The sequence below is a fragment of the Furipterus horrens genome, unplaced genomic scaffold, assembly GCF_987537825.1.
Source record: "Furipterus horrens unplaced genomic scaffold, mFurHor1.1.pri manual_scaffold_15, whole genome shotgun sequence".
In the NCBI taxonomy this organism is placed as follows: domain Eukaryota; kingdom Metazoa; phylum Chordata; class Mammalia; order Chiroptera; family Furipteridae; genus Furipterus; species Furipterus horrens.
The window spans coordinates 1,952,691-2,091,186 of record NW_028327185.1 but is presented as its reverse complement, the minus strand read 5'-3'; the positions used below and the strand labels follow the sequence as shown (position 1 = coordinate 2,091,186).

The 138,496-nt window shown below is 51.8% G+C and overlaps 2 protein-coding genes across 6 annotated transcripts in view; one reads left to right on the top strand and one right to left on the bottom strand.

Moving 5' to 3' along the window:
- The first annotated feature begins 16,879 nt into the window (after window positions 1-16,879).
- On the top strand, window positions 16,880-76,918 carry NEK7 (NIMA related kinase 7). Of its 5 annotated transcripts, none has more exons than XM_090263196.1 (10): window positions 17,110-17,168; window positions 43,287-43,372; window positions 49,787-49,927; window positions 52,116-52,178; window positions 53,713-53,823; window positions 63,244-63,352; window positions 64,173-64,280; window positions 67,043-67,137; window positions 71,065-71,178; window positions 76,549-76,918. In XM_090263196.1, exons 2-10 carry the CDS (start codon window positions 43,316-43,318, stop codon window positions 76,657-76,659), a joined length of 909 nt encoding a protein of 302 aa, XP_090119322.1. In that variant the 5' UTR covers window positions 17,110-17,168; window positions 43,287-43,315; the 3' UTR covers window positions 76,660-76,918. The 5 variants fall into 5 exon arrangements, with proteins under 5 accessions (XP_090119321.1, XP_090119322.1, XP_090119323.1 ...); XM_090263197.1 differs by lacking the exon at window positions 17,110-17,168 and adding an exon at window positions 17,538-17,648; XM_090263199.1 differs by lacking the exon at window positions 17,110-17,168 and adding an exon at window positions 19,079-19,101.
- Window positions 76,919-134,026: 57,108 nt separating this feature from the next.
- ATP6V1G3 (ATPase H+ transporting V1 subunit G3) overlaps window positions 134,027-138,496 on the bottom strand; it is a 14,197-nt gene continuing 9,727 nt past the window's right edge. The window contains exon 3 of the mRNA XM_090263269.1: window positions 134,027-134,485. Within this exon, the coding sequence (XP_090119395.1) occupies window positions 134,312-134,485 (174 nt within the window). The 3' untranslated portion in view covers window positions 134,027-134,311. The remainder of the gene's footprint in view (window positions 134,486-138,496) is intronic.

Genomic DNA, 138,496 nt, shown 5'->3' with positions numbered 1-138,496 from the left:
GATAAAATGAGAAGTTTGAAAAACATTTGTTTCCAGAAAATATGGTCCCAGAGGCCCCCGTTTTAGTGAATTTGACGTTAGGAGACCTGCTCTAGGCAGTTAACCCTTCGGAACGAAACAGAGCCCAGAGGCGAGGCTGCCTCCCGCTGCGCTGTTAGAGAAAGATGTCCCTAAACGCTTGTTTTCTCTTCTACTTTTGAAAATTATTCTCTAAGTATTATTCTGCACTAGAGCTTTGGGAACCAAAATGATTCTCAAATGAGCTCAGATTTATAATACGTATAAGAAGATGAATCCCCCTTTGTCGGCAACCCTTTTTCTGGAAGGAGGGCGGGGGCCACACAAAAATGGGAAACCCAGTGACTGGCCAGACTCGTTCCTTGGCCCCTGAGATGTTATGTGCATTTTCCCCAAAGCCTTTTTGCTGCCAACAAGCACAACCCTGAGTCAGACACATTTTTCCCATTTGGAGAAAAAAGTGCATCATCAGAATGTTTCCAAAAGCAAAATATTTGATTGCACCTTTGAAAGTGGCTTTCAGAAAAGGTCAGTAAATCTAAGGACCCCATGATATGAAAAAAGAATCTAGAAATGTCTTACTCATGGTCTTCCCAGCATCTGAAATGGTCCGTTAGACTCAGGAAGCAAAGGGAGGCCCCACCATCTGCACCGAGCTCTGTGTAGTTGCCTGGTGCACAAGAGGCCCACTGCCCCCTAAACATAGCCCCATAATTTCCCCCAGTTCCGTGGGGTGACTGGCTTCGCCTGGACTCCGTCATCCTGCTCCCTCGTGTTCTGTTCTCGGCTGTGGCCGTCGGGCCCTTTCCCACGAGTCAGTTACCCTGGACATCTCTACGCCCTGCGGTCTGCAAGATGGAAGCCATGGGGCCTTCTAAGGTCCAGACTCTGGACTTGAGCCACACCATCTCTGCCACAGCCTCTCGGTCACAGCAAGTCACAAACGTAGACAGATTCAAGGGCGGGGGGTGAGACAGACCGCAGCCTGGACGAGACCAAGTCGCACAGCAAGGGCGTGTGTCTGGTGGGACGGGAGGGGCTCCTGCTCACGGCTCAGGCAGCTCTGACACCGTACCGCGGACGGGGGGCTTGTAACCAACAGAGGCTTCTCTCTCCCAGTCCTGGAGGCTGGGACGTCCCAGAGCAAGGCGCTGGCAGGCGGGGTGTCCAGTGACAGGCTCCTTCCTAGATGGCTGTCTTCCTGCCGTAACCTCACATGGGGGAAGGGACAAAGGGACCCTTCTCAGGCACCTGTCCTATTCCCAAAGGTTCTGCCCTCCTGCTTCCATCACCTCCCCATGGCCCCGCCCATCCACCACTGTCCCCAAAGGGGCACAAACATTCAGCCCACAGCCGCCCGCCATGGATGACGTGCAAGATCAGAGCTCAGCTCGGACGTGACAGGCAGTCATCCTCTGAGCCCAGGCCAGTGCTGACGGACTGGGAAACAGATTCACTGGGGTCTTCTGCCAGGGTCCCCCGATGCCCCGTAACCTAGACTGGATGAAGCATTGGCTTCACGGGAAGGCGGCTGGCCCCTGAGCAAACACTGACTGTGCTGAATTACGGAGACACATGTGGATCAAGCGTGACCCCTTCCCTGAGCGATGAGTTGATAAGAGGAGCCCCTGGTTTTCTCAAAGACGTGGTGGGGTGCCATGGAGCTGGGTCCACACTAGGAGTCAGATTCGAGTCCCCTGTGGCGCATTGGCCTGACAGAGCACAGTAACAAACGGCCATTGAGGTACATGGGGGGGGGGCGGGAGGAGTGAGGGGTTCCCGCAGCCTGCGGGCTGTGGGGACTGGTATCTCTTGGTTTGCAGAAACGCTGGGCTGAGGAGCTCTGAATTCCTTAGGCGGCCCCGGTCACATCACTTACCTGAGGAGCGATAAGAATCAGGCTAACACCCTGCCTTGCCCCTCACAGGTATTAGCAGCATAAAACAACACTGTGCAGAATTTGGGGGATAACACCATGGACTCCCCAAAGTCCCGAACTGGGCAGGCACTGGTGGAATCCCATTATTTTTCTCAAGTGAGCCAAATTGTTCCTGGAATGATAACAGTCATCTAGCCATCCTACACCAATAGAGTTACACTTTTGTGGTTTGGAGCCTCAAAGCAATGCTTGTCTGTTCAGCAGTGACAGCCGTTATTCATTCCCTCATCGCCTAGGACATACGCAACCCCTGAAAAAAAGAGTCAGAGCTGACCATTACAAAGACATTCGCCAATATAGTTTCGTCCCAGTGATAATCTCTACGAACTAAGTGGTTCTGTGCAGTGGTAAGTCAGATTCGCTTTCCAGGTTACCCACACGACTTCTCTTTCCTGCTGTTATTTCAAGAAGGTAAGAGGGTGGCCGAAACATACATGTTCTCGGGTGAGTCCGCCATCCCAGAAAAGTTGGAGTCAGCCTGAGGCGTGGCCCCAGGGCCTGTCCCTCCTCCTTGGAATGCTGTCCCCAAACAGTGGCATAATGAGAATCAGGTTGCGGGTTCCCACGTTCATGGTACAGCCTGACTCTGGGGCGTCCGCCCAGCTTGGAAGCCCGGCTCTCCGCTAATGCATTGCGCGCTCAGATGAAAGAGAAACCGCCTTTACCGATCGTTTTTACAGTTTAGGGATTTCTCTAAGAAACTGAAGATCACAAGACAAAGAACACAGTCTTTCCTCTGCTGGCTGTGCTCTTTTCTGACCCTCGTCTTCTTCCTTGTTCTTTAAGAAAATATTATTCTCCTTGTCTTCTGTGAATCAGCCCACCCGCTTGGAAGACACCAGAGGTCTCGGAATCCCAGGTGGATTTATTAATTATTTTTCCCAACCAAGATTTCTCACTAAAATAATCCCCATGTGCACCAGTAAGTGAATAAAAGCATCTCTATCTGTAAGCATTATTTCATCCCAAGTTTCCATGGCATGAGCTGAGGTCTATGTCCTCTTTTATTCATTGAGATTTCTAATGGCACGCTATTAAAAGAAAACTTAAGTGGGAATTATGTTCTCTTAAATATAATGTGATCATCAGCAATTTGTCTGCGTGTCCCAACCCTTCCGTTCCTCCACAGACACTGTCACTTCTCCAGCCAATTCCTCCTCAACCTTTGCCGTGACCTTCCTTCTGATTCAGATAAAACAGAGATGATGTGGCGTGAAGTCGTAAACTCGGTGCTCCTCTGTCTAAAGACTTATTTACATCCGTACCCAAGCTTCTGTCTGGTCTCAGAGCAAGGGGTCCCTCCCCCAGCTCAGCGTTCATTCTGCCAACTGTTCTTCTGATCTGATCAACAACGTGTCCCCTTTGGTTTATTCCACCACGTGCCAGCCCCTCGGCTTCAGCCGTCTCTTCCTCCTGAAAGTCACAGCCAACCCGCTCTCACTACAGCGCTCTCTTCTTGCTTCTGCAGCCGGACTTCCCGGGTGTCAGCTCCTACCCACTGTCATGGCTGACTGCTGCTGCTGCTGGCACCTCGTCCTCTTCCTTCCGGCAGTCTTCCCTGATTTCCCTCCAGGAACCAGTCTCTCCTGCCTCCTGGTGATCTCAGCCTTATCTGCCCAGTCACTTGATCTACACAGGCAATGCTGCTGGTCCAGAGACAGACACGTGACCCGACGCAGGCCCCTCAGCACCGACCATACTCAATTTGGGCTTTTGTTTGAGTTCTTGAGAAAGCAGACTTCCTGTTTCTAGGGTCCGGGGCTGGACACACCCACGTGTTGGGGGGCCCAGCCTGCTGATGTCTGAATGACATCATCTCGCCACTGAGTCCAGCAGTGACTAAGGCCAGAAACACTTGGATATTTTAGTTACATGAGCCAGTAGATAGCTTTTTGCCTAAGTCATTTCAGTTTGTCATTTTGCCTGTGATTTTCAAGCAAAAAAAAAAAATAAACCAACTTACGTGATGCTCCTGTTTCCACGTCCCCACCTCTGGTTACTCCTCAGGCCACTGTGGTCTGTCCTCCGGTCTCAGCTCCCACTAAAGGCTCCATTGTGAAAGTCACCTCCTCTTTGCCAGAAATGATTTCACTTGCCCTTTGTGAAGAATTTGAAAACATTGGCCAATCTGTCCTTTTTAAAACTACCTTATCCCTTGGATTTCATTATTTTGTTTTTTTTATTGGTTTCCCTCCTGCCTCTGCATTTTCTTTTCTCCCCTTTTCCGCAAATCCTAAATTTTGTCATAAGGAGAGTATCACCCTCTACTTATTCTTTAAATCAACGTTCTTTCTTGTGCAATTTCACCAACAGCCAAGGTATTAATTATCATTAACATTCTAGTAGTTTTCAAGTTTCTGTCTCTAGCCCCAAGTTCTCCCTGAACCCTAGAGTCATGGAGCCAAACGGTCTCAGGCTTCCTCCCCTGAAGGTCCGGAGCTGCGAGTCACCCCTTCCCCCCAACTTTTCCCTACGTTTCCGATCGTTCCCTATGTTCTTACGTTTATTGCCAGGCGATGGCGAGCCTACCACCCAGTCAGCCACCTCCAATGGCTCTGTCCCCGTTTACCCTATTCTTCCTCAGTATCTAGTTCACCACCAATTAGTTCTAAGGCCTTGGGAAGATGTTCTAGACTTCGGGTTTCTCGTAAGTACAAGGGGATGTTAGTGCCGTCTGTTAAGACGAAATGAGACATTCGCATGAAGCACTCTGGACAGTGTTCAGCACATGCAACGTCTCACATAAATGTTAGCTTTCACAGTGGTTATCACTGATGAGTAAGAAGCCACCCCGTGACCGTGGCTTACAACCAACGTCTCATGAATTTCCGATGCTCCTGAGTCTGTTAATGAGTTGAGGCGCGGAGTAGGCAGCTGTCTCTGCCCTGTCCAGCATCAGCTGGGACGGCAGGTTGGGGGGCTGGAGGGTCCACCCCAAGATGGCTCACTGAGATGGTCGGCAAGGTGGTGTCTGTGGCTGAGCTTAGCGGGGACCGTGGCCCACAGACCTGCCTGCTTCTCCGGGTGAGCCTCTCTGCCCCTTAGCTTCTCTCACAGCGGGAGGCGTGACCACCCACAAGACAGGAAGTGAGCTCCAGGCGCCGACACCCCGAGGACAGGAGGCGGGAGCTGTCAGTTGCTGTCACTTCTGCCACATTTGATTTCTCCCGCAGGCACGGAACCCAGATGCGAGGTTATGGGACACAACACTTTTTGAGGAGCGGCCTGTCAAAGAACTGAGGGGCTGAGTTATGAAACTATCACAGCTTTTCCGTGCCCACCACCCCCTCCTCTCCACAGCCACAGCCAGTCCTTTGCTTTAACCTTTAGTGTGTTTTCTGAACTTGTGTTACTGCTCACGAGCTTGTCTCCTCGCCTCTAGCTCTCCTCCCCTCCAATCTCGTCCCACACTGACACGTCTCAGACCATGTTGCCCCCCCTTTATAACCCTCTGACAGCCCCCCATAATACGAATATCATCCAAATCCTTTAGCACAGCACTGCAGTCCGCAGACCGCGCCCCAAGGTGCCCTGGGATGTCACACGATGGGACACTTCAAAAGCTCACGACAGACACCGGGACATCTGTCGGCTCCTGCACCAAATTCTGGCTCCAGGTCAGTAACAGTTTCAACATCTGATCGAGCCCCCCTTCTGTACCTGACGTCACCCCCGTTGCAAAGCCTGGTGCTGGGCGATCTCTGTTATAACAGACAAGCGCCGCGTGACACTCAGCGGTGGCCAGGAAACGAGTGTGAGGCTGTCCGGTCCCATTCCAGAGTCGGAGACGTGGCTCGGTTCCCCGCAGACACGCGCATCCCGTTACTCAGTGGTTATTGCGCAATGATATAAAAATTACTTTTTCAACTTCCAAACAGCCATCGTTAGGAGGCAACTACTTAGTCCATTATTTGGACCTCATTACTTAATAAAAAGCATTGTTACGTATTTAATGTGTCCTCGGAGTCACTGGGAAACTTGTACACAATGTATGCGACAGAAAATTAAGAAAAGACACTTAAAAACAGTTGGCCATCTTTCTTTTCTGAAACCTGTCCCCCAGCCCCCAAGGCACCTGGGTCAGGGTAGGGGCGGGGGAAGAAGGATACTGGCCATCTGCCTCAGGCCCTGTTTCCTCTGCCTCTGCCCAAAATGCCACCCTCTTCGGCCACCTTCATTCTTCCAAGTTCTCGATCCCATAATGCTCTGTGCTCCCTCTCTTCTAATCTAGGTTCCCACGCCTCCGCCCCTCCCAGTGTTCCCCCTGGAGCTTTTCCTGTGGCCCAAGAACTCTGCAATATCCTGAGTTTCATCCCAGCACCACCCTGCTTCTCCCCTGGGCCGTGGCTTTTCCCGCCAGCTTCTTACATGCATGCGTCTCGTCCTGTTCTCTTGTGAACAATCCCTACGTGTTCTCTGAGTGACGAACTTGCTTTGCCAGGCCTTTACTTTCTCGTCTTCTCAGAATATGCCTGCCTCTAAGATTCTGGTCATCATCAGAGACTGGGGCTCTTACCTACACCCAGTCCCTGTCATGGGGCACCTGGTGCCCCTCACCACTCACCGCAGCGGCCCCCATTCTCTGCTGACTTTGCCCTCTGGCTTCCCGTCCCTTACGCCACCCTGAGTGACCTCGACAGCCGCGGGGGTGAGTCCCCCACAGCCAGGGTGCTCGGTGGCCTGGTCCACTCGTCCCCAGTTACGCTCCCTTTTACGCTACAGCACGAAGACGCAGTCAGCGCGTGTCCGGGACCGGCAGTCAGGACTGTGTAGGAGGCTCCATACAACGTGAATTCCAAGGCCAAGTGCGCAGTTCCACTGAGTCACGTTTTTTGAGAACACGTCCTGGAAATCTGGATTTTCACAGTCCTCCCAAGTGATTCTCACACAAAATAAATGTGGAGATCTACTGGGCTGTAAACTTGGTTTTCATTAAGAAAAACCACCCCACAATTTCACGTAATAACTTGGACATCACAGCCTCTCACCAGCATCTCTTGTCTTTCCAGAGAATTCTCTCAGTTGTTCCGACTACAGCTGGTCTTCGTAGAACGAGGCCTCTTCTTTGGCTGCTTTGTCTTTGTGCGCCATGTGCTGACCTTATTTCCTTCTCTCTTTAGCTTAGATTTTAAAATTATTAATAATAACGAACTTCCCCCGAGCACTTACAGCGCGGCATGTACTGTTCTAAGTCTTGCATCGCATGCATTCATTTAACCTCTCACAGCAACCCAGTAGGGACTCATTTTAATCCTCATTTTTTCTTGCCCCAGTTTTCCATCGCTTTCCCCCGGGGGATTTCTCAGCCTCCGTCTGGCCGCGCCCCAGCCCGGGTCCTCCCTCCGAGGCCTGCGCGCTGGCCCCGCACACAGCAGGAGGGACTGCCCCAGGGTGGGCTCCGGCCCCCTGGCCTAGTGGCCCTGAGCGCCCAGTCTCTGGAGCCGGCCCTCTCCTGTCCGTACCCAGGTCTGAGAGCGCACCCTCTCTCCTTTCTCCTGGCCCCTTTATGAAAAGCCACCTCTATCTTCTGATGCGGGAGCTGGGAGTTAGGAACAGCCCTGCAGACTCTGGGGAATCCATTTGCTTTCTCTGCTCGGTGGGAACCACGTGACTGATCGCGGTCAAGATCTGCTTCATCATCCTGGAAGCTTCGGGCCAAGTTCCAGCTCAGAGAGGCCCTTGTGGCTTATCTCTCTGTGGTCTTTCCTCTTCGGCCTTAACCCCTCTCCCCCATTCCACGCTTTCCCTCGTTGGTCGAGATGCTTTAGGATGTAAAACATTTTAAAATCTCTAACAGTGAATGTGCAGCTGAAAGGCGGTAAATGCACGACTTTCAGTCTTTTCTGCCACTGTCTTCCTGCCCAGACCCAGTGAACTACAGGTGTGGAGAGCCAGACAGAGTCCAGGGGTCCCCCACCGGGACTTCCAGCAACACTCAGTCAGGACTCGCATAAACAAAGGTGTCGGACTTAGCAATTCAAGAAAAATTGGGATTGTTCATTCTTTTAGGCATTTAGGGTGCTTGCTATCTGTACAACGAATTTACTGCTCTTAAATAGAAGGACGTTTATCCTGTGGACCTTCCCCCTAAATAATCAGCTTCGTTAGATCATTAGTGTGCAGTAGCTATTCAGGGGGAACCTCTAGCTGTGCAGTTGACTAATTATTATCTGGAAAGGGCTGTGCACAGAGTTACATGTTTACTTAAATAACTGTTACAGCCACACAGAAATCTCCCAAAAGAAAAAAAGGACACAGTGATATTTTATAAAGAAGAAATGTAAAGAGGCGTTCAATCAGCCACCAAAATATTGAGCGCCAGCCGTACACCAGGCCCCGTACTTGGCAACTTATGAACTGGGCTAAGATTTTGCTCAACCCCAAATAGAGTCCTGCTGTAGGAGGATGCAGCCCACTAGAAAATTAGCTCATGTACATAGATTTAAGACTATTTCTAGTAAGCGTGTCCATGACAAGAAAGTGCTCTTCCTAAATATTAATATTATTAGAGTGCCACCCTTTCCATGAAGCGTGGGATGCTTTGATAATATTCATGCTGAATAGCTCATTGCCGTGATCCGTGTAGATGTTTGAGAATTCCTTTGGTTATTTTTTTATTTGCCCAGAGGCATACTGGATATCTTATTGAAATAAATCTGTTTTAAAAAATAAATAAACATTTAAATGGAAAGCAGAGAAGGCTGTTTTTTTCCCCTCAGACTGAAGCTTTCTTTTCCAATGATTTATTTGAGTAAAGGAATGTGCGGTCTTATAAGTTCTTGAGAGCTGAGGGATCAGGCATGAATATTAGCGCTATCACTGCAAACTAGTTGCCGAGAAAGGGGAAGCATTATTCTAAAAATATTTCAGATGTCAGACAAGAGAGAGGACAGTCCCTTTACATACAAGATAAAGAAAGTTACGTATGATTCAGCCAGTTTTATGTGAATCATAAGATTTACTCCTTACAGTTCTGCTTTTCTTTCTCGTTTTTCTGATTTGACTTCCTACTGTCTTTTCAATCTTTCGAACATATTCCCCAACAAAATAAATAATTAAACTATGGACGAACTGTCAGAAGGGAACCTTATTTTAATGCAACATTAACATTTTGGTAATGAACATGGAAGTGAATGCATTTAGCAGATGTAACAACATTAGACTTGTAGATTTTAATGAAATTAATGGTTCATGATCGCTGTAGGGAGCGGGCATTCTCTCTAGATACTGAAACATGTCTAGTGTGATTACAAATACCGACGGCAGATAAAAGGCCCGACCTGGCAACGACTAGCCCTCATTTCTTACACGGCCGGTAACTGGACAGTCCTTCTGCATTAGAAAGCAGCAAGCCACTAGAAGTTAACAGAAGAGGTGATAATGATGTTTATCGGACAGAATCTAAACAAACAAACTGTCCTGGTGTGCTTCCCTTTCTGTGGAAGCTACCTGGGATAATTCCAAGAAAAGCTATGACCGTATTTCATCATTTTAAACGAGGCCTAACGTGACATCTTGAATTCTTGCTGCAGTTTCCAGTGGACAGTTGCCATACTACATTATATTCAGAGGGCTCAGTCTAGATTTTTTAAAGAAAGGAGTCAGTTACTTTGAGTGGCAAACAGACAAAGCCCTCAACAGCACAATTTTGCTAAAATGATGAAAACGATGGTTGATAGGTCGCCACACTTATCAGCCAACCAAAAGTACATGTGATATTCCAATCCAGTGCCAATGATGGGCACTTCATTTGTGGGTATCAAGTTTGTCTATTTGCAAATGGGGGTCACATTCCTTTAATATTTCTCCAAGAACCTTGATTTCCACTAAGGCCCAATTAATGCTACTAATTTTAACCAATTCCCTTAAGTAACTGTGTATCTTCAATCCTAAGACATATCTTTCTTTACTTACTAGAGTATAAGTTTCTTGTCTGTCCTGTTAAAACAGCACTTGGCAAAAATAGAAATTAAATACTAATTGAATGAAAGACTAAATTAAATAAATTTAAAGTTAAATTAGAATGTCAAAAATCTGAATATTTTTAGAGAACTTTAAATTTGTAAAATTAGAATAAAGTTACAATTAATATCTACATTTAACGTTGGTTAATAATTCTACATTTTGTACATTATGTCCTATATGCAGTTAATATTGCTTTCTTGTTTTGACCCCCAAAGCCATCTTAAAACAATTCCGTCATACAAGGTGGCGTGTGGAATCAAAATCTAGGAGGTTAAATGTTTCCATCAAATAATTATTCTCTCAAGAGCACTCTGAGCGCCCCAGGCAATAAATCATACCCACTCTCTAAGTAGCTCTGAACGAAAAAATGTCCTGAATCTTCAAAGTTCAAAGTGCAGAAGGCTCCATCGGAATAAGCTTCAAATACCAAGGCCTCCAGCGGCTGGCCCGCCACCAAAGGAGCCCCGGCCCCTGGACGTCAGAGCTCGCTCGTCACTGTCAGGGTCGCGGAGGGTCCAGCGGCCACCCGCCAGCAGTGCCGCCGCCCGCCGGGTTCTGCGCTCGGACGCGGGCCGGGCTGCGCGGCGGGGACCGGGTATGCAATGGAGACCATTTACCCCCTTTTCACACTCCCTTCTTGGCTTGGTTTCCAGCCTCTAGGTAGACGGGCTAATTTGCTGAGCTAGTGAAAGCTGGAAGCCCCCAGGTTTATTGTATATTATAAATCGAGTGGAATGTTGAGAATCAAAACTCACCTTCCAATTGGTTACTCCAGGACTCTTTAAACGACTTAAAAAAAAGAAAAATGACGAGAACTACAACCCGGACAGTCTGTTGGCTAATGACCATTCAGCGTCTCACGTTTCCACACATAAAACGTGGGTTATGTAATATTTTCGTTATGAATTTTAAGCCTCTTTCAATAATAACAGTCACCCCTAGGTCAGGTATTTTCTGGTAATTAGTCACTAGCTGGGTTAGGAGTCCAAATCTCATAAAATATCATTAAGATGATTCTGTGTTTTCATAATTTAGAAAGGCCAACCCGAGCAGTTAGGGAGTCCTCTGCTTGTTTGCTTTGTTTTAAATGGTGAGCATGAACTTACAACTCACTAAATGTCGCCTGTGATTTTATAAAACACAGGTCCTTACTCTCATTAGGGGCAGATAATACGATATGGAAATATACATATTTAAAACCACAGTGAAGGTAAATAAGACATTTACAGGTCAGCAGGATTTTAATTTAAGACTCAACCCATTGACCAACCCACTGTAGACACAGCGATGCTTCCAGACCCCACTGTTCAGGTCTCCCAACTTTAAAAGTGTGAAAAAAGCCAGGCAAATAGTTTTATACTAGACTTACCAGGTTTTAATAAATAAAAATGTGGATGCTCAGGTAAATTAGAATTTTAGGTAAATAAGGGGCATTTTTTCGTGTAAGTATGACGTAAGGCATATTAAATAGAAGCTCACTTTTCATTCAGTGTTTTGTCTGAAACAATTTCTGTATTTTCAGATGGAACCAGAGGTCATACTTATCAATCGTTAGGCCTCTCAGTGACCTGTGGGATCCGGCCAGCCTTTCCAGTTCTTGGGTTTCTTCCTTATTTACAAAATTGAATAGTTGGAGAAGAGTTTATTCAATTATTTTATCAGGCGACTACTATGTGGTGGGCAACGTGACGTCTTTCATCAGATTCAAGGTCAAACACAGTTCCTAACCTACAAAGGCTGTAGGCAGGACAAGGCATGCATGCACTGGGGACAGAGGAAATGTCCACGAGGTCCCTGCTCATTGTCAAGTCTGCGACTCTGTGTGCTGATGCAATCATGCGGTCTTGGGAGCTCATCCCAGAATTCCAGTTTCAAGGACTCAGATGGCCTAGTTAGTCAAATTTCTCCCTTTCAAAAGCACACAGCTGTATTTTTCAATGGTTAGGGAGTTTCAGAAATAGTTCCGCTGTCCTTTGCAGCTGTCTGATTAACTGAAGTCCTCTTTTAAAAATACTGAATTTAGCCCTTCCAAATATTAGCTGTGCGATCTGAAGGGTCCAAGGAAAGAAGTTTGAATTTTGTTCCAGATGAAAATAAAAACCACAGGAGGGTTTGGGGACCTAAACATTTCACCAGTGTCCCTGATCGCTGTGTGGGGAACGGGTGGTAGGGGACAGGGTGGCATCAGAGACTAGTCGGGGGGACTGAGAGGTGGTCCAGGTGGGAGGTGACAGGGGCTGGGCCGAGGTGAGGGTGGCAGTGAGAGCCGCGTGGATTCCCTGCGTGGATTCCCCACGGTGCTGCCGGGTCAGTTCACCGGACTCTCTGGCAGAGCGGGGGTGGTGGGTGAGCACAGGGAGGCGTGGAGAACTGCGGAGGGTGGGGGAAATTCCTTTGTGGAGGCAGGCAGAAATTTCACTTTGTGGATATTAATTTTGAGACGAGCCTAATCCATGCCCCAGAGATCCGGGGTGGGGGGCACTTAGGAATGTAAGTTTGGGGCTCCTCTCTATAAGATGGTAGACACAGCCAGGAGACGGAAGAGGAGGAACAGAGAGAAACGGACTGGGGACGGCTCTAAGAAACTGCTCCAGCTGGAGGCCGAGCAGCAGAGACACCCTCACCCGGCAACGCAGGGGCAGGGAGAGAACGTCTCTGGGTGCTGCCTTTCCTCAGGGGTGTTAGAGGCAAGCACTCAGGTAACCTGACTCTACTGAGCAGAGTCGTCATTGAAATTCCTTGTGAATCCAACGGTGAGAGTTTATCTTTGGAACAGCTTTAAAAAAAATAGGCTGCAGGCCACTTCCAAGAGAAATATTCAAAGCCTGTCGCAGAACAGGTCTGACGACAAAATTCCTGGGGTCGCTGGAAGGACCTGCTTCCATTTCCCACCCAAGCACAACTCTGTGCCAGGAACTTGGACACGCAACAGTGGCAGACCACTGCCACAGTCCACACGCACACACGTGCGCGCACACACGCACACGCGGGAGCCCCAGGGAGCCTGTGTCTTTTCCCTGCTGGGGAAGACCACCAAGGAGATGTGACCAGAGGGGGACCTGTGAGCTGGACCCCACTCCTCCCCTGTGCTTTGCGGTGTGCCCACCCCTTGTCTTCCCTGCTCCCAGAAGCTGCTCCCAGTTGGCTCCCCGTCGGCCATGGGTGTGCGAGTGTGAAAAGGGAGGTTATTTCCGAGCAGATTTCCGTCACGGCTTTGACTTGCTGCGCCTTGTTAATTACCCTCTGGCTTTTCTACCAAGAGACAAAAAGCGCAAATTCTGGGTTCTGTTGACTCTGGAAACCGTGATATAAACCTAAACTGCTGGTTGTCCTTTCTTTCCTGTTGTGCAGCCGATATAAACGGTGACATGTCCCACATTTTATATGAATGTGTACACATGCACATGACTAACATGTTTCCCCCGTTTTCTAACTACTATGGAAAGAGCTGGGGAACAGCCCCCATCCGGGTGCCACTGTTTCCACCCACGAGCCCCGTTCTCAGAGTACCGTAACTGCATAGATAATTGGGACGTAGCAGAGGTGTCTCTCTGGGATTTTGAGTGCTGGCAATTTGATTTAAGGATGCAATTGGGGCTGACCTAATTATTTTATTTTATTTTTAAATCGTTTTTAAATCCTCACTCGAGGGTATTTTTTATTGATTTTACACAAACACACACACAGAAACATCAACGTGAGAGAGAAACATGAGTCAGTTGCCTCCAGAACACATCCCAGCTGGGATCTAACCCGCAACCTTTTGGTGTAGAGGATGAGCTCCAACCCACTGAGCCACCCAGCCAGGGCCGATCAGATTGCTTTAATCGAAAGCTCATCTGCGTGACCTGTTAACAGTGAAACGCATGGGGCCATTCAGGTGAAAATATTGCTTTCTAATATTTTTCATGGGTGTTTTCAAAGCAAGAGAAAGATTTATTTCCTGACACGATGGTGACCACAGCCAAGGCCAGACAGAAAGAAGTGACCTCCCTTGGGTCGTCTGCCGCCTGCACTTTGACTTGCTCCTCTTGGCCGGGTTTAGTCCAGACATTTCAACAACTTGACTAAGCCTCATCGCCACGTAGCTGCCAAGTTCAGCGGCTGCCAGTATCACCAGTAGCTTTTGAAATACACATGTTGCCAGCACTGTGTGTGAGTCTGGTCTTACCCTCAGTGGTCAGGACCTTTTTCAAAGGAGAATTATTTTTAATATTACCTCATCATCCTTCATCAGGAAAAAATGTTTCCAGCTAGCTTCTCTCCTTACAGAGAAGTTGCATTCATCCCGAACCTGGGTGGGGTTTGCTGATGGATAAAAACTGCTTGTGGTAATCAACGCTACCTCTGATTTTTTATTTTAATTATGTGGGGACTGGCAAAGCTGTATGAATTAACAAAAACGTGATGGCTTTGTGTAAACAGACAGGTTTTCAGTATAATAATCAGGTACCATTTACAGCAAAGTTACTCTGCTAGTGAATGGTAAGTATTTTATTGGCTGGCAATTAGGTATAAACACTAAATTGCTCCTATGAAAAGGACTGGAGTTAATGCCGTTGGTGGGGCCAAACAAGCATTTTTGGAGCGAGGTTGGGGGAGACAACCAGAAAAGAGTTAAAGCTGGATTCTGCTGTGTGATTCCTGGGACCAGAGGAGTTTCCTTGGCCAGCCTTCTGTTTTTCCGTTAGCACTTGCTCCAGGCCAGGGGCCAGTGGCTGGGGACAACATTCCCCATCTACCACACAGGTGATAAAAACGTCACAAAGAGAAAGTTCAGCAGATTCCGTTTTGACCGTCTTCACAACCTTGAAAACACTATCCTACTACGTGCTTGTAACTTTGTGGTCTTTCAAGGAGAAGAAGACACATACAGATGATTTCAACATGTTGGGCACCCTGTCACCGCTGATAGGGCACTTCCTAGACAAAGTCTGCAGCCACTAGGGCTTCATGAGTGTAAGTGTCCCTTACACTCGTGAAATATCTGGTCCAGAGATGAATCTGAAGTTTATTTAAACTGGGCTGTTTTATCGATCATCTTATTGATCTACATTTTCTAAAAGGTAGTGTAATAGATAAATGCCTCATGTGTTAGCTTGACATGTCTTCACCGTGGGAACACCTGGCTGTTTTTCCTGCAAGAGGTGCCTGTGAGTGACTCAAGGAGCACTGTTCATACTTGACAGATTGATTTTGATTTAGCACGACCTCACAGATGAACTGGTTCAAACACAACGTCACTGGCTTCATCCTCGCCTCCTTTCTGCTCCCACACCCAGCCCCCTGGCGAAGTGTGTTGACTGTGTCTTAGAGTCTAACCATTCTCATCAGCTCTTCTGTTAGCACAGCGGTCTAGGTCATTAGTATCTTTCACCTGACCATTAGTCTTCTGTTCTAGCTCTTTCTACGCTAGGCTATTGTCCACAGTACAGCTATGTTCTTCCCAAGCCAAGTTCTACTTGGTCACTCCTGCTATGAGTCTCCATTTCATTCAGAATAGCTTCTAAAATTAAGAGCCATGCTCACTTCCAGCAGGGTCTGTGCCTTCCTGGAGACAGGTGGCTCATTTTCTCATTTCCTTTAGGTCTCTGCTTAAAGGTTGGATAAACATATTCCAAACAGCATCCTGCCTCCCCATGTCTCCTTGCCCTGCTTCATTTTTGCATGAATCACCACCTGACATAGTATGTATTTATGGGCTTATCCTTCTTCTTATTGCTGTTTCTGCTACAGTGTAAGCCCGAGGAGGGCAGAGACTTTGTATCTTGTTAACAGTTGCACGTTCGTTCCATAGAACAGTGTCTAGCACACCGATTAATACTTCCTGACCCACTGGAATCAACATCTCTTCTTGAGATCTTGAATTACCTTCTTTCTAAAAAAAAAAATCTTTCCAAATCTTAATTCCATAGCCTTAACATTTTAAGTATTTGAGCTATAATCTACTCATTCTTGGCTCGAGTCCCTTCGGTAGGGAAGTCAAACTAGTGAAAAAACCTAGGAGCAGTAACAACTATGTAATGAGTACTTCTTCCGTGCTGGGCTCATTAATCGCTTTGCATTATCTCATTCAATTCTCGCCATCGGCTTAGAGATAGGTGTTTATTACGACTGTGGTTTCCTTTCACAGAGGAAGGGGCTGGTACTTGAGAGGTGAAATAACTGGCCGCCGGGTCACAGAGCGAATCTCTCAGCTGAGATCAGCGATCAAGGTGGGGTTGCCTCCGCGCTGCCTCCTAGCGGTTCCCTCCGCTGATGCGTGTCCAGGTGCTGAAGCCCCGAAGGGGCCGGACGCAGCGCGTTCCCCTCGCGGCCCCTGCGCTGGGGTCCTGGGACGTGCATGTGTGTGTATTACAATACGTATTACACGTAGCCTCCCTCCCAAGAGGGCAAGTACTCGCCAGGTTGTTCACCTCTCTGACGCGCCCCAAGAGCCCCTGCCCTCCCGGCTGGGACTCGAACGCAGGCTTGCTCTGCGCACGGGTGGCTGACACTCCCTAGGACGAGAGCAGGGGATCCCAACGCGGTGACCAGAAGAAAGGGGCCGCCACCCATTTGGCTCACCGCTTGCAGGGGGGACATTTAAATAAAAGTGAAAACACAAGTTGTCCAAATGTGGGAAGACTCGCCCCCCGCTTCCCCCGCTCGCAGGCAAGTCGGCCCAAAGGGGAGGAAACAGGGCGGGGGGAGCAGAAGGGCGCTCCCTGCGCCGCCAGGCCGGACGGCAGCAGCGACGTGCGGGGAGGGACTCCTCCAAAGCCGCCTCGGCCCCAGGGCAAGGCTGCCGGGGTCCCCCTGCCCCGCAGGGAGCCGCGCGGACGCCGGCGAGGACCAACCGAGAGCGCGCGAGCCGAACCCGCGGCGCAGGGCTCGGGGCGGCGGGGGCGTGGCCGGCAGCGGTGGGCGTGGCCGGCAGCGGGGGCGTGGCCAGGCGCCCCGCCCTCTCCTCGGGGATGCCGGGATGTTTACACTCCTGACAGCGGCGTCCACCCGAGGAGGAGCGGGAGCCACGGGAGGATGGGCCGCTGCTAGGCTCGCGCTCCCGACGCGCGGGGCCGTGAGCGGGTGGGTGGCCGCGCCTGCAGCGTCTGCGGGGGCGGCGCGGCGCGAGGTGGCGTTTGGCTCGGGCCCCGCAGCCACAGCCCCCGGCCCTGCGTTCCTTTCCGCGGCGCCGCCTGGCCGGGCCCGCCTGCCCGCCCCGGGCCCCTTGCGGGCACGAGAACGAACGACTTCCCACTTCCTGGTGAGTCGCCGCGGGGTCGCGGGCGCGGGGCGGGCGGGGAGGGCGAGTCGGGGCCGCGCTGGCGGCCTCCGGGCCCCGCGGCCGGGAGGCGGGGCGGGGCGCGCCACGATCGAGCCGGGGGCTCGGATCCTGCTCGTGGGCGGGCACCGGCGATGGCTCCGCGCCTGGCACCGGCTCCGGCGGCCGTGGCCGCGGTAACTAAGAAACTGCGCGCCCCCGGCGGCGGCGGCGGCAACAGGTCGTCGGTTTCAGGACCCGAGGAACTTGGGCGAAGTCCCGCCTCCCGCCGCCTGGCGGATGCTGATTGGCGGCGCCGTTTATTTTTCCGTCGCTGATTGGTCGGGCTCAGCTGTCAGGATTCGGCCGCAGCCAGACTTGGCCGAGTGAAGTTCAGTGGCGGCGGTGGCTGGTGGGACTCCCCGGTGGCCTGAGAAGTGCGGGATGACCCGCCTGTTGGACAGCGAGCTTTCGTGGGACTCGGTTAGGGTAGGAATGTCAGAGGCAGGGATGGCACGGCCCTAGCGAACGTGGGTTCGGATGGTGGCAGTGAAGGAACGAAACTGAAAATTGAGGCCAAAGCCAGAGGGGCGGAGGGGAGCCCAAAAGAAAGAGGACAGAGCTGGGAGGACCGCGTTGCCCAGGGCAGTGTCAGAAGGCGAACACGACCCTGAGGACGCTGCAGCGAGGTCGCCCCTTTCCTGGACGCCGTAGGCCTTGGGACGTGATGTATCCAGCAAACGAATCGTGTCCTCACGTGGCTGTCGTCCTTGTTAGGGCTATAAACGCGGTACGATGTGCCCCCATCCTTGGGCCGTGGTGGTGACGGAACCGAAAGTCAGAGGCGTCACGGACAGGAAATGACTTTCCTGCTCCTTTGAGACAACTGATCCTGAGGTTGCCGCTGAAAATAAGAATCAGATGCCCCTACTTTGTAGAGCGCTGCGTATCCGTCCTAGTTGCAACCACCGTTTCTAATTCCTGCCCCGAGGGATTCCGGGTTTCAGCGCGCACCCTCCCTGCAGGCTGCTGTGCAGAACCGCGTGCAGAGCGTGTGTCCGCACACCGCGCAGGAGCGTGCGCTGGCGGAGGAGCGGCGCGGGACTGGCACTCAGATCGTGCGCGGGGGGGTCGGGACGACCCGACGAACACTCACAGCGGCGCGTCATTAGCAGGAGCGGCAATTGGCCCTGCAGTGCTTTGTGGCAGCTCTCGCGCCGCGGACGCGCGGTGTTCCTGGCCCGGGCACGTAAGACAGTTACCATAAAGCTTAGGTATTCCATTTCCGGGGGGAGGAGTCTTCCGCGGGTCTCGGGGAGATCCAGGCCCCGCGGGCTCACGGCTAGAACGCAGCATCCCCTGGCCCTGGCCTGCGACCTGGCCGAGGTCGGGGAGCGCAGGTGGAGTTTTAAGACCTTGCATCTGGGAGGAGTTAAAGGGAAGAAACTGTGGGGTCGGTGGGAGGCGGGCCGGCGAAATAAAAGGGCGAAGCACCCTCTTGCGGGGTCTGGTCACTTTCTCCAGGGCTGGGGAAGCCTCGGCGCTCGGGAGGTGCGGGCCTGAGACTCCGGCCGCTGCGCGAGGCCCCGCCCCCGCAGCACTGACGGTCTCCGCAGCCAATGAGCAGCGAGGACTGCGCGGCCCCGCTCGGGGGCGGTACTTCCGGCCCCGGGCGGGGCTGCAGGGAGAATGAGTTCTAGCTGCCGGGGTGTCTGGGCGGCGGGGCGGAGGGCGCGGGCGCCGGGCCCACGGAGGACCCGCGGGATGTAACGTGGCCATGAGGGCGGGGGGCTGCGGAGTCCTCCCACCCCCCCAGCACGTCCCGTGCCACCGGCCGGCTGCGTCTCGGGGTGGACGGCGGCTGGTCGGCAAACTGCAGGTGGCCCCTGCGACTGACCGGTGTTTCCCTGGAGTCGCCCGGACGGTCCGAATCCAGGTCGTTAGGCGCTTGGGCAGTGCCCGGGGCCTCCCCGCGTTTACAGTAACCCGCGCGCGGGCAGGTCCGTTCTGCGGTCGGAATTCCCTGTCCCGATGACGCGGCTTCCTGGTGGGACAGGCCCCCCTCCCCGGACACCGCGGGCAGGGGCGGAGGTCAGCGTCGCGGGCGCGGGGTCCCCAGGGGCGCCGCTGTGTGCGGAGCCGGTGGGCAGTGTGGGGCTCCGATTTCTTCCAAACGTTTCATTATGCTCAGCTACCGTGTATGCACTGATTGTTTTCACTTCACGTGGCTTGAGACGGCATCAGAGACGGCCGGTGTATCTAGACCCGAACTCTGTTCCTGGGAACCAGGTCTGATGTTTCAAAGTGCATCTCCGTGGCGTTAGTTAGAGAGGCGGTGCAACCCAGGGCCTCTGAAGAGCGATTATTTAGTGCAGGTTTGGAGAAGAAGTTGCTTAACTAGATAATATGTTCCAGAAGTCCTTTCAGGCTTTGTTTCCTTTGATTATTTTTTTAAAAATAGGTTTTGGTATTTTAAAAATGTGCGGTGTAGCAGCGTCTGCACAACGCGGCACTCTGTCCACATTCCTGGGGTCATTAAAATTAAAATATCTGTCCCTTCAAATATTTGCTCAAGACTTAACATGATAGGGTTTTAGAACATTATATATAAGATATGATAGCAAACTTAATCTGATGTTTGAGGGTGTCTCAGGATGACGTGTGTGATTACTGTTTGCTGTGAGTTTATCAGCAAATCATCAGCATTTGTATAAATATAGAACAGGATGTTTTAACGAATGTCTCTTCATACTTTTAAATGTTTCAGTTTAATTCTTCCTTATTCTTATAGGGCATATAAGTGAACAGCATTATATAATTGGAGTCAAATATATTTTATGTGCAGACAGTTGAGAATTTTTTAAGCTTATACATAAAACAAATGTGGGGCCATTCACTCAGAGTTATGAAACTTCTAAATTGCTGACTCCTTTCTTGTTGATTAATAGTTGGATTATTTCTATGTTTTATATATCTCCACCAAGTTTTTTTTTATTATTATTCTTAAGAAAACACTTAGAGAGTGTTTGTCATGGTTTTCAGTAGCAGTGGGAAGAGGGGGACAGGTGTTTGTGGAGCGCTCCTAAGTTTCGAGCAGGGTAACTTCTTTCTTTAACCTTTGTCAGAATAACAGCTCTGTCGCACTGTACCTAGTTTTATAATGAGCTTGTGTGATAAGCTAGTTTGTAACGGTTATATACAGAGACAATCAGAATAGTGTGTAAACAGACAGAACTTACTTAATTGATCTACACAATTTAGAAGTATATGTGTTTTCTGTTACTGAATGGAAATAGACCTTTCTGTAAATCTTGCCATTCACCTTTTGTTGATCATCAGGATAAAGAAGTTGTTCAGAGCGTGTTTCTTGTTGCAGGTTGCTTTTGTGTGGAGCACAGGGTTACCCACTTCTCTCCCGAGGGTCAGATAGCCACGTGGTCTCTGTCCCAGCTACTGCATTGTGGCCGTGGACAAGATCCAAACAGATGGGCGTCGCTGTGTTCCAATAAAACTTACACCAGAGGCTTGAGGGCCACCCCTGCCGTAGAACATAGTACCAGAGATCGAAATGTGATTCTAGGTCATTGCTATTTGGATTGATGTAGATTTTCCACAGCAGAGATTTATAGCCTGTTTTGTTCCTTAGAGCCATGTGACAATCTCTTGATCTTCTCTAATCCCCTCAGAAGAATGCCCAGTTATTCATTCCCAAACAGTGTGTTTTATCTCAGAGACTTTATGAATATATGAGCCTCTTCGGGATTTCTCTGCCCCTTCAGGGTTTTCCGTCACCCTTTGCTCTGGGGCCTCAGCCCCACGCGCATCCCTGGACGTGGAAGGTGTGCCTCTCCCCAGCCCCCTCTCACCAGCCAGGACGGAGTCTGGGGCTGGGTGTCGGCCTCCCCCTGACGGCTGATAGCACAGTGATACAAAGGTGTCTGGGTGTGTTTCCTCAGTAGCTGCCCCTGTAAGCCTCCTGCGGTGACCCTCTCAGCTAGAGTGTTGTTCTGGCATGAACAAGAGGGTGGGCAGATTTTAAAAAAAGCTAGTCTTTCATAAAAGACCTTTTTTCCCCTAAAGAAAACAACCACCCAAACCAGAAAAGAACACTGTCAAGAGCCCGCCCTGTGCGAAGGCCTGCAGTCCGTGGGCGCCCACCCTCCTCCTGTTTTCCTCTGACCCTGTGGCGCCAGGCGCATCTTTTCTGGGGGTCCCAGGATAGTAACAGACTAAAGAAGCCCCATGTTTGTCTCCTACTTGATGACCTTGGCTGTGTCACTTGATTCGTTGGGACCACAGGTTTCTCAGCTCAGGCAAGGTCACTGTGCGGAGAAGGGGAAGTCTCATTTCCCCCTTCCCTCTAGTCTTCGGCCTTTCAGCTGGGGACGCACCCGGTTCCGCGCCTGCCGCCAGCCCGCCCTGCTGCCCGCTCCCTGCGCTGGCCTCGTCTGCACAGACGCGCACCGCTCCCCGCCCCTTCCACTGTGCCTCGTTCTGTTGGTGGGATTGCAGGCAGAGGCAGTCACAGCTGCAGAGGTTTGGGGGGTTAGAGTTTAGACAACAAAAAATGGGAGCTGCAAAAAGAATCTTCAATACTGATTACAAAATGGCAAAATTAAAAATACTCTTTCTAGCATGGTTATAATTCTGTTATTTTTTATTAAGATATTTTTTTTATACTCTCATATTTACCTGGAAAATTGCTCTAATTTTTGTTATGGTTGTAACCATAACAAGGCCATATAGCTTTTATTATATTATGGTTGGGAAGAATAAACAGATGTGCTTATTAAAATTGTTATATTTCTAAAGTGTAAGGCATTGCAAATCTTCCGTTGCCTTTTTATTTTATTTTTTGAGACGTGTGGGGAAGGGAGGGAGAGAGAAGGGGAGAAAGACATCATGTGAGAGAGAAACATTGACCAGTTGCCTCTCGTATGTGCCCGGACGGGGACCAAACCTGCAACCTGCGCACGTGCCCGGACCAGGAATCTAACCGGTGACCATTCACTTTGCGGGACAATGCTCAACCCACTGAGCCACATGGGTCAGGGCTTTCGCTGCCTTTTATATTTAACTGCTGGACCCTATATTAAAATGATGTGATAGGCTTGCATACTGTCATGAAGACTCCCAGAACTGGGCAGTAGATAATTTATGTGAGGCCAATAGCATGTCCTCATTCTGAACAGTGTATTTCTAGGCCTGAATTAGTCACCAAAGGCAATACGGGTGAATTGAAAGGTATTTGTTACACAAGAAGGCTGCTTACTGATGGGCTGGTTTCATGGAAAGGAACCCATGTCCTTGATGGCAGGCCTTGTGTTCTCTTCCTCCAGCTCCCCTGGGCCGGGAGGCCCCTGCCCTGCTCCCGGGGTGCACTCACTGCAGACCTGCTGATCCAGGGCGACGCTGCACCTCGGTGGCCGACGTCAGGGTCTGATTCAAGGGCCTGAGAGTCTGGTGCTGACGCATTTCCGTCGCCTCTCCAATGAGTAACGCTGGGGTGTTGCTCCGCCCTCGCTGTGCAGTGGGATCAGAGGAGGAGCAGAAGTGCCACCGGGGAGGCTAGCCCTAGGAAGGAGCCCTCAGTCTGAGGCGGTGGACAGGACGGGAAAGGCCAGCAGGGTCACGGGCGGTGCCAGGCTTGTCTGGTCAGTGTTTCATAAATACATATTTTGTTACATCGATGCCTTGACTCGGAAGAGCCAGCCTTCACGTTGTCCTACACTTGGTGCATTGACTGTAAGTGATGTGCCCGGGGCTTCTTGCGTGTGCGCCTGAAGTGTTTGGCAAGCCCAGTGACCGGTTTCTCCTCTGACTTCTGCTTTGGATTCAGAGGTCACAGCGGCTCTGTCTCCTTTACCTTTGGACCATGTCTCTTAAAACTGCAAGTTGGTTCTCATGTATTGTCTGTGCTCCCTGTTTCAGCGACAGTCTGACCTTACAAAGCAGGACAATTAGCGGTTAATCAAATTAGTCCTAAACGATGTAGTTCATGGTTCCTTGAAATAGTTCTATTGCTTGTGTGTTGAAAATAGCTTTTGCAAGACGTGTATAGCTGTTGGAGAATATACGGGTGACCTTATTGCCTCTGTCAGGATGGGCTGGCTGTCTTTTCAAAACCTCTCTCCTGCCCCCGTGTTTCCTAGCGGTGGTCCTCAGCATGCCCTTGTCAGAGGCTGAGCCGCTGGGCACACGCTGCTGTCACACGCATGTGCGGAAAGCTGCTGGTCTGTGATGGGACTCACATTTGAAGCCGGCAGGCCACACTAAGGAATGCCACGTGGCCTGTTAAAAACCTATATTTAATTTAAAACATAATGAATTTATTCATAGCATCCATTCCTGCTGCTGCATCATCTCTGGCCAGGGGTCCACGGCCTCTGCAGAAGTTTAGGCCTAAGGATGGAGCTCCTCCACCGCTTGTAACCAGTATCGTTGCTGGCTAGGTGTTCCTGAAATCGCTATTATAAATCAGTTGAAATAAACTTGGTAAGAAGTACGCATGTTTTATAAATAACCACCGGGTAATAACAGGAGAGGACATTCCACTCCGAGCACGTGAAAGGAAAGGGCACGTCTGGGCGTCGGTTCGCACCCCATCCCTGTCGCCATCCCGGTCGCTGTCGCGCCGCACCGTGGGCCCGCCCGCACCTGCGGGCGCTGCGGCAGCTCTCTCCGCTGGTGAGAGCGTACCCCTCCCGCCCCCACGCCCGGGCCCTGCCTGCAGCTCTGCGGCTCCTGGCCTGGCCCGCCCAGCCTTCCTGTCCTGCCCACCGGACTGTGTGGCCGGTGTTCAAGAATGGCGTGATGAGTGATCGGTTCCGCTTCCCATGGCCGTCTTCTTTCCGTCAGTGGCGAGCGCTGGTCCCCGAGTCCCTCGGAGCCGCCCTCCCTGTCGGTAGGCGCGGATGGGCCCTGGCGTGCCTGCCGGGCTGTGGCCGGGAGCCTGCCTGCTTGTTTCAAAGGTGCTTTCTCCCGTGCGGGAGGGGGTGCGGGTGCTGTCTTGCCTCTCATGAGTTCGGACTCTTATGTCTGTGTGCCTGGGTACGTATGTGAGGAAGCACCTGGAAAAAAGGTGGTGAAGCCCTGGACGAGTTCCAGGGTTGTTCCTATGTCTTTCCAAGTGTCCATCCCAGGGTCTGAGTCTCAGTGTGAGCTGAGAGGTGTGTGCCTGGCCTAGGAGAGAGCGTGGCTGGTGTGACGGCCGGGCGGCCGGGCCGCAAGGGTGGGTGACAGGTGTTGCGTTAGGAAATGCTGGAGCCCTTGTCTCCCAGGGTGTGGTCCCTGACGGGCCTTTTGGCTCATGTGTTGGGTTGTCGTCCTCGGAATGGCAGTATGTCCCTAGTGAGACTCGCAGGCCCCTTGTCTTCCCTGTGGACTTTGTGGGGCATTTGCATATGCTGTTCGAAAGATGACCCCGCTAATGGCACAGCATTTGACATTCAAGTTAGTTTCACATCCAGGTCCGCTGTCCCTGGACCTGGAAGGCACGCGTGCCTGAACGCAGACGTGGAGCGTTGATCCCAGGGGTTTCCTGCCGCTGTGAGAGGAACGGTGCCGTGACCCCATCCGCTCCCCGTTCCTTCCTCCCCCATGGGTTCCTTTATTCTCCCCACTTTCCTCCCGGGTCCCACCAGTGCACAGGCTGAAGAAGGAAGTCTGGGGTTTGTTGGCAGGTAGCTGGACGTGAGTAAGCAATCAAAACAAAGACCTAGCTTTATGCTTCTAGAAACAGTTCCATTTTTATGAGCTGCAGAATGCGGGACTTCAGAAGTGACCAGCCACGTACCACGCTGCCTGGCTCCCCCACTGGCCCTGACTCCGCACTCATCCTGGCCCCGACCTGTGCTCTGGACTCGTTCCTTTGTGCGCTCCTACGTCTTGGTCACATCGGACCAACACCTTTTTTATTTTCATAAATGTGGTACCATTCTGGCCACCCTGGCTTATCTTTCTGCTTTTCCCACCACTTTTAATGCCTATTTTGTGCACTCCAGCTATTCACCTTCAGTGCATTAAAATCATCTTCATTCTTCAAGGTTCTGCTCAAATAGTATCAGAAAGTATAAAGAAGTTTGTCTTGGGCTAGACTCTGCCCATAGCTGCATTTGAATCACTTCTGTCCTGGAACAGAAGCTTCTGGAAGGTGTGAGTCATGTCCAGCATGTCTTGTGTTTCCTCTAAGGCCATTCTTGTCGGAACTGGCTATTCGGGGGCGGGCAGGTGAGTGCATTCTGTTGGTAACGTGGGGCGGGAGGCCAGGGCAGATCCTAGCAGGGAGAAGGTCCAGGACGACTGAGCCGTCGCTTTCAGGGAAGTCCGGGATGAGTGCCAGGCAGGTGTCCCTGCAAGGCCCGAGGAAGGACGTGCAGGAGGGAGGTCTCCCGTGTGGCAGAGAGAAAGGTCGGATCTGCAGGTGGCCACTGCCAGGACATTCAGAGCTCTGGTGTCAGAGTCTGGGCTCGGTGTGTGAAGTGTGAGCTCCGCAAGGTCTCAGGGTCCCGTGGGACGGGGCCAGGACCAGGAGCGACGGGGTGGCAGGTGGGCTGGGGAGGGCGCGGGGCCGTGCGGAGACAGCGCGGTGATTAGATGCGAGAGGCTGGAGCAGCAAGGAGCAAGGAACTGGGTTCCTGGGGTTAGGATGGGCCGTCAGATAAGACTGATCTGGAGCTGACTTTCCCGGCTCTGCAGGAAGTGGCCTTTCCGTTTCCTCCCCGGAGGCTGGCCCACGCCCAGAGCAAGTCGGTGGCCTGCCTTCCCAGGGCGGGCCGCCTCTGCCCACACGGTGCGCGCTGTGTGTGCTTGCCGGGTTAATTCCACGGGGGGTTCTCACATTCCCCTGGTGAAGAACACAGCAGTGACTAGCTCAGTACCGAAAGTATCCGCTTCTAAGAAGAGTTACTTAGTTGCGAATTGATGGACGAGCATCATCTGCTTTGCGGCCGCTGGGTGCTGACACAGAGGCCGGTGGTTTCACTTCCCAGTGGCTGCATTTTGTTCGGCAGCCTTTCCTCGTTTTCATTGCTGGAAGTTTAAAAGAAGTTACAATGTCAGTAATTATCTTTAAAAACAAATTACTTAGAAAAGGGACTGTGCCAAAAGGACCCAGGATACAATGTATCTTTGTGGGTTAATGAAGAAACAGACAGGAAATCACCTTGGCATGGTGCCAGAGACGCACGGGGAAGGCCTCGGTGCCGAGAACAGACGCTCCTGCTCTGGGCGGTGGTCGGAGGGGGGCTTGGTGCCTTTGTGTGGTTTGAAGTTTGAGTTTAATAGCAGATAAGCTGTAGTGCTTTGATATCTCTTCATTTGGTTCTTAGTTAATGGCATCAAAATAGAATCAAGATTATTATTGTTATAAAGGGGACCTCAGGTAGATTTGTTTAAAAATGGATTAAGATAAATTTTGTTTATGAGTTGTATGGAGAAATTAAGTTTCAGCTTAAAAATCCAGACTTCAGTTATACTAAGGTATAGTTTAAAATTGCCAAGAAAAAGGGTTATTTCATTTTTTATAGAGTCCCCTGTAGTGTCTTATTCCCGACCCGACCCCCCCTCAGAATTGAAGATTTAGCTAGTTGTATGTATGTATGTATGTGTGTATGCGCGCATGTCTGTGGGTATGTATGCATGTATGTATGTATTCATCTCTCTGTGCATCTTTGAGAAGAAGCACCCGACACCGGCCTGCGTCCGGGGGGCCCTTTTCTTACTGAAAACCCTCTAGCTGTCGTCTCCGGGAGGACTTCCCCGGGTGGCACCTTGCCCCGGTGCCAGCGGGTGCGCGTGGGTGCGGGACTCCGTGGAGTGCGCGCTCAGTAGGGAATCCGCTCCCCGCACGGGGAAAAGGTTGGCGTGGTAAGCATGGTTGACCAGGCCTCCGTTGTTGCCGTGTGAATAACAAGGGACATTCATTGTGTCTGTGACAGCATCCTATGCCCACAATTAACCTAAAAAATAGAAAGTCTCTCAGAAGGTTTTTGGACAGACTTGGAAGGGCTGAATGGGACCCGTCCTCGCGGCCGTTCTCCGGCAGAGACGGGCAGGGGGGCAGGGCTGCCGTCCCCGTGTGCCGCCCCACACCGCACAGGTCTCCCCGTGCGCCTGCCAGCCTCGCGGGCGTGGTGGCCGGCGTCCCTGCCCTGTTGCTGCACCTGCATGCCCCTGGGGGTGAGCGGACACTGGCCGCGCCTTTTCAGACGGACCCCATGGTCAGACTGTGTCCTTGGCAGCTTCTTGTTTCCTGAGCGTGCTTATTCGGGGGTGTTGAGTGGGCCTAGTAAGTACTGGAGGTAAAAGAAGACAGAGGAAGGCACTGATTCTCCCCGTAGTTGTGGTTGCCAGCGGAGTTCATGGTTGGGAGCTCCGATGGGCAGGTGGCTGAGCGTGAGGCCCGCGGGCCCACGGCTGCCTGGCGCGGGGAGGAAGCACACGGTTTGTAGGGGGACAAGCAGGCAGGCCCGCAGCAAGGCAAGGGCAAGTCCGCTCCACTCAGTGAAGGGCTGTAAGCAGAAGTGAGCTATAACTAGGGTTCCATTTCAGGTGGGTGACCGTGGTGAGTATGCAGAGCAGGAATTAAATCAGCGGGGGCAGGAAGAGCAGCTGACTGGTTATCACAGCTGCAAGAATCCAGAGGGGCTGGGATGAGCAGAGAGCTGATTGGGAGGTAGAACTGATACCTGGTTACTTGGATGGACATGAGGGAGTAAAAGGGACCGTGACCTGGGAATTCTGCGGGATGACTGGGTGCCGCGCCCAAAGGACGCGATGCAGAGTGGAGTGGGGGTGAGCTGTGGGGGGCGCGAGGCCTTTCTGGCCCGGCTCCACGGCGGAGACCCGGTGGGCAGGAGTGAGACCCTGCAGCTGCCGGGCCGGAACCAGCAGGGCGCGCGAGGCAGGCTGGGTGCCAGCGGGACGGCGTGGTCATTGATTTAAATAACCCAGGGACTAACCATTAAAGGAACTCGAGCAAGAGACTCAGCGGAACTGCTCATTGACCACAGAGCAAAAGATGCATGTCGTGTGGAAAAGAAAAGAGCAGATAAAATATTTCCTTAACACGCCTTTTACTGTGATGACTCACACTGCCAGCTTGACTTATTTCAGGCAGGTACAAGCTGAGGTGGCCATACATACCCAGCTCTGAACCAGTGATGGGTAAAAGTAAGTCACCGGATGGGACCACTGTCTTCTTCACCCAGGAAACTGGAAGGGACCAGAGTGCTCGTTAGTGTCACAGGGACAGAAGCAATGGCACAGTCACCCCAGGGGTCTGCAGGGCACGAAGCAGAGGGCCAAACCGTCCTTCCCGTGTCACAAGGATGGAAGAGTGCTTTCAGATTCTCAAGGGCTAGAGAACATGTAGCACATGCGTGTCCCTTACACAATTATTTGAGGCTGTACTGCAGGAGAAAAGTCCCAGGTAGGCGTGTGGAGCGGCACTGGGAGAGGACACGGAGACACAGGAGCGGACAGGGAAGAGTGACAGTTGTGCCACCCGGCCAGGAGCAGCACAGAGGCCAGGGACGGCTCTGCTCCCAGACCTGCACCCTGAGGACCAGGCCGGGCTGCTGGGGCAGGAGGGGGGGGGGGGTCAGCCCTGGCTGGGGGGTGGGGGGAGGTGACTGGGTATCACAGGACAGGGTCAGCTTTCCTTTGAGGATCAGTCAAAACCTGACCTTAAGGCAGACCTCAACGAACTCGGGAGTCTCCATTAGCGGATTGTGTTTGCTCAGTGCCTGGATGTGGTAAAGTGAGCAGATGTGGTCCGTGTGGCAGCAGAGGAACCAAATACACAGCAAGGAAATGAAAAGCAAGGACACACGTGGTGAGTGTCGGTCAGTAAGCAGTGCACACAGTGTATTAACTTCCCCTTTTATAAGGCTAATCCAGTCTGAGCAACACTCTTCAACTGTGTGTCACTTTCAAAACATATCCTTAGCACCAGAAACCTAGAAAGGTGGGCCAGGATTTATAAGGAGAACAGACAGAAAAGACAGAAGAGTGACAACGTAAAAAAAAAAACAACAGTTTTTAAATTGATTCAAGGTGTAACACCTAATAGACCAGTAAGAATTAAAGTTAGATGAGTTGCCTTCACAACAGACTTAAAGGACTAGTTTTTAAATTTTTACTACTTAAAATCAAGTGAGTGGGAATCTTCCAGTTCATGCCTTAGAGTTAGTATATTCTTAATACCCAGAATGGGACCAAAGGAATCCATTCAGGTCAGATACTGACCAGGCCGTGCTGAACAGATGGCCACAGGTTTCCAAGGTGCGGTGCATGTTTGCGTATTGGGGTCTCCGAGAGGCGTAGCCACTGCTGGTGTGACCCGTGTTTTGTAGGTTCATTTGGCCTTGGAGAGAGAGAGAGAGAGAGAGAGAGAGAGAGAGAGAGGTTCTCCCGCAGACAGCACCCCCCCCCCCCATGGAATACTTCAGTGAATGACTTATGGGGTTCGGGTGTTTTAAAGAGCAGAGTTTTGAAACCAGTTGTGAATATTGGTACACAAGTGTGTCATAAATTTAAAACTAACGGGACATTACCCACGCCCAGGGAAGGCCTATGGCAGCACGTGCAGATGTCCTGCACCCTGTTTCCCGCCGTGGCCGCACCGAGTTACAGCCCCGCCAGCAGCGCACGAGGGCTCCTGTCCCCCATGTCCTCGCCAGCACTTGTCACCGCTCGTCGTCCTGATGACGGCCGTTCTGACAGGTGTGAGGTGACGTCTCACTGTGGTTTTAACTTCTATTTGCAACACGTGGATGAACCTGGAGGGCGTTGTGCTGAGTGAAATAAGACAGCAAGACAGATACTGTATGACCTCACTGATGTGGAATCAAAAAACAAACAAAAAGTCAAACTTACAGAAAAAGAGGTCAGACTCGTGGTTCCCAGAGGCAGGGGCGGGGGCTGGAGGAAGGTCCCCAAAGGCCCAGAGCCCCAGTGTCACGGTCAGTGAGTACCAGGCTGTGAAGAGCACCAGGCGGCCGCAGCTGGGCCTGCTCTCCCGCCAGGTTGTCGGGGGCCGAGGCTCACCTAGGAAGGGCCCCGTAAGGGCCGAGGCTTCCTGCAGGGAAGTCACGGGATCTGGGCCCCGCGTCCGCGTCAGGGCGCCGCAGGATGTGGTTCAGCCTTGGGCAAACCCAGCTGCTCTGGGGTCGGATCCCGGACACCGAGCCCGCGCACGTGGCTTCCCAGACTCTGTCCACACGCAGTCTCTCAGCGTGTCGCAGGGCCCGGCACACATGCCTGGAAACAGGCTGGACTTCATGCTGATTTACAGGCGTCGGAGTCCTGCTGTTTCCTCCTCGTGGGCTCTCGGGCAACGTGGAAATGATCTCCCTCTCAGCCCGCTGTGACGTTCTGAGGAGACAGCTGGACACGTGGGGACGCTAGTGAAGCATTCTGTGTCATTTTGCTGGAAGAGGCCATGTAAACATAGACGTTGGAAACCCTGAAAACTCATGACACGGGGAAACTTGCAGACCGCCCCCCCTTTATGATTTGGGTTTTCAGTTTAGAGTTAAGCACGCGGTTTTCACGACTACAGTGTTTAAAAGCCCCTGCACTGCAGAGCGAAAACCGACCAGCACTACTGCGAGGTCACGGTCCGTGACCAGCTCTTACGTTGCTGTCGTTCCGCTGAAGGGACTTATTCAGGCCGCACGCGGACGCTTCTGGCTTCACCTGCGCAGCGCGATGGGTACGAGAGAAGGGGACGGACGGCGGTGCCCCGGCTGCCGCTCGTGGGAGACGCGCGGGCTTTTCCGCGCTGGCCCGGTGGTGGCCCGAGGGCCCGGAGCAGGGGCAGGGTCCCAAGCTCCCACTGCTGGGTGGTGACGGAGTCGGGGCCCACGCCATCACTTCATTGCTACTTAACCCGGTTTCTCCCTCTGGACACAGCATTTTTTTTTGCCTGTTGTGTTTGGTTTTCCCGCTAGCGTTAATCACGGGGCAGTTCCTGGCTACTTTGCTGAGCTAAATCCTAGGGCATCGCACCGTCTTTCAACAGTTGAGGGAAGAACGAACCCAGAAGCGCTCACTGCGTTTTCTCTGTGCGCTCAGCTGTGTGCCTGGTGTGTGGTTCTGAGCAGTGACCGATGGTGTCTTAGCCCCGTGGGGAGGCCTTCGCCGCCTCCAGGGTAAACCGTGGTCCCGGACGCTTGGAGGGGAAGCCCCGTGGTAGGTGAAGCTCGCGTCTCTAAAGCTCAGAAAGGGGCCAGTGTGGCCGGAGGAGGCGGGCACGAGGCTCTGGCTCAGTCTCCCCGGCCGCCTAAGCGTGCTTGTGAGAAGCTGGCCGGACCCGCCGTCGGACAAGCAGCGCGGCCCGGGGCCGGGGCCTGGCTCTCCTTGGCCGCGTGGCTGCCGTTGCGTCTGGACTCTTCTTCCCTAGGCGATGAGCTCCTCGAGGGAAGGAAGGACACTGTGCTGTCCTCCCCCTCCTCCTCAGTGCCTGCCCCCCTCCAAGCGGGGCCCAGCGCGTCTCTGTGGAACGAACAGGGCCTGCCATCCAGGCGGAGGGGTTGGACTGTCCCTTAAAGGCCGCAGAGGACGATCAGGAGTTCCTGGGCCGGAGGAGGATGCAGTGGAAGGGACCTCAGGACGGTGAACGTAGCGGCGGGGAGTGACTGTTAGCACGCTGGCCCTCGAGACCTCACGCCGTGACACAGTGTGACTCGCAGCGGAGGTATTTATAGCGCTGACGCCGGGACACCTGTGCTGGCAGCCGGGGAGTCGAGGTTCGGGTGTCCGCTGCTTCCCCTCCTAAATTAGCCCTTGCCCTTCGTCTCAGCCGTTTGTTTCAGGTTCGCTTTGCTTTCGGCTCGTGCAGCATGCTGTGCGTGCCTCCTGTGTGTGGTGTGTTGTGAGCGCTGGGGACGCGGGTGGCACCACAGACACGGAGTATCTGTGACCCCGGGAAGCACTAGAAATGGTCTCATGTCACTGAACTCTAGTTCAAAACCCATGCGAAGAAAATATAAAAAAGGCCTCCCTTTCCCCCGTCCTGTTTTTCTTTTGGGACATCGGGTATGGAATTCGGGGGCGCGGGGGCCTCCCCAGACGTCCTGAGACATGAGACATGCGTGTACTGGTGGTGTCTGGACCTCTGCAGTGTGACGCCTAAGGAACAGTGACTTTCCTTAAAATGATGTTACGAGACACACACGTGTCAGGCTTCAGTTCTTAAAAAAATGTATTAATTTATTGCTGCTTCGTATTCACTGATCATTCACCGTATACTCGCTCTGGCCAAGTGCGAGGCTTTGACCTGACTCACTGGCAGCTTTCACACGTGGGAAGTCCACTGTAGACAAGTGCACAACGTCTCTCTGAGGCCTGAGAGGGTTTTATGCTGGTCACGGCTTTACGACTAAGTGCCGTTTTCTGAAGGAGGAGATGTGGAAGTGCCTTCAGGTCCTGAACTTCTCTTCTTCCGTGGCTGGGCTCGGCCTGCTGCCCTCACCCTGTGGGCCCGAGAGAGGTTTTTACGTGGCCGCAGCTGGAAAGTGCTGAGCAGTTTTTGCTTTTTAAATAGTCAGCCTGCTTAAATGTTCTAGAGCTGTTCTATTACTCTCTAGATCATTGAAAAATCTTGCAGGTTTGTGGTGAACAGCTGACCTCAGGGCTTTTACATTCATTTGGTCTGTTTGCAGCCGCTTTGCCGACCCTAACACGCCTGCACACGACAGGGCCAGCCCAGCCACCGGGACACGGCGGGACCGGTGACGTGCCTGGGCTCCACCAGCTAAGTGACAGGGCGGTCTGAGCCGCCACAGAGCACGGTCTGGTGACAGGGCACTTTTGAAAAGTACCAGGAAAGTTTGTATTGGTCAGTCTTGAGAGTTACCAGGTAGTGGGGCCCGCTGTGTGGTTAGGGACAGAGGTTAGACCTTTGGGGGCAAGCACGGGGTGGGAAACACAGGTGTCGGATTACAGTGTCGCGCACCTGAATTTATGGGGAGCGCTGCGGGCCAGCGGCCTCCATCGGGAATGAGAGCGAGTGTCTTCACTGTCCTGTGTCCAGAGCACTGGCGTCCTCACGGAGGCCCTGGGCACGTTATCATTTGTCCCCGTCTCTCTAAGTTTCCGTTACTGAGAAGTCACTGTCCACATTCTGTATATTTTTTTCTTTTCTCAGAAGAGAGGCTTTCTGCGTAGTGACGCTGTGTTGGAACTTGGTGCGGCTGTGAATGGGAATTGTGTCCGTCAGCGGAGACAAGCCGTGTTTTCAGGCAGGTCAGTTGTTTTAAAGCTGTGTCGCCAAGGGCCGCCTCCTGCGCTGTGCACTGGTCAGACCTGGGAAACCGCATGAGACACAGCCTTTCACTCCCTGCTCCTCCCGGGGAGCAGATGAGCTCCACCCGTTCCAAACGCGCCTCGTGCAAAGTGTCGCTCCCAGGGAGGCCTGTGACGTCTTGTCTGATTTGGAGACGAAGACTCATTTCTTAGGTCGGAGTGGCCTGATATAAAAGCACTGGGGGCTGAGAAATGCTCTGTCTGGCATGTCGGAAGGTGCTAGCCCCCCGAGCGTCCGGGCACATGACCTGTCTGTACGGGAGGCGTCTGAGCAGCAGACTGAACCCCCATCTGCGGCAGCGCTGCTGGGGGCCCCTGGCCCCTTCCTTCCTCCCTTCCCTCCCTCCTTCCTCTTCTTCCGGGAAGAGGCCCTGCTCGGCTCGGCAGTCTTTCTGTCCCCAAGGGCAGAGGCAGGCCCATCTCCTCCTCTGTGGGACCCGTGGGTGGGAGAGCCGCGCTCCGAGGCCGGGCTCCCGCTGCTGCCGCTGGGCGGGGGCGTCGGAGCTGCTCCGGGCGCTGCGCCCTGCGCGCCGCCCGGCTAGTGTCGGCCTCAGCGGCCTGCGTGGTGGCCGGCAGGTAGCTGCTGAGAAACCACCGCCGCCTGTTCCTCACTCCCCTTCCTGGCATTTCACACCTTCCACGGCAGCTGCCAAGGTGTGGGGGGGGTGGGGGAGGAAGTTCAGCGAGTCAGGCAGCAACGCCCTCCTCCAGCTCCTGCTGGTCCTTCTCAGGGGCCCCACAGGGTGACTTTATCGAGATCCGGGTCTTTCAGTGTCCTAGCGCTGGTGACAGACGTGCCACCTCACACAGCGCGCACCTTGACCGGGAGCTGTGGAAAGCACTCGTGGTCAGAGGATGAGTTGGGCACACTTGGTGAGACCACTCGGGGACACGGGCCGGGGGATGCTGGCCCTTCTGACATTTCACTGTAAATGCAAAGTACCTGGCGTGTTATAAGCTGGGAATTTTCCAAAGACTACAGATGCCACAGTCTGGTTAATGTATTCGCGTTCTGCTTTCCGAGGGACTAAGGTGCGTCCTCACCCGCGTCACCGAGTTGTCTTGGCCGCTGAGTGGGTCAGGAAGGGGGTGCCCGCTCTGCAGGCAGGCACGGTGCCCAGAGGGGGAGGGGACACACAGCGGCTGCGGGTGGGAGCCCCGTCTGCTGAGGCCCGTGTTTTCTTGTTGTTGATCCTGAACCACGTGTACTGGAACACGCAGGAAACGGGATTCGCAGGTTGTGAGTGATATTTGTACGCCGGGAAGTAATTCGGTAAGATCACTGCTCTCTTGAGGCTTCTTTCAAACTCCTAAGTTAATGGTTTGCTTGGTGTTCATATGCGGCTTATTACTTATTTTGAATATATTTCTGAATTCAGATTTTATTGGTTTAGTGCCTTATAGGAAGGAAGTGAAAAAGGATGTCATTTGAAAATTTTATTTTTGGTTAATTATGATGTAACAAATCCCTGACTGTCTTGAACCCGATGTCTTATAGTTTGATTTTACTTAAAGCACAATTGAGAGCGGTGTCTGCAGCTTTCACGTTGAAAGAACCAAGGATCCGTTCTACCTCCGAGTAGCATGAATGCCCAGGGATACGACTGGGGATGTACGTGATTAGCGCCGTCCGGCTGGTGTTCAGTCACACTTCCCATTATTAATCCTTCTTTTGACTTTTATAACTTTTGGTTGAAAATTCTTTCCAGGGAACAATTTGTATACAGATTTTTAGCCTGGGAACAAATATCTCGTGACCCACTTACAGGTCTCTTTAAACATTCAGATTAATGTTAACAGCTTTTATGTTGAAGGCACATTTCAAAATGTTTATTCCTTTGGGACCAACAGGTTAAAATTATTTAATTCATTTTTGTGGGACTGCATTATTTTTAGTATTATACTCAGAATAGCTACTAAGCTCAGATGATAAACAAAACAATTATAAAATGGAACCCCTCAGTTCAACAGCATTTAATCAATTTTAAGAAGTGGTTAGGATGAGTAGAGAATTTGTCTTATAGTTGATTTAAAAGTTAAACTTTAGGTTTCGATGACTAAAAGAAAGAGAAGGGGGTCCTTATTTTGTGTTTTCTTAATTATGTGATTTGGGTGCTCTATAAACAAATACGTTAATTTAAGAATACGACACCGTATCAGTCAGGGGTCTCCAGAGAAACGGAACCAGTAGGCTGCACATGCAAACACACACGTACACGCCTCTCTCTGTGGTTGCCAACCGTGCAACCTGCTCTGTCTGGCTACACACACACACATACACACACACACGGAGTTATTTTAAGGAATTGGCTCACATGATTATGGAGGCTGGGGAGTCCCCAGATCTGCCTGCAAGCCGGAGACCCAGCAAAGCTAGTGGTGGGGTTCTAGTCTGAATCCAAAGGCCAGGGAACCAGGAGAACTGGCGGAGGAGTGCGGTGCAAGTCCGAAGGCCTGAGAGCCGGGAGTGGCCGGGGAGAAGGTCCCGTGCGGGGCAGGAGGAGGCCAGCACCCCAGCACAGCGGGCAGTCAGAAGCCGGTGAGCCCGTCCTGCCTCCGCCTGGTCGTTTCTTCACCCAGGACCCAGTGGGTGGCATGGTGCTCACCCACGGGGGCCACCAGGGCGAATGCCCATCCCGTCCAGAAACGCCCTCAGAAATGTTTGCGCAAATATCCGGGCACCCCGTGGCTCAGCCGACGACGCGTAAGAGGAACCATTCCGAGCAGCACGAATGGTTTTTTCCTACGCTTTTGGTCATGTGGTTTCCAAAACGTGCTCGTCTTATGCTTGAAACAAATGAAACGGATGAAGATGTTCGGATGAAAATCCGGCTTGAGCACTAAGTTTCTTTTTCCCGAAGACGGATGAAAACTCTGCAGAGATCCGCCCCTCCCCCGTGCAGCCCTCCTGGTACCTACAGGCTGCCGGCAGCCTCCTCGGTGCAAACCTGTCACTGAGTCCCTTTTGGGTTCCGGTCTGGGAACATGGCCAGTTTTCAGTTGCAACAGACGTGACCAAGTCTGAGGCCGGCCTCTAAGTGCCAGCCCGGCCCATTGTCCCAGCTCGTGCTGTGGGAGCCCGGGCATTTGCTTGCCCTTAGGTCTCCTTAATGCTCTTCAAGACCACTGATGCTCTGACGGTGAATGTTTATTGGGCATGCTGTTCTGTGGGAAGCTGGAATTAGGGTGCAGTTTCTTCTGGTGGGCACGTCACGCCCCATGTGGTCTGGGGCCTGCGGTGTTTCCCCGTCTGCAGCGTCTCTCCTTTGCCCTTCATCCCTCAGCACCTGCTTTCTCTCTGGGTCCCTGGATCGTTTTTATTGTAATATTAGACTTACCGACTGCCTCCCTCTGTCTTGTACTTACAGCTCACGTTGGGTTGTTGAGACCCGTAGTGTTTTAGGTAGTGACTCGTGTGGCACGTGACGCATGCGGCATGTTTTATTGTCGATAACGGTATTTACTGATGGGGTTGTGAGGAGAGAGTTGTGCAGACTGAGCTGTCCCTGCATTTGTTCCATGGGTCCCACCTAAGTTTCCAAGGTAGGTAGGGCAGCCACAGAACTGTCCCCGTCTTCTCTTAGCATACACTTCGTGGTTCTGTCCCCTGTTGCGTCGCATTGATCGATTTCATGAATTCCATTGGAAAACCAGGGATATATAGTGGAAATGGACAGGGCAGGGTTTCAGATCCTCTGGGCCAATAAAATATTTCTCAGGTCCCAGGTTTTCACTGGGCCAAAATGTGACGGGCATTGCTCAGGTCCAGGGTTGGCAGACTGGCCTATGGGCCAGATGTGACCACTGCCTGTTTTTGTGAATAAAGGTTTATTGGAACCTGCTCTTTATACACCGTTCGCAGCTGCTGAGCCGCTGCCGGGACCCGTGGCTGTAACAGGGATCGCATGGCGCGGGGAGCCTAACGCACCCGCTACCCAGCCCCGCGCCGGGAGGTTCGCTGAGCCCCGCTTCCTCAGACACGGGGACTGGGCTCTTAGACACTACTATTCTGAGGCATTGGCTACAGCTTTAAAAGCGTATCTCTCCTCTCTTGTCCTTACGTGATTATCAAAATTGCATTTCTACTCCCATTTCCTTCCCTCTGAAGCTTCACCCTGTGGGTAGTCTGCTGGCTGAATAAGGGGACGTGGAGAGACCCTCAGGGTTCCTGCGCCAGGGCCCTCGGGTACTGCGCGGCGAGCGGTAAGGGGAACATGAGACCAGAAGCCCTGGAAGGTCACGCTCGGGCTGCAGCTCAAGAAAGGCGGCATCCGTTGCGGTGCGTGGGAGACACAGACTCGGGCCGGAGCCTCCGGAAGCGGGGCCCTGGGCAGCCGAGGGCTGTCCGGACCGCGGCCGAGTGAGGGCTCTGCGGCTGAGGTTGGCTCCAGGCCGCCGTTCCGTGTGTGAGGACGGCTGTGACAGTCATTCATCCCGGGACAGCCGTCTGCTGACTCGCTTTGGCTGCACCTAAAAGTCAGAGGTGCTTCGGCCACGTCTGTTTCCAGACCAGAAATAACTCAGACGCGGCCTCAGCAGCACCCGGTTCCCCGCTTGTCGTCCTGGCGTGGGGTTCGCCGCCCCCGGGCGTCAGCATCCGTCGGCACTCGAGTTTCCGTGTGGCCGGTGTCGTCATCGGGGGCTGGAGGGAGACGCGCGTGGCCCAGCTGTGCTTGCGGGGGGCGGTGGGGGGGCGCCTGTCCATCGCTGAGCCAGCCCCTGGCCGCGCGTGGCGTGGCGGCGCATTCCGGTGGGAGGTGTTATTTCTGGGCCAGGAGCAGGTGGCCATAAGGCCTCTGGGTGCTGCCCGCGCGGCCTCCAGGCTGGGGGCCTGGGGCTCCCGTGCCTTCCTCCGGGTCCCCCCGCGTCTCTCCTCGCGCCCGCCGGTGCGCCGGCCTCCACGCCCCTTGTGCTCAGGGACTCCGGGGCCAGGGGTGCGAAGATTTAAAGAAAAGAAAAAAAAAGGAACAAACAAATCTGTTAGGAAAAGGCCTTCCTTCCACTTCTTTTAAGACCAGAATTAAGATGTTTGACTTACAGGCGCTGTTAGAATAAAACGACCTAAGCTGAAGTTTTTGATGAATTCTCACGTGGCATTTCTAACTGTCCCCACTGCCGGCACCTGCTGGAGTCCGCTGGTCACTCTGGTCCCAGCACGTGGCGCTGGCCCACCCCACGGGCACCCCTGACTGAGGACCCCTGGACGTCCTCAGCAGCCCGCTCCTGGGCATCCACTCCAGTGAGACGGGGGCCCGAGCCTGCACGTCGATGTTAGAGGGGCTTCGTCTGTCCCGCCCCGAGCTGGACGCTGGCCGGCCACAGAGCAGGGGCAGAGGCGCCCGGAGCCAGGCTGCCCGTGTGTGCGGTCGGGCAGGAAGAGCACAGGCGTGCTTTCTTCTGGGTGGCTCACGTTTGGGGGCGCTTGCTGCCCGTTAAACTTGACCTTTGGCTGAGGTGGGGTCTGCTGCGTTCTCTGCTGTAAGGTTACCTTTTCCCTTTGTAGTTTAAGAAGTAAGTTCTGTGAGCGGGGGGTGCTTTCAGACACTCGTAAACACCTTTTTCCACGGGTTAGCATCCGCCGTGAGTCTTCCCTGAATCAGTTGTTTCCCGGAAGACTGGCAAAGGGTGGTTATATAGTTCCGTCATATTTTTTCTTTATAAGGTGCCATTGTCTTCTAAGGAATAGTTTCTCCCTTTCCCACTGTTACTAATTTATATCTTTATGACTCGTGGGCTTTATTTCATTCAGTGAATTACAGTGTTACTTTCACACTGTTCCCAGTGTGGCCAGTGGGGACCCGTTCCAGCCGGCTTGTCCTCTTGACGCAGCCGCCCTGTTCCTCCCAAGCGCCCGTGTTTCCGGCTCCGCGTGTCCCTTCCCAGCCCCCGCCCGTGAGGGCCCGTTCCCCGAAGAGCCCTGGCTCCTTCCTGCAAGTGGAGAATGGCATTTGGAAACCCAGACTGGGCACTAGATGAGCTGGTGGTTTTCACTGTCACGTGGGGTCGGGGCGTAAATCACCTTCCTCAAAGGCCGGAGAGCGACCTCACAACCCCTGTGACTCAGAGACACAGACGCGTGGATGGGCCGTTGGTGCCGGCGCTTCTGCTCAGTTCCCCTGTCCTGTGTGATGTGGAAGTCTGAGTTTCTGAACGATGAGAAATACTCGGTGACCCAGTGAGCCACACAGAGACCGGAGGGCGAGGTCAGAAGGGCTCCTGCCGAGTGGTCAGTCTGGGGCCAAGGAGAGCGCGCGGTTCTGGGTCCGAGTGTTTACACTCGGCCGGGTATCGGCCCCCCACACTTTCCCTGGGGCCCTATTGCAGTTTGTAGGCATCGCATGTACGTGGTGTTAAGCCAGTGGCTTTCTTTTGGACGAGAGGGGCAGAGCTTGTTAATACGGTTGGTCCTCTTTGCTGTTATTCATAAGTTGCAGCTATTTTGATCGATAATATATAACAGGATTTTGCAGAGACTATTTAGATGTTATGTGTAACTCGAGATTTTTGTGAATAACGTTGATGATTGAAGAGCAACTTCATTTCAAGAAGAGGAAACTACTAAGTTAGTTTGAACTAGTACACTTCAGTTCTCCAGAGCTCAAAAAAGTCAAGGAGAGAAAAGCCTCTAAAACTGTTGGCCTGCAATCTCTCTTCAGACCGGTAGGTGCGTAGCTTCATATTTTAAGATTTCACGTTGTGCCAAGAATCCACAGAGAAGCTGTATAGTGTGGTGGAATGATCAAAATGCATGTAGGAAAGTGGAAAGCATTTTGAAATCTATGCACACCCTTTGTTAGTTAAATCGGATTTACTCTTAAGTTGTCAACCAAGTTAGAATCTGAATTTAAAAGATTATAAGATTGACCTTTATATCTTTAGTTAACTAATTTTTGTTGTACCAGGAGGGAAATATTTTTCTTTAGCTAAACATTCTTCAACGGTAACTATAATTTAAGATATTTTCTATCTAGTGACCATTTTACATATATATTTTTTGACAAAAATGAAGATCACAAAATGCACCAAATGATTTTCTTTCAAATATATATTTAAGCCTCATTTTTTAAACTCTATTATATATTTTAATACTATAGTTTATAACTGATAAAGAATTAGCTTAGTGTTTTAAAATGTACATTGGTTTATTTTAAGGCAATTTCTGCAAAAAAAGAACCCTGAAATTTTAAAGTTGAATATCACAGAGGATGTCTATAGCATAGAATAAAGTTTCTTACTTTGATTAGTATGTTAACTATAGTGAATACATTAACTGTGGTTGTTCAAATAATATTAGGAAAAAGTATACAGCATGGTTTAATTTGCTTCTAATTATCTAAGCTTTAGAACTTCTATAAAAATATTAAACTATGGGACCTAGGAAAGGTGAAAGGCATGCAAAGGTTTGGTGTTCTGATGCTATTTTCATGCTCAAAATAAGATGGTCATCTGATGTAGTGTTGCTGAGGACTATATCATTTAGTATTTATAACATACAGAATACTGTGTTTTAATTCATAAATATTCACCAGGGTCGTATGAATATTACAGATTTAGCCCACTGACATAATTTCTTAAAACCAAATAGTTTGTTCATTGAGTTAGCTTTTATATCTGAAATTGAGATTCCTAACTTTATAGTTTTATTTTTCTGCAAACCATGTGGCTGTACACAAGAATAGGGGAAGATTGTTTTACTTTACCACGTACTGAACTTGGGACTGTGTGTCAGAGTGTTTGTGATGCTAGGCCAACCGGGGGGAATGCCGTGTGTTTTAGAGACCCGGTGCCAGCACATCCAGAAGCTTTCCTGCCCCACAGCTAATGGGCATGGCGGTGACAGGACAGGGCTTTGAGCCCTCCGCTCCCCCAGACACGCTCCTTGGCAGAGCTCAGCCGCAGCAAACTTGATACGTGCAGTCTGCGTCCTAATAACTCGCCGCCGGGTTTTCCTGTCTCGTTCCCACCCTGTTCCTCGCCCTTCCCAGCACCGCCCTGCCTTGACTTTTTGCTCCTTACCTAGTCGGGAGGGGGTTGCCTTTTCTGCCGCCAACCGTGTCTCATCAGCTGCAAGTCCTAAGAGCCTAACCACCAGCGGCTCCAGCGTCCGTCCGCTGGCCCCCCGGCCACGCGTGGCGCGCTCACGCAGCAGGGTCTGCTGGGCACCTCTGGGCGCCAGGGCGTGCCGGGGACACGGCAGGGAAGGGAGGGACAGGCTCCTGCCTGCAGGCTGCTTGCACTGCAGCAGAGCAGAGACAGAAACAAGTCAGAAAATACACACGGCAATTACAAATCGCCATCATCGCTCCGAGGAGGCCGAGGGCCGAGGGGGTGGAGGGTACACGTGGGGCCAGTGTGACCTGGGGCGCGTGGTCAGGGCCGGCTGGCCAGGGATCATGGGCCCAGGGGACAGGAGACAGTGACACCTGTTGTGGGTCGTGTTAGAGGCGGAAGGGGACCGGGGACTCCCTGAGGTGCTTTGGGGACAGCCGGTGGCACTGATGGTGTGTGGGCTCGGGGAGCAGGAGAGGCGGGAGGGGGAGCGCTGAGGGGGAGTCTGGGTTTTCACCTGGACCCTCTCCTCTGGAAGTGTGGCCTCGGACCTCTGGGCGGGTGGGGCAGGGGCTTGGAGGGGTCCCGACACCCTTCTGTGGGTGGGAGGGAGAGAAACATCCGTGTGCGGTTGCCTCTCACATGCCCCCCAGGCCTGTGCCCTGACTGGGAATCGAACCGGCGACCCTTTGGCTCGCAGGCCGGCGCTCAGTCCCCTGAGCCACAGCAGCAGGCTCCCCTGTGTATTCTTTGCCCGTCACGCAGTTGCAGTAAACGAGCAGTAATGCTGCCCGGTCTTGACCTTTGAGGACATCTTTTAAGGTGGGAGACGGCGGAGGTATTCCGAAGCTTTCCTGCGCCTTCCCCTACGTCATGCAGAAGCATTTCAGTCCAGGTTGATTTCAGATCTAAATACGAAAGGTCAAGTGACAGAGCTTCCGTGGGAAGACAGTGCAGGAGAGCTTAGGGAGAGGATTCTTAAATAACACAAAAACATTCGTCACAGAGGAAGAGGCTGGCTCATTAGACCCGTTACAGTGACGGTGACGGTTTCTGTCCTCGGGGAATTGGACGATGCCATGGGAGGGTTAAAGAGATGGTGCACAGGCGGGAGGAAGTGTGCGCGATCCAGACGGCCCACGGCTGCGATGCTGTTGCTCTGTAGAGAGCATCATGAAGCAGCGTCTGGGCGCACGGGCTGTGGGGCGTTGGCGCTCAGTGTGCGTGGCTGTGCGGGGCCGGTCCCTCGGGCGGTCTTCAGCCTGTGTTTCCGGAACGAATGGAACGAGTGTTGTCATTACCTGCAACGTGTGCATGAAAGAATCAGCCCCCTTTAAGTTTAAGCCCAGCAGGCACGGTGGGCATCGTAGGCGGACCCGCAGAACCACACATGCCCCGTCTGTGACGCCGAGGTGCGTGCCGGGCGTGCCAGGTGCCGAGCGTGGCTGTGGGAGCCTGCCGGGCGCTTTCTCCTCATCGTGGGCGGGGGACGGGAAGCCTCAGGCCGGACGGCGCAGAGGAGTTGTCCTCGCAAACCAGGAGCTGCTGAGCCCGCGTGCTGCTTTGGGGGCCCGCCGTGGTGAGGCGGTGGGGGTCGGTGTGAGCTGGGCAGCGCTTAGGTCTAGGAAGTGGCAGATCCGAGAGTGCGGCTGTCGGAGCGGGTTATTTCTGACGTGTTCAGTGACCCTCTGGTGTTTGGTGAGGAGCGGTATGAACTGGGAACGACATCATTGCTTACATTTCAACTTGGCCTTTTTGCAGGTTTCCGAAGTTCCCGTTGGCTTTGCACAATGGACGAGCCATCGCAAGGCATGCAGGGGCCGCCCGCTCCTCAGTTCCAGCCGCAGGTAATGCGTCCCCACGGGGCCGGCGGAAGGGCACGTCTGCGTTCCCCACGGGGATTTGCAGCTCCTTCAGGCAGCACAGTGGCCCGCGTGCTCCCTGCGAGCAGTGTCCCAGGCAGTGTCCTCGTGTACAGAAAGGAAGAGAAGAGGTTGCAGCGTTAGCTTTTAACTGGAATGGGATGCCCTGCAAAGACCCGAGGGTGCATACTGGGCTGTGCCCAGGCTGTGGGTGTGCCCGGGACTCATGCCCGTCCTTGCTTTGGCCTGTGACCCTGCGTTGTCCCCAAATGCCTTCCGTCGGTGCCACGTCTCACGCTCTGATGGGGACTGTGCTTCTCCTGTTCGGCAGTTGCGTCATTCTCTGTAACAGAACGAGGTGAGAAGAACGTTTCATAAAAAGTGTACGCACACCATTGAAATCCCGTACACGGCTGCGCGCCATTCAGCCCAGGGCGCAGTGATGTTTAACGTGACAGACCCCCTCACGTGGCAGCGCCTTGTGCTGGGGCGTCACCCACAAAGGCCACACCGCTCAGCGTCTCGGGGTTTTTCCTTGATGGCGATTCTGAAACTGTGTGCGAAGTCACGGGTGTTCGCACGGGCGCTGCGGTCAGGCAGGCCTGGGAGGCCAGGGACACGCCGTGCAGGCCCTCCTCGGGGCCTCTCCCGCACGGAGGGGACGTCAGGTGGCTGTCCCCCCGCTGCCTTCACCACTGGACCCTGTCTCTCCTGTCCTGTCGCCCACCCGCTGACTCCTCCCTTTGTGAGGCTCACGGCGTGTGGACACGCACAGGCAGCCGAGGACGCCGCAGGCCACTTCTGTTTCCGGGAGGGGGGGTGTAGGTTCTTGGCACGTCTTCCTTTCTCTTGTTCTGAGATGAATCCTCCGACCCTGTGACGCATGACCTGTGGTTCCATTTCTAGTGCCGTAAGAATGTCTCGATTGACGGTTTAGAACGCGGGGCTGTGAGATTCGTGTGTCTCTGCTAATTGTTTTTGCATTTCGGTCACCTCTTGGACTGAGGGGTGAGTACTTCCTGTCAGGCCCTTCTCCTTCTTTTCCCTCCTTGTCTTTCCTTCCCCCTCTTCCCTCTGAACCCTTCCACTTGCGCCTAGGAGCTACCGGCAGGGTGTTTTGGGACGGTTCTCCTGTGTATTCTCATTGCTGTAGGCTTCCGTTTACATGATAATGCATTTAGCTTTTTAAAAAAATACAGACTGTAAAAAGATGGTGGTAGAGAAAATACTTTTCACCGAGACTAACTTGAAGCACTGGACGTTTCCAGCTCCCACTTTGTGGTATTTTGATTCATGGCCAGGGAATGACGAGGACGGTGCTGCCCTCACCCCCGTAATGAAGTGGGGTGTGAGAGAAGTCTAATCAGAGCGTGGCTCTGAGGCGTCCTGGGAGTGACCAGAGGGAGCGGCGTTTTAGTGGTAATGCTGATCAGGGCTTGGGCTGTAATTACTGTCAGTTGGAAGGTATCTAGGGTAGCACTTTGACTGCCTGAGACACAGGGACAGCATCCAGATCTACAGGGAGAAAACCAGCCACTTCTGTGCCTCCTGGGAGGTGCGAGGACCTTGGCTGAGAGTCTCCCACGCAGGAGGGAGGTGGACGGCCCTTGCTTTCGGCTTCACGACAGCCCCTGCTCCAGCCCCCGCGTCCCGCACAAACTGTGTCAATCTCCCGCGCAGGGTCTAGGAATCGGTGGCTCCAGAAATAGTCCAAGTCATTTTAGGGAGATCACGTCTCACATGGGAAGACGCATGAATAATAGACTTCATTAGTGCACGTGGCGTTTTTCCGTGGGTGTGTGTTTTGTTTTTTGGTTTACAGCGACGTTTGTAGATCTGAAGGGATTGTGTTAGATGTTGTCAAAAGTATATTCTAATTTGTGTAGTTCGGGGATGAGTAATATCTTTTTTAAGATCCTAGGATAAGCTTTATTGACAAATAAAATTGAAGGACATGTTGAAGTTCCGGTACTTTTAAATTTTGGAGAAATTCAATAACATTAATAGAAAATATAAGGCAATTTATTAATTTGCATAACTGGTAATATAAAAGTCATTAGTAAGAGATGATTGCAGTAACAATGAAACCCTTATTAATGATGGGAAATATTATAATTAACACTGGCTTGTATATTGGATCATTGATAACAATACCTCTAGGAATTGCCAGGGCATAATTTTCTCTCTGGGGAGTCTGCTGAGTCCGTGATGTGACTCTTTAATTTCCCCGGAGACTGTCATCATCCTGATGTTGTCCTGGATTCTCTTACTGCTTCGCAAATGTCCTTGGATGCAAATTTAATGCAAATTAATCAGTTTAGTCCTGGGGAGCCATTGTTTAAAGACTGCACCTGTGAGAGGAGCCAGGGGCACAGCAGTGTGACCGGTATTCTTAGAAGAAGAGTGTGTGTGTGGAAGACGCAGTCAACACAGACCGCAGGTGGAGGCCCGTGCCAGGCGGTGAGCAAGCCTCGACGGGGGCCGGGAGCGCGTTCAGATCCCCAGGAGATTCGCTGGGAAGAGCACCACTCACTCTGGGGGTTGATTTCCCAGTTGTCGTGTGTGATTTTCAGTATTTATTGTGCTTCTGAGACTTCAGAATGCTTTTGTGATAGAACCTGTTAGTATATATAAATTCAGGTCTTTCAAGGGACTGAACATAGTAATTTGCCACAATAACAGGAGGTAAGTGCTTCCAAAGTCTTGATTACGCCCTGAGTAAAAGTCGCGCTGTCTCAGTTAGTCATTAAGAAGTAAAGTCATATTAAACACCAGCGCACGGGCTTGTGTGGTCCATGCTACTTAGTTAGTTTTGAGGCTTCTTTCAAGAACGAACCTGAGGGATAGTTACCCGGGGTGCGCAGGCCGCTCAGCAACCACGGAAGGAAGCGCGTGCTGCGTGAGCCGGTGTCCCGGGCTCTGGGTGCCGGGCGGTGGTCCTTGTGTTCGCCGTGCCCTGCGCTCCCCGCACGCGCCAGCCGTGCCCTGGCGCCACCCCGCGCGGCTTTGTGTCACGCTCTCCCCGCCCCGGAACTGCTGGAAGGACCTCGGGCAGAGGAACTGCAGTCAGACACGCTGCGTTCCCACCCAGGCGGCCCCTGCTGCAGGCGTGACGCGTGAGCCGGGAAGCCAGGCCCCGCGGAGCTGGGGCCCCCAGTGGGAGGCAGAGCCCACCGGCGGCAGGGGGACGCAGCGGCAGCCAGAGGCGCACTCCACGTGCGGCCCCGAGCAGCAGGGACCGGCAGGAAGGCTGGGGTCGAGACTGAAGGAGTCCCGCGGAAAACCCGAGGCCACCCCAGGGGTCCGCGCACGCAAGAGCCCTGCGGGGACGGTGTTACTGCTGGCGCCATGGGTAGGGCGGAGTCACAGCGACATGGGGCATGTGTCCTCGGAGCTCCCGCGCCGCCTCACGCCCACAGGAGACATCGGGAAGCCCCCCCTGCCCCGCAGAGGCCAGAAGCAGGGCTCGGGCGGCTCACGCAGCGCAGGCAGGTGCTGGCGACAGAACCGGGCCCCGGCTCCGAGCCCGCGCCTCTCTGTCGGGCCGTGTGGGGACCGCGCGGACTCTCCGGGGACGCCGGGCTGATGGGCAGCGCGGTGCTCCGGTCCCCGTGCTCTCTCACAGGCCAGGGGGCCCTCGTCAAGGCTTGGTGGGCACTGGGGCCTGCAGGGGCCGCTTCTCCAGCTGGGGTGCTGCTGGCGGCCTGGGGCGCTCTCCTCTCCTCGGCCTGCCCCTCCCCGGGCTCCGTGGGGGCCTGTCTGCGGCCACAGTCACGCAGGACGCGCGTGTGTGAGGGCGCCGTTGGCCCGTGTACAGTGCGTGTGTGGATCGGCCTCTTCCTAGCGGGCTGCCCTCTGCTTCTGCCTCGGAGGGACTCGGTGTGTGGGGGGAGGGACACACAGGTGTGACCAAATATTGAAAACCGGCGAGATCCGGAACCAGCCGTTTGCGGAGGTGAGGGACTGCGGCCAATCGCTGTGGCCGCGCAGAAGCAGGAGCCGGGAGAGCTGTCCCCGTGAGCGGGGGACGAGCCCGTCGCAGGGCCAGCAGTGGGTCGTCCAGAGGGGAGGCCTGCCCGGCGCGGAGAGCAGCGCTGTCCCCAAGTTCTGCAGGGCCTTGTACGGCGCGGCCACGGCCGGGGACCCGCGGGGCACGAGGTGTGGCCGCTGGCTGAGGCCCAGGGGCCGGCGCGTCAGTGACCGAGGAGCCCTGCGTCACCGGTGAGGCGCCCTTGTCTTTATTGTGTACGGAGCAGAGTAGCAGGTTTTCCTTTGTAGACGCCGAGGATCCTCTGCGTGACTCATACAACTCAGAGGCCGTTTTGTGCAGCCGGGACTGTCCCTGGTCTTGACGGGCCTGCTGGGGACCGAGGCCCAGTGTACATACCAAACTGAGGACCGAGAAAAGGCGATTGAGGGGCTTTATTGGGTTTATAATTCACTCTGATTTGAATCTCATTATTTTAGCCCCAGCGTAACTCCAATGCTAAACTAAAAATCGAGGGGGAATTGAACATCATTCAAAACAGAGGACGTGGCTCTCTCTAAGAGCAGTCCTGACGTGCGTGGGCATGCCCCTGCTGGCCCCATCTTCATGTGCGCAGGGCTGCCTGCCGTGGGACGTCACCCGTCCAAGGGAAGTGTGGCGCCGAGCGCAGCCTGACAGGTCACTACCCAAGTGAACGGGCCGCCCATCTGCCTGCCTGCCGTCCTCCTTGGGGAGCCCTCTTCCTGCCCAGCTGTGTGTGTGCGCACGCTGCGGTGCAGCAGGGAGGCTGGGGAAGCGGGGGTGTGCAGCGATGGACCTCCTCACGGCAACCCTCCAGGTCTGCACTGGGTGACAAGACACGGGAGCGGGTGAGACAGGCTGTCGCTCAGCCGCTCTGCCCTTGAAGGAGGGCCGCGGGGAAAGGTGCCGCAAATGGGCCGTGAAGTTTACATCCACTGCCCACTGTTAAACAGATGACGTGTAATGAGGTGTCCCGTGCTCAGGCCCCATCAGCCTGATCCTCGGCGGCAGCTTGTCCCCCGGTTGCCAAAAACACTGCCCTCTGGCCCTCTCGCCACGCTGGCCGCCCAGCACGGGGCGCTGCCCAGGCTTAATCAGCCCAGACAGTGTGTGATCTGACATGCAAATGTAGGTCATTGCATATGTAAATGTGGGATTACAAGCCTGCATGCCAAAACACATTAGTGAGCCCGGCCGCAGCGGTGGCCGTCACGGCGCCTTAGCGGTTCCCACGATGCCTGTCAGTTACTCGGCCGGCAGAGGACGGGGTTCCCGGTCGCGTGTACGGCAGAGGCACTGCGGGGCGCGTTCGTGGCGGCGGAGCTGCGGCTCGCTCTGGAGGCTGCGCCGCGTTCGCATCCGGAGGAAGCCCGGCCTGCGTGGGTACAGGAAGGGGCTCTAGTTCTTAGATGTTGGGGACGCTGGAAAGTATGTGCGTTTCTTAGAAAAGCACAGGGAGACGGTAAGCACATCAGTGGGAAGGGGCGGGGGACAGGCGGAGCACAGAGGGTTTCTAGGGCAGAGGAACTGTTCTCTGTGATACCATGATGGACACATGTCACTCTGCACTTGTCCAGACCCACAGAATGTACAACAGCAGGAGCAGGCCACAATGTCACCTGTGGCCTCTGCGTGATCACGGCGTGTCAGAGTAGGTTCATGAGCCGTGGGAAATGCACCATCTGGTGAGGGACGTTGCTACCGGGAGGGGGCTTGGGGGGCTGGGCATGTGAGCGGAGCAAAGGGCTGCATGGGAGATGTCTGCCCGCCCCCCCCAGTGTTGCTGTGAACCCCAAACTGCTCTAAAGACCTAAAGTCTTTCACAGGAAGTAGTGGTGTGGCGGTGAACTCCCTGCCCCGCCCCTGGGGAGCGCCCTCCACGCAAGCTACGTGGTGGCCAGGAGGCTCGGGCCTCATCTGTTACTTGGCAGGTTGGCCACAGGCATGTGCAAGTTTATTCCATTTCAACTCAAAGATCCTTTGAAAAAGAACAGAAATCAAAGCACTAGATCGCACGGGACATGTTTATTCCGTGATTCAAAGACAATTCGTAGAGTTCCTGTCTAAAACTTCAGTCTTTCTCATCCTCTGGGCTTTCACACCCTTCTTCCCTGATGAGTGTCTTCCTTGTAGCCCTTCCCGTGTGACGTGACATGTACATGTTTTCCCACCTGGCTCGCTGTCTGTCTTCTCCCTCAGAGTGTCAGTGCTCTGAGGGCAGGCCGGGCGGCGTGGCTCCCGCTGCGCCTCTGTCTGGGGAACAGGGCCTGCGCGGGACGGGGGCTGGGAGCTGTGGAGGCCGCTGCCACGGGGCTTCCCTGCTGCGTGAAAACCACCATTGCCTCTGCATATCGTGCGAGTGAGAACCTCTCTTTCTTTTTTAATTACAGAAGGCCTTACGACCGGATATGGGCTATAATACATTAGCCAACTTTCGCATAGAAAAGAAAATTGGTCGCGGGCAATTTAGTGAAGTTTATAGAGCATCCTGTCTCTTGGATGGAGTGCCAGTAGCATTAAAAAAAGTGCAGGTAAGATGATTTCAATTCTATAAATCAATGTAACCTCATGCTGTGTGACTGATCAATAATCAATGGAGAAGTATGTCCTGATGGATTGGGTCAGAACTGGCCTACACTGGGGATTCCGGAAAGGAGCAGCGATTGTACTTGTACTTGCGGGCTGATGTCCGGGGTGCGTGGTGGCGATTCTGCGTCAGCCTCACTGTGGCCCTGGGCGTGCAGACTTAGTGGCTTGTCCCCCGACTCAGCGACGACGGCAGGGACCCCAGAGCTGTGGCTCCTGATAAGAAGTTGACTTGTGACCTCAGTAGTTTGAGTCAGAGCCGTGATTTCTGCGTGGCACATCCGGCCGGGTGCTCTGTCGCGCCAGGGCTTCCATTGCGGGTGCGTCCTGCGAGCTTCTGTTTTAAAACGTTTTCTCCAGCATGAAGACATTGATTACTGGGAGATTAGATGTGTACATGTCTCCAGACTTGTAACATTTTTAGTTTAATCCCTAGTACTAGAGTTATCCTTTCTCTATGTCCTAGAAAAACAGTTTCCAGGAATTCCCGTAAGGTGTAAGGCATTTAAAATTGTGTACTTCCCCACATTTCCCTGAGTTATCTGAAGTCCCGTGTGACGCATCGTTCCCGAGAATAGCAGGCGCCTCCGTGATTTGGCAAGATCAGCGATTTCTCTTGGCACCTTGGTTTTTTCAAGTGTAGGCAGTCAAGTGTGAGCGTGTTTCCTGTAACTAACACCAAGCCCACCGTTTTCTGTTTACATTAACATTGGTTACTGTTGTTAGCATGCTCTGTGGTGACATCTTTTCCCAGCATCGTCTGGGGAATTTGGGGAATGAGTGGCTTTTCTCTGGGAAATGGATGAACGTCCAGCTTACTCCTCTCCGTAGCAAACTTCCGACTTGACTCGCTCTGTCAGCGCCCTCTGCCAAGTGTCTTAGCCGCTGCTGCATCTGTGATCCCGCGGGGAACCCGGGTCGGCCCCCACCTTGTCAGGCTGCACCTGATACCCGGGAACACTCTGCGCGCCTCTCTGAACCTGCCTCTGGCGCGGCACAGGGGCTGCCCGCTCGCTCCCTGGCTGGTGTCTGTACTAAAGTCTAATAACGACTTGGAACTCAACACGGCTTGTGAAGGAAAGGGACACGGACGTGAACAGGTGGACCTCGTCGCTGTCACGGCAGAGGACAGCCATGCGGAGGCAGGGGGCCGGTGTCCAGGAGCTTCCTCCCGACGCCTGCGCGCGTCCCGCGCTTTGACGCGGCAGCCGCCTGGCTTTAGCGCGTTGCCGTGACCGGTGTCCGGGGCGGCCCCTCGTTCACCGGGCTGGCGCGTGTGCGGGGCGCGCTGCCGTGGCCGCTGTGTCCGGGGCGGCCCCTCGTTCACCGGGCTGGCGCGTGTGCGGGGCGCGCTGCCGTGGCCGCTGTGTCCGGGGCGGCCCCTCGTTCACCGGGCTGGCGCGTGTGCGGGCTCGCTGGTTGTGAAGCGATTTCTTACTGCCGTTTTATGGAGACTTTCTGATCGTGACTTGCTGGCCACCGCCCTTTCTTTCTCTTTCTTTCCCTTTCTTTTCGGTTCCGTGGTTAGCATGTTCCCCGTGGCTGAGTGGGAGAGCTGGTTAGCAGGTTCCCTGTTCCCGAGCTGGCGAGCTGGTTAGCAGGCTCCCAGGGCTGAGCGGGCGAGTGTCATGACGGATGGAGGGGGAGGAGCTGCTATTTCTGACCCGCAAACTTGAATTCAGTGGGAGGGACTTTGAGGCCATCAGTTTTTCGGTCTCTTTGTAAGCCGTTAATTAGGACGTGAGCCCTCATTGTTTTACAAATCTTAACACTATGTGGTGCTCAGCTGCTTCTCATTAAACCTGAAAAACATAAATTTGATATTTCCAGCATGTAGTAATTGTTCAATGTATGTTAATGACTATCCTGTCCCGTTTGAACCTAAGACCTGAGTTATCTAGCTGTTCTCTGCTCCCGTTTTAGTCCTGATGACCTTTGGAGGGAAACCTGTAAGCTCTGGCGGGACCCCCAGATAAAGTACCCACAGGTCTCTCTCTGCGGCTCCTAAAAGCTAATTGGAAAGAAAACTCTTTAGTGTGTACGTAGTGATGTGTAAAGCATCATAATGAATTTGCATTGTAGCTTGAACCATAGGTTATTATTTTATTAACTAATTCTGGATTCTATTTTTAGATATTTGATTTAATGGATGCCAAAGCCCGTGCTGATTGTATCAAAGAAATTGATCTCCTGAAGGTAAACAACCAACCAGCCATTGGCTCTTTTGGATGTAGCTGAATTTGTTGATAAAAGTAACTTATTAAAACGATACACTTACAAGCAAAGGGAGTTAAGACGCTGGGCCGCTCTGATTTCCCGGACCCGGATAAGCTGGGATCTCGGTGTGCCGAGAGATAGCGTTACTTTTTGGAATCATTTTAAAGTAATTTAATTGGAACATTTGGTAGGATTAGCTTTCCCCCCCGCATTTCAAACTGGGAATAGATAAAATGGGCCTAAAACATGGCAGAAATTGTTTTCTTGACCATCCCAGACAGAGTCTGCAGATTAAGTAATAATATAAATGCATATTGGTATTATCTCAAGATGTGATATATTGAGAATGTGGACTGATCCGGATGGCTCCCTTGTCTTTAATAATATTTTTGTATCTTTTTTTCAGCTTTAGGAAGGGTGATATAGGAGTATGTCAGAATTAGCTTTTCAGTTTCCTGTCCACTCGGAGAGTATGACTGAAATTTCAGTTATCTCTGCCCTGTTTTTGTTCTGGTGAAATGTTTTTGCGGAAGCTGTGACATATAGTTTTAACTTTCAGATTAGACTTGGACGCTCTTCATGCCACCCACTTTTGTTTGCACCCGAAATGAGTCAGACTGGTCCAGAGTGAGGAGAGCGAGATCAGAGGGACCTGTGACTTCACACTGTTCTGTTTAGGCGGAGTCACTGCCTAGGAAATGAGTAACTGCTTTAAAGACAGACATGAACGGTGTGGGGAAAAGCCCCTGAAGTGGAAAGAGGAGAAGAAACTCATGCATACACTCTTCTAGGATAACTTCTGAATAATTTTCTTTGAGAAACTATTTGTCTTATGTTAACTTATTTAAAAATTGAAAAGAGATTGTACAAAAATATCACAGATGAGTATGAAACGATTCGCCCTGTGCATTTGTGTGCGATGGAATTTTCCTTAGGGTGATTTTGTGAGTCAATTCCATAGATAAGTTCAGCGTCTTCGTGTTATTTGGTGTAAAAACAGGATTTAGATAGAATATAACAGGTGCTAGTTTCTGAATTTTTATTTTATCTTCTTTGTTGTAGCTTTTACCCACTGGATGTAGTTATACTAGGATCAGCTCTGACTTCAACATGGGAATGAAAAGGAAAACTTTCCTTACCATTGAGTGTCCTGAGATGACAGTTGTTATTCTGAAGAATATATTGTAACTTTTCGCAATTAATGATGTAGTTATGTCGTTCATTTATATGCATAGATAGATATGTTCATTGGACATAGCAATACTTTAAAAAGGTTTAAGTGCAGGCTTTACTATATTATTTCTAATAAAGAATATAAAATAAAATTGATACCTAGTTTTACTTTCAATACTTACAGTAGTTGTTTTAAAATTCACATTAAAGAAAAATACATTGTCACGTTAAGATTTCTATAACTGAAAAATGAAACCAGTAACTAAATCTATTCATAAGTTATGAAATTATTGAGAATTTATAGTGAGAAAAATTTTTGATGCCTGTTTTTTCTCCTTAGCAACTCAACCATCCAAATGTAATTAAATATTATGCGTCTTTCATTGAAGACAATGAATTAAACATCGTTCTGGAATTAGCAGACGCCGGCGACCTATCCAGAATGATAAAGGTAAGACTTAAAGAAAGACAAACGGAAGGCCGTCTGTTAGACATAAACTGTGGGCCTAGCAGACACTCTAAGGCAGCGGTGCTCAGCCTGGGGGGTGCGACCCCTTTGGGGGTCCAACGGCCCTTTCACAGGGGCCGCCTAAGACCATCGGAAAACACATACATAATCACATATTGTCTTTGTGATTCATCACTAGACTTTAATCATGTTCAATTTGTAACCATGGCAATACATCCTGCATATCAGATATTTACAGTACGATTCATAACAGTAGCGAAATTACAGCTATGCAGTAGCAACGAAAATAATTTTACGGTTGGGGGTCCCCACAACAGGAGCAACTGTACTGAAGGGTCGCGGCGTTAGGAAGGTGAGAACCACCGCCCTAAGTGAGGCCCTCCGGCGTCCCGTGGCCGGTGGCGTATCGGTAAGTCACTGACCGGTGGCGCTAGCACTGGCTGCGGTTATGAAGCTGCTGTCCCCGGTGCAGTCACGCCGGGCACCGTGGAGGTACGAGCTCCCTGATGCCAGCTTGGAAGTCAGCCAGGAGACCTGCCTGCCGGGAGCTGAAGCAGCAATCGCGCGGGGTCCCCTGAGCAGACCGGCTCCGCTCCTCCGTCTCGGACACCAGGCAAAGCGGGGAGAGACTGCCGAGCAGCCCCGCCGTTCCTGGGGCGGTTCGCCGGCAGTGGGCGCGTTCAGACCTGGCCTTTCCGACCCCGACTTGGCCGCTGTACCGATTTCGTGTTTCCTCAAGGCATGCCCGTCGGGTTTAAGATTAGCGACGAGCCCCAGAAACCCCCAATTGGGGAGCAGGAGCCTAAAGACTGCGTGTCGTCGGGCAGCGTCCTTGTGTGCCGCGTTTTCTGAAAATCAGAATAACAGCAGAACCTACTGCATGGGGCGTTCTGATCGATTAGCTGCCTGAGCTTCATTAAGAGCCCAGGACGGCGTCTCACTCCCAGGAAGGTGTGTGTGCGTGGAAGCTGCCGCTCTGGTGTCGTTCTCGTGTGTGTTTCTTCGTTACATCGCATCCTGGGGCTGGCGGGGCAGCTCTGCCCTGCCGCGTTCTCAGAGACCAGGCCTCGGACGGCTGACCAAGTCGCCATCCCAGCGCGAAGGCACTAAGGGTGCCTGCCGGCTGGGTCTTCAGGCACATGACCGGCTGCATCCACACGGCGTTTCTAGCTTTATCCCATCGGCCAGAACGTAGTCACGAGTGCGTCCGGCTGCCCGGGAGGCTGGGACGTGTCTTGTGCCTTTGGCTTGGCGCGTGCCCAGCCACACTTCTACTCTGGAGGATGGATTGACCAGGGTGGAAATCAGTGAAAACCCACCGACTGAGTCAGGGAAGGCTCTTTCCTCTGGGCTTCCTGTAGCAAGGGAGTGAGCCCCCGCCACTGAGGATCGGACTTCCTTGTAGTGGGACAAAGGGAGGCTTCAGGCGTGCCCCGGCGTCGGCTGTCGGCCTGGGGGGGCTGCAGGGGAGTGACGGGGAGCCGACGTCTCCTGTGAGCGGCTAGAGACGCGTATCGGGCTCTCTCTGGTTGGTCCTGAGTTGGAAGCGGGGACAAAAATGGGAAAAGCTGTCAGCGATGAGATACGTCCTGGCCACGTGGGACTGCTGTGAGAGGAGTTCCTGCTCAGCTTCCGAGACCGTCCCCGTGGGCAGCAGGCTGGCGTCCTGGATGGTCAGAGAGAAGAGGCTGCTTTTCTGGGCAGCTGCTGAGGGTTGTGGTTCAGAGTTCCCTTTCTGTGTGCGGTCTGGCCGTTGTCTGTCCGTACGCTCAGTCTCCCGCCAGGTCCTGGGGCGCGAGGAGCGGCTCTGCCCCGGGGAGTGGTGAGGGGCACAGAAAAGCGACGCTCGGTGCTTCCTGTGCGTCCCCCTGGGGAGCGTGCAGGGGCTCCAGAGAGGGGGGCTGACACCCAGAGGAAATGGGTCTCGTCCCCTGGAAACAGAAGGGCTGGCCTTAGAAATCAGGCCCGGCTCGTGCAAAGATCTCGTGTTCTCCTTCAGAGGCCCCGGAAGACGTGTATCACAGGACTCCTCTGGAAAACCAGGTGCTAGCCCACCATCTGCCTTCCGTGCCAGAGCTCGCCAGGGCTTCCGAGCCGGGCGGCGGCCAGCTCCCCAGCGGAGGTTAGCACCCCGCTCTCCAGCAAGAGCACGGGGCAGCCCCTTGCCTCCCCTGCACGTCCCTTCTCCCGGGGCAGCGTCCTCACCTGCAGGGCGGGGCCGCTCGGGCTGCTTTCTGAATCGTAAAAGCGCCACAGAAAAGGAACGAATAGTTTCGTTATCACGGAATGCCATCAGGCTGACTCCACAGTCCCATGGTTAGCGTGACTCACTGCTGATCGGCTGTCTGATTTTCCGTCTCAGGGACTTCCCACCGTGCGCACAGCTGACCCCCAACAAAGGGTCTTTGCAAAGTAATGGACAATAAAAAAATCATAGTTCTAGTTTTAAAAAGAAATACAAATACCCAAATGCCAGCCTTTACCGAGCAGCTGTTCCCAATACGACCGAGAGACTGAAACGAAGGTCTGTGCTGAGCCCTTTAGAAACAGGAGGTGGTTCTGCCGGGAGGAGGGGGCAGGTCCCCGCCGGTGGCGCGCAGGAGAAGCAGACGGTGACAGCTGCAACCTCGCTCCCTGTTGACACAGCAGCGCTTGGGGACTGGGACTGGCACACGGTCTTTTGCTGTGGTCCACACCAGTTTCTTCCCTTTGCTGCTCCCACTCCACACACACAGGTGAGGCCTTCATCCATTTACCTCGAGGGACACATGTGTCCATCCCTTCAACGCCTGAGAAAGCAGACCCGCGGCCCAAATGCCTTGCAGAAGCCGCACCTCCGCCTTCAGCAGAGGTGCCGTTTAGGTCAGTGAGAGAGGTAGGGTTTGTCCTTGGGACCTGATGTCTGTTGTGGTGCTGAACTCGGCTCCCTTGCTAGGGTGGATCTTGCCATCAGAGGACATTATCCGGGAAATTTTTTCATCAGCTGACCCAATGGGGACAGTAAGCTAGGTCCAGAGCTGCAGAATTCTGTGTTCAGTAATGAGTAGGACCAACTGACTGGTGCAGAATCAATAACTGGGCTCTTAAAATACCCTGGGGGCTTCGGACTAAGATTTGAAGGGCTCTATCATGAAAAAGACTAATTAGGAAACTTTTTAAAAAACAAAATATAATAACTGATTCTTAATAAGCTTGTAAAATAAACTCGCATACTTTGGTAGAATTCCGAAGCAGTTCTTCTGTAGAGGATTAATAATATTCTTGCTTCCTCCTGAGTAGGCATTACAGTATAAGCCTTTAAAGAGTCTGTTTTATTTTTAAGTGCCATGTGTTTGCTGAGTCAACATGCAAGACTTCCAGTCGGGTCTCCTAGGTCCTCGTGGGGCTCCTCTCCAGACTGAAAGTCACACTGTCAAAGCTGTAGGTCTTACAGTGGTCCCAGCCCAGCCCTTCCTCGTGAGGAGGTCTGTCCTGGTTAAATTGGGTGCGTCCTCGGCATTTCAGATGTGACCGGGTTCCCAGCGGCGCTGAGGGGGTAACGCAGGAACCTGGGAGGATCCGAGAGGCCAGAGTCCTCCTGGTCCTTCCTCAAACAGAATTGGTTTCCTTACGGACGAGCCGACGTGCGCGCGAGGGTGGACCCGTACGCCTGGAACGCCTCTGTCCCCCCCTCCGCCCTCACAGCGGCCGCTGGGACACTGAGAGAGACAGCGACCTGAGAGGAGGAGGCTTCTCTTGTGGGCCCTCAGAGCTTCTGTGACCGGTTTCTGATTATTTGTGCTCTCAACGGATCTTTATAAAATAGCCTCTGTGCGGAAAAGCGCCCTGGAGCTCGTTTCCTGAAGGAGCACGCAGGGACTCCGTGCTCTGTGAAGGACCGCGGTGGGGACTGGGCTGTAAGGAGTGTGACTCACTCCTTTACAGTGAGGGGTGCTGTGAATCGTCACAACAAAACGCGTGGCCCCCTCAGACCTTCCGCTTCCCTGGGGCGGGAAATAGAAGGGGAAATACAGCTCCTGGTCTGCGCTCCGGAGTGAACCTCTGGATAGCGCTGCATCAGGTAAATAATTAATGGGTTTAGAGCAGGCTGACGAATGTAATTAAGCAATTCTTAGCTGAAATACTCAGTATTTCTCTAATTAGTGGCAAAGGAGTGCCTGAGGCTGGGGCCGGATGAAGCACCTCCTAGAGGAGGTTTACCGTAAAAGGAGATCCGGAGTTCCCCGTCACATGGTTCTTTGTCGCCAGTAATCAGGATTTCCAAGAAAACGGGCTCTTCCGGACCAGAGCTCAGCTTATCAAGGGGTGATCTTTTCTGTCTGTGTCTGCAGGGGGCCCACGCGCGCCGCACTGTGTAGTGGGCGTCGCCGGCGTTGTTCACGTCCCTCGTCGGGTCCAGAAGCAGGTCTGGTGGCGGAGACTTAGTGTGGCGGACACGAGACGCCCGTCTCGGGAACATGGAAACCAGAGGCGGTTTGCTCCAGCCTCCCCAGGTTGCCCCCCTTTGAAAACCTGCGCGGCAGCTGCGTGTAGACCCGGTTCCGCGTGCAGCAGCCTTTGCGCCACGCGCGAGGACAGAGCGGGCGGCCCCGGCTCTCGGTGCGCACAGCCCCTGGCGCTCAGGGGGCGGGGGCTTCGCACCCACGCAGGGGCGTGCGCGCTGAGCTGCGGGAAGTCTGCTGGCCGCAGACGTGGGAGGGCCAGCTGAAAGGCCAGCGCTCGCCTGCGGGGTGGGCGGCGTTCTACAGCCGCAGACGCCTTTCCGTGTGCACGTACCCGGACGTGGGGGCTGTGCTGGGAACCAGATCGCTTGAAGGGCCTCGGACCCCCTTGGCCTCTGGCTCGGAAAAGCGCCCCGCGCTCCCCAGCAGTGTCCCCTCTCTCCTCTGTACTCCGGTGGCCGGTGCTCCCGACAGCCCGCTCTCCGCCTGCGCCCCTGGCACGGAGTGTCTGCCGCGCCGGTGACCCAGGGGCAGGCTGGGACCTCGTACCCCGCGCCAGCCCCGCTCGGGGCCTGCCGACGACAGGGCCGCGGTGCCCTGGGACGCCCCGTGCGCGGCACGACGGACCCTGCCCGGGGTGCGTGCGCCCTGTGAGCGTCGCGCGGGTGTGTGGGCACGTGCCTGCGGTAACTGGGGTGTCCGGCGTTCTCGGTCAACTCCGGAAACGTAGTTTGACTTTGTTTCCTTGGTACTAATGTCCCAGTGTTCGGAAGACAACTTTTGTGGGGGAAGAACTTTGTGACATTACAGGGACTTTTATTTTTCTTGTTTGCTAAATAATCGAGGGTTCGGTTGTTTTCAAGGCTTAATCGCTCAGAGAAATCTTCACCTGTTTCACATTTTCTATCCTGAGATGAAATTTATGTTCAGCTTCCATTAATAGCCTGTGCAGCTGGGGAGTGGAGGGAGTCCATGGATAAATCTCCCACGAACTGGAACGTGGAAGCAGCTGAGCGCTCAGCGGATTTCCCCGCCTCACGGAGCCTGGGCGGACACGTGTGATGCGCGCGGGTGAACACAGACCGCCCGGGCGCCTTCCGCACTGCGCCTTCCGGAGCGGGTCAGGATGCGTGTGTTTCGTTCCAAGGGCCAACAGTGAAGATTCTCGCACGCCGCGAACTGGAGTTACTTACCAAGATTCTAAGGGGGACATAGGTGTCTTACATGTTTTAAATCCCCAAAATTGTGTATAGCAAGTATTTGTGCAGTTTCAAGTGGTGAGAACGTAAACCTCTGAAGGAACATGTTTCCACAGGGAAAGGAATATTTACCAAAAACCACACTTGGAACTGTCGGTTCTGCTTTCAGAAGGACCCTGTCTTTCCGTCACCCGCTCTCTGTGCACTTCATTCTTTGCAGTAACAGCCACTGCACACTGCAGTCTTAAAGTCGTGATGATCACAGAAGTCTGTTTGTCTGGGAATGTAACATCCCTTCTGACGGGAAATGTTTGACCTAAGTACACGTTTATGACAAAGAACAAAGCATTCTAACTGCCTGTCTTCTCGTGTGAGGACCATTTTTGTATTAACTGGGCCTGTGGGGCTCCCTGAGGAATAATCATCATCATTATTTCCTTTGCTCTAATTAACCGGAGACTTGAAGGATAGGACATTCCTGCGAAGTATTACAAGTTTTCAGGGAGAAAACGGGCTTTGCTTACTGCCCGGACCATGGAACCGCCCAGGGCAGGGTTAAAGGCGGTGGGCACCCGGGGCCGTCTCCGGACTCCACTTCGTGTCGTTGGCAGCGGGGGCCCCGCAGCTCCTGTCCCGGGTCCCACGGCCGCGTCCTCGCAGGCCTCCTAGTCGGGGTGCCATGGACTGGTGGCTGTGGCCTGTGTCAGCCTCATGTTAAACACGCGGCAACACTCCCGAGACGGAGCTCTTGTTCTTGCGCCAAACTTGAGTCGCGCTGTCACCCTCCCTCTGGTGGGTCCCGGGAGGAGGCGGAGACCGGCTGCCGCCTGGTTTTGTTACCACGTCTCTAATCTTCCTCGGAGTGCCTTGCGCACCAGGACCGCAGCTGTGGCTTTTCTGTGCGGGTCCCGCTGCTGCTGTGCATCTCTGCAGGGCGCTCCGTGGCGGGCTGGGTGTCTTCTGGAGTGGAGTGTGCGGTCGCAGCGCCGAAGGCGGCGCTTAGGTCCGGGTCCCCTGGAGGACGGGGCTCGGTTGTGGGCATTCAGCGTGCAGGGGAGCGGGTCTGGTGGTTAAAGAAAAGAAGTGGCTCTTTCGCCAAAATCTTATTTAAATAATGTTGATGGAAGATAGAAAATATGCTTTAAAATAAACAGCACTGGAAGCTTTGCATAGAGAAGAGGAGCCTATGAAAATAAGATTAAATAAAAATTATGTCCAAGTGAACAGTACACCTGCATGCTAGTTTCTGCTTCTTTATTGATTTTTAGATATTTAATTGTAACACAAGTTAAATTTCTGGTTCATAACATATATATAAATGTAGGTGCCATCGCACATCTCTTTTCATAAATCTTTACCAATGCTAACGTTGAAAAATTTTGGTTGCATTGTTGATTATTCTACTAAATACTTCCCACATGACATATATGTACGTGTTTTTATTTCTCTATGTTAGATCCTTGTTCTAATCTAGATTTGCATTTTTATAATGGTTGTCCTTTTTCAGAGAAGTGGGATTTTTGAACAGTAATGCTATTTGGAGAATAAACTTTTAAAAGACATGCATGTATTAGAGTACATTTCAAGAAGAGGTTCTTGTTTTTTTGATACAGTGGCATTATGGGATTTCCTGCTTTGTAGTGCTAATATAAATTTACCAGTGTAAAAAGAATCCAGCTTTTGCTGCCTTTCCTGTTCCTCCTCTTCTCTAAGAGAGAGCCAACAGTGCCACCATCAGAACAGACAGGCGTGGCCGTCATAACTCTTGGTCGTCTCAAAAACATTCCTACACTTAAGGAACGCTTTAAAAAAAAGCATATGTTTAAATAGGCACTTAAGAATATTGGGAGATACCAATGATGTCATGGAACTGCCTTTGATTTATTTTGTGATGAAATCAGATTTATAAAATTATTCTTCAAAAACCCATCACTACTTCGGATACTTAGGTGTCACCGGGTCATTCTGTCTTGGCAGCGTTAGACTAATGTCAGCCCTTTGTGAACCTCTGCAGTTCGTTGTTTAAAGAGAAGATCCCAGAGAATATAAACCCTGAAAACTCAGACCATCTTGGTCTGGGAGCAGCTTCCCTATTGCGCATTTCAAGGGAAGTTTTTTCATTCTGCCTTTTCCTGGAGATATGACTTATTATTTCAATAATGGGCCTTTCAGAGAGTCAACTGCCAAATTAATTATAATTATGATGATTTTAGAATCTATATTAAAGCATAAAATTTTTTTCTCATGGTCTGATACTAACACGACGTGGTGTATTTATTTTTGAATGATAAGAACCCAGCCCGCCCGCCCCCCACTGCCATCAGACAGCCCTGTGACATGCTAATCCGCGTCTGGGGGAGACGCAGACAGCCAGCAGAGGACTCCGTGTGCAGCCGAGAGTGTGCGGCCCGGCCCCCTTGGAATGAAAGCTGGTGCTGCCGCAGTCGCAGTGACAAACGCTTAGTGTTGCAGCCTGACGTGGGAGGTGTTTGACATTTCAGTGACACCCTGATTAGCTTTTTAATACGTGGTCATCTGCTCTGCGTTTTTGGCTGCTAATGCCACAGCCCCTGGAATCGCTGAAGTCCACCGTAGTGCGTGTCCTAATAGAGACGCAGCTCCCCTGGATGCTGCTCCGAGGCAGCAGGTGTAACCAGCCTTCTTGCTAACCGAGGGGTGGGGACACGGACACGTTTCTCTGACTTCCGCTCCAGCCTGCCCTCAGCTCGTCACAGGGGTAACCGCTGAGCGAGGCGCTTGTTTCAGAAGTATCTGAAGTACGGTTCCTCTGCACTCAATGACAGAAAAAAACACCACATCAGCCGAACTTCCAAAAATGACATGTGTTACTGATGCTACATTCTAGCGGCTTATTGGAAAATTTTGTGAGGACTCGTTTAAATACAGTGCTTCATGTTGGCCATCTATAAATATTGTTAAATAGCAAACCAATTGCATTTTTGTTTTTGAAAAAATAATTTTTATATAATGTCTTTATTAATCCTATGCAACCAAGAACTTCTGTTCTTGAATGCGTACATTACTAGTGAGTTCTTCCAACAAATGTCACTTAGAAGGTGGCCATCAGCCTGCACCTCTGGTTGGCGGGTCGTTGGGTGCACGGCGGCCCCTTGCTCCCGGCTGCCCGGTCGGTGCTCAGCCCTTGCCCCCGCCCCCCCAGCCCTGAATTGTTTTCACCTGTGAAGCTTTGTTTTGTTCATTCAGAGTAAACGGCAAGTTTGACGTTTAGTGTGCAATAGAAATATTTATGAAAACGTTGTACTTAAATCCCTTAAATGTTTAATAAGTTAAGTGATATTTCAGATCACCAGGGTGTGATTCAATATTTATGTAAGAGGAATTCTATCGTGAAACCTCTATCAGCAGAAGAATTGTCTTTTAATGAACATAATTACCTTCAGGTTTCTAGACTGTTTTATTCTGGCTTTTCCTCACACGAAATTCGACATCTTCCTTTTAGGATAAGAAATTATTTTATATAGATGTTAATTTTCTGAAATGGTCGGACATTGTGAAGACAGCGTTCTTTGGCCTGTGCTCACTTTAGATGCAAGTGGGAGAAACCTAAGCTCGTGTGTCAGTAAAATTCTTGGAATCATTTCACCGTGGAAAACCGTAGACTTTTTCTCTGGTATTAGGGAGATAAAGTAGGTGTTTTTCTGACTTACGACTTTTTGCATGTCAGAATCTAGTCCTAAGGAATTTTAATACTTATAATTCTATTTTTCATTTTTAAAAAGCATTTTAAGAAACAAAAGCGGCTGATCCCGGAGAGGACCGTCTGGAAGTACTTTGTGCAGCTGTGCAGCGCCCTGGAGCACATGCACTCCCGCCGGGTCATGCACAGAGGTGAGTGCGGCCCGGGCCGGGCGGGCGGGCGGCTTCCTTCCCGGTGGCAGTTTCCCTGGGACGGTGAGCCTTCTAGTGCAGCCCTGCTTGGCTTCAGTAGGAATGAGCAGTAGGTGGTTTTTTTGCTGATTCTTCTGAGCATCTTATGGATTTGGTAGGTAAGGGGGAAAGCAGATGGAGGAAAACAAGGAAGAGGTTGTCTTTTTTTTTAACCAAATGAACTGTACATGATGGCGCCTTAGGTTTTTAATGTTCAGCATTAGCGCTCAGTATATTCTTGGTTATTAGCCAAGCGGTGGGGCAGAATGCGAAGGTTACAGCACTGAGGAATTGACCTCAATTTGGGGGTATGAAAAATGTTATTTAATATTTAATATTAATTTAATTGATTTACTATTTTAGCAGTTAATATTTCTAAGGATGTCTACGCAAATTATATGTACATAGTTATGATTTTATATTTTATGTAAGTATATAAATTAATACTTAGTAAGATTTTATTTAAAATTGATGTAAAAGGGACACATTTATTTTATGCTTTAAATTTCACAAGGGTTTACTTGAAAATAGGAAACAAAAATGTGCTGTAAATGAAAATCCATCGGGAAGTTTACCACGCTTTACTGATTATTTGTCTCTCAGACGACTGAGAACACAGAAATATCAAGATATAAAAAAATTACTCAAAGTAAAGCAATTGCTTCAAAATTCAAACAGACCTATTTTTAGGATGCACTTTAAATTCTACCAAAAAGTGGTCTTTAATCCTTGAAAATAACTAAACTGACCTCATCTTTCCCCCTTGCTTTCCTGCTCACAGATATCAAACCAGCTAACGTGTTCATCACGGCCACGGGGGTGGTCAAGCTCGGGGACCTGGGCCTGGGCCGCTTCTTCAGCTCCAAGACCACAGCGGCGCATTCTTTAGGTAAGAGAGCAAGGGTCCCTCCAGGGCGGTGTCCCCTCATCCCCAGGTTAACGTCAAGCGCCCCACCGGTTAGGTGCCAGCGCTCCTGCTCTGGGTCAGGTGTGACGGGGAGCTTTTACTCAGGCCACACTTGTAGAGGAGAATGTGAATGAACCAACCTAGCTTCAACTCTCGCCATGACTCTCCCTTACGTCACACTTACTAACATTAAGAGAAGGATCAGGGAGAATTCTCCGCTAATGAAGAGTACGTATAAAGTATGGCATCGATGAAGCGCCATAGAAACTTAGCTCTCATTTATGTCAGGTAGCCTCTGGTAAGTTGGTTTTGTTATATGTTGTTTTGATTAAAGTCACAAAGTCTGCTGACAGCATTAAGGACTTGCCGTAGTTTGAACCAGGGAGTGTGACAGCTGCAGCATTTGTGATTCCATAAAGATTTTAGGGTTCTTTGTCCTAGTTCCATGAAAAATGCCATTGGCATATTGATAGGGGTTGCCTTGAATCTGTAGGGTGCTTTGGATAATATGATCATTTTAGCAGCAGTAGTTCTTCTGACCCCTGAGCATGGAATATCATCCCCTTCATTTGTGTAAGCCCCAGTTTCTTTCGTCGCTGCTGCACAGTGCTTAGGTGCAGGCCTTTCATTCCCTCGGTTAGTTGTTCCTGGGTGTTTCACTCCTTTAGGTACAGTTGTAAATGGGGTTGTTTTCTTAATTTCTCTTCCTAATATAATATTTAGTTACCAGTATGTGGAAATACAATAAGTTTCTGTACATTCATTTTATATGCTGCATATTTAATGAATTCATACGTTAGTTCCAGTAACACTTTGGTGGCACCGCTGGGATTTCCTGTATGCAGTGTTATGTCATCTTTAATAAGTGACAGTTTTACGTCCTCCGTTCCAGTTTGGATGTCTTATATATGTTTTCTTGTCCGATTACTGTGGCTAGGACTTCTAATACTGTGAATAAAAGTGGCAAACACAGGCATCTTTGTCTTGTTTCTGATCTTAGAGGGAAAGCTGTCAGCTTTTTACTGTTAGGATATTAGCTGTGGGTTTGTGATACATGATGGCCTTTATTTTTCCTTTATACTCACTTTGTTGAGAGTGTTTTGCCATAAATTGGTATTGAGTTGTTGTTTTCTTTTCCATCTATTAAATGACTATATGGTTTTTATCTTTTGTTAATGTGGTATATCAAGTTGATTGATTTGTGGATATTAAAACACCCTTGCAGCCCTGGGATAAATCCCACTTGGTCATAGTTGTGATTCTTTTCGATGTATTTTTTGAATTTGATTAGCTAATGTTTTGTCGTGGAGTTTTGCATCGATGTTCTTGCAGGATTGGGGCCTATACGCGTGCATTTTTGTATCTTTGGTTTTATTGAGAACTGGTTTGTGTCCCACCATGTGACCTATGCTGGAGAATGTTCCACGAGCACTTGAGAAGAATGTGTATTCTGATGCTTTTGCACGGAAGGTTCTGTATGTATCAGTTATGCCCAGCTGGTCTATTGTGTTGTTTCAGGCCATTGTGTCCTTGTTGATTTTCTGTCTGATCTATTCATTGATGTGAGCGGAGTATTAGAGTCCCTCACTGTTCTTGTACTGTTGTCTGTTCCTCCTTTTTTCCGTCCATGTCTGATTTATACACAGATATCTGGTGGGTTCATAAATATTTACCAACGTTATATCCTCAAGTTGGCTCCTCGAGTTGTGTCTAAGTAACTGGGGGTGTTATCCACTGTTACGGCAAGTCTGTTTTCCACCAAAATTACATTTGCTATATGTGATGAAGTCTTTCCTGTCTGACTGTGTACTCTAGGGAAAGCGGGAACATCCAGATGGGAAGAATTAGACTAATAATGTTCCAATATGGCACTTCGCTGGCTTTCAGACTGTCCCCAGAAGAGGGAACACGGGGAGTTTTCTCTCTGCACGCGCCGCCGTGAATTTAGTTATCACATAAGCTTGCACGTGCTGAAAACAGAATGGGTTTTTTAAAGCCAACTAGAGCGCTCTGACGCTGATCCTTGTGCTAACAGACGCTGAAACCCCTTGGGTGGGGGGCGCGTTCAGTTGGCAGTAAGGGGGTAGGTGCTGTCGCCTTTCCCAGTGCGGCACGCTGACCTCTGACTTGGAGAAGGACGCCCGGCCACCTGCAGCCCAACACCGAGTTTTCGCACTGGAGTCTCTCGAGGGTACGGTTGTGCTCCCCACACCGTGTCCAAGTGTGACATGTCCTCTGCTGTCACCTCGGAAAGTGAGTGTTCTTGAACAGGCGTCACGTGGCTTCGCCCTGCGTGCGGGCCGCCTGCGCCGCACGTGGCTCCCCCACCGTCCCAGCAGCGCGCTTTCCGCGGCGGCGTGGCTCGGGGCCCAAGGCAGTGAGTGTGTGTTCAGTCTGTACCGGAGGCTCCTCGTGACAGTCTGTCTTTAACGTTCATCCTTTCTTGAATTAAACAGTGGTTCTGGGAAGAAGCTGTTGTCCGATTCCAGCCTTGGATCAGTGATCAGAAGGAGAGAAACTGAAGCCGAACCCACCCACCCCTTGTATAGGGGGGACGCCCATGTGCTGTGTGAGGTCAGGGAGGGAAGAGGAAATGTCAGCGTTCCCAGCGTCCTCAGAAAGTTTTCTGATCCTAACGAATTATCTTAGTGACACTTTTAATCCAGCATTTTGCGGGTAACGTCTTAGCCCCGCTGCACCGTCTCATTGCTGTGCCCCTCTTGTCTCCCTCGGCTGCGCTGCAGTGGGCACCCCGTATTACATGTCCCCCGAGAGGATCCACGAGAACGGGTACAACTTCAAGTCGGACATCTGGTCCCTGGGCTGCCTCCTGTACGAGGTAGGTGCCGTCGCCCCGCGCCGCGCCCGGGTGGTGCCGCTCGCTGAGACGCACCGCCCCGTCCCCCGGCTCTTACGGCCGGCACTTACTTCTCCTGGATGGTGATGAAGAATTAACATTTTAATTAAGAATAGTTAATTCACTGACTTAGTAACTGCTTTTATAATAGAATTTAGTAACTACATTCTTGCACGTTTACTTTCTCTAATGTATTTTTAAATGGCTTTGCTTTTGATGAGAATTTTATTTTTAAAAACTTTTAATGTTAATAGGACATTCCAGCCTTTCTTACTTTTAAAAATACGCATTTGAACATCTGTGAAGAAACTGTCTTGCGTTGCAGGAGAGGCTTGAACATGTGAAAGCTCAGGAAGGGCCTTTATCCCCATCTCTCTTTCCCTCCCGCACAGAGGCACTGGGCTTCGAGCGCAGTGTGCGGCCGGTGGCGCTCTAGCTTATCGCTTACCTTCACTGTCACGAGTGACAGTTTGTATGGTTTGTATCAGCCCAGCTCGGTGGAAGACCGTTCCGCTGCTGCTGACGGGTCAGAGGGACACAGGTCATGGAGGTGGGTCCTCAGGCAGACACTGCAGCCCCAGAGCCCAGGACCCCCCCTGCATCGGGCCGGTGGCATCAGGGAGCAAATTAAGCCAGGGATTCTGTCATTTTATTGAAGGGGCATCTCCCTGGGGGTATAGACTTTGAGTCAAAGGTGTTTATTTAAAATTAGTCTACATTTAAGTAACTTTTAGTAAAATAAAATGAAGGCAAACGACACATGGAATCATCTTCCTGTGTTAATGTATGTGAAGGGAATTCAGTGGCTACATAGAAACACGTGCTTCTCACTCTGCCTGGGGTCTCCTGGCCTCGTCCCTGTAATGGAAAGCCCAGGGAGGCCGTCTGTGTTCATCGCTCTGCCTGCATTTGGAAGTGGAGCCAAAGAAGGTCTGCTTTTTCATTTATTTTTTAATGTGTGTCATGATCTTTGTTATTTTACTGATTGCAGTTCCACATTTCCAAATTTTAGGACATTATTTATTTTGAGATGTTTTTCTTCTCCCTTCCAAAGTGACTAATGATTATTTAAGAAGAAAGGATTTTTAAATGTTCTTAAGTTATATCTCTAGGGTAATTTTTATTTTGAAAAATTATGAATCAGTGATATGTTTTTATGTACGTACATGATATTGTAAGAGACTTATGCTGTGTTATAGTCTGTTAATAATTTTGTACAATGTTAAGAAGAACTGAATTGATTATATTAAGTAACTATAATGTTTAAAAGTCACTATACATTTTAAAACATTTTATACCCTTTTAGGTCACCTTGGATTCCTTCAGTCCATAGTCTGATAGATTATCAAACAACAGCGTCCCTTCAAACACCTCAAAGAAACAGCCAGACTGAATGCCACTGATGAGATTAAACTCAGCAGTGATAGCATGCGGTGGAAGTCACACATGCTTTCTGTGACATTGGCGTAATTCTGTCGGGCTGGCAGCTCTCATGTCACAACTGAAATGACTCCTTACATTCTGAACTTGCCTTTGAGAGGCGAGTCCTGTTCCCGTGTACTGACAATGGTCACCAGAGTAAACACTGTTCCTCTGGACGCTCCTACGTCCATGAGTTCTGTGTGTTACGGGTGATCCTGAACTCGGGTACTCATCACATTAACATCAGTATTCATTCCGGTGCATTTTCTCAATTCCTGCATGCAATTCATTTGGAAGGACTAGACTTTTTCTAAAGATTTAATTTACATTTATGTTGTATCTGCTTCCAGCTAGGTTTCAATTTCATATTACTGGAAACACCCAGTGATTGAGTTTTTAACAATTGGCCATACAATTATCTACATATTTTACATTGTGTCCCACTGAGAATTTACAATGAAAGAGTTGGACGCCTTTTTTGAAAATGTATCTGAAACTCAGAAAATTAGCCTTTCAGATATTCCTGAAACCTACACACACACCCCCCCAGCAGTGCCGCTTTAATTGTTATGCAACAAAGTAGCCTTTGCTAATTAAAACCGAGACGCTGTGCTTTTGCTACACGGCCCTGTACATGGAAAAGCCGGTTCTACACGTTTCTTTATTGTTCAGCTCAGCAACTGCATCCTTCCAGGGTTGTAGGTTGGTGGCTTACAGTTCAAAAAAAGAGAGAGCTGCCACCAGCCCCGAAGACAGACAGTGGGCTTCCGTCCCTCCAACGCCCCCGGAATACTAATCAGGAGAGTCAGACCCTGGAGGTCAGGGAGCAAGTCAATCATCCCGCGCTGGGCTCAGTGTGGAGGATCAAATTAGCCTGGAAGATTCAGCTGCCGGGCGGGCGGCGGGCAGCTGTCAGGGCAGCGCCGGGACGCACTAATGAGCCAGATGAATAGTGCAAAAGCCGGGAAATAAAAACAGGACAGTTGACATTTCTCATCTGTCAAAGCAGGAGATGCATGAAAATAGACCGTTCTTGTTTAACTCCTTAGGGGACGTTCTGGCTCTTTTTTTTTTTTTTTTAACACTGCAGCATTGAGCAGCCGTCCCTCGAGGAGCCCCGGTGCAGGGTAATGAGCTGTGGGCCTTGCTCAGGGCGCGTGCCCTCGCGGACAGGGCGGTCCACGTGCACAGCGGTTCTGTGACAGCCTAGTTCTTCCCAAGGGCCCGTGCATTTTGAACAAAACAACAAAAACGTGGTGATGGGAGGTCCTCCCTTAGAAATTTCCTCTCCGATGGAGTGGCTTCTGTATTTGGGGACATTCCAGTTCTTACCCTCTCCTCTTCGTGGGGGACCGCTCCTCCTGAGGCGCCTTTCTGTAGGGCTGCGTGGGTTTTGTATAAAACGCAGGCCAGGCCGGCCCTCCTCGCGGCGGCTCCGCAGGGGTTAAGCTGCGGCCAGCCCGCAGACAGCTGAGCGCCAGTTCCCGCTGTCCTGTCCCCACTGACGCCCCCCCGAGCAGCGCGGCACGGACAAGCGTGTTTCACACGCACTCTGCCTGTCTGGGGAGTGTACCCATTGTCCTCCCCAAATCAGACTTATTAGCACATGCAGAAAAGGGTGACTGGCCACGGGCGCCCGCAACTCCGCCTGGCGCTCCTGCGCCGCGGCTGGGACGAGCGGGCCGCGGACGTTCTGGGTTGATTTATAGTCGGCGACCCTGCTGACTGCAGGCCTTGCTTTGCGCTTTAAATGTCAAGTTGGAGCCTTGTCTGGAAGTGAATGTAAACTCAATAATGTCTTTTTAAGGGTGTTCATCCTCTGAGTCATTTTTTTCTGTATTAAACATCTCATTTGGAGGCCTTGAGGTAGCGCCCCTGACTCGTAGAGCTTTTGAACATACTTAGTGGTTTTTGAGACGTTATCAAAGGAAAATAAAAGTTCTGGGTCATGGTAACCGGCCTGAGGACCAGTTACTAGCTCAGATGGAAGTGGTTTTTTTTTCCTCCTGTAACTATTATACAAGAGAAAGAGCTCCGCCTTCTCTCCCCTAGCCGCTGCTGGGTTATACTTCAGTTTTACCTTAGTTTTGTTTTGTGGTTTTTCGGCCATTACGTGTTTGATGGAAACCATCCATGTCTGTTTAGTCATGAGATGATACGAGTGGCCTTCATGGCACTGCAGGTACAAGGAGTTTTAAGTTACTTATGTTCTCTCTCTCAATTTTTACGTTGCATGTGTATATGAATACTGCTAACCATTTCTCCCTTTTAGGGAATTTTAAATGTTGAAAAAAAAATGACCAGAAGTCGAAGTAAGGTTTTTAGAAGTCACTAGATAAGTACCAGAAAGGGGGGTTCATAAACACAAGAGGCCCAGCCCCTTCCTTTAGAGGGTGTGCAGTTCTCCTCCGCCGGCATCAGCACCTGCTGAAGCCGCCGGGCCAGATGGTGACCTGTCCTGCGCCCGCATTCGGGCGCGTTTTGCAGATGGCGGCGCTGCAGAGTCCCTTCTACGGCGACAAGATGAACCTGTACTCGCTGTGCAAGAAGATCGAGCAGTGCGACTACCCGCCCCTGCCCTCGGACCACTACTCGGAGGAGGTGAGTCGGGGTCCCCGGCGGCGTCCGCGCTGTGCCGAGACGCGAGCCACGCTCCTCGCCCTCAAGTGCGCGCGGCTTCCCGTGCGGGCGGCGCGGGCGGCCCATTCGCTGTTCCCACGCCCCCGGAGATGCGCGGCCCCGGGGGCCTCTCCACGGTGCGTGTGCGGGGCGGACACCGCCAGGCCGTGGGGTCGCCGCGGCCACTTCCCGGGGCGGCCGACCCCGTCAGGGGCCCTGGCGGGGCCCCAGCCGCTCAGACCCAGGCCGGCGTCGGCTCCGTCTCAGGACCGCAGGCCGCCAGAACCTTCCTTCTCGGCAGAACGCCTTTCCTGTTTGGTTTTTGAAAACCCCGGAGCGGCGTCCCCGAGTGGCCCTGCCGCCCTCCTCGGACAGCCCCTGTCCTGTGTGCCCCGCACCGGCTCAGCCAGGTGCCCGCGGTCATTGCTGCAGGCGCGCCGCCAAGTGCGCTTGGGGGCAGGGGACACTGGAGGAGACTTGCCCTTCCTACGACCCGCGTCCGAACCCTCGCCTGCTGCGCCAGCCCTTGGCAACGAAGGGTTTTTGCTCTCCCCGCGCCTCCCATTTCAGCCTCAAACGCCCTGCCTTCGCCAGCCTCCTCCCGACTTGACTGACCAGTTTCACCCTGAATCTACCAGTTAGGTCCTGACTTAACCCCTTAGGTCCTCACTTTACCAGCTCCGTCCTGACCCGACCGGGGGAGAAGGAGCGGTGCGGGCCGCAGGGCGCAGGCCAGCCCAGTGCTCACGGACTTCGGGGAGCTCACTGGCGAGCGCCCCCCGGCCCCCGCCGGAGCCCACACTGCCCTGAGTTCGGCATCTCACCTTGTCAGGAGCCGCGGGCCTCGGTGTCGCCCGAGGCGAGCGGAGAGGAGCCGAGGGAAGGCGCAGAGCCGCTGCGAGGGTCACCGCCGAGGCGGGCGCGCCCTCTGCCAAGCTGAGATGGAGGGCTCGTGTCAGGAAGACTGGGCCAGGGTACCGTGGGTGAGGGGTGTCTCCCGGGAGCGTTCGCCACGCAACGCATCTGGGGCCCTGGAATGTGATCATGCCTCCTTTTCGGGTGGTTTGGGTGCAGCTCGCCAGCAATGCGGGGCTTTTTGTTTGCCAGCACCGCACTTAGGTAATTGGAGTGGACCCTTCGCAGGCAGGAGGACCGTTTAGAAGCGTCCCCTCTCTTTGATGTCCGGGCTGTTCCGGTAGCCGTTTTAATTACTAGCTCGGGCCGGCATGCGAACGTGGCATTTCCCAGCCGCGGCTTCAGAGCGCTCGGCGGAGACGCGGGGGTGCGAACAGTCCCGCAGGACGGCGCGCGGCTGTCAGGGCCCGGCTTTGTTGTGCCACTCACGCCGCCTCCCGCTCCGCGGGCGCATGAATATTTCACGTGTCTGCGTCCTCATCCCCTGCTCCTCGGCACTAATTTTCAGACCGTCCGCATTTGCATTTCACATGGTAGCTGATGAGGAGATGCCGAGCGCGCAGCGAGGCCTCGGCAGGCAGTTGCCATGGTGACCTTCCGGGATTTTAATGACGCCGCCCGCGGCTGGTGGAGGCGCGCCTGCCTGCGGGGTCCCGTCGCCGCTGCCGCAGAGTGTGAGGTCCGGCACCAGAGTCGGGCCGACGGAAGGTCTGCGGCTTCCCCTGCTCACTGCCCCCAGCAGCTTCGCCAGTTCGAAGACACACCCCAGGCAAACTTGTGATGCGCTGTGCTTCCCAGAAAGAAAAAGAAAAGCCCATTCCTCCCGCTGGCAGCACCCGCTGTCCCGCCTGCTAAGGCGACAGCATCTCGGTAAACATGGCAACCAGTTCCTCCTAAAGAAACGAGGTGTAGAAAGTGCCGATCGTGACGTTCCTTGGGTCTGTTCGGTTGTGCAGGAAAGTCCCCAGAACGGGAGCTTCGGAGGGCAGACGTGCTGAGGAGTATTCGCTCTCCGTAAGTGGGAATTCTGTGAGATACTCCGAGTTTATGCGGGGAACATCCAAGCAGGTTTGGTGCTTCCACGCTTTAACGTTCCCTTAAACGTTTCCTTAGATAATAGGCTTTCAGCTCAGTTCATTGAAAACTGCTAGTTGAACTTAATTTTTTAGCTTGGCAAAATGTAAGAAACAGCGAAAAGGGCAGTCTAAGGCTCTGAGCTTTCCGTCCCAGGGCCGCTCAGTATGGGCCTGCTTTGTTGGTAAACCGGCGACAGGGTCTGGGACCCCCGGCCCTGCGGATCTGAGAGGCGCTCAGTGGGCTGCCCCGTTTGGGGGACACTGTTTCCGCTCTCTGGGATCCCCCTTCCGCGTTCTTGAGCCCCACCTTCACCCCACCTGCCCCGGCCACTCCCGGCAGAAGAGTCCCCGTCCCTTCCATCTGTAAGGACAGAAAAGCACAGCGCTTTTTCTGTGCCTGATTCTGTGTAACAGCGATAATGCACTTTTAGGTCATTCGAGAGCACACATTTACATGGATTGAAGTAAAACTGGCTGAACTGTGTTCGACTTCAGAGAGCCCCGCTGGCTTTAGTCCTAAGAGGTGGGGACTGAGGTGCTACTCCCATTTCACGTGGGAGTGAAGAGGGCGCCTGAGTCTCACAGGCCACGTGGCCGAGAGCCGGGAGGAGCCATGTGCGGGCCGTCCTGAGCCCAGCGCTGCCCCCACGCGTGTCCGGGGCCGCCTTCCCTTGCACGGCTCCCCCAGGCAATTGCTGAGAACCCGCTTCTGCCTGGTGCTCGGCCGGGAGCAGTGGCGGGAGACCAGGAGGAGACTCCTGCTGCGCCCACGGAGACTGCACGGAGGGCCGCAGTGAGCCGCCCCGTGTGGAGTTCAAGTCCGCGGTGGCGGCGCTGGCCCCGGCCTCCTGAATGCTCCCCTCACGGAAGGACACGTGAAGCGAACGCTTTAGAAGTTGTACCTGGGTGTTCACCTAACATTGATGAGTGATTTCTATTTGAATTTAGGCTCTGCTTAAGGAAGCTTTTTAAGAAGGGTGAGTCAGTAGCAGATGACATGACCCTCCCGTTAGCTCATAAAAGAGCTGCTTTAAATGAATTTTAACAAAGAAGTAAGATGGAAAGTATCAGATATGGATTGTTTTTGCATGTTTTGAAGTTAAACTGTTTATAAACCTTTTTTGTTCACTTGAGCAGTCTGAATGGTTCTATTTTATAGTTGCTCGATTCACTGATTTTCATAGACCCGTATAAATTCCCTGGAGTGCTTCCTGGACCTTAACTAATGTTATTTAAATTGGTGCTGGGAGACTGTCCCTAATACCCTGTCCCAGGAATATTTGGGGATGTTATGTCATCTGGCACAAATTATGTTTGGAGGGAAATGTGTTTTCACAAATATTTTGTAGTCCTTATAATAATGTAATCAATGCCAAGGGAAACGAGAGTACTTTACTTTAAAATGGAGAAAGAAATATATTCTAATATTAAATACTATCCATAATTGCCACTTGTTAAAATTATCTCAACATTGTGTGTTTTCTCAAACATTTAGTAAGGTTCATATTCTCATCATTTATGATGTCAGTCGGCCACTTCACTTAAAGTTGCCACATCCGATTTGATCTTTAAGCTTCAAATGTTCCATATTTGTTTTAAAAACACAGTTAGGCAGGCCCTTTGTCCACTTATGCTTCTGAGGTGACACTGGGGACATGCTCCTTAAAGACACAGGTTCAGCGCGATCCTGTAGATCCGCATGACCTCTGTAGACTTTCCCAGTTTTTGAAGGGCACGGACTGATCTCCAGGTGTGATATAGACATTACGTTCCCTCATACCCACGAGACGGGCTTCTCTTCCCCTCCCCCTCCCCAGGCCCGTCACTGTGACACGCTGGTGCACACATCGGACGCGCCTAATCATTTCGTGTAAATATCGAATGCTGCGGACCATGGTGTGCTCTAACGTATGAGACCCGCTTCGGGGGCCCAACTGCGTTCTTGAATAGGTGGAGGTCGGGCCCGTCTGGGAGGCTGACAGAGTAATTGGTCTCAGAGGGATGAGGATGGGGGTGAAGAAGAAACAGCGCCCGTACACCAGGCTTCATTATTCTGCTGAGGACGGTGTTAGTGACCCGGAGCTGTAATGCACGAGGAGCCTATTGTCATTACCCGCACGTGATTGAACTTGATAGTAATTGGGTTATCGCCCCGACAGGGACTGTTAACATGCTCTTCTTTGTAATAGTTTCGGTACCAACCTCTAGGCTTTGATATTTCTTTAGAAAGACATAGATCAAAATATATTAGTATTTTTCCCCTTTGTTGACAACAGATAGTCATTAATTTCCATATGAGATACGATTTTATAATCCTTTGGACATATTATAAGTAATGCATTTTATTTTTACTTTCCATGCTTTTTCTCATTTAAATGTTTATGTTGCTTTTTAAATTTCCTTTCAGTGTCTGAATGAAACAGCTTTTTCTCCCCTGGTTTTGTAAAGTCTCTTTGCATATTCAGACCTTCAGCAGCCTGGTCTCCACCTCCCTTTTCTGGCTCCATGCCAGACCCCCTCCTCTGGGACGGCCCCCCCCCACACTCATGTCTGGGGGACACGCCTCACATTTTCACTGCATGATGAACAGATCCCCGTATAGATTTTGTCACCATGTCTGTTTCCTCTAGGTGAAAAAATTTTATGGTAGAAGTTGATGACTAGGAAGAAATTATAGTAATTTGATAATTTAAAAGTGCTAATATATTGGCCAGAAAGAGGTAGTGCAAATTTGCAAAAGATCTAAATTATTCCTAAAGATGTACTTATAAGGAAAAAAAGTCTGACTCCTGATTGTGGAAAATAACTTTTTAAAAAAAATTAAGTTTCTTGAGGGACATTGGTCAATAAGATCACCTAGGTTTCAGGTGCACACGTCTGTGACGCACGGCCTGTGTGTTGTGCTCCGTGTGCACCGCCCTCAGTCACGTCTCCTCCCGTCGCCACACTTCTGTGACCCCCTTCCCTCCGGGCACCCCCACACTGGGCTGTGTCTGTGAGGCTTTGTCCATGTTCCTTGTTCGCTCACCTGCTGTCTTCAGGTTTTATTCCCCACATTTGACTGAAATCACACGGTTCTTGGCTTCTCTGTCAGACTTACTTTGCATAGCACAGTATCCTCGGGATCCACGCCTGTTGTCCCGAAGGGCAGCCTTCCATCTGGAAAACACCCCTTGCTTGCTATTAATACCCGCCAATGAGTGCACTGCTCAGAACATTCACCTAGCTGTGAAAGCTTTGAGAGCAGCCACGTAGATTGCTGGTCACACGAGCATTTAGCCAGAGAAGGTGCTTTCCCTGTGACTCTGGGCTGCTCAGAGCCTGCCCGTCCTTAACAAGTGTTCGTGTTCTGTCTCCGCAGCTACGACAGCTGGTGAACATGTGCATCAACCCAGACCCAGAGAAGCGCCCGGACATCACCTACGTGTACGACGTCGCCAAGCGGATGCACGCGTGCACCGCGAGCAGCTGAGCGCCAGGAGGAGCCTCGCCGAGATGATTGAAGTGTTTCTGTGCGAGTCGGACCTCCCGTTTCTGTCTGGGTGTTGACATGAGTCCTTCAGAGCCCACGTGCTGTGGGTCCTTAACCACATTCTCGTCTGTGCTTCATTCTGTACCAGTTTCAGCCGGCTTCCCGCGGAACGCGGGTGACTTTGGCGTGCGCGGACTGTAGGCTGGGGAGTAAACGGAACCGGGCGGCTTTTGGCGGCCACGGGGTTTGTGCTTCTGCAGAGGCCTGCGCGGCCGGCTTGTGTTCAGGCCGACTCTCAGTGCCAGACCCGCGGGACCCCAGCCTGAGCAGGTGTCTGGCCGGGGCCTGGCGCTCACGGACAGTTGAGATGAACACAGTTGTGAACCTGGGTGATTATTTTATTCCTAAAAGTTGAAGTATGTGTTTTAGTTCTTAGCGTTGTAGCATTTAAAGAATTCTTAAGGGAAATGGCAACGTAAACTATTTGAGAAACATTTAAAATTCTTAGCTTATACATTGAAAATGCAGCTCTTAAATGTGAAAACATTAGGGACAAAATGTGAGTCAGACACTGAAGAGTTTTTCACTTTGTTTTGTTTTGTCTTCATATCTTTGATGATCTATTTACATTAAAATGGTATAAATGAATCCGTTTAAAAAGTGGTTAAGGATTTGTCTGGCTGGTGTGACAGGAAGTTTGAAGGTTGCACATCGCCCGAGGCTCTTTCTGTGTTCTTATTATTGTTTGTACATTGGAAAAGTGTCCTTTAAATAACCTTGCAGTACGATATTTTAGTTTCTTTATAAATTTTAATGCTTCGCTCATAATTGTACACTATAGTGTAAAGTGTATGTTTTTATTCATAGATTTTATTGAAGTTCTGATTGGTCCCCTTCGGAAATTTTTTTATATTCTTCAAGTTCCTTTCTTATTTATATTGTACGTGCATTTTATCCATGAATATTTCAGATTCTCTGACAACAGAATACCCTTAAGATGCATTTGGTATTTCAACACTTTCCCTGGATTGGAAACATCTTTTCTACACTTTCCGAACGGGGCCTGCCCGGCCTGCCTGTGTGCCGTCTCGCTGGAAGGAAGAAGGGGCGTGCGTCGTCCCGACCGCACCTGTGAGCATGGATGCGGTCTTAGCTCTGTCGGCACGACTGTAATTCTCGGTTCTGTTTGAAGAAACGGAAACTGGCCTTTCCCACAGCCTGGATGTGTGTGAGAGGAACGTTTCTGGTGAGAAGCTTTCAAGCAGAGGCTGCATCGGGCACGAAGAGGGCAGGAGGGGCCGCGTGGCTGAGGTCGTGCACGGGGCGTGGAGTTGTCTTTTCCCCGCGTGCCCGCGGTGTGTGAGTGGTGACCGGGTCCTCCCAGGACTGTGAGGCCACAGCCCGGTGGCAGCCACCGCGGGAGGGTGCCGTGCCATGTGACCTGGGGTGGATGGTCCCGCCAATGTGGGGACCTTATCTTCCGAGGACACCTGCTTTTAGCTCATATGACCGCTGGGCTTGTCTTTTTCATGTAAGTAATTTTTCTTACAATCATTTAAATGCATTCAAGTCATTTATAAACTAAAACTCGATAAATGGCAAAAAAGTATAAACTCTTCCTTTTCCCAAACGTCATCAGTCTTGGCATTTTTACTGGTCATGTGCCCGAAGGGTAAGTTTATCTTGGGACCAGCAGCCTGCCAGGCCCTGCGGCCCAGGGCCGGGGGTTCGTTTCCCCAGGTGCTGGTGACCGGCCGACAGGTCACGGTCACGCCACTGAGCGCCCGCAGCCTGGCGTCCGGGACGAGGACTAGGCCCCTCTGTTGCCCACGCGTGCCGTGCGCGTGTCCATGTGATGGGGTTGTCTGAGGTGGACGCTCTCCACCGGGGACAGAGGCTCTCCTCCTCCTTGCCAGCTTTAGGGGGTATGGGGCTGAGTCTCAGTGGCGACCCCCTCGTGGTGACGTGTGAGCAAAGGGCTTCGCTTCTCTTCTCGGCGGGAAGAACCTAGTGATCAGGGAGACCTGATTGTTGTCCACGTGTGCAGACTTCTCGTTTGGCTCCTTATCCTTTTTTTAATCTAAGTGTTCATATGTCTCCTGAAGAAACCACTGTGTGAAAATCAAATTTTAATTTTGAATGGGATCATTTCCAAGAATTATGAAGATGATTAGGAGCTTTAATTTTTACAATCACAGGCAAAACGTTGTCTTTATATATTTCTGTTTATACGTGAATTTTATATTCATTAGGTAGGACATTTGAGTTGATTGGAGGGACAGCAAAATGAAAGGTACATCTAGCTCTAACCCCTGTGTGGACATCGGCACCAGCTCCCCAGGGGACGCAGTGGGTGGCGTTGCTCTGTAAGCCGAGGTCTGGGGCCGGGGCAGGGGCCGCCCGTGTGAAGGACGCGCTCCGCGTGGGTGACACGTGTCGGCCTGCGAGGCAGCACCGCCCCGGGCTGTGTGGCTCCTGGTACAGAGGGCCCTTCTCCCGTCGGCTCGCTTCAGGTGTTGCTGTTCACATTCGCGTGTTCGTTGTCACCAAAATGGTATTCGTGTAGATGTGTTTTCCTTTAAGATGAATGTAGTATGTCTCTAGCTCGCAAGTGCGTACCTACCCTGTGCCTCATGTTTCACTAGTACTGTAATGTGGACTTCTTTCGTGAAATACTTTTATTTTGTTATGCCTTAAATACACATACTAAGAAAAACTGATATTAGCTTTGAAAATTGTATATTGTCCTAATAAAATAGAAAATTAAAAAAACAAGCACAGTGAAGTGTTATGTGTCTGTGATTTTGCCGCCGAAGTCGCCATGGCTCACCCCACCTGACGTCCTGCTCTCAGTGGGTTCTCGCGCACGCGCGTCCCTGCGTCTTGGAGCCGCCTCGGCTGTGGCCGCCCAGGGCGGCAGGCGGGAGCTCTGCCCGGCCCGAGGAAGCGGTCCCCCGGACCCGCAGTGAGCCAGGCAAGCGCGCACGGGTCCTCGCGCCCTTCGGTAAATCACGTCTGTCTTCGCCTAAGAAACCTTCTCTGAAGTTATAAAAAGTCCAGGATTTAGGCAACGGATGAATTCTCGTCACTGGAACGTCATTCCAGTCCCGGTGGAAGTTCTGCTCCCGGACCAAGCGGAGGTCGTCACCGCGCCTGGGAACGCCGAGGCTGCGAGGTCGCCGGGGGCTGGCGGTGCCGTGGGAGCCGGTTCTGCGCGGATCTGGTGGCGAAGGGCTCGTGCGTTTCAGGCACGAGATGACGCGGGGAGAGTTATAAATTGTATTTCAAAAGGGTGTTCATTGGACGTCAGCACGCTTTGCCCTGTGCCCGCCCACCTGTCTGTGGCCATCACGTTTATGGTCCCGGCGGGACCCCCACCTCCCGCGGGACAAGCACTCCGGGCCATTGTTGTTGAATTCGGAAATGAGCGGGCCCGATGCCGGGGGCGGCGCAGCTCCCCGAGCGTTGCGCCCAGAGGCAGACAGCGCAGAGCCGCACAGGCGAGGACGGGTGCCGGGCACCAGAGTCAGACGGCCGGGACGCAGCTGCAGCAGACGTGGACAGGGGCGTGATCCCCTGCCACGCGTCGCAGGGAAAGTGGAGATGGTAAGGATCGCGGTGAGGGGGCCGTGGGGAAGCCTCTCCTGCCACCACAATCGGAATTTCTGTATTCATGGAGGTGTAGACGTAGTTGTTCCTGACGGGGTTTTCAATCCACACAGACAGACACTCGGCTCAAGACCGTACAGACGGGTCCTGTGCATGGGGACACGCAGCAAACGTGCAGTTGGTGACGCCATGCTGCTATCTGCCGCTGCTGGGACCCTGCCCCCCACCCCAATATCTCAGTTTCTTCCTCACTCACTCCTCCTCTCAGCCTTCGGATCACTTCAAGCTCACGTTTTCTATGGAGCCTGCGCTCCTGCGGGTTCTGGTCACCATTTTATTTTTCTGCACCTGCGTCATTCCTGTCGGTGCCCCAGCTTGTCATCTCCCACGGAAACGCCCCTCGGGGCGGTCACCTTTTTCCTGAGTCACCCGCCCTCATTTAGTGTCTGCCTTCCCTGCAAAGCTAGACGCCCCCTGACGGAGGGACACTGTCTCAGTACCGTCAGGGTGCCCAGAACATATTGGTGATAAGTAAGTACTTGTTAAATGAACGAACCGCATGAGCTCATTCACGTGTGTGTGTGTGTGTGTGTGCACATGCATGTGCGTGCGTGTGCGCACGCGCTCCATGGCCCTGGGAGAGTGGGGGCGCTGCCCCCGTTGGGCAGGAGAGGGTCTTCCCAGGGTCCCCGAGAGTCGGGTTTCACTCCGATTCTGCTCCAAGCCTCATGTTGCTGTCTGCTGACTTCAGCAGCATCATCCAAGAAAGCCCAGAATTGCATGAAGGAGCGGAAACACAGGTAAGTGGAGACATGTGCTTTATTCGTCATCGTCCCGCGCTCAGTTGTGGTTTGCTGGTGGGGACACAGAGCAGAAGCGGGAGGGAGATCTGCCCAGTGGGTTTGCTGGGACTTGAATGAATGACCCCGAAGTATTGGGGAAGGGGGGTGCGGGGAGGATGAAGGAGAAAGCCCGGGAAGGTGCCCCTCCCACATCCATGAGACCTCTGTCCGTGGGGATCAGTGATCCGTGGTCATTGGGATGCTCCGTGTACCAGCCTGATGCTTAGACGCGTCCCCTCTGATTGCTTTTGTAAATGGTCATAATGACTTCAATAAGTACTTGTTCGTACGACCCTTATTTTAAACAAGATTAGGCAGACTAAGCTCAAAATGTGAACTTGCTGATGGTCACAACCTGGAAATTGGGTAAAAATAACTTTTTGTGGGAAATTAATGGATGAAAAAAATGTCAGGAAGACAAGAAAACAAGGGGACTATGGACAGAACATTTAGATATTGGCCAAGTTCAGGGGAAATGCTTCGTGTCAAAGAATCATGGCTCCCATGACTTCCAGTTGTGGGGGACCATCGATTTGAATCCCTACTCCGTTCCTCTAAGACATCCCTCTGAGAGGACCTTGCCTCGAGAGGACGCTCGCAATGTCTGGGGACATTTGTGATGGTCAAAACTCGGAGTTGGGCTGAGTGGGGAGAAGGCCCTACTGGCTTCGAGCAGGTGAAGGCCAGAGATTCTGCTAAACAGCGCATAGGACAGCCTTCGCCTGTGCGCAGGGGACACCACCGCCAGGAGTGTGGGGGCTGAGAGATCCTGCTGAAACCAGCGAGAGAAGATGCTGGAAACCGGACCGAAGCTGGACTCCCACAGGCGGACGGGGTCTACGGAGATCCGCAGTGAGGGGTCTCCTCTTCAGATGACGTGGGAGAGCGTCCTTGTAAACAAAACAAAGCAAAACAAAACTGTCCTTTTTTCTATTAAGGTCACACGGAAGGCTCATGTCTCTAAGTCTACCGTTGAGAAAAATCCTGTCTCCTTTGTTCTTATCCTCGCACAAGTGCGGGTGCATTTCTACAAAAAGCTGTGTGTGGTGTGGCGGAGAGTACTGATCTCCAGCAAGGAGAGAAAAAAGTGAGAAGTGGTCTGTTTTCTCCGTGGTTTGTGCCCCAGCTCAGCAGAAGTGAGGCCCCTTTGCATCTTTATCTGCCTGCCCCGCGCACGTCCTTCCCTGTGCTGTGGACTCCGACCGCACACACTTCAGGCCCTGAGAGTGGTTTGCTGCGTCAGCCGGCTTGCGCTGTGGTCGGGTTTGCTCACCTCTGCGGCCAGAAGGAGGACGGTCTCTCCCGCCATCGCCCCCCACGCGCTGCCGGGCGCTGAGTCTCACTGGCCCCGGTGGGAGCCACGCAGGGCCCGGGACACCCCTTCTCGGGGTCTCTTGATTGATGTTAGGCAGCGCATACCCATTTAGAGCTAGAGGTACAATTCCTTGGAAGGCGTTCTGTGTTCCAGAACAATTTTGAGTCTTGAAAAGGAGAACACTAACAGCCGGAGCCTCGCGGAACCGTCCTGCAGCGCCAAGTGCAAGGTAAGGAGGATGACTACAGTTTTAGCTGCCAACGCCGAAGGGAGCAGCAGATTTTACATTTTTTAAATTAATGGGAAGTGGGTTGTAGGCTTACAGCATAGCCTGCAGAGGAAAAAGGCTGTTTTCTGAGCAGTGAGTAGCCCTTCGCTCCTGGCGGCCACCCGCTCGCAGAGTATTCAGCCGCCGTCAAAAAATGAGTTTCTCTGGTTGAATAACCTGACGACATGGAAAAATAAGAAGTACTGCTCATGGGGCAGATCCGAAAGGGAGCCAGAGATGTGCCCACGCGCGGTCCAGTGTGGGGGGACCCGCGGGGCCAGGGATTCCCAGGGCTCTGCCTCAGCCCCTTCCCAGCAGCCCGTGCCAGGCATGGAGGCACCCCTCACTGAGCGCCGGGGCCACGCCACGTGCTCTGCAGCTCAGAAAGGAAGGAACACCCGCCCCCTGTCCCAAGGCGCCCGCCCTCAGCGGCAGGGGCCAGCCATGGAAGGGGGTTTGAGTGCCTGTCTACCGACCTGCAGAAATGAGCGTAAGAGACCAGATTGATTGCCTCGTGCTTTGAACAGCTAACAGGCAGGGGAGGACATGGAGCGCCGTGGGGATACCCTTCAAGCAGCCCCCCGCCCCTGTGGCCCCAAGCCCGCCGGCCTTCGCATGTGTGTTTCTGAACACAGAGAAGGTGGGCATGCAGGCGTCCGTCCGCGGCCTCACTGGGCAGAACGTGGGGACGGACCTCAGCTCTCCTTTGATCCTTCCAGTTGTACACAAGGTGCCACCGGCCTTGGGGCTGGGCAGCCTCTCCGCCTGGGGCTCTGAGGATCCCTGTCACCGAGAGATGGGACCCGTGACTTGCAAATTCTCCCCATCCTGGAAGCCTGGAGGATTTTGCAGCGGACAGGCTCATGGCTGTCAACCCTCCGCTGTCACAGGTAGAATCTGATTGTTTGGGACGTTGTCATCAGGGGCAGGATGGGACACGGGGTCCACTCTCGGGGCCCTATCACGTGATTCATTAAATGGTGACTGGAAATGACCAGCCTCAAGAGTGTGGGATCATAAATCCTGCTCTTCGGGAACCTCAATTATTGCCTTCACATCAACTCCAAAAGGCCTGTGAAGTTGAAACGCCATATTTCACTTCTGACACTTAATCTATGAGGATGTCCTTGGAGATCTATTAGGCCTTTAAAATAATTTCCGTGCGTCGTCTCACTGCGCCACGCTGGAGGTGCTATGCGGTGGCCTTGGGTTGTACCAACGGGCTCAGCGGGAACGGTGGAGGGACACGGCCGCAGGAAGGGGACCCCGGCACGCGGCCGTCCATCGGGGACAAGGCGAGCCTCATTCTCACGGTGGAGGCTGCTCACGGGCAGCTGCACAGTCCTCACAGGACGTGATGAAGGGGTTGGGTTTGTCACCGCGCAGGCTGGGCTTGCACGTCTGTGTCACACCCCAGAGCTATTTGGCTGGAGGCACCTCTCTGAGCCTCGGTTTGTCATCTCTAAAATAAGGATTAAAAAAATATATGTATTTCACACTTTGGTTGTGACGTCAAAATACGCTGCCTTTCACGGTCCCTGCTCTGTCAGTGGTGACACTAAACTTGTTTGTTTTCGACGTAAGTCATGCAGAGGACAGTCACTCGCCGGCATCCGTCCTGCGCCGATTCTTCCCTGTGGGCTGTTTGGGAAACCAGGTCCGGACGCATTTCCTATAGACGTAGAGCACATTCGTAGCAACTGCTGAGGTGACTGTGTCTTTCACTTCTAGGGGGTGACATTTACAGGTGGTCCCCAAAGCATCAAACTGATGACTCAGATGAGACTTCAAAGTAGTCACATGGGACCTCAGTGGCTCTTAGCCCGTGCCTCCCGGCCACCCTGAGCTCGGGTTTGGAGTGAGTCGTGAGTCCTGGCGGGGGAGGGGGGCTCACACAGGTGGCCTTACCTGTCAGTCACCGCCTCTCCTCTGACACCAAGCAGCCTTCGCCGCTTCTGCAGGACAGGCCACCAGGGATCTGAGTTGAGGGGGGCCTCTTCAAAAAATACAAAATAAAATCGCAAAATGAGATAAAGGAAACAACATGAAAAGTCACAACGAACATTGACAATTGAAAAGGTGATGAATACCACAAACACAACAGATTTCAGAAAAACCGCTGAGTATTTTTATTATTAGCTGCTTAACCCTCAGTTACAATATTGGTTTTCTTTTCCCCCTGCCTTTTTTGGCCTCATATTATTTTCAACATCTTCAGGTGATAACTACTTTGAAATTTCATTTTCTATAGAAAACACTCAGTTTAATAATTGTTTTAAAATCGTTTCTTAGTTTTAAAAGTTATTGATACATCAGTCTTGCGTTTCAGTCCCACTGGGCACATTAGTTAGGAACTGACAGACCTACCACCGTCCGTGAGTTCTGCTTCCATCCAAGTGGTAAATCTCTCTTCTTTCCTCTCTCTGTCACCCCTTCCGCACCCACTTCTCTCTCCATGTGTACCCATTGCTTTCCAGGGAGCCCCTCAATTTATAAACAAGGAACCTCAAAGGTCGTAGGGTCCAGTTTCTCAACCAATAGCGATGGATCCTTGTCCGAGCCCAACAGATGTCTTTCGAAGACCCCTTTCCTGACCTGGGCCCTCCATGATGTCCGCTGCCTCCGGCACGGAGCTCCTCACTTGCTTTGCCCCCCCCGCCTCAGGGCTGCTCTCGAGCCCCTCGCTGTCCCGTCGTGCTCCTGACGCTTCCCTGTCCGCTGGCCTGGGCCGCCGCCTTCCCTGCTGATTCAGTTGCCGAGCACTCAGGGATCCCGCAGGCCTGAGGTTCTTTCATGTCGGATAACATTTCACTGACTGGGAAAGACGGGGCCGCCCTTCGATGGGTAGGAGTTCTGGGAGGGAGGAGATAATTATTTGTAACAACAAAGTCAGCCAATTTTGTAAAGTCTCATATATGGCCCACTTAGTCGCTTACAAATCAAAGACTCCAGGGAAGCACATGAAACGACCCTCTGTAAGACCCCAGCACACACACACACACACACACACACACACACACACCCCTCACATCCCAAAAAGACAGTAATAGAAACTCACCCCGTGTGTGCATGAGACTGCAGTGAAGGGAGGGAGGGGTTATTCAGGAAAATAAATGTGTTTTTGATGTTCAAGGATCTCGTGTGCTGTAGCAGGGAGAGAGGCGAGAATTCCCCCAAGAAAGTCTGTCTTATCGACTGACAGACAGAATCAATGGCAAATAGATTCTTTAAACTTTTAAAGTTTTCCTTCAGTCAAAGATGAAAACTAAGTACAAACTGTCTAATTTGTACCATTCTCAGATTTTTAAAACACCAGGAAAATGACCCGAGAAGAAGCTGCTCCCCGGTCAGCGCTATGTAACGTGGATGATAATGCTTTTCAGTACGAAATGAGGCTTCTGGTCCTATCCGTCCAGGGGTCCCGGGCGGCAAAAGCGCGTCCACCACGCGGCCGTCCTACGCGGCTGGAATAACGGGGCAGCGCGCAGGCAGCACCCATCGCCAGAGCGACTGAGCTGGCGTGTTTGTCGGCGGTGGGTCCGCTGAGGCTGATGGCGGGGCCTGCACACGCTGCAGCGTCGCTTCTGTCCCGTTGGCGTGAGATGCTGCCCTCCAAGCCCCCCGCTGCCTCAGCCCGGACACACAGGTCCCTGTGCTGGCGTCGGCCCCGCTGCTCAGCATCTGGACGGCCTTCCTTGCTTACACGGCCTAACACGGACAGGCATGGGACCACCCACGCACTGCTCGCACAGGACTGTCCTGGGCTTCTAAGTCACACACCTGCATAGCACTGGTCCTGTGCGTACACAGAGATGCAGACGCATAAATGTGAAAAGAAAGACTCAGGACTTAAATTCAAGCACTCGCAGGTCCAAACTGATATCACGGTTACATTTACGGTGTCTTGGATAATTTTAGTATTTGGTGAAAGTTTGGGTTGAGAGTTACCAACCATGAAAGTCGAACGGATGAGTTCTTTTCCGAGAGCTGTGTCCCCTGGATCCAAAGAAAACACGCCCTCCCCGGGGACGTCCCAAGGTCCCCGTCGGACACCATCCGTGGCCTCCACAGCGCGCCTCCTCCTCCAACTTGTTCCAGGACAGGAAGGTCCCCAACGCCGGGAGCTTTGCTAGTCACCAGGCTCGTGGGATAGGATTTGCACCTGAGTTTTAGGTTAAAACATCACATCACGGATGCGGCCCCGCCCGCAGAGCCCCCGTGTGCGAACCAGGGAAAGACCCTGTCCCCCCCGTGGTTGGAACATCCCAGCTCCGCCCGGACAGGACGCTTCCCTGCCACCTGCTGGAGCACGGCGCGCTAGGTGGTCTGCACCTGAGCGGCACCCCGCGCCCTGGGGGGGTCGGGGGGGGGGCGGAGTTGGGGTGAGCCTTGAGACTCCCCACAGTGTTTCTGTTTAAATGTTCAGAAAGTTTAAATTCTCTTTAAAAACAGAGCCCTTAACGTAAGGAACTTAACGAAAGCCAAGACCTTCGTCCGTGAGAGTCGGTCCCGGGGCAGAGCGTAGTCTTTGCGGACGCGCTATCGTCCAAATCACGCAGAATCTTAGATTTCCTGTTGTCGCCTTCAGAGTAAAACCATGTCTCGGGTTAGTATATAAATACCTGTCTAAAAGGCGCTTGATTTTAAATGTGTGCGCGTACCAAAAAGTCCATGTATTGGGCAAGTTACAAATCCATCTTTTTATTTTTTAAATTGAATTTATTGGGGTGACATTGGTTCATAAAATGGTATAGGTTTCAGGGGTACAGTTCTATAACACAGCATCTGTACGTTGTATTGTGGGTTCACCACCCCACGTCAGGTCCCCTTCCATCACCACTGATCCCCCTTTACCCTCTTCTACCTCCTCCACCTCCTTCCCTCTGGTCATCGCCACCCTGTTGTCTATGAGTTTTTTCCTTTGCTTAACCCTTCACCTTCTCGCCCGGTCCCCAGCCCCCTCGCCCCCGACAGCTGTCAGCCTGTGCTCTGCGTCTACGCATTTGCTTGTTTTGTTAGTTAGTTTGTTTTGTTCATTGGGTCCCCCCATGCGTGGAATCACCTGGTACTTGTCTTTGTCTGGTTGTCTCACTTCTCATAATCCTCTCCGGGCCCATCCATGCTGTCGCAAACGGTAAGACTGCCTTCCTTTTTCCTGGCAGTAGTATTCCATGGTGTAACCGCGCCACATCTTTTTTACCCACCCGGCTACTGCTGGGCACTTCAGCTGCTCCCAGACCTCGGCGCCTGTAAATCTGCTGCAATGAACATGGGGGTGCATCTGTTCCTTTGAGCTGGGGTCTCGGGCGTCTTTGGATATATCCCCAGAAGTGGAATTGTGGGGTCATAAGGCAGCTCCATTTTTAACTTCCCTGAGGAAACGCCACAGAAAAGAATTGGAAGCTGCCAGTTGGGAGCGGACAGCCGAGAAGCCCCCTCATGGTCTGCCGCTTTAGAGTCCTTCCTCCCCAAGACAGAAACGCTGGGGCGGGGTCCCTGTTGGCTGGAACAGGCGTGTTCTTTCGCCACAGAACTCGGTGACATCCAGGGGACCAACGTGGCATTTTACGAAAACCCATAAAAAACTGAAAGTTGCCGGTCCTGCTGCTCCCCCGCCACGCCCACGGTCACGACTCCCGTTGGCACGCTTGCTGGGTCTCTTCCAGGGAAGACCGTGGGAATAGCGCCTGGTTTCTCTTGAAACTTCTCCCCATCTTCCACGTTTTCTTCCCCAAGAAAAGAGTTTTACGCTCGAGGTGTGCGCACCTGGGAAACAGAAGGAGGTCTCCCCCCGGCCTCGGCACGGCACGCCGTTCCCTTCGGCACATCTCTCCTGGCTTTGAGATCAGACGGGCTGCGGGCCTAACCTCGGCGACCGTTGGCGGCTTACGTGTTTTCTCGGGAAGGGGAGCGAAGGATGACCACTAATGAGTCAGCATTTCTATTTCGGCACAAGTTTATGTAAAATAAATTTTTGCCTAAAAGATTTACTACTCCTAGGAGGAGAGGAATTTATGCATCAGATACGGAGCTTTCCGAGAGAACTGTTAACATGCGTGGGGCCTCTCTCTGTACCTCTCGTTTCTACCTTCTGCCAGCTGCCCTCACTAGTTTTATCCGTTCTTTTAACAGAACCATCCAGAACACACCCTCCAGCCTTTTGTCAGCCTGTGGCTGAGTTTGCTCCTCTTGTCCCTCTGCCCCCCTGAGCAAGTTTAAACACTGTTTCTGACCTAAACGTCTTTTCTTCTCTACCCCTGACATCAGCAGATGAAAAAAGAAGTTTGGGGGGTAACGTTTATTCGTTACCCAACACGCAGAGGTGTGGCCAGTAGTGTTAACGGAAGGCACCCCATTTATAACCGTCGCGTAACGATGGAAAACCAAAAGCATCCGCACACAGTAAAATATAAAGCACCGCTGACTGCTGGGCCAGTTTTTAAATATTTTGAGTGTTCACTTTCAAGGCGGTACAGACTGTCTGTTAATTCTTCGGTGGGTGGTACGCCAGGGAGAGTTAGACGAGAAGCCAGAGTGAGCCGAGGGGAGAACGGGTGGGCGCTCCGCTTGGCTGCTTGCACGGTTTCCCAGTCTCCTCCCCCCATCGAATGTCAAGGGCTTTGCTGTCAAGAGTTTCAGAAGCCGAGGGCAGGTCCCTGGTGGAAAACAAGAAGGGCCACCGCCTTCTACGGTGAAGTCACGTCAGGCACAGGGGACCAGACCAGGACAGAAGGGATATGATTTATGTGATGACCTCATGTTTCGGGTCTGGTTCTTGTTACTTTGCAGTTTAGAAAGGACGGCATTGATCTGACCAAAGTAAATTGCACATCAGGGGGAACCGGAGGCGATGGGTCTCTTTTCACCGGGACCACATGGGTGGACGGTCCTGACTCCGAATAATCCCGCCGGAGTGCCTGTTACAGAGAAAGGAAAGCGCTTCCTGCGCGCGTGGGAACGGCCGGCCACCTGCACAAACTGTCCGCCTTTGAAAGCCTCCACTTCCTTCCAGAGTCGAGAGGATTCAATGGGACGGCGCATGGAAAGCGCCTAGCATGTGCCGGACGCATGACAAGTTTTCAGACCTCACTGGCAACTGTGCCCCTTTAAAAGCAAGAAAGTAAAGGATGTTCTCGGCACAGAGGGGCTGCTCAGTAACCTCCTTCATCTCATGGGGCTACTGCGTGGAACCCTTGGGTAACAGTAACATTATGTTGTTCCTTAACCGAGGTTTCGAAGCTTTTTGTTCTGTTTGCTTTTGAAAAGGTGCTAATCCCCTTTCTGACCTCTGAGTGGTTTCCATAACACCGCAGACACATCAGACGGAGCCAGGACCTTTTAATCAGAGCATTTATTGAGTGCGGCCCACGCCCTCGGAGAAGTCATCGGTGCCTGTAATTCCTTGCTGAATAATTGTGCACAGAGGCGTGGGACAAGTGAGTAGCCCCACGTGCCCCTCCGGTGTAAAATGGTGTGGCCAAATACAAACTCATCGTGTGTGTGGACGCTTCTAGCTTCCTTCCGCTCAGCATCCTGAGGAGGCTGAGACTGGGAAGCACTTCCTGCCTATCTAGGCTCCATAGAGTGCCCGTCCCGCCTCCCCAGGGGCCGTCAGACCAGCAGCGACCGCAGGGGGCGCGGGCACTGCCCGCACTGCGCTGCGTGCTCCTCCCTGGTCACCTGCTTCTCACACCTTATTTCCTCACCTTCACAGGGGGGAAGGGGGGGCTCAGACTTTCCAGGGCACGAGAGAGTCTCTGGAAGGCCCCAGTGCCAGGCTGGAGTCTGCCTCCCACTGTGTGTCCACCGCCCCCTGCCCGGGGTCCCCAGACGGCTGTCACTTCTGCACAGCCGCGGTGGCCGGACGTATTTAATACGCTCCGCGTGGAGCATCCCACGGTGAGACAAGTTAAGGATGCTTGAAAAACTGGGATCCGTGAGTGGTAAGTGTGGTCCAAGCGAAGAGAGACAGGAGTGCTAGAGGGGACAGCGACCTCCCCACGCCGGTAACACTCGAGCAGCAGTGGACTTGCCTCTCGGCATTGACGCGGGGAGGGGAGTGGCGGTACCCCCTTCCTGGCCATGATGTCCTCCCTAAATTAGTTCCTGGAGAAATTACAGCCGGGCGGCAGCTTCCCCGCCGCGCCTTTCTCTGCTCTCAGACCGGGAGTAAGAAGCCCTGTGGCCCCGTCGGAGACCTGTTTTGTGGTCTCTTTGTTCCGATAAAACTTCTTCTGGCACTGAACTCCCGCTGTCAGAAATACTATAACATTTTACTAGTTTGCGGAAGATGAAAATGCTACCAGATGTTAAAGTCAAGGAGCACGTTAACAACTTCTGTTTTCAAATGGGTAGGTTTCCACCTTAGAAAGGAAGAAGAGGAGACTGCTGGCCCCGCCACTGAAAGAGTCGAGTCATTTCTGACTTGCATTTTATAATTACTGAGTCTGAATAGTGGGGTGTGTGCTAACAGCCGAGTCCCCCGCAGGCTTCCTACATGCCTCTTCTGAATCCCCAAGTCTTGACTTCCCGGGACAAAGTCATTAAATGACTTTCGCCCACGGGCACCCTGGCCACAGGTAGGTCGTGCTGACGCTCAGACGGTCCCTGATGCAGCCTTTGCTCGGCCGCGACCCTGCGTCGCCCACGCGGCCTGGCTCCTCAGCGTGAACGGGCTACTGGGATGGAAGCATCTGGGGGTCACCGTCTCCCCTGACTCACCGAGCAGGGCTGGCGTGTCTACATCGCCCTGCCACGCTCCCCGGGAGGACCATGGGACATCAGCGATGCCGAAAATGCGGAGGAGAAGAGGGGAAAGGGAGCCCTGTCCCCAGTGAGCGCGGCCGTGTCTCCTGCAGCCTTTCCCTGGGTCGCCCTGGATACATGGGGAAACATGCCGGCGGCATTTTGCATCTGGATCCCAGAAGGATTTTTATTATGTTCCCCCTGATGGTCTTCAAAGAGTAAGTCTTTGGTTCTGTAAGAGCTATAGAAAGCTCCTCCTTCGGTTTCCCAGGAGGGCAAGGAACGCACCTTCTGATTAACATGACAACTGTGATGTGGGAAGAGGGGCCCCGTCCAGCAGAAGTGACGCCCCAGCAAAGACAAGGCAAAGGCAGGACCGAGGAAGAGCTGGCCCCTCACGGGAACACGGGCGGCACCCTCTCCGCTCTCCTGCGTGATTCTTCTTCTCCGCGTGCCTCCAGGATGAGCTAACATGCTCAGTCCTTCCTCTGACCCTTGTTGGTGAGCACAGGGTCCCGTGATCAGAGCCGGCCACCGGACGAGACAGCGAGCTGGCCGAGCTGCGGCCGTCCCTGAGAGGCAGAACGGGTGCTTTCGCTGTGAGTCCTGGAAAGCTGGGTTTGGGGGAGTCGTCTCTCTCATGGTGCCATTGTCTGCAGTTTCTGAACCCTCATATCTGTCTTGTCCTTCGAGATGAGACAGAGAAAAACTTACTGGAGTCGTTGGGGGTGCTTGGGATGGGAGTGCGAAGAAGCAGTCGTTCATTTGCTTGCTGCGACGGCTTCCGAGCGCCGTACCGTTAAGGGAGATGCCATTTCCGTTACGGGTACCGCCTTAAACGTCAGTCATGGGGACAAGACTCCACTGGAAGTGGGTGTCGACACATGTGGGAAAAGGGCCCCTCAGCCGGTGAGCATTTTGGTGACTTTCTGAATCTGCGCGGGGAGGCGGCACATAAAAGCCTCTGTGCAGCATCGCTGACTTCATCCCTTTCATCACATCGAGGGAGGGTTTTCTGGGGACGATTCTGTCCGCAGACCCAGGGGCATTGCTCCTGGACGCTACACTTCACCTGCAGGGGCTTCTCTCCGTGTTCTCCCCGCTCCCTCTCTCTCCTGGGCTATAAGGCAGCCGTGGAATGTAAACCTAAGGGGAGACATAGTGAAGCCATAACTTCACAGATACTCGTATCTTCACACAAGGCATGGCAATGAACACGGGTTTCCCACGGAAATTTGACCCGTCCGTCATCCTTTTTCTCCGCGTGGCAGGGGCTGCCGTCTGGTGGCTCCTGCGGGTGGGATCCCGTCGGCTCTGGACCCTCCCCTCTCCGTGCCACCCGAACTCGAGGCTGGGCCGTCAGTGGGCCCTTCCTAGCGTGTGTCGGGTCAGGGGTCTCTGTTACTTTCCCGGTTCCTGCCTCTACGATGCCGTTTCCCCACCTGCGTTTCAGTACTTGCGAAGCTCCCGTTTTCCTCCAGCGCGGCCTTCCGCTCCCCTCTCCGTGGTCTGACACGCGCGGAGTGCCCGTGAGTGCCAGGCACCGCCGTCGGAGAACGTCTCCCCTCCCCGCGCCGACGAACGCCCGCTGGGCTGTCCTCACGTCCGAGGTGAAGGGCAGACCCCTCCGCATGTATCGCCTCTTTCAGACCTGAGCCGTCTCAGACTGTGAACGTTTCTCTTTTCTTCTTCTTGTTTCTCTTCGCTCGTCCGCTCCCTCCCCTGTTTATTCGCCTCTGCCTCCTCTCTCCCGGCCGGTCTCCCCGTTTCTTACCCTGCCCGCACCGCCACGCCTCGGGGTCTCTTCGGGATCCGCAGGCCCGGCCTCGGCGCTCCCATCTGTTCTCCAGTCGGCACGTTCCCTCTCACCCTTGGGATCTGCTCTGAGCCCCCCTGCCCCGTGAAGCAGCCCCGCCGTCCGCCTTGGTTAAGCCTCTGGCACCGTCACGGTAGGTCTGCATCGTGCCTCCGGCCGAAGCTCGCCACCCTGATGACGATGCACTTCCCTCGGTCCATCCCAACGGCTTTTACAGTCTTCTCAGTGAGTGGCAATGCTGGGCCGACGCGGGGTGGAAGGCACCGTGGGGTTTTATGAAAGAACAAGTGGGATGTGCAGGGTTGCATGCTGAGTGTGTGCGACGAGGACCTGCTCTCCCACAGCCGCCAGCGGCTTCCATCTGGGGCCGAAGACGGATGCTCAGACCAGGGGAGCTTTGTCTGTCCTGCAGGATTGCCCGCAGGTCCTGCTGCACTGGAAGGCCGCTTCCCTTTGGGTATGACAGACAGGTTACGTAGGAGACCCCAGTGGGTTCCTGGAATAAGTAATAAGAACCGAAACAGTCATCTTCTCCTCAAGTGCAAGTCTGACAACTGACTATGTCTGACTAATATCGAGCATCTGTATTGATCTGGTGAGATCAATAGTTGGGCTTAGTTATGCTCTGTATTGACTTTTTACAGTTTCTAAATGAGAAAAAACAAAAACAAAAAACTGGCCAAATGGTCAAATTCAATTGTACCTGAAGAAAAATAAATTGAGAGTAATTTAATTATATATGGTAACTGGAGGCTCTCTTTTGAAAATGTGGTCTTGGGTTTATTTTGCTCTCATGAATTAATTAGAGAAATTAGGATGAAAGGGTTATTTTCACACAAGTATAAATCACAGCCTATAGTTTTTTCATCGTCCAAGAGGTGGTGCAGTTTTATGGGAAGAGCCTTTGGCATCAGGTCCACGGAGATTCATGGCTGAGCTTGGTCCCCGTTCATTGCTCGATGGCATCCGTGGACAAGCGCCTTAAGCTAGCTGGTTCTCGTTTCCTTAATTAAGAATAATATCGCAAGGATTCCTTTAATCCAATCCAGTCCTTTAATCCAATTAGGACTGGCTGTTAATTAATGAAAAAAGGTAGTTTAAGTGGGGAAACATAAAAACTGCCTCTGCGCGACACAAAGTTTTGATTTTACATAAAATGCATAGAAGTACACCCATGCGACCGTCTGCTGCTGCCTGGCCGGGGCAAGGGTCGGGTTTGCTGGTGCGGGTGATGCTTCTCACCTCCGTGTGCCCGGCCCGTGCCGCACAGGCTCCTCGTTTTTATTTGTACAAAGAGGGAGCAATGAAGAGGCTGCCTGAGAAGCTCAGCGATGTGGCCTGTGGTCTCTTCTACAATCATCTCCCTTCCTTGCCGTTGTCACATTCTCACCTAATTTAATAGCCGTTTATTTTAGCAACTGGCCTTTTCAAGACCTTCCTAGCAGTAACAAGCCTCTTTCGGTTCTTCTGTGTTAATATTTGATCAGGTTGCACAGTGACCACAGCGGGACAACGGGCAGCCGGGGGCGGATGAGGAGCGCCGTGTAGTGGCCGCGCCCGGGCAGCGGGGGACGGAGGTCGCGCTCCACGGCCGCTCGGCTCTCCCGCTGCAAACGGGACCTTTCCTTTCCCGGAAGCCGCCTTAGGAAGGAAAAAGGTAAAACCAAGTTCAGTCCTAGCTTATGTCAGTGCGCCATTTCACCAGGTGGTCAGTACAGAACAGCCGAGATACTCATATTCTTTCCTGTCGGAAGTCCCCCAGGGGGTCCGTATTTCACTCCGGCAGATTGTCGCCACGGGGACAGGCCGCCCCGCTAGTGTCTGGGAGGCCCACGTGGCCAGCGTCCACCGCCCCAGAGAGCAGCCCTAGACACAGGTGCTCGGTGGGGCCTGGGTGGCGGTCCTTATCGGTGCGGGGGTTCGCGGGCAGGATGGCCGTCTGTGAGCAGGGACGGGCTCTCGGGATCGGGGCAGCTCATTTCTTCCCTTGGGAATATGTCCCCCCCCCCACTAGTCTGTTGTCCTGAAGACGTAAATGTATATAATAACGTTGGTTCGTTTCTTTATTGCTGCCTTGACCAATGACCACAATGGGGGGGGGGGGTGATCACCCCAGAAATGCGCTCCCCTCTGGAGGCCAGAAATCCGGGCTCAGTCTCGGGGGGCTGAACCCAGGTGTGGGCAGATGCCCCCAGGGCGAATCTGTTCCTTTGCCCCTTAGAACGTGGGGTGGCTGCGGCATGAAGGAGGGGTGGACGAGACCCTGCAAGGGCCACACCAGGAGGGGAGAGGGGGCCAAGGGGGACGCGGTCTGAACCTAAGAACCTGCGGGCGAAGGGGGTGGGGCGCCTGCTGCTGCCAATGACGAGACGAGCAGGCAACGTCAGGGTGGAGCTCTCTATGTTGGAAGCTGGTCACCAGAGTTTAGCCCGGACCGCGCGTAAACGTAACCGTCTAACCCGTGACCACGTGAAGGAATAAACAAATCAATGCGCACGCGACGTGGTATGTTTTGCTGAGGGTCTTTTTGGATGTCCCCCCTAAGTTTCTGACCATGTAGAACGTGAGATCATAGAAGGTTCTCACTACAGCACGTAGGAAAAACGAATTTTCAAGGAACGGGGCGTCTTCGGGACGCTGTGCGCCGTATCACTGCGCGCCCCCGCGGTCACGGTGCTGATGGACGATCCGCGCACCGGGAAAGGGGAGCGTCCTCCTTAACAGGGATCCCTGGCGGTGGACTCCTGGGAGACAGTGCACTTTTCTTTCCTTCCCAATTTAGGAACATTTTCTTTCAGTATCCATCACCAGGACGGTCCCTAGAATCCAGAGGAAGTCTTACAATCAACCTCTCGATGGCAAGCCCAACAAATAAATAGATAAATAGGAAAAGTGAGTGCTCGGGGGCCTATTTTGATTTGTTTGTAGCCCCGGCGACTGCTGCTGCGGGTCCCCGGGGACTGTGTTCCGGGAGCACAGGAAAGCTGGCTTTTCAAGTCTTCCTTGAGAGAAGAAGAGGGTGGCCCCCTCCAGAAAGCACGGAAAAGGGAGCGGGGAGGAAACCCAAACGAGGGAGGAAGCGCAGCATTCTAGTAAAAGGCTCCTGTGTGCAGGAGCGTCACCTGGGCTTGGGGGATGGGGTGGGAATGAAATGGAGCGTACTGAAGGCCCCGTGCAAGAAAAGCCTTTTGAAAAAGGACCGGCATCCTGAAGAGGAGGAGGCTGTTTGATTAACAAGCAGGGTTTGTGTTTGATCTAAATACGCACGTGGACTAGATAAAGAATAAGTTTCCGCTGTATTCAGCGCACATGGACTTCAGCATCAACTCGATCCTTCCCTGTGTCCGCGTGCGGGGAAGGCTCCACCTTGAACTGGGGTTCAGAAGATGTGCTGGGAACACAGCATTGAAGTCAACCCCCAGAACTGACTTTCTGAGAGGCCTTAGGTGAATCCCATTTCAGATCATTCCCTGCATTGGAAATTGGGACTTGCACACAAATACGTGAATTTAAAACTCACTTTGAGAAAAATGGGAGAAATTTTGTGAATGCTTTGTGAACGGAACTTGGAAAATGCCTCTGGCTTCCGTTTACTGGTTACAAAGACCGTATTGCAATGCGGACGTGTTTAAGGCGATGAGAGAAGGAATTCAAGCTGCACATACGTTACGACCACAACTCAGAAGAAAAGAAGACATAATTGGTAGGATGGAGACAATGACTGGCTTTTCTTCACACTGTTTTCTCATACTGTACAAGATTCTGTAAAGGGGATATAAACCCGCACACGGGTGCTTGGGTGTAGACGAGGTGTCTCCTCCTTCCGTCTGTCGAGTGCTCCCTCCACACACAATCTGCAAGTATTGGGGTGACCGAGCTCTCGCATTTCCAGTTTGCCAGGGGGAGCCCCTGCCCCCAAACAGGAGAGATGAGGTTCTTTAGGGAAGGAAGCAGGGGCAAAGCCCTCCTTCCCGTGGCTTCATCCCACTTGCATAAACCCGTGGCCTTCGATTTCTGTGCGTCATTAAAGCCCAGATCCCCCCGGGAAGTCTGCAGGGAAGGATATTTTGAGGAGGTCTAGAGAGATGTGTTCCCAAGCTGTCTCCCCTGCTAAGGAGCCCTCTGTCATCTCAAGAACGGCTTTTCCTAAGGGCCCTTTTTGAAAATACAAGCCATCCTGGGAGAGGCCAAGCAGGAAGTCTTCTAGCCTCGGGGTGAAGTAACCCTTCCACCTGAGCACAGGGACGCTGCTCCTCCGGCCCGGACCGCCGCCCGGACCGTCCGAGCCTCGCGTCCCGCCTGCAGCCCGTCCACCTGCCCACCCGTGTTCTCTCCGCCGCCGGTTCTCCGTCTGGGCTCGGGCTGAACGTGTGAGCCGCGCTCGCAGACCCTCCATCTAGAGCGGGTGTCCTTTCAAACGAGGCCGCCGGCAGCGCGGGGTCGCACAGACCCTGACGGCACGAAGCAGGAGGAAGCAGGACAGAAATACGTGTTTCACGAGTGGAAAGGGTGCGCTTTGTCACGGGAACCTTCTGTTTCATTTATCAAGTGTGTCCATGGAAAGGGTGTCTTTCTTTGCACTGCGGCTGGAGTTCCCAGTGTCACAGGCCCACAGACACGCGCAGGGCTGCCTGCACCGCCTTTCCCGCGTGGCCCCCTCTGTCCCACGGGCCCCTCACTCCTCTAAGCAGACGGTCTTACCGCCCGATGCCTCCCCCCGCTCACTGAACACAGTCTGGGGCTCGCTCGGGCCTCTGGCCAGGGCTCTGCCCAATCTCTCTGCTCAGTGACCCTTCAGGACCCAGTCCCACGGCGGCTCCTCGGTGGCCCTTCCCAGCAGAACGAAGCCCCCCATTGCATTTCGGATCTCTCTCTCTCTCTCCCCCCCTGCACCCCCTCCCAGCACTTACCACACCCTGACATAGTTACCGTGAGCTGACAAACTCCTCGGAGAGGAGACGCATCTAACGCCAGGCCCTCTGTGTTCCCTGAATGGGGCAGAGACAGAACCGGAAGCCTCACTTCTGCGATGGCTGCAGAGGACACCTGCCTGCCTCCTGACGGGGTTCGGAGGAAATCCTGGCGCTGGCAACACAATGAAGGGGCCCCCGGGGAAGGAGCGCCTCCCCGTCTAATTAATAGTGGTTGACAAAATCACGGAGGAGTGAGACGTGAGCCGACAGCTAGCTCTGAGGGTGAAAACATTTTGCATAAACTACTCATTTTCCTCCACCCCAGTCCGGGGTCCTGGGCACTTTTCAGTATTTTCACCAGGCGGTGATAAAAGTGTCTGCGGCAGGAAGTAATAGGTAGTAATTACGGACGGCCAGGACCTGCCGAGGCTCTCCGGTACCTGTCAGCTTCTCCCCCGGGGCTTTGACTCTTTCTTAGGCGCCGTGTCTACGTTACCAATGTTATTTTGTTTACTTTTCTTTCCAACTCTTATTGTTGTTTGGTATGAAACACATTTTTATTTTACGACTCTAAAGAAGTCCCAGTTATTTTCTCAGGAGAAAGGGGACTCCCAGAGAGGCAGCCAGTTGTCATTTGTACCCGACAGGCGCCATCGGGGTCACTCATGGCCACGCCTGTGCCCATGGACACGGGCCGCCTGGGATTGTGTGTTTAGGTGCCTTTACTTCCGCCGCGGAAGTGTGTTCGTCCTTCCATCCCGTGCATATCGATTACCCCTGGACCTGCGGCTGATCTCATCTGAGCTGAAGGACACAGAACTAGACGGATTCCTGACAGAATTAGGATCAATAAGGACAAAATGGTGTTCAAATGTTATTTTAAGAAAAGCCTGACACAGATCAGAATACAGATGTTGCAGGTTGCTCTGTGCAGCTCATTGTCAGGGGGAGAAAAAAACAACCTCCGATTTTCGGTAGAAAAATCGATCTCTTTCCTGACGTCATAAATGTTTATGAAACAGAACTGCAGTTTGCCTCTAAGTCTAGTTTCCATTTTGCCTTCACGGTGGAGTCCTTCCTCCGCTCTGTGGCTCTGTGGCTGGTTCTTCGAAGGCCCCTTATTTCTTTCTCCTTCTCGTTCATTTCCAGCCCCCCCCCATTTCCGCTGCTGTCCCCCTCTCTCCTCTGCCCCACCCTGGGCTGTCAAGCCTGCAGTAAACTTACTCATCCCCGAAGGCAAACACAGCTCTCCGGCTGCACTTTGTCAGCATAATCCATTTACAGAATGCATATTTATGAACCTTTGAGCTTTTATTGTTTCAGGGGGCAAATAAAAAACATGAAAAGTAGCAATAGAGTGTTTCAAAGGTCCCTCAAGGAAAACAAACCTAGCTGGAAATAAATTTGGAAAAAGGTTCTTCTGTAGAAACAGAATCTTGAATTTGTACGTGCAAATGCCGGGATCGTAGAAACGACTTTGCTCTTCCTCCTCAACTAAGACTGAGGAAATTTTAAACTTTTTAATAGGTCTGGCCTCTTAAAGTGTGGAAAAGAAAATAATTATCAAAGAGGATTGGACATAAATGTTTATAATCCAGAGGATCTTAAAGCAGCATGTTGCATTTGGCCATAATAATAATAATAATTAATAATAAGGAAGAGGCAGGGAGGGAACTGAAGTTGAAAAGCCCATCTTAGTCCCAAATTCCAGTTTGGCTTCACCCATGGAGTCTTGAGCTAAATTAGGCAGATTAAAGAATTTGAGAGTAGAAGTGCACATCTTATAACATGTCTTTGGATAGTCTTATTTTAATGGAACTTAGCAGAGGAATTGAGTTCCTGTTGTGTTCCCCAGTCCCCCCCAATGAATAGTTGAGAAATATTTCATGTCTGGCCACATCTGCCACTATGTCCAGGCAGAGTGGGGCACACTGCAGAAGAGGAGAAACTTCGAGGCGAGAATTTGAAAGAGTTCTGAAGGGCGCCTCTAAGCTCTCCATCAAACCCCGGCTGGGAAAGCGTGGTGAGAACCAAGAACGCAGCTCGTCTGCTGCCTCCTCCATCTGCCTGTGGCTTGTGCTGAGTGTGGCTTCCGGTAATCAGCTTGGTGTGGTCTTCAGGAACTGCCCTCCCTCCCTGCCGCTTGGCGAACTCCTACCGCGCACAGCATGTTCGTTCTGCTGGGGTGCGAGGCACCTGTCTGGGCAGAACGAAGGAGCTGGCTTCTGTGTTTGCTGCTGAGGCACGTTGCATTTCCTTCTTTCTCTGCTTTATCTGCCCCCTCCCCTTCTCTGCCTCCCTTGCACCGATGCTGGTTCTAGGTGCGACACGAATGACCCTAACCACTGCGCCCCCACTCTAGCCTTACTACCAGGTCATCTCTGGTACGCACCGTCTTCACCATCCAGGCTGAGCGACTGTTTTCTGAGCTCTGGCTGTTTCCTCCCTCCCTGACTTCGCGTGTGTTCTGCGCGCCCGGGAAACTCCCGCTTATCTCGCGAAAGCCTGGCTCAAGCTCTCCCCGGAATCTCATCTCACACCACGGCCCTGCGGAGGCCAAGGGGGCGGCGCGCGTTCTCTCGGGGCCTTCACTTGTGTCCTCGTCACTGAACGGGCAGTTTCTTGAAGGAAATGGCTGTGCGTTGCTCACCATTCCATCCCTAGGGCCCAACGCAGACCCTGTCACGTGAAAGCACCTCAACGATGCGGGTGGGACGATGGGACAGGTGAATGGGAGGGGGACTAGCGGCCGGTGAGGACTCAGTGGGACATTGCCGTGGCCGTGAGAGACTGGGACACTCTGGGTGACAATGGGTAAGAAAAGCATTTGGGTGTGTTGCCTTCGTTCCCTGCACACGGGCTTCGCTCTTTCCTGTCGATCTCATGCGTGCCGTCCTTGTCTCTGTGTATGACGCCTCCCTCCTTTTCACTTGTAGGTGCTGCCAGGCTCGAGTTCTGAGGTCAGCACTCTGGAGAGGGCGCTCAGTGACACCCGCGCTGGCGTTTCTCAGAGGTGACACAGTGTGCTTCATTCTTTAGCCCTCCCCTGGTGAGTTGAAGGGGTCTGTCCCTTCCCCGCCCTAGAAGCTGGGCTGGCAGCGTGACGGGCATTCACTGCAGAGTGTGGTGGGGATGGGGGGTGCCCATTCTGTGTCTAGATGTTCAGGGAGCTGGCATCTCCCGGGGGTCCTCCTGGAGCCCTGGGAGGGACCGTGTGGACAGAGGGAGATAGCCAGCAGAGCGTCACCCCTCTAGCTGAGGTGACAGATGCGTGAAGGAAGCCACTTTGGATGTCCAGCCACAGTCAGTGAGTGACTCTGAGTGACCACGTGTGCCCTCAGTAAGATCAGAAGTGACACCCGTCTGAACCCCGTCCAGGTGGCAGAAGTGTGACAGAACCAGTAGTCATGGGTCGGCAGGTGGTCTGCTGTGCAGTAGCAGGTAACGTGAGTGTTCCAAAGCTCACGTGTGATTGCTTAGCCTTCCCGTGATGGCCGAAGGGATGTACCCTTTTGCACGGAGTCTGCCAACCCAGAATGCATGTAAGTCGTTTGCCGTAACTAAGTAATAGCTACCGTTGGGCTCATTTCACAGCCTCTGCCCTTGGACGGGCTTCTGTCTTCTCCCGACGAGCTCAGCAGCTTCCTTTCAGGCCGGCGCCCGGGCTTCCAGAATAACGGTCCTGCGGAATTTACAGCTCAGCCGCGAGACCTCAGCCCCGGCCGAGCCTGGTCTCCGCGCGTCAGAAGGGCTGCTGTTATGTTCACCCCGTAACCGGCTCGGGGAAGGAGGTGCTCACCTCTCGTCTTTTCAGCGCGAGAGAGCTCTGGTGAGTGGCTTTCGTGTCTGAAGACACGGGAGAACCTCTCGGTTTTAGCGAACGCGGACCCATCTGCTGCCCGGCTGGCTCGTTGGAGCCCAGCTCATGCCACCGGGACCGGTGAGTCGGCAATCCCGACGGAGCGGCAAATTGCACCATGGCAGTGACTTTGCGGAGGGAACGGGCAGCTTCTTCTACGGAACTGGGCTGGAAGCGTGGTGCCGGGACCCGGGCCGACCCCGGGCCAGGGCACTAAAGACGCCCGGGCTGAGGAAGGTTTTATAGAGGACTCTTCAGGGGGCACTAAGCTGTGAGCTCTTCTGACAAAGGGGAGCCTAGGAGGGGTTTCCTGGGGCTGCCAAGCTTAGGGAGGGACATCACTGGGCCACGTCGTCATCAGCGGTGGAGGCTGCTTTCAGTGGTGACAGTTCCCACCCTTTGGAGGGTCAAAGCCCGTGGATTTCCTCTTAACTGGCGAAGGGGTGTCTGCGCCCACATTTCGGTGGAGGGAACAAACCCTCAAGCTGCCTATTTCCCAGGCAAGGCTGCCTAACGCGTGTGCCGTCTGCTAATCCCGGGAGAGGACAGCTCGTCCTGGGTCAGGCAGCTCAGGACAACGCTCAGCTCGGATGAACTGAACTTGACCTCACGGAGCACTCTTTCCCTGGACGGAACCGGGCACCACAGCGTGGGCTTCTGTAAAAAGAGGAGATTGAGGACCATGTTACTATGTCCCTCAGTGGCCCTTTTTTGATGACTCGGGAAAGATGTCTTTCTTAGTCCTTGGGAGGTCTGTTCTCCTGGCGGCTACGTGAGTAGGTTTCGGTCTCTGCCACTTCGTGCGTGTTCTTCCTTATATTTCATACCTTCCCTGCCCCTGCCATCCAAGCGCTCCCAGAAATTACGGTTGGATTAGGATGTAATATTCACTGCTGTCGGGGCCAATGATCGGTCTGCACAGCCTCTTTTCTCTCAGTTTCCAAATTCCTTTAATTTGTTTACCCTTTTCCCCTCTGAGCGCATGCATTACAAGTCACAGGGATGGTCCCTCGTGCATAACTTTCTTGGATTAACAACTGGAGCCAGATGAGCTGAGGGTGAGCGGAGGAACGTGTGACCACAGCCTCTGGACTGTCCTTGGCTGTAAGGGAAATCGGTCGTGAGCCTGATGCTTTGTTCTTACGCTTTAGGAAAACAAATGGGCTTTGTTTCATGTGCAAAATCTAATAGACACGCCTCATAGATTTTAATTCTTGTGACATTTGCCCCCTTTTTTTTTTTTGTGGCTCATGAAATAAACATTTGATCTGATTTTTAAAAAGATAAATTAAAAGGCTCCAAATTGTTTGTTGATTCAGTTCTTTGAAAATTTGCCCAACTGGCATCTCTCTATAACTCTAAGTCAAAAGGTAAAAATTTTTTAAGGGACCATCTATGTTAAGTGACTATTTATCCACAAAGAAATCTTTGCTAGAGGTATTATATAAAATCTACTATTACAAAAAATAATATGGATAATCCAATCCTTAATGCCTCAAAGAAATTTTCTATCTTGAGAAGAAGATAAAGAGGGTGATTAACTACTTTTTCTTTTATTGACTACTTTAATGTGTAGAATATAAATCTAAAAGTTAGCCTCAAATCTAGAATAAATTTAAATGTTTTAGGTCGATCTGAGTTTTTAAAAAGGGACAGTATATACATTATAATATAAAACCTCCCCTTTTTATTTGTTTTATTTTTTAAAAGATCTTATTTATTCTTAGAGAGAGGGAAAGAGAGAGCAGGGGGAGAGAAACATCCATGTGTGGTTGCCTCTCACATGCCCCCAAATGGGGACCTGGCCCATAACCCTGGCTGTGCCCTCACTGGGAATTGAACCGCTGACCCTTTGGTTCGCAGGCTGGCACTCAGTCCACTGAGCCATGCCAGCTAGGGCTGATCTGATTTTATTATGCTTTGGAGAAGAGGTTTATTTTTATTTTCTCACCTTATGACTTATGCAATATTAGACGACTCTTTTGCTAGTAAAGTTCGTTGATGTAATGTTTACCAAATTCTCATTAGCCCAAAACCTAAATGGCATCTCCTGTGTGTTTTCAGTATATTTAATATGAGTTTTTAGCCACAATTTTATTGGAACGTCTACAGTTTGATTACATATTGGCATGAAACCCCAGACATGTTTGAGTCCCTGAACCTCATTTGAGGAAACCACCTCATTAGGTAATTACAGGGGGGTTTTAAGTCATTCCAACTGTTCAGTGAATAATACAGTGTGCCTGCTCAGTAAGGATGGAAGGGCTCACTGTGTATATATCATAAACGCGGCGTTTTACTTAAAATTAACACATTTGACCACCTTAGATAAAGCATCTTTTGTTAAATAAACTTCAAGAGTTGAAAAATAAAGATAAAATTTAACCTGAACAAGTATCAGGTAAGGACTGTGTCAGTCCATAAATGCTAAAGTTAATTCTTTTGTAAATGGAAGACTATGATTTAAGCTGTTGGAAATAGCTCTCTTTCTCTGATGCCTAGAAAGAAGGTCCCCAAATATTTTCAACCTTTCGTTATTATGAAATTAATTCTTTAATTTTAGCTGTAAATTCCATTAAAGGGCAAAATTGCTTTCATCATAGTCTTAATATATTTTATTTAATACGTTTACATTGAAATACATTTGCACCTGTCCATCAACATATGTCGGAATGAAGATCAGTTTAATTAAAAAAATATTTTCTGTGGTGGTACAAGCAGGGTTTTCTAATTACCAGTGTGATTGACTTACCTTGGGGTGATTTCTAAATGTTCTTAAGCACAGATTTTCACCAAGCTATTTCAACGTTATATATAGCTCATGCTGAATATTCAGAAATTTGCATTAATCAGTTCTTTCGACAGATCTCATCTCTTTTGATGACGTCTTTTGAGCTCTCTGTCCATCCATCTGTCCATCCATCCGTCCACCCATCCATTCATTTGCTCGTTCGTTCTGCAACTTTTCTACTGACCCCGCTGTGTGCGAGGGACTGTGTCACGCTGTAGATGCACCGGTGCTCCAACACACCCTCCTGTCTCACGGTCCTTTCATTTAGATACAAACCGGTCATTACACAAGTAGTTATTTAATCTCCCGTGGGACAGAAGGGGACGCGTGCTCTGGAAACGCTTAACAGGAGGGACTCAGGGCCTGGGGCCGCAGGGAGAGTGGTGCCGATTCCTTCACGTTTCTGTCCCTTTGCCGACTCTGTTCCCTCTGCCAGGGGTGCTCTTCCACCCACCTGTCCTCCCGTTCTCTGGGCCAAGTTTTCCAGGGTGCACCCCAACCCGAAATCTCTCTCTCACAACCTCAGTGCTTAAGGTGCCACCATTGGAGAGGGGCTAGGGGATCTTCCCTCGACCTTTACTATAAAACTAATGCACAGTCACCGGAAGAAATCAGACACAAAACTATGAAGCAGAACAGGAGCGTCCCCTTTGTCACACCATCCCGCAAACACACGGGCGATTCCAGAGTCTGTCATTCCAAAAAAGGTGAAGTGTGGCCTCCTCCACCGCTCTCTCTGCGCTTGGACCAGTGGTCAGATTTTTGTAAAAATGCCGCGGGGCCCTGTGGGTCAGCATTTCATGTCTGTGATGTTCACCTTACAATGACGAGAAGATGCAGCCACTGGCCCAGAGGATGTGGGAACTCAAGGGGCCAGGACTGTTCTTTCCACTGTCCCGCGCACCCACGTTTTCCTGAGCAGGACGCCCAGCTGGCCTTGGTGTTCCGATACAACTCGGGAACCCTGACAGGAAGCACGTGGAACGTCCCGGTTGCCATGTGGGCTCCCCCGAAGCGCAGGTGGGACCCCACAGGTGTGGAAAGTGACTTCCGCACAGACATGTCTGAGACACGACATCCTGTCTTTCACCTCCGATCCCCACGCCCGCCTTCACGCCAGCCCACGTGTCTGTGGGGCTCCCCCAGCAGCAGCCCCGCTTAGAGAGGCGGCAAAGGCCGCCCCTCCGAACCCCACCCGCCTTGTCCTGAAAAGCACTGCTCTCCTAGAAACAGCTCACCGGGCTGATGTTTCCACACTGGACTCTTGCTTTGGGGGGACAAAGAGACGGTGGCCCTGAAATGTGGTCATGTTTTACGAAGGACTCTGGCACGTCCTTCCGCCTCTCGCTCCGGTGTGGCCCCACGGCTCCATCCCTGGCCCCTTATTCCCACCCACGGGCTGGCTCGTCAGTGCAGCAGGGTCCCCGTCTGGCCCAGATGCGGCCCCGGCCACCCCGGGCGGCCTCCAGCTGCGGTGGCGCCGGCCCCGGGAGCGGCCGCGTCTGAGCGGCCCGTGTGGCTCCCAGCCATCCCGCCTTATTAATGCTTCAGTGTCGCATAAAGCTGCATTCATTATTCATAATACGCCAGTCAGAGGGCACCGCGCGCCCTGATAAATTCTCACCTAAGTGACAACGGCTGACAGGGCCCAGGGTTTTATAGCCCGTCTCCTGCCGCAGGAAGGTGCGGTGGGCAAAGGTCCAGAAAGATCCTCCGCTAATGACCCGTGTGATATATGAGCAGCTGCTGGTTTCCTGACACCGGCCCCCCCCAAGGCCCCCACCCGCCGGCTGGACCTGCCTGCTGGGCCGTGAGACGCGGGGACAGACCCCAGCCCGCCGTGTGCCGGGCACGCGCAGGTCAACTTGGGGAGCGGGGACGAGGAAGGAAAGAAAAGCACCCGCCCAAGTCCTACCGCCACATTGGGGTGCAGCTAGGACTGTGCTCATGGGCTCCCGACGGCGCCTCTGGGCCTGGATGCTCACGACTTCTGGCACCCGGGGGCGGGCTGATAAACGCGCACCATCAGCTCTCGAAGGGTGGCAAGGGTGCCGACCCCCGTGATTTCCTTCGTTCACTTGTTCACGTCTTAATTCTCACGTTGCCTGTGTGTGTTTGCTTCTTGCTCTGAATTGTGAAGCTTCTGGAGATTTTTCTGGACTTACAGAAGCGATGGAGGAAAGTGGATTATGGAGAGACAGGGCCGCCGGAAGTGAGAGCTGGGTTTTGGCTGGTCAGGGGGCGCGTGTATTTCTGAGACACTGACGTTGTGTAGGTACTAGAAGGAACCGTTCACGGGGACCGTCGTCTCCGTCCGTCAGACTTCGGTAAGAAGGAAGTTTCCGAAGCACCCTGGCCTTTTGCTCTGCCCTCCTGCCTGGAGAACAGCGAACTGACCTGGAAGTTTGGGACGGGGAGGCCAGCTTGGTTACCCGGCCCACCTTCCTCTCCTTCCAGAGCCTGCCCTTCCCAGCAGTGGCTGTCTGTCTGGTCCGTGGGCTCTGGTCTTCCAGGCAGACCCTTTGTGGGCCACAGGCCCTGCCCCCAGGAGAGGCCGGCCTGGGACCCTGCAGAGCCAAGCCACGTCTCCTGACTTAGACTCCATCTCTAAAAGAGCTGATCTTGCCATTGGCTTTCATGGGTGCATGACTAAGTGTTCTGTCTACCATTGACCTTAGAAAAGCGGGGAAATGGAATTATTATTATTGGTTCTCCTGAAAGCCGCAACAGCATGTATATTGATAACGGCCATTGACAGAGAATTGGGGAGTCCTGGGCAGGCACGTGGGGCACAGTTCTGTCCGTTCAGTAGATAATCTCGAGTTGCCACCGCAGAAGCGTCTTCCTGACAACCCTTAGAAGTTTGCACTGGGATTTAAATGTTCCTTGAGTTAGTTACTCAGCAGGGAGGCAGCTGAACTTCAAAGGAAAGTTCTGACCTTCAGACTAAAACCTGCCTCCAGTCCTGGGGAGCATTCTGAACATCATTGTTTTTTTCTACTTGCCTGTAATCTTCACATGTGAGACACACTTTGTTATATTCTTGGTTGTACTTGCGTCGTGGGGGGTTAAGGGTTAGTTATTTTTAGGCTGGATCTTATTTGGGACTGAGAGCCAGAGTGAAAAATACCACAAGACTACAAAAGCCACACAACTCTGGGGCCAAGCATAGGTCCCCCCCCGATCCCCACCCCGCCCATGGCTAGCATACTGCTAAACACATGGAAAACCTCTTATAAATAACATTTTAAAATGGTTTTTATTTTTAGAGTTCAATATATAACGGGCCAACATATACACTTTTCCCTCTTCTCTTTCCCTTTGCTTAGCATAGTCTCCAAACAACAAACAGAAACGACCAGCCACTCTGCATCCCTTTCCTCTTGTCGGCTCTCACGATGAAGAAACAGAATCTACGCCCCCCTTTACGTCTGAGGTGGCCCTGTGGCTTTCCGTGACCACAGGAAATGGCAAAAGCTTCGGCAGTTACAGGACTCGTCCTAAAGCAGACCGGCTGCCTTCAGGGCCTCACTGCGAGGGGCCAGCCCCGCGAAGGGTCGGAGGCCACCACACCGGGAGGAAGCCCAGGCCATGCGCGGCGCTCCGAGGCACGGGACGAAAGCCGCTGTGGGTTTTCCAACCCGGCCCATGGATCCGCTGAACGCAACTGATGGACTCCAGTGGGCGTGACGGGGAGCGGAAGGGCTTTGTACCTGCGCCTCCTCGGCCCGCGGCGTCCTGAGCTATTTCAGTGGGTTATTATTTTAATCGACGAAGCTATGGGGTGGTTTTCACACGGGAGAAGGTAACTACCGCTCCTCCTGCTCCGATCTGAGACCTAACTCCAGACTCTTCCTTCCCAGTGCACGTGGGGGGGCTGCTCTTCACACGCCGTGGCCCTTGCTGCTGATGTGCCTGCGGGGACTCTGTTTGCTTCAAGGTGACTCTTCAATGGGCTCAAGTTCTAAACCACTACCTCGTGCAGACGCCTGTTAAAAGCAAGGACTCCTTGTCTCTCCATGTCATGCCGTTTTTAAATAGTTTATGTATCGTGGACATTCAACAGATATTACCGGTCATTTGTTCGTGGACGTGTTTTACCGTTTTTTCACCTAAAAAGGATGAGCGGTTAAGCAATTGGAGGACAAGTATTCTGACCGTCTCCCTCCTTCCCCCGGCTCCCTGAGCTTCCAAGGTGTTACTAACACAGGCCATTAAAACCGTTCAGAAGCCTCCTCGGACCTCCGTCCCAGGACCCACGCCTTCTTCACCATCTTAGACACTTGTTTTCTGAGACTTTTGTTTGTGCTTACTGCTTTCCACACTGCAAGGAGGCCATCCTGACTCCCAAGCAAGAGAGGTGCGAGGGTGCGTGCTTGACAAGGCCGTTTTCCCGCTGTTTTGGAAATTTAGACAAACAGGGGCGCGCTGCGGTGGGAGGTCCCAGGTTTCCGCATGCTGGTCCTCTGGCGTCGGGGCTTTGTGTGAAGTTCTGGAGACTTCTTGTCCTTTGGCGGAGGAAGGAAACGCCACGCTGTTGGTACACATGTGTTTCAATTCCCTTAAGAACTTTTATAGACTCCCTGTCCCCGCAGGGCCTGAGCAGACACATTAAACAGGGGGACTCTCTTTCTCATTCTGTCCTCTCCTCTCGTTTATTAGGCTAATTAATCTATTTTAATAAGGAAAGCTGCACTCTCTTTCCGTTGGGACCCCGGGCCCTTGGGGCGGCAGTTCTTGTTTTCATCTGGTTCCTTCGGATTTTTGGGCCCCGCAGCTGCCCCTTCTGCCCTTTTCTGAGCCGGAGAGAATTGAGATTGATCTGGATAAATTCTGGCCTTTCACGAAGGAGGAAGGAAAAAACAGGCCCCGACTTCTGGAGGTCACGGCTAAAAATGTGTAGGTAAGAATCTCTCCTGGGTTTTCCTGGGAGAAGGGGATGCCCTGTCTTGGATTAACCCTGCGCCCCTCCTTCCCCTTCTGCCTGCCTTCCTGCCTTCCTTCCTCTCCTCCCTTCCTTCTCCTTTTTTAAAAGTTAAAAAGTTAGCAGCCGTGATTCTCCCCTATTTGTGCACGGCAGTAATTTGATTAGATCTTTCATTCCTGTTGCAATAAAAGCATTGAAACGAGGGGAATTTTATTTTCTATTTTATTTATACCTTCTACAATGTGCATCGTAAGAGAATCCGTGCCAGCCTCAGCCCCCAGCGGCATACACAGGTGACTTTGTTTTGCATCGTGATCTGAATCTGGGTCTCGGGTCCACCGGAGCAGCTCTGTGGTGATGGCAGCCTGCCCACCACAGGGGGCTTCTTTCTTATCATGTGTGCTCCCGTCTCGCCAGAGGCCTTGGGTCCTACATCCTCCAAGTCACCGCTTGCTGCAGCCCGCTGGGCACTTAACAAGGGCTTGTCATGGCCAGCAGAGGCCTGAACATGGATGGCAGCGTGGGGCCAGTGGGCACCCTAGGCCACGTGCCATGGAGGCATTGGGGACAAGCAGAGAGAGCACATGTGACCCTTCATGCTTTAAGGCATGGTTTCCAAAGGTGTCCACACCAATTAAACTGTAAAACGCTGTCAGCTTCTGCAAAGTCGCCCAGACGGGGACTGGTCAGTCCCTCATCAGAGCACTGGAATGCAACCTGTAGGGTCCTCGCTAGACCTGGCCCACACAGGTACATGGGATAATGTGCGACTCTTATGTGGCCTTCAAGGTAAGACTGTTGTTATAGGAGTCGGTCCCTTTTGGGGGTCAGGGGAGCTCTCCGGTGAGTACTGCGGGATCTTGAAAACCTTGATTCGCAGGTAGCTCCTGGGGGCTCCCATGGGTGATTTGTCCCCAAATATAGCTACAATAAAACCTCTCCTTTGGTTACGCCTGCAGGTAAGCTAAGGGGTGATTGTCCATCTTGACTTCAGCTGCCCAGGGGCCTATAGGCTCTGGGCAACATACCACATAATGGACGGATGTCCTCATCAGAAAACAGTCCCCGGAAGGGACCCTTTCTGGCAATAATAGGACATTCTGACCGCAATGAAGTTGCAAGGGGCTTTCCCAGTAGTAGTCGTACCACCGAGCGAATGCATTTTCTGTTTGGCCTGGGAGAGTGTTAATGTGGCTTTAAAGAATTTATTGGTTCTTGCAAAGGTGCCCTAACTTCAGTTTGGGGAATTCTCTCTCTCTCTCTCCTTTTCTCTTTCTTGCCTGTGGGTAACGATGATGGGTGTGGCCAATTTACTGGATGGTTTTCCAAGCGACAGCAGAATTGGGGAGAGGAAGCAATGCATTTACAGCGGGGGGTAAAAAGAGGGGGAGAATTGTCAGGTATGTCTCGCTTATTTTATTGCTAAGTAGTAGCTTTCTTGGTCTCCCGAACTTCTCCACGCACCGCATCAAGCAAAAACGCCCGGGTTGGACGTAGGCGGATTCATGCCGCAAAGCAGACTCGAAGGACATTAAACTTGAAGCGCGGTCATTCTTAAAAAAAAGAAAAAAATTTGAAAATATTTCTCCTAATTTTTTGAAAAAGAGCACTACTTAATGTAAGGATTTAGAATGCAATATTTTTTGCCTTTTTATATATATATATATATATATATATCAAGCTATCTGCCTGTTCCCTGTGTAGTTAACATTTACTCTTTTATTTTGAAGGTAAGAACAACCAGACACAAACAGCATATTACTAGCGCCAGCTTAAAGCTATAATGCATTAGATTATCTGTGGGATACCTTCTAGCTCTTTAGAAAATAAGTTCACTAACCACAGCAGACAGGAAATCGAGGAGCATATTCGTTCTGATTTTGGTATCGATCCCGGGTCCGTCCTGACGGGCTCAGACAGGCCGCAGTAACAAAGAAAGAAATCTCATCTCTGCGGCGTAAAACAAGTGATAGGTTCTCACCCACACAAACCTTCTCCAGGTCTGGGAAGCTCCGCAGGCGCCCGCTCCTGCCCTTCATCTGTGCTGTGGTTCCTCCTCATCAACATGGACGTCCAAACCGTCACAGCAGAGGACAGACGTGAGTGCTGACAGCTACCTGCATCTCCCCGGAGTGACAGACTCCGTTTCTGCTGACATTAACTCGGTCAAAGCCAGTGGCGGGGCCGCCTGCACGTCCAGGGGTGAGTCCACTTACCTCGTGGGCCTGAGTGTGGAAGGAATAAGCGAACAGTCGTAAAGTCAGCCATAGGTCACGTTTTCCTTTCTTTCTTTTTATTTACTTTTTGCTCAACCCCGCCATCCCCCGCCCAGCCCCTCCCGCCCTCCCCCAACAGCTGTCGGCCTGCGCTCCGTCTATGAGTCTGTCTCTGTTTTGCTTCTTAGTTCATTTTGTTCGTTAGTTTCCACACATGAGCAGAATCATATGGTATTTGTCTTTCTCTGACTGGCTTATTTCATTTAACCTAGTGCGTTCCGGGTCCATCCATTCTGTCCCCAAAAGGTAAAATGTCCTTTCTGATGGCCGAGTAGTGATCCATTTTATAAACGTACCACAGCTCCTTTATCCGCTCGTCTGCTGATGGGCTGCTTCCAGATCTTGGCGACTGTGAATAAACCTGCAGTGGACACAGCAGTGCATATGTTCTTCTGCATTAGTGTTTCAGTGTTCTTCAGGTACATTTCCAGGAACGGGCGGTTTCCTAGTGACAAGTCTGGATGCAGTTCTAAAAGCGGACAGGCTTCCGCAGGAGGAGAACAGCATCCGTTGGCCAGAGCAGAACTAGAGCAGCATTACCGCTGTGAACGCTTATATACGTTAAGGATGCTTGATTCATGGGCCACCTCCCTGAGATCAGCATCGCTGCTTAGATTGAGTGCTCCGTTCAAACAGCACCAGTTTTCTTTATGAAAGTTCAGTTTCCAACCCAGTAGGAAGGTCAGAAGGAAGAAGGAAAAGCCCCTTTCCATTGGCTGAGCTCTTATTATTTAAGAGAATTAGCGGCGTTGGTGAGTTGGCTCAAGGTTGAAACTCGGAGCTCCTAATCATTGACTGATTTTTTCCCCACTTCCGGATTGTTGAGAATTTTGTGTAGACAGTATTTCTCCTCAAACACCTAATAAAAAAAGAAAATAGGAGAGAGAGGCAGGGAATTTTAAACAGAGTTTTGAGCTGCTGCCTGGCTTTCATCAGACTCACACTGATGTTCATTAGCCTGCCTCCTTGTCTTGCAGTCTTTGTGAGCGCGGGCGAGGACTGCCTCTAATGACCGTGGGGGGCAGGCTGGTGTCTGAAGCCAGAAATAGGTTTGAGTCATTTCAGCAGGACCTTGTGTCGTCTCTGAACTAGTTAAAAAGATTGGCTCAGTTGCGTTTGCCATTGGCTGATTGTATGAACTTGAGGTTCATGATGGCCTTGCTTGTCTATGTCACACATCACATGTCATTCTGACCGATAAAGGCACATATACAGGCGCGCAGATATATTAGATTCAGATCCTGTTACTGAATGTGAAGACCCTAAGAGCAGCGATCGTCCGTTGATACATTTTATTTGTTTACCTCTTCAGTAGCATGCAGCACAGTGCTTTCCAGTCCGCGCCCTGAGAGAGAGAACATGAGCTGTCACTGAGAGTGAGGCAAATATTCTCTGCAAATGGGTCTTTTTCAGAGAGCTCACCAACTTGAAAGATCTATTTTAGGCTTTTCGTAATGACAGGGGGCAGGTCGAGTAGACCCGAGGGGCCGTCTTCAAGTCCCTGTTGAGAAGGTCAGAACAAAACAGTGGGCCTTTATAAGCCACTTTTAAAATTCCAGACCCTTAAGAGTTTGTTTTAAAGAGAGATCTTATGGGGTAAGAACGTGTCTGGCCAAGTGCGGTGGGAAAAAGTCTGTTATAGATCTAATGATTCTACGTACCCGTCACCTCACGTCTGAAAAGCTTGGTGACTCTAATGTGATTGATTCTGGGTGAATTCAGAAAAGCCCACCTGCCCAGTGTCAATACGTCCATCTCAAGGTGGATCACATGGCCCACGGATTCTTGGATGGTTGTAGTCCCTCCTCTATGTGATCTTTTGAGCCGATGGGTATATTGTAATCAGTCTCTTGGTGCCAGAAGTGTCTTGGCAGGAACATTCCACGGAACACCCGTTGTCGGATATGCTGGGACGCTGGGACATTCAGGGCGCATGTGAACACAACAGACCAGGTCAGTGGGCTGTCCTGCAGCTGGGGGTTGAGGAGCTGAACTCAGTAGCTTGGGAGAAGCTGACGTGACTCAATTTCTGGTAAAAAGCGTTGTACGTGTTGAAAGTCTGGTCTGCTTTTAACCGGGAACCCAGCCACTCACCTCTCAGCAGCTCCATAATCAGAACCATATTCTCTGAATACTTGGCAACTTTCCTCAGAAGAAAAGCATGACGTGATACGCTGAGCTATTGCCACGTTCTAGAATAATATTATGAACTCTACGCTTTGTGTCTGGAAGACAGGGAGAGGCATTTACTGTATTAATTTTTCAGGCATTTAATTGGAGCTGAGTTGTGTAAATAAGTATGTTTGGTCCACCCCAGGAGATAGTGACCAAAGCTCCGTATTATCGCGAGGAAGGGTGAGCCGGCCGGGGGAGCCGTGGCGATTTCCAGACCACCCCCCTGCCTTGACTTCCCTCGTGTTCCTGCCCCTCCTGCTTCCCAGTGATCTCATTTTCCTTCTCAGTTCTCCTCTTCCTCATCCAATTGCTCCTCCCCCGATTTCCCTACTCTGGCCGGAACCAAGGGCCCTTAAATATCACTTACTCATTTTCTCGGTTATACTGGGAAAGAAAGAAGTTGTTTTGACATTTCAGTCTTTTCCCCTCTTTTTCGCTCTCTCCCTTTCTCTTTATCCATTTCCTTTGCTTCCTCTTTCTCTTTTCTTTGTTATTTTTAAGGAAACCTGGTACTATTCTTTATAGCTTTGATTTCTTTGGGCTTGCAGGCAATCTATTATATTAAAATCATTGATTTTTAAACTAGAATAAACATTTTCTTGAATTCCAGATAGTAGAAATCAGCATTTGCTTCTGAAACATTATTTATTGAGTCTCTCTCTCTCTCTGTCTGTCCGTCCATCTCTGAATATTTTAATTCCCCCAGCGCCTTGGGGTGGGCGAGGGCACACATGAAGGCTTTCATTCAAGGTTTGCATTTCTGCATCAGACGCCCTCCTCGGCTCCACGGCTGACATCTCACCTACTCCCGAGCATCTTGGGTGCAGTGGGGGCCTCTCCCATCTCTCTTTGCCACGAGGAGGACCCGCTTTTCTTACATCGAGGCTCCATTTAAACTTGCTTTTGTCTCCTGTCTCCCCATCCAACTTTTCCCACTCTCCCTCCTGGGGCCTTTGTCTCTAACTAGGGAAGGACTTCAGCTGTTTTAAGCACGTTATCATAAAATTTCCTAGAATGGGGCACAAAACCCACAGAAAACAGCCGCCTTTGCAAATGGAACTCAGTGTGGGGGACGAGGGAGAGAATCCCGGAAATTAAGACTCACTGGCTTTAAAGCATATGCTTTCACAAAGTAATTTAAATACTACAATAATTATGATTATTTTAAAAGAGCTATGTTCTTTATGAGTCTCTTTGAAATGTAAATATAGTTTCTTCAACCTTTTCTCATAATCATTCGCTTTAGGCCCAGTTTTTTTCCCTGCATTTTTTCTGCTTACACACCTATTTTCTTTTGAAAGGTATGTGAGCGTCGCAGCCAGGGTAGAAACACATGATGAATTCAGCAGATGGCGGTTTGAGTGTGTGGGTAGATTTCTATACATTTATTCACGTTGCAATGAGCATCTAGCATACAACCCCGAGCCAGCACAACGGGGCTCACCCACCTCCATAGCTGTGCAGGAGAAAGGAGGACCGCCAGGGAAAATGAGACAGACAAGGGATTTAGTTGGGAAAAATGGCCTTCAATGACAATATGATGGAGTATTCCCTATGAAGAATGAAAGTGATATGATCTTGATTTTCATGTTGCGGGTTTTCTGACCTAGGTGTCTCAACTGAATGGAGACCAAAACCTAGCATATTACATTTCTAAGCAAAACAGGACATTTTACAGCAAACAGAGCCTTATTCTGCTAAAGTAAGCCGATGTGGAACTAGAACAGCAAACCCAGCTCCGTGTTAGCGCCTAACGGGCCATCACAGCATTACACACTTTGAAGCGGAAAGAAACCTTATCTTTCCGTTAAGGGGTTATTACCATACCGCACAGATGACCTCATGTTTGCTAACTTTGCGGTCTGAAGAGCTTAGCTCTCAAGTGCGTTCCACAGCAGACCCAATCTTCTGCCGCTGCAACGTTCTGAATACACAAAGCTGCTTACAGCAACTTCGACCCCCTGGGATCTCCTTTTTACACCTTCCAGCCCCTGTAGTTACCAATGGCACGTGTGGCCTCGGGAAATTAGCTGCTCAGCTGAGCCAGCCTGATGGCCGTAACGATCCACAGGGCTTGTTTCCAGAGCAAACGATGGTTTTGAGTAACACAATGATAAGCCAAGCAAGATACGTTGTAACGCTGTTCAAAGTAACTCATGTGGTGCCTACGTCACATCCGGCTTTAACAGTTGGCGACGCACGCAGACCAGTTAAAAAGGGAAAACAGCAAAACAGGACAAAAATATGCGTTTAAGGTTATTCATTATTTTTCACATACACGATTTTTTGGTACTTGTTCTGAATTTCAGGAGTCTACTTTTGCTAAGAGACCTCTTGCTAATTGTAATTTTTAAATTTAACTAATTCAAAAATGTGATATTCAACAATGTGAAGATATCTAAAATAGCAGCATCTTAGAGACTCAAAAAAGGGCTTCCTTTCCCCGCAAAAGGCCAGTTTTATGGTGAGCTCGTGGAAAAGTCAGAGTATATATAACAGCAGAAAAATGTCGTGGTTTTCACAAGGGTAAGGAGTCACGTCACTATGTCTGCTCAGGTTAGGACTTTGACATCTTCAGTTAGTGCCCTCGGAAGGAGCCAAGGTCTCCGGATGGGTGACAGGCTGTCCCGACGCATGGCTTCTGTGCTGTCTGCTGACTCTGTGATCCGGGTCTGTGAGGCCCCTCAAGACAAGCCTACGCAGGAGCTCCTGTGAAGGCCTGGTGAGTGGACCTGGCCGCGGAGACGTTTGCAGGTGAGCGGACCTTGAACCTGGAGTTTCTGTTTCTCTCTGGAGTGAGCGTCGGCGAGGGTCCCCGTCCCTGTTCTTCATCTGCGCCGGGAGCTGGTGTCTGTGTCTGACTCCCTGGGACCCTAGGGAGTCACAAAGGACAAAATCTGAGAGACCCGGACCAGAGCTTCCTCGGTATCAACATTTTCAAAACCGTGTTAATAACTATTGTTGGTGGCTGCTTCCTGCTCTCTCACGGGAAGGAAGAGACCGTCACGAGTGGGGAGTGGGGAGCAATTCGATCGGAGGTCACTGAGGCCACGCGTGGTTCAGAGTGACGCGCGATGCCCCGTTCCTGTCGCGCCCCCACTGCCCTGAGCCTGCCGCAGAGGGGGTCTCCCCGGCACCGTGCCCTGTTCTTCCTCTCCCTGCAGGAATCTGCAGCCGCGGGAGCTGAGAAGCGGAGCCTGGAAATATTCATGCTTGAAATGGGGGGAAACAGTTCCAAATGTCCAATGACCTAATGCTTAGTTTTAAATACTTGGAAATTGTTAGGAGCTCAGCTAAGATTTTAAACCCATAGGGTATTAGAGGCCATCGGTTCCTGATGAACCTGTTTTAAAAGGTGCATGATCTTCTGTCCCACTCAGCGTTTCTATGGGCTTGGTTTCACGCTGAGGAAGTTGATACCTAAGGAGCGCGGATGAAGTCAGCTATGACCGGAGGGGAGAGTGGGACCGAGGGCTGCCCCCTCCGCGAGGGCTCACGTAAACACGTACACGTCCACACAGAGCGCTTCGGAGCGAGCGCTTCTGACCGCTATTAAGTCAGAAACGTCCTGACTCTTGGAGCAGGATTCTACTGGGTGCAGAAGTTTCAGGAAGCAAAGTCAAGCATTGAGATTCACGGGACACGATCTTTCTTTGTGTTTTCAAATTAAAAATCAATAGCAATTAGTAAGAGAGATTGAGGCCAGATTTATGAAATTTGAGGGGGGAATCTGTTTTCTGGACAATTCTTGGGGAACATTTGGAAGTGGAGGAACTACGCTTATAAGAAAGCTCATTCAAACCCAGAGAGCATTAAAAGCATGCCTGGGGGACTGGACAGCGGCCGTGGGTCCGTGCCGTTGGGCACCGTGTTTTGGAATTAAAATTCGCTCTCTTCTTCAGTCTATACCTTAGAAGAAACAAAAAAATCCTAATTTTTGGAATGCGAACTAAAGAAAAGTGTGGCTGCAAGATACACGTGTGATGCTCTCCTTCCTTTTTGCAAGCTGTTCTCACAGCAGACGCTGTTCTGGAAGAGCCGTTGGGGAATTCGCTGTGACGGGGTTTACATTTCCGCCTGCCCCCTCGCTGCGGTGAGGTTAGTGAACACACGCGCGCAGGGCCACGCTGGCCAGAAACGACAGCACGAAGTGCTTCTACGACACCCCCGCCTTGGGGCGAAAATAGGGAAGAGGGAGAGGCGTGTCAGAACTGAACATTTTACAAGACGGACGGAACCAAAGAGAGCGGGGCCGTGTCCTTCTGTGTTGGGGAAACTTAAGATTGGCTTTGATACTTGCCTACTTTTGAATAGGATAGTTATACTGGCATGTCCTTAAAATACTCCACAAATTTTGTTCTTTGTTTCCCTGCATGTAGGGGACCAAGCTTCAGTGACAACAGTCGAAGTCCTGCCTGCCGTACCCAGAACGTTCACTTTGCTGGGAAGATAAGCCGTTGGCTGCCAACATCAGTTCTCAAGGTCAGATCCAGTATTTGTTTACTCAGGGAATTTTTCCATTATTCCCCAGGGTCGCCATAGGTTATGGATGCCTCCGGACTTTGTTAAAACACCTGCTATCATCAGCAATCAACGATTGGCGAATAGGTGTCACTCAGCATGATGTGTTGGTCCGAAGTCCTATTCTCATACCCTCCAAACGACAAGAAGGCCCTGTTGGTAATAAATGCGATGCTATTTCCCCAGGTTTGTGAGGCGATGATGACGATCTAAATGGACTTTCGGGAGGACGTGCTCCTTTGCTTTCCTGTGTTCTCCTTTCGGGTGTCAGCTCTTGGAGGAGGGGTCCCAGAGGGGAACGACACAGGCTTCCCTTCCTCACTCCCCTGCGTTTCCTCTGCTCCCTCCCAAACCGCCCGGGGTGTCCAGCACGGCGACCTCGGCTCGCAGCAGACAGCCCTGATGCTGGGCTTTCTCTTCAACGCTTTTCTCATTTTTAATTAGGAAGCCGCGCTGGAGCGCGCGGTGCCCCGGCAGGAGAAGGGCTCTCCATGGTTACGCGGCGCGCGCTCCGAGGGGCCCGCGCGGGGATGCTAACGACGCACCTGCACGGAGCTGCGAGGTGCGCTCCTTCCCGCCGGACAGGCCTGCCTGGGAGCCGCCTGACAAAGGCAGCGGCGGACGGGAGGGGGCAGGGAAGGGAAAACCTTCCCATCTGCCGCCTGGAGCTCAGTTCTGAAAGCATTCTCCGGGGGTAACCTGGAGACCCGTCCGTGCCGCGAGATAGGTTTTTCCTGCAGCCGGAAGAAAATGAGCACAGCGCGCTTGGCAACGGCCCCTGCGCGGCGGGTACCTTTGAACTCCAACAATCGGGTCCTAACGGCAGGCAGGTGTGTGTTGGGGGCCACAGCCCCCCATTCCAGTGAAGGCGCTGTCTGAGACCAGACGACAGACCTTGCGGGAATGCTGCCTCGTTGCGGTTTGGAGAGTTAGGGAGAAAGTCCCTGGCACCCAGAGGGCCCCCAAACGCGGACAAACACTCGCCAGCGTTTACTCAGGTTAAAGGAGGACGGAAGACTTAGTGGGTAAAATCTTAGCGTAAAAGGTAAGGGCTATGATAATGAGGCCTCACACAGGTTTCCTCTTCTCTTCAGCTTAGTTTTAAATATTCATGTGGGATATAAATGGTTGTAAACAAACACTTGACATAATAGGACAGAAAAATCAGTGTTAAGGAATGAAGTCGTTCTGAATTGCAAGCCTGTTTTATACTAAAGGTAGCGTTTTGCGTAGTCATGACATCACAGTGTTATGGAGCCGCTGAAGGGGGAAGAGGTGAGGGACCATGTATGTTCTGGAAAGTGAGGCCCAGGGAGGTTGTTACCAGCCCCGAACCACACAGCGGACGAGGGCAGAGCTGGGGACACAAGCCAATCCCTCTGTCTCCAGGCTTGTCACTTGAAATCAAGGGCTGGTTCATGGCCAAAGGTAAAGTGTGATTTGCCTCTAAGATGAGCTGTTCTAAGATGGCCCTCAGCGGCCGGAGCCCCTTGTCCTGCCCTTCATTATGATGCAGTATCTACGGCGTGTGGGTGTGTGCCTGGCCCCTGCCCATGGATGTGTTGAATCAATAACTGAATGGGCACATTCTTATATGCATTGAGTATTTCAACTTAAGTGCAAAAGTTGAAAATGCTGGACTGCCCAGTAAGGAAATTCTGTGCCCTTTGCGTTTTTGTTCATGTTAGACGGGACTCAGTCCAGATGTTAGGTTAGGGGCGGTGGCTTAGGATGAATGTCTACAAATAGCAGGAAACATTGCTCCCCTAACGGACGTAGCCGTGCGGGACAGGCTGCCGACTCTCCTTCAGAGAAGCCGTTGCAACCTACGTAGGCAACACGCACAAAGTGCCCAGCTTACGGGAGTGAAGAAACAGGGGAAACCAGAAAGCTAGCCCCGAGGGAGCTAGTGGTTCACACGTCTGTGCGACTCCTACAGCCAGTTCACGCTTTTGGTATTTTATAGGCACGTTGTAGATGAGGAAACCTAATTTCAGAATGTTAGGTAGTGTGCTCAGGGTGGTAAAGTTATTAAGCGAAAGAGCTAGGATTTAGACACAAACATTTCTCCTCCAGACCTGTGCTTTCCCCACCCTTCTGCGCTCCAGGACAGCCTCCAGCCCTGAGCTCGTTTCCTGAACGGGGGAGTCCACACCCCCGGAAATCACTTCCCTTCCGAGTTCTGAGAGCCGACGTCAGAGAGTGGGCAGCGGCACCTGTAAGGTGTGACCCCTCCCCCTCGTGACCCCCTCCTTTGTCTGAGATGGTCAGGGAGGGCTTCCTGAGGTGGTGACCTTTGAGCTGAGATGCCCAAGAAGGAAACAAGGCTGGCCTTTCAGGCTGCCACCTTGGGGACAGTTCAGGTAGCAGGAACAGGTGCAAGGTTTGAGGCAGGGGCTGGCGATGATACTACTTATGCTTTAACACAGTCACCGAGGAGACAATACACTATAGGGAGCAGGCGTGGAGTGAGGGCCGCCCCTGGGAGAGTGTTGCAGGAGCTTCGGTTGGGCGAGAGGCCAGAGTCTCGCCGGGGACAGGCGTGTGTGCCCAGGGCTGTGCTGAGCTGGTCTGTGGATGGTGGGACAGAGCACCCCCTGGGTTTCATCCTGAGCATGTGACGTAGATGGTATTTCCGAGATGATACCAGAGGTAGGGTCAGTTTCAGGGACATAGTAACATAGTGCTTTTTGCTTAGAACTTTCTCAATACACATTTTAAAAACAGAATTAAAAATGATTGTTAGCTGCTTGATTTTAGACACTTAGCAAGTACGTCCTGTCTCATAAAATAGTGATATAAGTTAGAGACGTGACTCATATATTAAACTAGAAAAACAACCAAAAAACCCAGAGTCATAGTTAATGATAAGGTCTCTACAGATCCCTGTACCATTCAAGAAGCCACATCCAGTCAGGAAAGAAGTAAGTTAGGTGGTTGTGAAATTTTGTCTTAGGATCATTTGGACAGGTTTCAGGAAATTTTTTTTTTAAAGCAATAATAAAAGCATGTCAAATGGACCATTTACCACACCTTGGGAAGTAAGAAGTCACATCTTACCAAATCTGCCCTGTTAATAGGAATGGAATGAGGGAAGAAGACCAACCCTTCCCTACGCCCTGAACTCTTTCTCTTCCACTCTAAAGAAAAGTTGTGTAAACACAAAATCGGACTTGTGGTGAGAAGAACCTGACCACAGCATCTGAGCCTGAAAGACAGTTATTGTTAAAATCCTCTGATTTTACAGCAACCTAATTACAATGAGAGAGAGAGAGAGAGAGAGTATGGGTGTGTATAAAGGCTTTTTCTTGCCTTTTATGGTTTTCACTATTTTTATTAGACAAAGTGGGCAGGATTTTAACCTTTTTATTAAACATGAGCATTAACACCTATAATGCTGATTAGCAACCCCAAATGCTAGAGTTCTAAGTTCGAGTGGGAATCAGTGAGAGGCCGGGGCTGAATTTGCTGACGAGGAAGATCCTCAGGACTGAGGTTTGCTCCTGGCGTTTTGCCAGAGGATTGCACAGGTATTGCTCCTGTTCTCCCGTATCTAAGCGATTGTCCTCCCTCTTGCCCTGAAAACTGAAATATTTAAGTTCTACGGCATTCATTTTTTAACACTTGGCTTGGAAATTTCTTCATGTGTCTTCAAGTCTTCTCAAACCTTCTCCCGAAATGTGTTTGGGGCACGGGGGGGAAAAGGAAGAGGTTTTTAGAGCTGAAATGTACCCAAATCAGTGTCACCCCACCGTGTTCGCTCTCTCTTTCCTAGTGACTCATACGTTGAGACCTCACCTGGGTGATGCGAACCGAACCCTCGGAGTTCAGGTCACTCCTTTAGAGCTGAGTGTGGACGGAGCCTTGAGCTGTTCTGCATTCCGGATGTGTGGCCAGTGAGTCCCTCCATCGTTTATTTATTTACACGTTAGACGTCCCATCTCTGCCCTGTCGTGTCCATAACTCCCGTGAACTATTGCTCTGGTCTTCACTGTTTTTAAGAGGGATCAAATCCACGCCCCAGAACAACCCCGGGTTGTGTCTGGCCAACGGCTCTTGGGGTTCTTGAGAACCGAAGCCGTGAATCTCAGCGTCGTGGATGCCGGTGGTCTGTTCTGCGGGTTTTGTGCTTTGTTCTGTCGGGCCCTCTGGGGCCACTTTGCGGCAGATGTCACCTCCCCGCCCCGTCAGTGATTCGGCCAGGCCTCCCTCACAACCAGCTCTGTCGATACAGTACAGGACGAGTATGACTGTAGCTGTTATCAGTGTTGGCACAGCCAGTAACGGCTGGCGTGGTTCCTCGATTCGTTGCTGACTGCTCTACAGGGGCTGCCCGGGACGTTTTCGGTACCAAAGGCTCAACCCCATAGAACTGGCTCCAGGTAAACACTGCGCCCAAGGGTGAAACATCCTGAGCACCTGGAGAATGTGCTCACCAGGGTTAGATGCTGATTGGAACCCCGAGTTAGGGGCCAGAAACTCATGGTGGATAAACAGCGTGGGGGCAATCGTTCAACACAAAACTACAGAAACGCACGCTAAGCACCGTCATGTGTAACCTCAGGGCCCCGAGCAGAATTCTCGTGTGATGGAATTGTCCTGGGGGTTGGCACAGATGTGCTTACAGCCCATCATGAGGCATCACCAAGGCCCAGAAATGTGCTAAGTCCGACCTATGGGTCAGCTCATTGAATATTTAGAGTCATCCTGTGAAGTAGCTCCCATCGTTGATTTAAAAACGAAACTGAGATTTAGAATGTTCAGGAGCTCTCGAATTATGTAATTGCCCCAAATCACACAATTAATAATCAACAGGGCCGAAGGTCATGCCCTTAATGCGAAGTATCACTTGATTTATTAGCAGAACAAATAACTGTATTCCATTTTTTAATAAAGAAACGAGTCAGTATAATGTATCTTTATGACAGAATAGGTCCGTACGCTGTATGGCAAACATGTTTCCCAAACAAGCAGGTGGATATATTTAATATTTATGGCTCCTCTTGAAATCTTCTTTATTCAAAGGCTCCATATGGAAGCTTCTGGGAAAATACCCTTGGTCTTCCAAATCTTAGGTGTACGTGTACACTGGATCCTAACACCCTTTTTCCATTTTAGGAAAACATCCAGGATGGTGGTGCAGAAAATTGTAAAGGAAATTGAGATAGTGGCTGTGAAGTTAATTGAGCTTCACCAAAGGACAATCTTACGAAATGACAAACGCAGCATATCCAACTGTTTAAAACACTGTATTTGGTGTATAACATTTAGAACGTAAACTTTCAGGCTCTCCCAAGGCGTATTGATTTTAAGCACCTCGTAATTTAGAACAACAAAAGAAATTGGGCATCTCGTGTTTTCTGTAACGACTCGGGGTCTGTATTTATTCTGATTCCATCACTGTTCCGGAACCATGTGCTGCCCTTGGGTATTGAGGTGAAGGGACTTTTCTGTCCCCTCCCACGTCCCCCCCCCCCCCGCAAAAGCCAACAGCTCTATTTACGGTGTAACAGCCCCCCATCAAGCTTGAATATGGTCTGTGGGGAGATCCAACATACAGCAAAACAAAACTCAAAAAGGAAAAAGAAGTTTTACTGTGGACTGAATAGGTGCTACTCTAAAACTGATAAGATTTCTCCTGGATGCTACTGTCACTCTAAGATTTCTTCAAGATTCTTCATTTTTCAAATCACAATATTATCACAATCTCTTATTTGGTACAAAGTTAATCTAGACGTGAACATGAACTCGGTTATCACTATGATAGTGAAGGGCAAGGCTGGGCTCGCACAGGGCAGGAGGGCCTGGGGCGTGACCTCCGGCAGGGGTGGCCGGCAGCTGGCAGAACGCGGTGCGTGCCAGCGTGTGGCCGTGGTGGGCCCCTGGGCGAGGACCAGAGGGCCGCACCTGGGTCTCCACGAGCGACGGACACTTGCAGGTGACTCAGCCGTCTGGATAAATTGAGAGCGAGTGTTGACTCGGCCAGAGTGGTGGACTCGGTTGTGTGGTCAGCAACGGTGGACCACCTGGCGGAGGCGTGTGTGTCCGCGGATGTGGCGGACCTCACCGTCGCTGCATGTAGAGGCCGCAGTGGGAAGGAGCGGCAGGACCGCGGAAGCAGACGGATGTCTTCTATGGGATGGGGGAAGTTCTGCAGGTGCTGATGAGCACCATGGCTCTGTTTCCTGGGACATGAGAAGCTACCTTCCCAGGGCAGACTGGAAAATGTTAATACCTCGAGGATATGCATCCCCCCACCCACCCCCCGCGGTTAATCGCACATCGCTTTGTTGAGAACCTTGAATAATTATCACAATTGATCTACCTTTTGTGCCCTCATTTAACTTGTCTTCCCTGCAGCTGAGTCAGCCTCTGTTACAGATTCTCAGGTCGCTGAGGCGTCAGGCTCCGCCCCCCAATTTCATTTCCTGCAGCACCTTCCCCGGGCCTTCCCAGAACAGGACCTCAGGTGAGTCCTTCTCTCTCATGATTTGCTGCCTTTATAGGGGGCTGATGCTGGATTTAGTGGAAATACATTTGTGAACTCACAGATATAACGTGTTACTGAAACTGGCATGTTTCACACACGGTCAAGATTAGATACGTAAGGACCGCACGCAGAATGAGGTGCTTGCGATCTCTGCGTGAGAAAAACAACCGAAGTTTAATTAACACTAAGGTCCCACTTCCGCGTGGGCCACACAACCGTGAGTATCATTTGCAGAATTACTTTTGTTTCCGTGCCGGGTCTTTGCCAGGGGGGAAGGGACCAGTTCCTTTTCATTCTGATAACTGTCCCTTAGTGTCCGTGGATTTGTGACAGACCCAGAAGCGCCTCACACACTTGTTACCATGTAAAGTGACTCTGAATTTAAAAATCGCCGGTTCACAAACGGTAACACTGTAAACACCTTAAAAAGAAGGAAGGAGAAGTGGATGAGCACCAGGAACCTTGAATAGGTGAACCCCGACTGTGAGGCTTTGGCTGAAAGTAAAAAGGAACAGCTCAGTTGAAAACTCTGACCTTGGTGGGAATTAGGAAGTGGGACGCTTCTTTGACATCCATTGTTTTCGTATAGTACTTGATAAGTTAAACGGGACCCGGTGAGCTTACATTTGCATACGGAAATATACATAGTTCCTAAAATGGAACATTTTAAGTACATAAACTATACACACACACATATACATATACACACATGCGTGAGCATGTGGGACCAACCATGCCAGACTCCCGCAACTCTGAAGCATGCCCTTCACTCTGGGGTCACGCGTGTGACCGGGGTTCTCTCTCATCACAGCCCCCCTGGAAGGCTCCGGTTTCCCTCACAGCCCAGTTCCAGCATCGTTTCCTCTCTGAAGGCTTCTCCGACCTCCGGAAGGAGGGACAGTCTCTCGTGGGAATATCCCCGCACTGCATTGTACAGGTGTCTGATGGATGCCTTCTGTTGTCAGTCTTCACGTGTCTGTCCCCCACCGCCACAGGCTCCTCTGGGACAGGGGTGGTCGCCCGGTCTGCCACGATGACGTATCGGGGTGGAGGAATGACGTTGTCTGGTCAGGAGGAGGGACTCAGAAATTGAATATAAAGTTTCAAGAGGGAGAGTCTCCACGAGTGCTTACAAAGGTTCCAAGTGATTCATGTAAAAAGAGATACAAGGAGCCAGTTAATATCTTTAAAAATGCTTAATCTCAGGGAAGGGTTATTATTTCAACAAATAAAATGACAGATTAAGGACATCTTAAATACTAGTAACAGCTAATGTGGAAAAGGCGGGGGACAGGCTCTTGTCACCTGCCGGGAAGGGTGGGCACACCCAGGACCAAAGTCAATAGCAAGGTTCTCTGAGTATACATTTTTAACTATATTTTATTGATTATGCTATGATAGTTTTCCCAGTTTTTCCACCTTGGCCCCCCCCAGCCCTGTACCCCGCTTCCCTCCAGCAATCTCCCCCTCAGTTCATGTCCATGGATTCTGCATGTAAGCTCTTTGGCTTCTCCATTTCCTGTCCTGTTCTTAACTTCCCATTTTTTGTTCCTACCATTCATGCTTCTTAAAACATGTGCCTTTCCCCTACCTCAGTCTGCTGACCATGGGCCAGACGATTGCTCTCTTCCTCAGTCTTTTTGGGGTCTCTTTATTGAGCAGGGGGGTGTTACCTGGGACTCACAATGTACAGGCATTTCTGAAGCCAGAGTCCTGGCCAATTTCCCTCCCTTCCTTCCTAGAAGGTAACTGAGGTAGAGAATGTTACCACATTTACAAAAAGATTTCGTAAAAAAATAACACAGTAGTTTTATTCAAAATGATAATTTGTGATTCAAATTTTAAAACGGTTTCTCTTGGCATCGCTTTCCAGGAGAATTGCAAAGACTGCGCAGAGTTCTCAGACACCCGCACCCAATGTCCTGTTCTTGCCATCACGTAATAAACAGCGGGGTACGTGCGCCGCTGTCAGTGACCCAGTGTTGTCTCACTATGAAGTGGGGCCTGTGCTCGGTTAGTGTTTCCCTTGGGGGCACCGCTGAGCTGCCACGCCGTAGGCTTTTCCCGCGGGGACCGCTGCCTTGTTCGGACAGCCATGGCCGTTTTGAGGAGTACGGGTCAGATATTTCGTCCCTTGCCTCTCAGGTGGGATTTGTCTGAGGTCACGGCCACGTGGCAGGGTCTGGGGAGGGGGGCCGTAGCGACCATCAGCGTGATGTACTGTTAGCGTGGACCCCGACCGCCTGGCTCAGGGGTGTTTACCAGGCCCCTCCACGGCGGGGTCCCCCCGCTTCCCCCTCGTGGCCGTGCTGTGGTGAAGGAGGTCCCTGTGCTCAGACCCCGCAGAAGGAGGAAGCAGTGGCGTCTCCGCTCCTTGAGGCCGGGGGTACCTGCATGAATATTTGCTTGGGATTTTTCTAGATGGGAGCTTTGTTCCATTTTCCCCGTTTACTTATTTATTCCGTTGTTTTTTCATATTGACGAAGACTCACAGGTATTTATTTTATACGTCGGGTTTCACAGATTTTTTAGAATATGCACCACATGCCTGATTTAATTTAGACGCCCAGATCCCAGGCCCAGCACACGCTTCTGTGCTCCCCAATCTGTCTCTCTCTCAGATCTCAGACACCTCTCACTGTGTCTCCGCACCTCCCCCCGGCCCCCCTGGGATGCCCTGGTGCACATTCTGCAGCTGAGTGCGGGGCAGTCCTGTAAGATCTGGCTCCAGCGACTCCCAGGAAGCTGGGCGTTCCTTACGCAGTTCATGGCCGCGTCTGTTACGGGCTTCGCTGTCTTAGAGAGTGTGCATGCTCCTCTGTGTCTTCCTAACGAGGTCGCCAAGTCCTCGTTATCCCTCGGCATCGGGCCCCCTGCCTGGCAGAGGCCGGGTCCGGAACAATGCACCTGGAGAGGCACACGGGGAGTGCCGCTCCGTTAGTTATCAGCGCTGACCTGAGAAGCCCCCGAGCACCCAGCTTTCTGCGCGCAGGAGTCTTTGAAGACCAGGCACCCGGGCGCCGGCTGGTCCGCGTGAAGGTTGCCCTTCAGACCAGGAGCAGCCTTCGGCTCTGTGAGTAGAATGGACTCCCGGGCGAGTGCAGAATCCACGTGACCTTGGCTTCATTAGCAGGTGCCCTAGCGAACCGAGCTAACCAGCCAGACTACAAAGCCGGCAGGGAACGGAGCGTGGCCAACGCAGGCCGCTTTGTAACGGAAAATCTGCAGGCGGAATCGCCACACGCCGATGGGACTGTCACGTCGTCAAGAAGATAATTGTCAGTCACAAAACAGGCACGTCAGCCAAGGAGTGCATCTGACTTATTATTTTTTTTTCTGCCTAGACTTGGAGCGGGGATTGGACTGCTTTGTGTTTGTAGAAACAGTCCCTTTTCCTGCCAAAAGGGAATGCTCTCTTTTCCCCATGGAAACTTAATGAAATAACTGTGACACCAAAAAAATGCATTTCCGTAAGAATATGTGTCAGACTAGCAAATCCATCAAATCCGCTAAGGAAAATGCTCATCTTTTTTTCTCTTTGAAATTCTGGACGGCCGCCTGGGCTCCCAGTTCGGCGAGTTCACGGCGCCATCTAGTGTTGGAACACGGGGTGAGCGGCGCAACCGGGACGTGCCAGCCCGGCCGTGGCCGTGACCGTGACCGTGACCGCCCCGACCAGCCGCTGGGCGGGGTCCGCACAGCCTTTTCGGGTCCGGGCCTGTTACTCCCATCGGTTGGGTGGTGACATTTCCTCACCCTCACTGGTGTGTTCCAGCCTGAAAAGACTCCCCAAACCTCAGCAGAAACACAGCTCCCTTTTCCTCGCAGAGGATTAGCATGAACTGAACCCACTAACAAAACCAAAGGGTAGCACCCAAGATCAAGGATGAAAATCCCGGCTTTAGCTAACTCAAGTCTCTTCCCACCCAAAGAGGGTGACTAAAAACAGAGGGATCCAAGGTCAGGAGGTGTTTGGTCCCATGCACTTCGGGAAACATGGCTTCTCTGAGTCTGCTGGAACAAGAACGGAGAGGGGAATGTTCACTGCGCAGGCAGTGACGTGCAAAAGAGCGAATTCCTTGCCCGCGGCTCGAGGAAACCAGCGACCCTCCATTCACCCCGTGGCTCCTGCCCGGGCCCTCCCGCTGCACAGAACGGGGGCCGAGAGTCTCAGAACCTCACTTCAAGCCGGGCAGGAAACAAGCCGGCGCACACACTCCTGATTTGGGGGTTTTCTGACCAAGGCGCACGTGTTTTTCTTTGTAGTTGGAAGGTGGTGGCATGTCAGAGGCCCTGGGACGCGTGACTGCGGCTCCTGGAAGCAGCGTGACGCCCGCCAGCCCCTTTGTGAGCGGCAGAGGCGGCACAGAGTCGTGTCCCTTGGCCCCGGGGACGGCCCCAGCGCCCTGTGGCCTGAGTGCCTTTCCCTCTGGGGACCCGAAAGCTGGGGAGAGGCGGTAAGAGAAGGCGTGGGGGAGGGGAGGGTGGATTAAGTGTCCTAGACAATGGCAAGAGGGGGCGGCTCTCTGTCCCCGAGGGCTTTTTAGCCAAGGCTTTGTAACCCTTCCCGTCCCTCGTGAGGGACGGAACAATGATTGGTTAGGAACATTATGAACAACCCAATGTTGCTGGCATATCCCCACGTAGAGTGTTGATACGTATTAAACACAATACAAACTGCGCTGTCCATACAGCAGGGACGAAAGGGCAACAGGGGCGTGTCCCCTCCTGAGCATCATAAATGAATGGCCGCCGATCACAGGCAGCCACGGTCATTTTATTGTTCGACTTCCGCACTCTGACTCACGGGGGAGAATTCACCGTTTGTGTTAAGACTCATTCACAGAGAGGCAGTTATACTTTATAACTGTTTCACAATTAAAAATACTCAGGGAGCATAGATTTGAAAAACGTGCCTAATTTGAACCAGCGCGTGGCTTTCACGACTGTGGCTCTTCCTCGTTCTCCTGCCTGTCCCGGCGGAGCCCCCTCTCCCCACTCGCCCGCCCCGGGGGAGGCTCTTCGCCCCTGCGCTATGATGTCGCTGTGGATGAAAAGCTCGCCAAGATGCTCAAATATTTATGACTCGGCCCACCTGCGGCCGCAGCTCCCCAGGACTTACTGGTGAGCAGCCGCGGTCCCTCCCGGCCAGAAGGCGACGCCGGCCATGGTGAGGCTCAGGCTGGCAGCTGTGCCCGGCCAGCGGCGGCGCCTGCAGTGCGCCTCGCCCTTGGTGAGGAACCTGCCTGGGAACAATAAGTCACGTTGTCGTCTGCCAGCCTGGGGTGCCCGGCCCACCGGCCTGCGGATTCCTCTGCAGCGGCCCCGATGCTGGCGCTCGGGCAGAGCTCGGAGCCTCCCCGGCCGGCTCTGAGCAAAAGCGTTATGTTCCAGGCCGTTCCACCGGGTAGGATGCTGGGGCATTTTGAGGGCAATTGGGGAATGAGGTATTTTTTTGTTTTGTCTTTTTTTTTTTTTAATAACAAGGAATCACGAGTTGATTTGCCCCGCGTAAGACCTACAACAGGGACACAAGCCTCTGGGGCGCTGCTGGTAGGCTCCGGCTGCCTGGAGGGAGACACGGGCCAGGCAGAGGGGCCTGGTTGCCGCCCAGATAGACTCCCCGTCACCGGCCCGAGCCTCCCTGTGATGTGGCCGGTGTGTTCTGTGGCCCGAGGCGGGGCCTGGCCTCACGCATCGGCCAGGGTCCCGGCCTGGAGCTCGGGCCCCACCCCCACACCCGGCCTTCACGGCACGAGCCCGGAACCCTGGCTCTGCTAGCCTGGCCGTGAGCTGGCTTCGAGTGGTAACACTGTCCTTCTCTGGGCCGAGTGAGGGACGAAGACAGATGTGAGTACCATGATCACAGACAGGGCAAGGGCAACGCGTGAAGCCAGACAGACAGCTACGGGGACGGTCCCCTCCGCGGCTCTGCTGCCTTTTCCACGCCTGTCCTAGCGCGTCTGCTTTCTGGTCACTGCGTCCTAGTAGGGGTTTGACTTGAGGGTCCAGGGGACCCACGCCCTCCAAGTGTCCCTCATCTGACACTGAAGCGGCAGCGGGGTCCCTTTGCGCACTCTGTCCGCCTAGAACGCGGTTGTGCTGGTGTAGGGCTGGCACTTCTTGATTTCGTTTGGGTGCTCACGTGGGGGAAAGGAAGCCTGGGAGTCAGCCCTCCGTGGGGGCGTTGTCTGTGGGGTTGTTTATGATTCTTCACGGGGGAGAAGAGGGGGGAGAAGGAGAGGGGGGACTCACACTTCCTCAGGTTATTTATTCCGTGTTGTGCAAAGGCCTGGATGGACAGAAAAGGCGTTTTAGGAGAAGTGCGTGTGCACAGCTAGTCCGCTTTCCCTGACTGAGAAGGCTCTCCTGGGAGGAGCTCTGTCTGCACGATGTCGGGCCTCTTTCCTATGTAAATGAGCCCCCCACCCCCGCCCCCCCCCACCCCAGCCCCAGCCCTACCATCCCAGTTGAGGGAAAGGCAGGAAACCATATTTGCAAGTAAAATGAGGTGCATTACAGAGGATGTGGGGCGCTGGGCAGGAGGCCTGCTCCGGGGCAGCCTTGGCAGAGAGGCGGGCTGCTGAGCAGCTTACCAAGCGCTGCAGCGGTGGGTGGGGACGCTGGGTGGCGGGCCTGGCCTGGCCCGATGGAGGGCGGACAGGTCAGTGCGCAAGGGCCCGCAGGGATCACGCACTTCGGCACCGTGTTGTCTGTTAAAACATTGAAAAGGCACTGCTCCCAGGCCAGGGAGATTGAGTGAGTGGCCATGGGCCAGAGAGAGTTTGGGGTGCAGCCAGGCCCAGCCGTGCGGACAGTGTGTCTCCATCCCCGTCTGCTGGGCGTGGCAGCCAGGCCAGCGCCGAGAGAACCCTTGGACTCACTTTAGTGTGTTTAATAGTAGGTAAGGTCTAAAAACTTATCCCATCTCCTGGGTGCCTCAGGGATGTAGTATTCCCCTGGGTGTTGCAGGCAAGAGAGTCGAGCCTTTTCCATCCAGAGAATGGACTTCTTGATGGTTTTCATGGATAAGGCGTTTAAGATATTTGTCATGGGGTATTTAAGGTAAACCCCAAGGCTGCGTTTTTAGGATTATATTTTCAGAAGTACGGTTTCACTCATCGTTTTACAGGTGCCCCGCCGTAGGACAGAGGGTTAGGGTTCTCCGGGACTGTGTGGGCATGCAGATTCTTCATTCTCCCCGTTCCCCAACCAAAACTGTAATTGAGGGACAGCGTCCCTAGGAAAGTTTGATCCCCGTCTGGTGATGGAGAGATCTATCACGTAAAACCAGTAAACTGACCTGTTTGGTTTTCTTGGTCTCCCCCGCCCCCCCCACGCACCCCCTTGAAAATACAGAGAAACAAAAAGGAATTAATGTTTTCTCCCACTGGCCTAATGTGAATAAAAAATTGAATATCTCTGAGGGTTACGTGATGTGGCAAAGATCAGCTTTGTCCGCTCACGGGGAACCTAAACAAGCCAAGGCTAGGGTAATCTAAACCAAAAGTCCGTTAGACCCATCTTAGTTTATATTTGAAACTGACTCTCTGGCTGGTTTGGTAACGATGAGAGTTTACTGATGCAGTTCAGTCAGGGCTGGGCTCCAGTGTGTCCGCGTGTATTACTGGGAAGGAGGAGCACTCAGGACTCCGAATGCTGTGACTGTAGACACTTCCAGGGGCAGCGGGGCGGGGGACACACAGGGGACACATGGCTCCCCCACAGCTCAGGGTTGCCCCTGTGACTCCGGTAACTGCCGGCCAGGGCTTGGTCTCTGCTGCCCGATTTACAGACTGGGGCGCTAAGACTGCCCCTCAGTAGGATTGAGACCATCTATACTTTGCGCTTCAAGTACCTGGCACTTAACAGGAATGGTCGCTGTTCTCGTCTAGGTGACTGGGTTAACGGCACATGGCCCTGGTCAGTCTGGGGGCTTCTACACATCTAAGGTCAGGGGGTGCCAGAAGCGTCAGGTTCTGGTGAGGACCCACTTCCAGGCTGGAGACAGCCAGCTCTTCCACGTGTCCTCACATAGCGGATGGAGAGGGAGCCGGCTCCCCAGCCCCGCTGGCTAAGGGCACTGACCCCACTCACGAGGGCTCCGCCTCAAGACTTAAGGACCTCCCGGAAGTCCCAGCTCCAACTACCGTCACCTCGGAGATTAAATCTGAACATATGAATTTTAAAGGGATGCAAACATTTAGTTCATAACACATATAGACCTACTGTATCACCTGGGATGTCTTTAAACCTAAACATCTATGTTAGCAGCTAAATTAATTATCATTTACTTTTCTATTTTAAAAACTGTGTTTGGAAAAGAAGATTATCTTGTTATTTGAGGTTAGGCAGAGAGGATGGTTATATAATTCTTTCCATCGATCTGTCTATCTACCTAATCTATCATCTGTCCATCCACCCATCCATTTATCCATCTGTCCATCCATCATCCATCCACGCATCCGTCCGTCCATCCATCCATCCACCCGTTCATCCATCCTTTGTCTTTCTGTCTATAAAGTTCTTAGCATGCTTGTTTGAATAAGTGGTAAGATCTTACTGGTTTCCTCATTGATTAATAAGTTGAATAAAATCCTTAACATCTGCTCACTTTCTCTCTGCAGGAGTCATGATCACGTCTTTCTTTAAAAATGATCTTTTAATGACTACAACTAAGAACATTTTTCTAACTTGATAAAAAGGAGTAGATATTTTATTTTATTTTATTTATTTATTTTTTTACATTAAGGTATGCTGCCTTTATTTGATAGGAGTAGATATTTTAAAACAAACAAACAAACACCTCACACTCACCAAAAGTAATCAAGCCCGTGTTTTTGTCAAGTGTCAAAAATATGTTACTCTGCTTTCTTGACTTACTCCAAGTTCAGTGACAAGGTCATACCTGTCACCAGGAAGGAGGTGACAACTTTTTGTTTGTTGGCTTTTAAATTCAGTGCTAATGTGTGAATTACGTCACATTGAAATCTGTAAATGTCTAGTCAATTTAAGATTTACCTTTCAAATTTCTTAATCTAAACATGAAGCCACAAGCAACCAGGTGGCTTGCCCGAGCCCGTCACCGGACAGCGGGTCGCTCCTTTAGCTGGTGGCTCTGTAGTTGATGTGGAGCTCTGGCTTCACATCGCAAACCATGTTCAGGACCCGTGCGAGCACGCTCTCCATGCACTTGCTGTATCTCCCCGCCAGGTCCTTCATCTTCTCCTGGGTCTGCACTTCCATTTCTCCCGAGAGGTCGCTCTCCAGGCCCATCACCTGCTGGCACGAAACAGGATTCCCTGAATTACACATGCAGCAAACTTTCATGGTTTTACAACTTAAAACATTTTTTTGCCCTATTTCTCTATGAGTGGTCTACGGTGTACGCATTATGTGTTATCTTTCCAGACTCTTCTCGGAGATGGATAAGATCACCACTATCATGAGTGGGATGGATAAACTGTCCTATAAAGGGAGGCTGGCCTTGGCAGGTCGCTGCTCCTTCTCTGGGCACTGCCACTCAGCACAGATGGAAAGCAGGCCCACAAGCTTCACACCGGGCCCAGAAGGCTTTCCATCACATTTGCGTGTGTTTATAACTGTTTCCACCCAGTTTTTGTGCCTTCCGTCTTGTGTATAAAACCAGGGGAGTTGCAGAGTTAAAGGGATTCTTCAGTGAAGCCCTTTGTAAAGCTCCTCTTTGCTGGAGTAAACAGTCCATTCTAATTCACCTCCTTTGTAAAGTCGGCCTTTCTTAAACACGGCTTGTTCAGGCAACACGATTATTCTTTGTTTGTTGGTTTTTGTCTTCCGTGAGCGTTTAGGGAGGGAACGCATGTGATGTAATCCAAGAGAGTCACTCATGACTAAAACCCGCTGCAGAGTCGTTGGACTGTTCTGAACTCTAGAATCTGCATAATCTCTCCGGGTCCTTCCTGTGACATCAAATGTGATAAAGAAGATGGAGTTCAAGTTATTTTCTGTTTCTATCTCAGGAAATAGAGGCTTCTGGGCCAAGGAAATCATCTCGAGAAGATAAAGCTTCTAAGACATCAATATGAAAATCATTGCATATTTACTTTTGTATTACACGCGTGGTCTTTGTGATCTGGTCCGTAGTTTTTGGTTGTGGAACAGCTCCATTCAGCCCAGTGACACCTCCAGGGCTCCGTAGCCACAGGGAAGTGGCCCCCAGTTTTGACAGTGCAGGTCTGGGGCGACAGATGCCAGCTGCTGGTGTTTGTCACCGTGTCAACAGGCCGTGTTAAGTCAACATGGTTATTTTCTGAAGACGCTGATTATAAAGACGGTGCTCCGCACAGAAGCCTCGCCCGGAGCCAGTAATCAGCACGCGTTAGTGGAAATGACGACTTTTCACTCTGCTGCTGGCACGCGTCAGCTTTTGTAGCCCACGCCCAAGGTCAGGAACACCGGCACGTCTCACTCGGCATAAGTAAGCAGGACGTCCTCTCTGAGCCAAGTGGGTGTGAGGTCATCGCGTCTCCACAGTGTTTCCAGGGTGGTACCCACCTCGCGCCCCATCAGTGGCCGTCCGTGGGCAGCACCCCAGAACCCCGCTGCTGCAGGCACTGCGGCTTCAGCCCGGGAGAGACGGCGCGAGGGGCTGCGGCTGCCCAGGCCTCCAGCGCCGCCCGTGCGAGCACACGCGCGGGGCCTGCTTGTCACGCTGCACAGAACGTGCGGGTCTGCGGGCTGCGCCGGGGACGTCCTCGCTCTTGTTGGCAGAAGGCCGCTGCCTGGACGGTCGGGACACTGACTGCGTTCCGAGTTGATCATTATGGGGCAGGTAACGGTACGCTGGGTCCCAGGGCGCCGTGAAAGGACTCTCCCATGTTCATTTTCGAATCGTCCAGTGTGGAGGCTGATGCGTGTAGCCTGACAGCGTGACCACGGGCTGACGGTGTTGGGAAAATCTTTCCACACTCAGTCAGTTTGTGTGTTGCTCAAACGTCCCAGTGTAAGAGAAAGCAGAAGTTCGGGTCCCACGCAGTTTTGCATTGCCAATGTGTGGTTGCTTCAGGGAAACCAGATGCGTTCATGATACACCTTCAGAAAGAGACATTAAAGATCTAAAAGCCTTCAGGATACTCAAGGCGACCGTCTTCAGGTGTGCTTCGAGTCAGGGTTCCTCTCACTTCTGCTGCATTCACAATAGCTTTGATCTTCCCCGGGAGTCCGGGCCTCTCTGCAGCAAGGCCAAACCTTCTCCAGGGGGAGAGGTGCCGGGCAGACCCGATGCGCAAGAGAGAGGTCAATCTCGGACCCAGCCGTGTCGGTTGAGATGCCGTCCACATCGGGATCAGGGGAGTTAATGGACCACATACAACAAGAGCTAAAAAGGAACAAAAAAGTCACATCCAGAGGCCACACCTATAAAGGCAGACCAGTGGCTTCTTGGGTCTCCTCCCAGACCCACTGGCCCTGGGTTAGTGACGAGGAGGTTTATCTGAGCTGCGGGGACGCCGACCTACGGAGGTCACGGCCGAGGAAGAGGAGGGTGCTGATGGTTTTACCACCTGCTGAGGTAGTCGGGGGCCTGCGCGCGCGGAGCTTCCTATGGACGCTTTCGATCCGCCGGCTGTAGAATCGGCTCAGAGCTCTCATTGAAACGGCGATGAGGAGATTTAATTATTCTCCCACGCAGAGAACAGATACCTTGAACCAGATTTACGTCTTATGAGATTCTTCGGGAGACATACCATTTCGAGATTTCCCTCAACCACTTTCTAAAATTATGGTCAGTTTTGTTATCACTTGAAAAAAAAAAAAAGTAATACCTATATTAGAAATATCCCACACACGATACTGAAAGCTGATTGGTGTTCAGGATGAGTATTTTCTCAGGTCCCAATTTTGTGGTTATGACAGGATTCAGTAGGAAAGAAAAGGCAGAGAAGAAATGCTTAGTTTTTCATTTGTCAATGAGTATTTATTGTGTGATCACTCTTAGATGCTATTCCAATATTAAGGAAAACAGAGAACAGAACAAACTGAGGACCTGCCATTTCGGTGCTTACAGTCCAGAAGGGAAAGTAGAAAAGCCCCCAAAACGGTCAATCGTCACTGTATCGAGGGGTGATAAATGCTATGACTCTAATGGAGGAGTTGGTTTCTTTTTTAATGGCAGACACATGTTTAGGTAAGGTGATTTGGAAGAGGAGCTAGTAATGGAACAGAGTTGACAGGGAGATGAATGTGTTTAGAAGAGGAGGATTCCGAGGAACAGATACGGCACGTGCAAAGGTCCTGTGGTAGTGGCATGCTTGGGTCTTTTGAGGAAGAACAGGAAGGCAGACATGTTTAGAATAGAACAAGTAGAGACGCAGGCATATAGTACACTGCAAATGACCTTAGTAGATATTGTTGCAAATTACTGAAAAGTCTTTGGTTTCCTTATGATTTTCTTTTCAACTGGCTGAGAATTTGGTAAATCTTTCATGAAAGCATAAGGACATGCTTTTTCCTACACTAGCATTAAAAAAGTATCATCAACTTATGGTGAAAGGTAAGTGCATGGAATTTTCAGAGCGAACAGGTTAGAGAGACAGGCAAGGGCCAGCCGTGGTGGGCTGTGTACGCATGGATGGACTTAGGGTTTCTCCTCACAAACAGTAATAAAAAAGAATTTGTTTTTGTTGAGTGGTCCCCGTTATTCTGGGAAGAACTTTTATTTTAAGAACAACCCATCGGAAAACATTTTCCTGCCCTGAGTTTCAATTTACCTGTTCCTACACAAATCCCACACCTACTAAAATCAAAGTAGTAAATAAAGAGATTTTTTTTTCAAACCGCTTGAAGTTCATCTTGCAAAATGAGCTTTTGGCACAGAGCTTTATTTATATCTTTTACTGAGGCTGAAAGAAAATATTCTATAAACTTTACTGATGGCACATGAGAGTTCATCACTTCTTTTAGTCCATGTTGCAGCATGAAAGGAAGATGTCAGCTCTGAGAATTTTATGCACTTATTTAAAATTGTAAACGGCAGGTATTTTTAAAATGCTAGTGTAGGAGAAAGCATGTCTTTATAGTCTGAGGAAAAAACTGTTGAATGGCCCCAGCAGCAGCTGAAAAGTAAATCATAAAGAAATCTGCAACAATACGTACTTCGGTGATTTGTGAATCTTGAAGTCACTAAAGGAAATTCGGCCCAACGAACCCGTCCTATGACATGGTAGAGCACTTACTATCAATTCTGCTAGTAAACACCACTCGTCAGAAATATGTTTCCTGAAAGCTTTTTTCTTACCAAAACGTGCTAGCCAG

Coding starts and splice junctions, on each gene's coding strand:
- NEK7 (XM_090263195.1), top strand. CDS start 16,887: ATGTTTACACTCCTGACAGCGGCGTCCACCCGAGGAGGAGCGGGAGCC. Junction 49,928..52,115: donor TAGCATTAAAAAAAGTGCAG/GTAAGATGATTT, acceptor TTCTATTTTTAG/ATATTTGATTTAATGGATGC. Junction 63,353..64,172: donor CCGCCGGGTCATGCACAGAG/GTGAGTGCGGCC, acceptor TCCTGCTCACAG/ATATCAAACCAGCTAACGTG.